The 144179-nt window shown below is 42.0% G+C and overlaps 1 protein-coding gene across 2 annotated transcripts; it reads right to left on the reverse strand.

Moving 5' to 3' along the window:
* Window positions 1-14118: 14118 nt before the first annotated feature.
* MAPRE2 (microtubule associated protein RP/EB family member 2) lies at window positions 14119-114497 on the reverse strand. 2 transcript variants are annotated; one of them, XM_065889668.1, is made up of 7 exons: window positions 114248-114497; window positions 84253-84380; window positions 52608-52753; window positions 49547-49760; window positions 27797-27936; window positions 22846-23004; window positions 14119-14683 (listed from the first exon to the last, which is right to left on the reverse strand). In XM_065889668.1, exons 1-7 carry the CDS (start codon window positions 114364-114366, stop codon window positions 14609-14611), a joined length of 981 nt encoding a protein of 326 aa, XP_065745740.1. In that variant the 5' UTR covers window positions 114367-114497; the 3' UTR covers window positions 14119-14608. The 2 variants fall into 2 exon arrangements, with proteins under 2 accessions (XP_065745740.1, XP_065745741.1); XM_065889669.1 differs by lacking the exon at window positions 84253-84380 and having other exon boundaries at window positions 14609-14683; window positions 114248-114335.
* Between the last annotated feature and the right edge of the window lie 29682 nt (window positions 114498-144179).

Raw genomic sequence — 144179 nt, forward strand, 5'->3', positions numbered from 1 at the left:
TAGGTTGACTGCCCCTGGGTTAGACATCCACTCTGGACCATCGGCTGTGGCGGAGGGGGGGCAGGATTCTGTGGTATAATATACGGCTGCTAGGGCTGCTCCTGCAGGGGTGATGGGAGCAGTGGGCCGTAGTGAGATGTCTAGTACCAGGGTTGTAGTAGTATAATATCTATATTACCTCCCTCACAGGACTATCAAAGCCAAAACTAGTAACAGTAGTTACTATTTATTAACTATCTACTATGTGTAAGGTACTTTATACATGTAATCTCATTTATTCTTCAAAACAAGTTTGCCAGGTAGGTTTTCTCTACATATTCAGAAGAGGAAATGGAGACTAAAGAAACGGTATGCGGTCTGTTGAAAATCACACAGCTAGAAGGGGGGTGGCTGGGATTTGACTTCGGGTCAGAGCATTTTCAAAGCCTATGCTCTTTTTCCTCCACGCGGTTATTTGGGAAACTATTTTGCAACCCGTAAAGGGTTTTATAGATACAGTTAAGATTTTTATTAAAATATTATCCCTTCTTTCCCTGCAGACTTAGGTTTGGACTTAGTCCACTGACAGATGGTGTTTCCTATCTCTAGGATAATTTTGAGGGTTATGGGAGTAACAGCCAGTAGTTTCATATTTGCAATCTGCACTGAAAACTGCCTTATCGGTAAATTGCCAAGAATAATAGAAAAAACAGAAACTCACAAGTCAGATCTTACAATGCTCCGGGGAAAACTGTGACCCTGCGCATGGGCCTCCTGCCTTCTCCATGAGCGGTGGGGTGACCTGCACTACCAGCCGTGTCCCGGCCAGGCTCCTGAGCCTTCAGCATGAACTGCTGCTCCACACCCAAGGTGGCTGACTGTCAGGAAAGGGACTGGGTCCTGATAGGTAGCCTTCAGTCCTAGAGCTGCCCTCTAGTGCCGGTCAGGTCACAGAAGGGCACACTCTCTGCCCTGCAGGGTCCACCTCAGCCTCCACGGCAAGGAGTTGAACCTGTAGCAGCCCCACCACACACGCTGTTCCTCTGGATACTCTTCATCCTGGGATGAAGCCCGAAACTCCGGGGGCTAGTTCCATGCACAGACAGTTTTGGTCCCTGGTAAGACTAGTCTTTATTGAACTGAGTCTTGGCATTATGTCATCAGGGATGGTCCTGATGATTAATAGGGACAGGCCAGTTAGACCGTTACTGTATTTGCTGTGAGATACTGTGAAAGTCATGTTCCCTGCATCGTTAATTTCTTAGGAGGAGGAGCCATGGAGAAATGTCTCTTAGGCCTAAGTATATGTACTCCTAAGCAACTGATTTGTTTTCAGCTTATGGACACTTTGGAGTGATGATTACTTCCTCTCTGTGCTGGCAAGTAGGAAGGTCAGAGATAATTTTTCCCCCTTGGTCCTAGTAAAGTCTAGAAGACCTTTAGGGCATGTGTGAGGCCACTGACATACTGCTGGCTTCATTGTTCCCTCCTTCTCTCTGATGTCCTCACTTACGTGTAATATACTGCTTTAAAAAATATGTGAACTGCTTCAGTTTACTTTTTATGGACTGAAGCAGGTATGGATTCAGAGTGCCTCTTTAGAGTATTTGAGGGACAGTGATATGATATTTTAGTAGTAAAAAGTCACTCGTGACTGCTGCGTTTTGCTCATGGTTGGTGCTCAGCTTTTGAAAACAATTAAATTGGAGGAGAAAATAAAAACACTCTTCCCTTACCCCTGCCTTCTTTTTAGCTTAAAAATTTCTTATGGGTATATCTGAGGAAGAATTAGCAGCTTTCTTGGATATGTGTTTTACATATAAAGAGAGCTGTGTTAGGTAATTTTTTTCTCCCTCTATTTCTCTTGAGGAGACAGTTGAGTGAGCCTTTGAACATATACACCTTTCCATTTAAAAAATGTGCCCAGGAATACACACCCTTTCTGTGAAGCAGCAGTCACTTCCTGTTCTGGATTCCAGGGCATGGTTTCTCCCAAGGAGCAATGTTAATGGGCCAAATGGCCAAAGGCCTTCATGGTTTTTTTTTAATTTTATTTTTTAACGTATGCAGATTACATTTATTCAGCACTTACTATGTGGCACATGTGATAAGTGTTCTGCTTATATTTTCTTTATTTTATTTTAACATCTTTATTGGAGTATAATTGCTTTACAATTGTGTTAGTTTCTGCTGTGTAACAAAGTGAATCAGCTATACATATATCTATATCCCCATATCCCTCCCTCTTCCGTCTCCCTCTGACCCTCCCTATCCCACCCCACTAGGTGGACACAAAGCACCAAGCTGATCTCCGTGTGCTATGCGGCTGCTTCCCACTAGCTATCTATTTTACGTTTGGTAGTCTATATATGTCCATGCCACTCTCTCACTTCGTCCCAGCTTACCCTTCCCCCTCCCTGTGTCCTCACGTCCATTCTCTACATCTGTGTCTTTATTCCTGCCCTGCCCCTAGGTTTATGAGGACCTTTTTTTTTAGATTCCATATATATGTGTTAGCATATGGTATTTTTCTCTTTCTGACTTACTTCACTCTGTATGACAGATTCTAGGTCCATCCACCTCATTACAAATAGCTCAATTTCGTTTCTTTTTATGGCTGAGTAATATTCCATTGTATATATGTGCCACATCTTTATCCATTCATCTGTCGATGGATATTTAGGGTGGGTCCATGTCCTGGCTATTGTAAATAGTGCTGCAATGAACATTAGGGTACATGTATCTTTTTGAATTATGGTTTTCTCAGGGTATATGTCCAGCAGTGGGATTCTTGGGTCATATGGTAGTTCTATTTTTAGTTTCTTAAGGGACCTCCATACTGCTCTCCATAGTGGCTGTATCAGTTTACATTCCTACCAACAGTACAAGAGGGTTCCCTCTTCTCCACACCCTCTCCAGCATTTATTGTTTGTAGATTTTTTGATGATGGCCATTCTGACCAGTGTGAGGTGATACCTCATTGTAGTTTTGATTTGCATTTCTCTAATGATTAGTGATACTAAGAATCCTTTCATGTGTTTGTTGGCAATCTGTATATCTTCTTTGGAGAAATGTCTATTTAGGTCTTCTGCCCATTTTTGGATTGGGTTGTTTGTTTTTTGGTATTGAGCTGCATGAGCTGCTTGTAAATTTTGGAGATTAAATCCTTTGTCAGTTACTTCATTTGCAAATACTCTCTCCCATACTGAGGGTTGTCTTTTCATCTTGTTTATGGTTTCCTTTGCTGTGCAAAAGCTTTGAAGTTTCATTAGGTCCCATTTGTTTATTTTTGTTTTTATATCCATTACTCTAGGAGGTGGGTCAAAAAGGATCTTGCTGTGATTTATGTCATAGAGTGTTCTGCCTATGTTATCCTCTAAGAGTTTTATAGTGTCTGGCCTTACATTTAAGTCTTTAATCCATTTTGAGTTTATTTTTAGGTATGTGTTAGGGAGTGTGCTAATTTCATTCTTTTACATGTAGCTGTCCAGTTTTCCTAGCACCACTTGTTGAAGAGGCTGTCTTTTCTCCATTTTATATTCTTGCCTCCTTTATCAAAAATAAGGTGACCATGTGTGCATGGGTTTATCTCTGGGCTTTCTATCCTGTTCCATTGATCTATATTTTTTTTTTGTGCCAGTACCACACAGTCTTGATGACTGTAGCTTTGTAGTATAGTCTGAAGTCAGGGAGCCTGATTCCTCCAGCTCTGGTTTTCTTTCTCAAGATTGCTTTGGCTATTCGGGGTCTTTTGTGTTTCCATGCAAATTGTGAAATTTTTTTTTCTAGTTGTGTGAAAAATGCCATTGGTAGTTTGATAGGGATTGCATTGAATCTGTAGATTGCTTTGGGTAGTACAGTCATTTTCATAATGTTGATTCCTTCAAGAACATGGTATATCTCTCCATGTGTTTGTATCATCTTTAATTTCTTTCATCATTGTCTTATAGTTTTCTGCATACAGGTCTTTTGTCTCCTTAGGTAGGTTTATTCCTAGGTATTTTATTATTTTGGTTGCAATGGTAAATGGGAGTGTTTCCTTAATTTCTCTTTCAGATTTTTCATCATTAGTGTATAGGATGCAAGAGATTTCTGTGCATTAATTTTATATCCTGCTACTTTACCAAATTCATTGATTAACTCTAGTAGTTTTCTGGTAGCATCTTTAGGATTCTTTATGTATAGTATCATGTCATCTGCAAACAGTGACAGTTTTACTTCTTTTCCAATTTGGATTCCTTTTATTTCTTTTTCTTCTCTGACTGCTGTGGCTAAAGCTTCCAAAAGTATGTTGATTAATAGTGGTGACAGTTGGCAACCTTCTCTTGTTCCTGATCTTAGTGGAAATGGTTTCAGTTTTTCACCATTGAGAACGATGTTGGCTGTGGGTATGCCTTATATGGCCTTTATTTTGTTGCGGTAAGTTCCCTCTATGCCTACTTTCTGGAGAGTTGTTATCATAAATGGGTGTTGAATTTTGTCAAAAGCTTTTTCTGCATCTATTGAGATGATCATATGGTTTTTCTCCTTCAATTTGTTAATATGGTTTTTCACATGGATTGATTTACATATATTGAAGAATCCTTGCATTCCTGGGATAAACCCCACTTGATCATGGTGTACGATCCTTTTAATGTGCCGTTGGATTCTGTTTGCTAGTATTTTGTTGAGGAGTTTTGCATCTATGTTCATCAGAGATATTGGCCTGTAGTTTTCTTTTTTCGTGACATCTTTGTCTGGTTTTGGTATCAGGGTGATGGAGGCCTCATAGAATGAGTTTGGGAGTGTCCCTCCCTCTGCTATATTTTGGAAGAATTTGAGAAGGATAGGTGTTAGCTCTTCTCTAAATGTTTGATAGAATTTGCCTGTGAAGCCATCTGGTCCTGGGCTTTTGTTTGTTGGAAGATTTTAAATCACAGTTTCAATTTCAGTGCTTGTGATTGGTCTGTTTATATTTTCTATTTCTTCCTGGTTCAGTCTCAGAAGGTTGTGCTTTGCTAAGAATGTGTCCATTTCTTCCAGGTTGTCCATTTTATTGGCATATTGTTACTTGTAGTAATCTCTCATGATCCTTTGTATTTCTGCAGTGTCAGTTCTTCTCCTTTTTAATTTCTAATTCTGTTGATTTGAGTCTTCTCCCTTTTTTTCTTGATGAGTCTGGCTAGTGGTTTATCAATTTTGTTTATCTTCTCAAAGAACCAGCTGTTAGTTTTATTGATGTTAGCTATTGTTTTCTTCATTTATTTTTTATATATTCCTGATCTGATCTTTATAATTTCTTTCTTTCTTCTAACTTTGGGGTTTTTTTGTTCTTCTTTCTCTAATTACTTTAGTTGTAAGGTTAGGTTGTTTATTTCAGATGTTTCTTGTTTGTTGAGGTAGGATTGTATTGCTGTAAACTTCCCTCTTAGAACTGCTTTTGCTGCATCCCATAGGTTTTGGGTCATTGTGTTTTCATTGTCATTTGTTTTTAGATATTTTTTTGATTTCCTCTTTGATTTCTTCAGTGATCTGTCGGTTATTTAGTAGTGTATTGTTTAGCCTTCATGTGTTCGTGTTTTCACAGATGTTTTCCTGTAATTGATATCTAGTCTCATAGAGTTGTGGTCAGGGAAGCCCCAGTCTGTGTCTTTTGGTTGGAGCATTTAATCCATTTACATTTAAGGTAGTTATTGATATGTATGTTCCTATTACCATTTTCTTAATTGTTTTGGGTTTGTTATTGTAGGTCTTTTCCTTCTCTGTGTTTCCTGCCTAGAGAAGTTCCTTTAGCATTTTTTGTAAAGCTGGTTTGGTGGTGCTGAATTCTCTTAGCTTTTGCTTGTCTGTAAAGGTTTTAATTTCTCTGTCAAACGTGAATGAGGGGCTTCCCTAGTGGCTCAGTGGTTGAGAGTCCACCTGCTGATGCAGGGGACATGGGTTCGTGCCCTGGTCCAGGAGGATCCCATATGCCACGGAGTGGCTGGGACCGTGAGCCACGGCTGCTGAGCCTGCACGTCTGGAGCCTGTGCTCTGCAACGGGAGAGGCCACAACAGTGAGAGGCCCGCGTACTGCAAAAAAAAAAAAAATGTGAATGAGATCCTTGCTGGGTAGATTAATCTTAGTTGTAGGTTTTTCTCTTTCGTCACTTTGAACATGTCCTGCCATTCCCTTCTGGCTTGCAGAGTTTCTGCTGAAAGATCAACTCTTAACCTTATGGGGATTCCCTTGTATGTTATTTGTTGCTTTTCCCTTGCTGGTTTTAATATTCTTTCTTTGTATTTAATTTTTGATAATTTGATTATTATGTGTTTTGCTGTGTTTCTCCTTGGATTTATCCTGTATGGGACACTCTGTGCTTCCTGGACTTGATTAACTATTTCCTTTCCCATATTAGGGAAGTTTTCAACTATAATCTCTTCAAATATTTTCTCAGTCCCTTTCTTTTTCTCTTCTTCTTCTGGGACCCCTATAATTTGAATGTTGGTGTGTTTAATGTTTTCCCAGAGGGCTCTGAGACTGTCCTCAATTCTTTTCATTCTTTTTTCTTTGTTCTGCTCTGCAGTAGTTATTTCCACTATTTTACCTTCCAGGTCACTTATTTGTTCTTCTGCCTCAGTTATTCTGCTACTGTTTCCTTCTAGAGAATTTTAAGTTTCATTTATTGTGTTGTTCATCATTGTTTGTTTGCTCTGTAGTTCTATGTCCTTGTTAAATGTTTCTTGTAGTTTCTCCATTCTATTTCCAAGGTTTTGGATCATCTTCACTATCATTACTCTGAATTCTGTTTCAGGTATACTGCCTATTTCCTCTTCATTTGTTCTTGTGGTTTTTTTTTTTTTTTTTTTGCGGTGCGTGGGCCTCTCCTGTTGCGGAGCACAGGCTCCGGACGCGCAGGCTCAGCAGCCATGGCTCACGGGCCCAGCCGCTCCGTGGCATGTGGGATCTTCCCGGACCAAGCACAAACCCGTATCCCCTGCATCAGCAGGCGGACTCTCAACCACTGCGCCACCAGGGAAGCCCTCTTGTGGGTTTTTACCTTGGTCTTTCATCTGCTGTGTATTTCTCTGTCTTCTCATTTTGATTAACTTACCGTGTTTGCAGTCTCCTTTCTGCAGGCTGCAGGTTCGTAGTTCCCATTGTTTTTGGTGTCTGCCCCCAGTGGGTAAGGTTGGTTTAGTGGGTTGTGTAGGCTTCTTGGCGGAGGGGACTTGTGCCTGTGTTCTTGTGGATGAGGCTGGATCTTGTCTTTCTGGTGGGCAGGACTGCATCTGGTGGTGTGTTGGGGTGTCTGTAAACTTATTATGATTTTATGATTAGCAGAGATGCAGCCTCTCTGCTAATGGGTGGGGTTGTGTTCCTGTGTTGCTATTTATTTGGCATAGGGTGTCTAGCACTGTAGTTTGTTGGTCGTTGAGTGGAGCTGGGTCTTAGTGTTCAGATGGAGATCTCTGAGAGAGCTTTCGCTGTTTGATATTACGTGGGGCCGGGAGGACTCTGGTGGACCAATATCCTAAACTTGGCTCTCCCACCTCAGAGGCTCAGGCCTGACACCCGCCTGGAGCACCAAGACTGTCAGCCACCCGGCTCAGTAGAAAAGGGAGAAAAAAAAGGAAAGAAAGAAAGAAAAAATAAAAGAAAATAAAGTTATTAAAAAATATATTATTAAAAATAAAAAGGTAGTAAAAAAAGAGGGAGAGCAACCAAGCCAAAAGACAAATCCACCAATGTTAACAAGCGCTAAAAACTATACTAAAAAAAAAAACAGACAGAACCCTAGGATTAATGGTAAAAGCAAAGCTATATAGACAAAAACCACACAAAGAAGCATACACATACAGACCCTCAAAAGGAAAAAAAAAAAAAATATATAAAAGGAAGAGAGCCACCAAATCAATAAATCTACTAATGATAATAAGCTCTAAATACTAAACTAAGATAAACATAAAACCAGAAACAAATTAGGTGCAGAAAGCAAACCCCAAGTCTACAGTTGATCCCAAAGCCCACTGCCTCAATTTTGGGATGATTCATTGTCTATTCAGGTATTCCAGAGATGCAGGGTACATCAAGTTGATTGTGGAGATTTAATCCACTGCTCCTGAGGCTGCTGGGAGAAATTCCCTTTCTCTTCTTTGTTCACACAGCTCCTGGGGTTCAGCTTTGGATTTGGCCCCGCCTCTGCGTGTAGGTCGCCTTAGGGCATCTGTTACCCACCAGACAGGGCGGGGTTAAAGTAGCAGCTGATTAGGGGGCTCTGGCTCACTCAGGCTGTGGTGGTGGGGAGGGAGGGGTACGGAGTGCTGGGCGAGCCGGCAGTAGCAGAGGCTGGCGTGACGTTGCAATGGCCTTAGGCACGCCGTGCGTTCTCCTGGGGAAGTTGTCCCTGGAACACGGGACCCTGGCAGTGGCGGGCTGTACAGGCTCCCAGGAGGGGAGGTGTGGATAGTGACCTGTGCTCGCACACAGGCTTCTTGGTGGCGGCAGCAGCAGCCTTAGCATCTCATGCCCGTCACTGGGGACCGCGCTGATAGCCGCGGCTTGCGCCCGTCTCTGGAGCTCCTTTAAGCAGCGCTCTTACTCCCTTCTCGTCGCGCACCAGGAAACAAAGAGGGAACAAAAAGTCTCTTGCCTCTTCTGCAGCTCCAGACTTTTTCCCAGACTCCCTCCCGGCTAGCTGTGGCGCACTAACTCCCTCCAGGCTGTGTTCACGCAGCCAACTCCAGTCCTCTCCCTGGGATCCGCCCACTGAAGCCGGAGCCTCAGCTCCCAGCCCCCACCTGTCCTGGCCGGCAGGTGAGCAGACAAGCCTCTCAGGCTGGTGAGTGCTGGTCGGCACCGATCCTCTGTGCAGGAATCTCTCCGCTTTGCCTTCCACACCCCTGTTGCTGCGCTCTCCTCCGCGGCTCCGAAGCTTACCCGCCCTCCCGCCCACCTGCCGTCTCCGCCAGTGAAGGGGCTTCCTAGGGTGTGGAAGCTTTTCCTCCTTCACAGCTCCCTCCCAGAGGTGCAGGCCCCTTCCCTATTCTTTTGTCTCTGTTTATTCTTTTTTCTTTTGCCCTACCCAGGTACTTGGGGAGTTTCTTGCTTTTTGGGAAGTCTGAGGTCTTCTGACAGCTTTCAGTAGGTGTTCTGTAGGAGTTGTTCCATATGTAGATATATTTTTGATGTATTTGTGGGGAGGAAGTTGATCTCCATGTCTTACTCCCTCGCCATCTTGAAGCTCTCTCTGCCTCATGGTTTTTTGTTTTACGCTCAGGTGACTGGACAGTGTCTATGTCTACAGGACAGGAAGGTCCCTGAACCTGTCTTTGAGACGGCTTAGCTTATGAGACATTTTCTTTCTCTGACATAACTTTCATGCTGGTAAAAAACTGTTCCATTGGTAGGAGGCTACATTTCACCTGCATCATAAATGCATCAGATTGGAAGAGAGTGTCCTAGTAGTAAGCTGTGAACTTGAATTAGACTAAAATTCTGAAATCATTTATGGGAAATTTTCATTACTTCTGTAATTTCTAAAGCCTCATTTAAATGGTCAGATTTGACCAATACATTTTAGTGAATAAGATAAATGTATCTTAAAAAAATTTTTTTTTTAATAATATACAGGTAACCTTCAAGACTGAAAGGAATACCATAGTGTAAAATATGAGGGGCTCTTGCTACACAGAAAGAAGTGTGTACTTTATTTCCTGAAAAAGAATGCATTTAGGTACTGGGCTAGTTTGTTATGAATAGCATAAATTCAAAGGTACATTAATGTGCTCTTGCTCTTTAAAAACAGTTTACACCCTGTCTTGATAAAATAGTTACAAAATATAAAAGGAAACCTGTTTAAGAAATTAAAACTTGGCAAAAGGTTCAACATTTTAGGTCAGTGGAAAGAGAGAAAAAGGCATTCACCAAATAAGCTCCAGCTGGGCGTTGCATTTTTTTTTGTTCCAATCCTAAACCCAACAGGAGGAGGCAAGACCTTAGCAAATGCACCTTCTGTGTAAGCCCTACTGATACACTATGGGGTCCAGGTCACAGCCTGGGGGAAGGGTCTGCCCTTGGACAGTCTTGTGACCTGAGGTCCTTGTGCCATCTGAGGGTCAAGGCTTCAATGGATTTTACGCTTTGCCTTCTGTTAGGCAGTAAAGCCCGAGCTCTTCCAGTGAATGGAGAGTGTCTCATGAGTTCCCAGTTCAGCAAAACAGGAGCTGTTAGACATCCAGGGAGACGCTCTGTTCTCACACTTGGTGCTGTTTGGCGCCTCTGTTAGTGCTGAGAAGTTGGGTCATGAATATTTACTCATAATAGCAGCCTAAAGGGTCACGGTGGCTGTGTTCTAGCCGTTAAGAGGAAGCGTAAGAAAGGTCAGAGAAATGAAGTTTGTGTTTAATTTTAGAGAACTGGCATCTTGTAACTCGAACTTAGCGTAAGTATATTAACTTTTTTCCCTTCCCTCTGGACTCATGGGCCTACCCATAATACCAGTAGGAACGCCTCAAATTTTTATCGACGATCTCAGATTTAATAAAATGGAGCAAACATGTTATCTCACCACTTTTGAACTGTTTGTGATGTGTTTAGAGTCCACCAGTGTGCCTTTTAAGTAAAATGAATCACACGTATTCTTGGGTATTTGTGCACAAATGTCTAAGATCTAGTGTTGAAAACCCTAGGGTTGGTGAATTAAATGGAAACACGTGTGCTTTGAGTATGAGCTTTCCCAACCCAGGTAACGGCTCAGACTTCCATCACGTAAGGACCCTGTGGAGTAATGTGTAGGTGGGGAGCAGTGGTGGTAGCTTCATTTTCCTGCTTCTCTGCTTTTAAAAGGAAAGGGCCTAAAGGCAAATGAATGGAAAACAGTTGCCAGAGGACAGTATAGAAACAAAACTGGGCTCTAGGTGGTGCTTGAAAGCAGGTTCAGTAAGGCTGGCATCCTTCAGGGTAAAAGGGTGTCCGCTGAACCTCAGTAACCTGGAGGCTCCTGGGCAAAGTCTTCAACAGACTGTCGTCACCTGTTCTACAGGGTCTCCAGGAGGGCAGTGGGCCAGTTCAAATACATTTTTTTAGTTATTCCTGTAAGATTGGTATTCCATTTATGTCTATAAATCATCACTGCTAAAGTCAGCAAACTTGTAGGCGGGGAGGGAGGAGAATACACTTAATCAAAGAGCTTTTGCCAATCACAGGTCGTTTTGCCACAAAGCTTTACATCGAAACACCTGCCTGCTTTTGCCCAGCCTTTGTGTTGTCCAGATGGAGCAGGTGAACCTGCAGGAGCGAGGCCTTTGTTTGCTTTGCAAGTGGAATGTTTCCTAAGGGAATGAATGGTGTATCTTTCTTTGCGGTAAGAAAATATTTTTGGCAGAGTTTTAGAAAGGTAGTACAGCTGCTACATTGGATATCAAATACTAACCTGTAATTCCTGTTAAAACATTTGCCGTCAATAAAAACAAGGCCCCCCACCATGTAAATCATAATAAAATGTGGGCTCTGTGTGAATTTACATAAATAGCCAATTCGTATAACTGTGCTCACTCAAAAGGAAACCTTTAGCATAAAAATTTAAGACTCTATAGATCCAGGCCGATTTTAACATATACCTTTTTTTTTTATTAAATATGTAAAAAGATAAATGCAAGTCAAGTTATTCACATATTCAGAGACAAAAACCTATTCTACCATGCGACAGTAGGTGGGTAATGTAAAATGAATGATACATCTGAATAAGACTTTTTCATCTATTGTCATTACTTATCTATATTTATAATTAACAATACATATGTTTACATTCCTTTCAGTTTACATTTAATATATAACAAAAGCTTTATGGTGTACTATTTAGTAAAAGTAATTTGAATGCATATGAAACCTTAACGGAATAATGGAAATACTCACCAGGGAAGGGAGGAGTTCCTGGTTCCCTTCTGGAGTTTACTTCTCTCGGGTCAACAGGGTGTGTCTTTGTCTTTTCTTTTTCTGCTTTTCTGCTCTTTTCTCTTTACCCCCTGCTTCAATCACTTCCTACCTGATATGAGCAGTGGAAGTACTATAACCAGCTGCGGCGGGTGTGAAGGGGACTCCAAGACCGAAGTCTGGCTTCTGAGAGGGAGGAGCAGAGCACACACCAGGGAATGCTTCTCGGCCCAGCATGACGACACGTGAGGGGGTCCACAGAGGAAAGCACGCGCTGGCTGCCGAGGTGAGAGAATGATGGGGTAAAGCCATCAGGGAGAAAGGAGCAGTCCTGGGAAATGAGAGGTGGTCTGCACAGAAGCTGGGGTGCAGCCGAAGAGGACCGGGATACTTAGCTGTCAAAGATTCCCCAAAGCATCAGTGATGTCCCATGCGATGCAGGGCAATGGAAGACGTGTCAGATGTCGACAGAAAGAGAAGTATATAGCTCCTCTCTAAATAAATGAATAGTCTGCCCCAAGACTCCGGGAAGGAGAAGGAAGTAGGATGACTGGCGAAAGCTGTCTTTGCCAGATATATGGCCAGTATGTTTGTAGCTGAGAAAGGTGGGGATTTGGGGAGGAACAGAGTGGCTGAGTGTCACTGGTGAGGCTTATGCATGTTACCCAGTAATCATGTGCACCCACACGATGGGAGTGTGGATCCTGATCCACCTGGCACTGGGTATTACTGACATGTCCAAGGCAAGCAAAGAACTGCCCGGGAACCACTGAAGGATCACCTGCATGGAATTATTTATTGTGCCTCTTGACAAGAGCTGTTTAGAAAGAAGGAAACTCAGTGAGTGCAACAGGCTTGGCGGGGCGGGGGGGGGGGGGGGAGGGGAAGAGGGGGAGGGGGAGGGAGGGGGTGGGGACGACACACTGTTAAGCACGATGCTTCGTATAGCACGACCACTCCCTGTGACCAGGTGTGGGAGGATGTCACCGCCGAGAGCCAGGCCGTATTCCAGCCTGAGAGAAACGAGCTGCCGCTGTAGTGCAGAGCAAGCAGGAGAGAGAAGAAAGGGAAACCAAACCCCATGAAACATCTGTCCAGTTCTGCACAGTGTCCTGTAATAACCTCAAAAATACAAGCAATCTTTTTCACAGGTTACTCAGTCAATACCACTCTGCCACAGAAGATTTATTTTGAGAAGACTTCTTTTGGTGGAAAGCTTCAATGCTAGAATTTAGAATTAGTATTTCATCAGTTAATAAAGAAATGTCAAAGCTTTATGATACATAATTCAGAAATTTATTTTAAGCTTTTCAATTAAGAGGAAAGTGGGGTGGGCACACTTGTTTGCTGTTTTTGTTGCACCTGCTAAGTCAAATAACAAGTGAAAGAAAATCTAAAGTCAGAAACCAAGTGAAATGAATGATCCAGGAAGGGAAACCATCTGTCAAAGGGCGGGGTGGGGAAGAGGCAAAGATTTGGAAAGATACTAAGAAAATGTGCAAATATTAGTTAAAAAAAAATAAGGAATGCTTTTAATTCATTAATGTTTCCTCTGTTTATGCACTGCCACGATTTAGCGAAGGTCAATGACAAGGAGGGCCATAGTATTTATTGGAGAGGGGGAATTCTTTATTCCACAAAGCATTGGGAGTCAGATTCTCCTGTGCTGTCATTCCAGTGTCAACAGCAGACTTCAGAACCAGGATTCTCCCTTGGGCTTACGCTCCTATTCATAAGGTCTTCACTCCCAGCCTTCCAGCCAGTGTGCGGCATGATGTGGGACCCTGCCGCCCGGGGCTGCACACCCTGAAGTCATTCTTTAGTAGGAATCCCCTAGTGTGGATGAGAGGATTTGGGCTGAAACCCACAGGAGGAGGCAGGAGGACCTGTGCCCATGCAGACCCCCTCTGACTGCAGACAATTGATGACAGCTTTTGAGGAGAGTGGCTCCCCACCAAAGAGGACCCTGAGAAAGAAAAGAGCATGAGAATCTGGGTGGGGGGAGGCGAGGGAAAGGGCAAGCGGTTAGTTAGAGGGCCAAGTCGAGATGGTGTTTTCCTTGAGTGAATGTCTTTCAAAACTAACAACATACTGTGTGGTTGTCTAACATGCCGATGTCTGAACACTGCTGGGCCCTGACGTCCTAGTTTTGATTCCTTTTTTTCCCCCTTTTGTTTGTGAGTAGAGGGAGAAACTGACTTGGTGTTTTTCCCTGTGAAATAAGTCACTGTCATATGGCTTTCATATCAAGTATCTCTTTCCCTTTGTTCCAATTTATTATCTGACCAAATTTATGTTCAGAGGTTAGACTTGCAAACATCAAAGCACCACAAATGTGTGTGACATCTAGTGACACTGGGTTGAGAAATGCCAATATAAATACCATATATCAAATTACCATTGTTTCACACCAGGATAAAAAGGGGGTGGGGTGGGGGTGGGGACAGTTGTTCTGGAAAGAAATGCAAAGAGCAGAACCAATCTCAAGCAGCCAGGTGGTGAAGTTGAAGGTATGTGACCCCGTGATGTCTTGGGGAGGCTGCCCACGGCCGCAGCTAGTGTGTCTTGGCGAAGGAAATGGGAACCGAGCGCGGTGGCTGGCATGGGTGCCGGCGCAGTGATGGAACAGCAGGCTGGGAACAACTGGTTTCTGATGAGCTTGAGGCCACAGGTGTTCCAATTCTCCAGAAGAAAAGTTCCCACCAGAACGGAAGTGTGGAGAGCTGCCGAGACGGTTCAGTACTCTTCCTGCTGCTGGGCCTGCTGTTCGTGGACTTGTTCCTCTGCTTCCGGCTCCTCCGGGTGGCCCTCCTGCGGGGCAGGGGGAGAGGTTTCAGCTGAAGCGGTTCCCTGCCGGCAGCCCTGCAGCGTCCCCAGCCCCACCATCGCTGCACAGCACGGCATCGCCACGGCTTTTGCCACGCAAGTGCCTTCCCGCTCCCAGGAGCCCAGGCACACACAGGGATGCCTTCACCTTCCCGCCCCATCAAGGAACGGCCCATTCTGGAGCGCGGCCAGCAGGCTTTAGGCACCACGTTTTCCTTCTGACCATTTTGGGAGGACGTCATCACAGAACATACGACATCCTTTCCCACCCGCTGTACGACAGTAAACCAGATGCAAGGACTCAAGAGCGTCACGATAACCACAAGTGAGCCTGCTGTGACACAGCACAGGGCCCCAGGCCCCTGCAGTGTGTCCGACGGCTTCCTGTTTCCTGCCCTGCTGTCCTCCTCCTCACCTGGTAGCATGTCTGCTAAGCAGACCCCTTGTTATAATCTGTTACGCATCTGATGCAGAGAAGCAGCCCGTTAGAGTGGGTAGGTAAGGAAAGGACAACAACTATGGTTCTGGGTTGCCCCCAGCCAGACGGCGTCTCCAACAGGGGAGCTTGGGAGCTTGTGCTCAGGGACTTCGGGACATCTATTTTGGGTATGTGAGGACTTTCTTTGCTTACTTTCTGATGGTTGAGGTGTTCCTCTACTTGGCTTCAAATGACCTATTTACTCACTTGTGTATAACCCGGGGAAGCACGTCACGAACACAAAACTCCAGGGAACATAAACCCTGGTCAGCTATATCTGCCAATTCTTTTTTTTTTTTTTTAATCTCGCAAAGGATAATTAGCTCTTTACTACCCAAGCAGAGGGAGCGTAGCTAATCAATAGGGCCGACTGCTCCCTCCAGAATGCACAATGCTTTTGCGATGCAGTCGGGAGCGTACGCTGGGATGTACTTGTGTTCTCTTGCACTTTGCACACTCCCTTCCTGTCTGGTCCGTATTCCCTTTAGCCAAGGACACACCCGTCAAGATCCAACTCAAATACAGCAGCATCATTTCCCCCGATCCCTGAGCCAGGATTCTCTCCCTCCTCCTGCATTTTGCTTCTTCCTTGGCCTTAAAAGCTTTTGACTTGTAATCTTGTTTGTCTTGAACCTTCTGGCCTCATCCACTGGATCCTGAGGATACTGACGTCGGGATAGGGCCTCATCCATCTGTGTCAGACCTTGCTTACTGTACAACTCAATGCATGTGTGTCAGGAAGAAGACATCAGAGGGGGTGCAAGAACAGATGACCCAGACTATCAGCCAAGGTCACGTGCCACTTGTCTTCTGAGAAGCAGCGTAATGTCAAGGTTATAAGCATGGAACTGGAGTTCATCTCCCAGATCCATTATTTACAAGCTGGGTGGCTTAACTGTTCTGTGCCTCGGTTTTCTCATCTGTGCAAGTGGGAGATAGGACAAAAGTGCCCATTTAACAGAGTTTTCAATGAGTGTCACTGATCAAAGAATCAATGGAGTCACTGAATTCAACAGAGAACTCTGAGTTAAAATAGGTGAAGTGCCTAGAACAGTGTTTGGCACATAATATAAGTGTGAGCTGTGATTCTCTTTTCTTGGTAACTCATTGGAGTATGTTCTAGAAGTAAAAATAATTTTTAAAAAAATAGTCTTTTCTATGACAAGAGTAGAAAATGGCATCGTATTGAAGACTTGGGCTCAAATCTAGCACCGTCCCTTACTGGCTTGGTGTCTTCAAGAAGCACGTTATTTAATTTAATAAATATTAGCTCACCCCATGACCACACCCTGTCGTCATACCTAAAACTGCTCCACCTCTGAAATGTGAAGGCCCAAATCCTACTCTCTCTGCCCACATCCTGCTGTCCTTCGGGGCACCTCGCTCCTTAATTCCTTAACCACGATGTCCTTTGACCTCAGAGCCCCAAGCCCCCCTTTGCTCCAGGCTCTGCCAGCTCGTCCCTGGGCCGGCCCTGCAGCGTCCCCCACAAGCCTCTTTGCCCACCGCTCAGCACACGTGAGGGTGGTCCTCTCGGCTCAGTGCCTCAGGGACAGAGGTGCCCTCCTGGGAGCAGGAGAGCACCTCTTGCTGGGATAGAACAAGCGAGGAAGAGCCACCAGCCTCCCTCTAGTCCAGGGGCAAAGAAGGAAAGTCACGCTCATGGGAATTGACCAGGATGGTGGACCAGGAGCTCCGGGTGTCTGCTCTGCCACACGCTCCTTCCCACGCCTTTCTCACTGCCTTCACCCCAGAACGGATCACTCCTCTGAGCTTTACATCCTCGATTCACGCTCCCATCAGGTTGCACACTGCAGCCCTGTGTGTGTATGGGCGTGTGCTCGTGCGTCCCCACTGGCTGGCTCCACGGCTGCCTCTTCAGCCAGGCTCTGAGCCTCTGAGTCCCTTAAGGGGTAGGGATGTTGTATTCGTCATCCTAACCTTTTAATGCCAGTGTGGTGCCTTCCATATCATATTGCCCAGACTTCAGCTGGTCTGAAGTGCACTTTTCTTACATAATCGTTTCTGTGAGTGTTAGGCTGCTGATGCGAAGATCGTCAGAAACGAGGATCTGTTTGACATTTTACAGAGAATCTTATTTGCTCACATCATGGACGGTGAGTTAACTGTGGGATAATGGATTTAATTCAGGACTGAAAGTCAGAAGATTTGGATTCAAGTAACTGTGGGCCTGTCAAACCAGCTGCGGGACTAGAAACGCACTAGATAAGGCTCCCCCTCGGGCCTCCGTTCCATACTTGATGAGCCAGGGGGTGGGTGTGGTGCCCTTGTCTCCAGCTGGCCAAGGGCAGCTCCCTCATTCACGGTGCACCCTGTGAGGTCATGCATCTCACCTGCAGGAACTGCGGACCCCAGAGCACTCTTATTGGGTACCGTGGCTATAAAGAACAAACGTCCTGGGTTACCAATGGATTGCTAATGCTTGGGGTTCAAATTAAGGTGCTCTGAAAGTCTGGCAGGACGCACCTGTAACTCTGAGGCAGCTGTAGCACATCACCACTGGGAGCTCCCCACCCACGCGTGGAGGCACTCACACACCAAAATGATCTTTCTCTTATGCCCCACGCAAGACTGAAGAAGAACTTAAACGCACAGGTGAGGAGGAGGCCAGGCGAAACCTAGGCCAAACGTGTGACTAAAGCACTGGGGCGCCACCTACTTAATTAAGTCTAATATTTGCATATAAATCCACCCACAGCTGTGAGTGACGCTTTGGAGTTCCTTATTCTTATAATAATCATTAGAAGGAGAAGCAAGCAGGACAGTACTGAAGAATGCTCTCGGCTACTGTGGGAGGAGAGCGGGGACAAAGGAGGGGAGGAGGGGGAGGGCCGTCAAGAAGCTGGGCTGCAGGGAGTGGGGAGGGGGCATGGCTCCCACCTTCCCAGATGTAGGAGGCAGCGCACAACAGGCTCATCTGCCGCCACTCACACCAGCGAGTCCGGCTGTTCCTTCCTCTCTGCTTTGTTCCTGCCATTTCCTCTGCTGAAAAAATACTCCCCCGTCTCACCTCTGTAACTGCTGACGTTCCTAATCATCTTTCCACGGCCAACACAAATGTCATCTTCTCTGTGAAGTCCTTGCCTGTCCCTCCAGGCTGTCTTTATGTGCTCCCCACACAAGTTTATTTACGTCTCTATTACTGCGTTTATCACAACCTGACAAATTCCAGTTAGTGGTGTCCCTGTCTGTCTCAAGGGGACTGTGAGCTCTTCTAAGGCAGGGGCTGTGTCTGTTTTCTATAAACCCAATGCTGCGTCCAGTGACAGAAACGCAGGCTGAATTCAAAAGATGTGGGCTGAAGGGGGGAGTATCTTTAGGTCATTCGACAGTGGCTTCCGTGACAGGACCTCAGGAAACAAGTGTCTCTGTATTAGCAGGTGACCCTCAGCCTACAGATCCACAGGGCAGCAGCTAACCAACGACGTTAAGCCCAGACACCTGTGGCCCCTAGTTAAGTAGTGAAGATAATGAGAATCATGATGAGAGGCACTGGACGGCCAGCTGGCCATCTGCTCTGGAAACTTCCATTAGGTTTCTGTGACTGCAAACTGAACTGCCTCTGTTTACTTCCACACTCAAAACTCTCATCTGGATTTCTACATCTTCCAAACATGGATTGCTTGATCAAGAGAATCAAAGACCAGACATCACTAAATAAAGACTGAAGGAGGAGGCCTCTCCAGCGAATGCCTCCACCTGAAGTGTCAGTGTCGGGTCCACCTGTGGTGAACTGAAGAGCAGGCACTCACTGCAGCCTCTCATTCCTCAGCACCCCTCTCATCTCCAGGAGGGAGGCAACCAACCAGAAATCTCTGCCTCTCAGATGTGCACAGAAGTCCGACCGGCGGCATCATGCATTAAGTACCGGCATTTTTTCCCAGACATCATGCCCCCCGTGGCTGCACGTCCACCTAGCACTGAAGTGTGTGAATGGCCTGAAAACAGGACACAGTGTCAGGGTCAAGCACGGCGAGGGAAAAAGGAGGCTCCGAGAGCTTGCGGGTGGGTGCAGTGGCCCAGCAACCTCTGAGCACATTTTTTTCCCAAGTGATGCGTTTCCTAGGCAAGCGTGGAAGCTTTTTAAAAGCTCACTGCCTCAATGGTAGAAGCTGGATAAGCTGGGAGGCTACCACAGAATCAGGACTCGCTACGCTTAGGGAGGGAGGCAAACGCTTGCGGCTCTAAGGTGTCTAGGACGGTTCCATGAACCTCCAGGAAGGGAAGCAGAGAGCAGAGCAGGCCAGCCGCTCCTGAGCGTCTCGCCATCCGCCTCTGTAAGAAGTGTCATGTGTGTGACTGTGCAGCATGGAAAATACCGTGCAGTGTCCAGGCACGTGGCAGACAGCCTTCGCCTTCTCTCTCTATAGAAACCGAAGTTTAAAACAATGGGTCTTGTCACATTCTAAACAAGGATGCTTGGCATATTCCAGCTTATTCTCTATAGAAAACTCAGCATAGCCTGATGTGTTTCTTTTGGAGCTGTCCAGACAGAGTTGCATTAGAAGTTATCCTGGAATGAGAAGAATTAAGGCAGCAGCTGCATTTGAAGACTTTGCACTGGTAACCCACACGTGTTACGTCTGTGTTAAGTCTGTTTTCCCTTCCAGATTCCAGTAGCCTGGTTACTGCCTCTAAATCTCTTCCTGGACTTTGGATACTCCTTAGCTTAGACTCAACAGTGATGCCACTGTCTCTCTCTCCTCCCTGCCACGTTTCTATTTGATGACATCATCACAGTGCCAGTCAGAACAACAAAGGTGGGTTTAGTGACACCACCCGCCAGAAAAAAATGGAGGTTCTTGGCGGATGAAAATATGGAGGTTCTTGGTGGATGCTGAATTAAACAGACTGCCCAGAGAAAGAGGCCAAGACAATACTTTTGAAGGTGTCAAACAACAAAACTAGATGAAGGGAATTATTTGGAGAAAATCCAGGTAGGAATTTGACTACTCCCTTCTTCACATACAGAACACATGCAACTCAGTACTGTCAATTAGACAAAGTCTGTCCTGCAGTTTCCCCCAAGAGGTACCGCCTTTACTTTTTCCCTTCCCCATGGCACCCAATATACTGAGAGGCAGGGAACATAGTCCTTAAGATTCTGGGCTCTGAGTTAGAGAAACCTGGGTAGTGACGGAGCTTATTAAAGATGGGTCATCGGGCTTCCCTGGTGGTGCAGTGGTTAAGAGTCCGCCTGCTGATGCAGGGGACGCGGGTTCGTGACCCAGTCCGGGAAGATCCCACATGCCATGGAGTGGCTGGGCCCGTGAGCCATGGCCGCTGAGCCTGCGTGTCCGCAGTCTGTGCTCCGCAACGGGAGAGGCCACAACAGTGAGAGGCCCGCGTACCGCAAGAAAAAAAAAAAAAAAAGATGGGTCATTGAGCAAGTAATTTTTATCTGTAAAGCAGAGATAAGTAACAGTACACCACATAAGGATGTGGTGAGAAATATATATATAGAACATAAACGTAATATCTAGCACATGCTAAATGCTCACGGTTAGCTATTACTCCTATCACGTTCCCCATTTAAAAGGTGGCTCAGGCTTGGAGAAGGGAGGGCACGAACTCAGGACTGAGTTCAAATGCAAATTACGCTGCTTATTCACTCGGGAACGTTATTTAACCTCTCGGCTGCCTTAGTTTCTCTCATCTGTAAATGGGCTAACACACATATCTTCCTAATAGGATTCTCCAGACAGTTAAAGGAGCTGATACAGGTAAAGCCCTCGGCCTTCCCCCTCATCTCCCATCCCAAGAGTTTGAGGAAAGGACCTGCTAAACCCATTAGTCTTAATGACTGATGATACTCTGAAGTATTACTTCTTCGAGGGGCGTGTGCGTTAACTGCCCATACACTGCAAGAATGGCTCTCTGAATCCAGGCCGCGGTAAGCTGGTGCTGGCGTGTGTGCTGGGGGTGTTGGAGATATCAATGGTCTAACGGAAGCTGAGTGTAGTCATCCAGGAAGACACTCCTGAACTCTCAGGAGGCAAGAGCTCTTGCCGAAGGCCAGCCCCACCTGCCATTAGCTAGGAATTCAGTGGCCCTGCCAACCCTTAATTTGGAGTTCACCTAACGGCGCTACCTCACAACGACTCCTCCTTTGGGACAAGATCTGGCTCGAGGTTAGCATCAGAAGGCTAGAGGTTAGCATCAGCAGGGAGATTCCATCCTGCGAGCCGCCTTGCTCCCGCGAGCGGGCACCGTCCCGGATGGGCAGCAGCACGGCTCACTCGGGCTCACGGTGCTGCTGCACAGACCTCATCGAATTCAGCCTCAAACAAGCTTGTGAAGAGAATAACCATAATTCGTCTAGCGCTTGACAGATGACAAAGCACTCTCTACGTACAGAACGTCATAAAAATGCCACTTTGGGTGGTGCGGATACACACACTACAGACCAACCTGTGGTTTCTTCCGTCAGATCTGAAAATAGTGAGAATATTTTGTAAAGCCGCCGCTATCTCTGGGACCTGGGCAGGCGGATTCCCAGGGCTTCAAGATCTATAGTCTGAGCTCACCGAGAAAGAGGTTTAAGAATATACACGTATCTGGGGGAGACAAAAAAAGTGCTGGAGAGTCCCCAAACTCCAGACAGTTTCTTACAGTTTAGGAAAATTTCAGAGCTAGGATTTTAATCTTACACGGAGTAAACAACTGCCTGGTATTCGGCTGAAATAAGATAAAAGTAAACTTGCTCGTGGCTTCCTATGTTCTGTGGAAATACCAACACACGTGCAACTCGACCACAGAGCCCTCAGGGCACCCGCAGGCCTCCTAATCACACCTACCCAAACACTTCCTCAGCCCCAACCCGGCAGCAGGACGCCTGCAAGCCTGGCCCGTGCTCTCCTGCCTTTCACCGCGCCGCCCTCATGAAAGTGAAGCCCCACGGGGCTCCCACTGCGGCTGCCAGGGCCTCGCCCTGCCTGTCTGGGCGGACTTGGGGTGACCTGCCTGGGGCCCTGCCGTTTATCCTGCCCCTTCCCCATCTCGCTTCCTGAGACTCATGTTCCTCCGCTGCTCCTCATATCGGCTTTCCACGCGCGGACGGAGCCACGTCCTGGGTCCCCCCTCGGCACATCCACTCGTGGGGAGCAACCCTGGTGGGCGGGGCCTCCACAGAGGAGGCCTTCCAGAAGTGTTTTTCCACAAAGGGCTGTCACACAATGCTGCTCTGTACTGGCAAAGCGTAACCGAGACAACCAGCTATGAAGGAAAAAACAGTTGTGGGACTTCTGGGGGTGGGAAACACGTCTAGATGAATCTTTCCTTTAGCCACATTCTGACCTGCGTGAAGAATCTCTGCACACGTTCTTACTGCTTATGTGCTCTGAGAGTGAAAACCACTTGAGACTTGGCTGTGTAAGCCTCTCTTTCTCAATCGAAGCCCCCCGGTCCCCTGCCCCCAACAACTGGCAACCATCCGCACATCTCTTCCCAGATTGACGAATGCGGGTCCCATGCGCCTGGGTCAACGGATCACGACGATCGTGTTTATTCCTCTGGGAACATCACATGCACTGGCTGAGCCGCAGGCCTCACTGAGGTCCCAGGGCAGTATCTGAAGGCTCGGCACCACTGCACTCTGACCAAGAGCATCACTCTGGGACGCAAGCCTCAGGGCTCTGCTCACACTCACGTGTTCTTCCGAAGCGTAGAGGACTTCCATGAGTCGCTGCACGAGGTCATCGTTTTCCTGCCCGTGTTCCTGGCAGAGGAGCTCAATCTCTCTCAACTTTCCGAAGTAGAAATCCCTCTCCTTTTCCACGCCTTCAAGGGCAAGTTTTAACGAATGTACCTGTGAGGGAGGGAAGGTGGAAAAGAAAACCCTCAAACTACAGCATAAGAAATAAATGACCAACTGTGCCTGTGTATAAAGATGCGAAACATGAAAAGACAGATGTGCAAAAATAACCGACGTGCAGGTCCGGGGAGAGCCAAGGGGCTGCTGCTGGGGCTTGAGCCTGGGCCCGAATGCCCAGCTTCAACAGCACTCTTGTCACTCCTGTCAACCGACTGTTTATACCCAGAGGCCTGGGGATCCTTCTGCCCAAGACAGTTCCACCCGGGCTCCGAGTCAGCCTTCCTCTCCTGGTAACTAACCTGGGCTGGGGCACATCTTTCCCCCAACTCGTTCATCCTCTAAAGGGAAGGGAGAGGCGAGAGCGGGAGGAGGGAGGGGCTGGCACTGTGGTCCCTTCAGACGCGCTTTGCGGAACCTCCTTTCTTCACGTCACTTGAGAGCTGCCCTCGACTTTGGAGCCCTTCATACATGTTCCCGAACCAAACTAGACAAATGCTCCTACTGAGGGACTGGGGCGTGGCTGCACAAGGAAAACTGGGCGAGACTAAAAGCAGGCTGAGTGGACCTGTCTTAATTGCTCTAGTTCTGGCTTCGAGCTCATCACATGAAAGGCAGGAAGATGTGGAAGCTCCAGTCCCTCAGCAGAACAGCCCTCATTCCCTTTTTTCTCCCTTGACGCGGGTTCAAGGGTCTTGCAGCTTCTCACGGTGGTTGCGGAGATGGCGCTGGTGAAGGGAAGAGGGCAAGGGTTGAGGCTGGCAGAGCCGTCACCTGGGCTGAAGAAACACCACAGGCAGTGTAGACAGATCTAGTCTCAAATTCCAGGCTGCAGGCCGAACAGCTCCACACAGGCCCAAACCATCACCCGCTTCCTGCTCTCGGAGAATCCCTCAAGTTTTCTGAACCCTTTGATCATTTATATTTATGCAGAGACTCTCTTTAGGGGGTGAATTAGGTCTCTCATGGTTCTCCTCAGGAGAAATCTCTCTTTCAGTATATGAAATACCACCCTTCACAGATTTCCAAAGATTACATTTGGAGTGGAAAATCTCTCTGTTTCTAGTAACTCCGGGCCTTGGTACATGCTATTTATCTGTCTGGAGTTATTGACTCATTCAAACAGATACTCAGCACATGCAGTGTCCATCTCCTTGTGCACCTGGCAAACTTGTGTCCATCCAGTAAGACTCAAGGATATGGTTCTTCCTCAGAGTTAAACCTCACTGATGCCCTCATGGAGCTGGTTACAAAGCAAAGGAGGATCAGTCGCTAACTATTCTTTTTTTTGGCCACGCCTTGCGGCTTGCAGGATCTTAGTTCCCTGACGAGGGATTGAACCTATGCCCCACTGCAGTAGAAGCACGGAGTCTTTAGCCACTGGACTGCCAGGGAACTCCCTCAGCCACTAACTTTCAACTCTTGTTTCTGATAATACTATGGCTTGGACATTTGTAAAAACTGAAGGCAACCCAGTTGGCTGAATTCCAGAAGAAAGAAAACTGTTTATTCTAGAACCTCCCCCCCACCCCGCCCAGACTCGACCACAGACCCATCTCAAGCCTGCACTGGTGCCACCAGCGGATCTGTGGTAGTTTAGGTGTCTGCTGTCTGCCAGCTCCCCTTCCCTGTGTCGGGCAAGAAGGGTCTCTGGATGCCTCTGACCCATGGAAACCAGGCTTGTCAGCCTCTCAAGTGCTGTGGTCTGTACAGTGAACCAAGAGCTGAGGCTTTGTAGAAACACCCAGCCCAGGTTGGCCTGTGCTGCTATTCCAGATGCATGAGGTTAACAGACGCACAGCTATAAACTTTCCTTGGTAAAAACCAATAGGACCTAAACTACTTGATGAAAGATCCATTGGCAAATGGGATGCCATTTTCACAGTCCCGCTCCGATGCCTCCTTGCTCCCGCACATGTCAGAGCAGGAGCCTAAGCAGTGGAGGTGATGCTGGGGATGGACCCTTGAGAAAAGTCAAGGGGAAGTTCTCTTCTCCCAATTCTCCACCGCTCAGGTGTCCACACGCTGTAGATCCGCCCAGCCTTCCAGTCCGAGCCACGGACAGTGTCTGTGAGGGCTAACCAGGCCCCACTCTTCAGCCCCCGTGGTCCCCGAGCACAAGCAGGGACCCCATGCCACCACCTGTTTGCTCACTTACTCTCCAGAAACAACCCCTGATTATTTTAGTCATGTCTTTTCCTCCCCTGTGTCTTTTGGTTCATTTCTATCACTGAAATTCTCTAACACAGTGGTGCTTTCATAGCATGTCGTGGGAGACTGCCCAAATCAAGGCATGAGGCCAAGTGAATGAGAATTCTTAAAGTTTACGGCACTGGTCACTTTGTCTATTACCACTGTAATTCAGTCTTTGGTCCGGGCATTTTTACTTGGCCCTTCCTCGTCTTCGTGTCCTCAATTCCAACACAGTGATGACTGTGTGTGGCTCCCCACCAGTTTTGGGGGGCACCCTGTAGGCTTCGGGGACAGAAAATGGAGGGAGCATTAACATAGCCTTGGAAATACAGCTGAAGGAGGCGCTCAGTAAACAGCTGGTGAATGAAGGCTTACAATGTAGGATGTGTCCGACCTTCCCTCTGGGGGACAGATGGAGGTACGGGGACACTCTCCTCCATGTGAATGCATGGGGGGACAGCCCGGGAGTGAGGCCTTTGGAAGTAATGAAGGAATTACAACCAGGAGGAGGAAGGCCACTGGAATGTGCTTCTCTGTGTCTTCTCTAGAGTGGCATTTTGGATGGGACAACAGTTTAACTGAAGCATCGTAGACGGCTGGGGCCCTTGGGGCTCTGTGTGTGATTGGAGAGCTACTGGGAGCCCAGAGCCAGCCCCAAGGAGAGGAAGTGGGGCTGGTTGGCGAAGGCCGTAAGCGAGAGAGGGGCAGGCAGGATCTCGAGGTTCCAATGTGTTTCTACTTTGGGTTGGTGGTTTGGGAAACTGGGTGTGGTAGGGGTAGATGAAGAAACATTTGATAATAAAGATATCAAAAGAATTTGAGTCCTACGGAGAAAAGGGTTATAAATCTAAAGTATTACAGACCCACACCCGACTCTCTTCAGGCCTACTTTGCTTAGAGCCTCAGGCATGTGTCCCAAGGCTAATTAGGGCTGTCCTAACTGCCTTTTTCTTTTTAAATTTTATTTATTTATTTTTGGCTGCGTTGGGTCTTTGTTGCTGCTTGCGGGCTTTCTCTGGTTGCGGTGAGTGGGGGATACTCTTCATTGCGTTGAGCGGGCTTCTCATTGTGGTGGCTTTTCTTGTTGCAGAGCATGGGCTCTAGGCACGCGGGCTTCAGTAGTTGCGGCACACGGGCTCAGCAGCTGTGGCTCGCGGGCTCTAGAGCTCAGTCTCAGTACTAACTGCCTTTCATTCTAGGAGAACTCATTGCCGGAAACTGTATAAGGGCTCAAACTGAGGATCAGCAGGTAATTAGAACATTCCACAGTTTCTAAATCAAAGTCCTATGCACCGGATGACTTAAGGTTTTACCTTTTTCATTGAAGTGTTCAGAATTGTAAAGAAACACCCTAGTTAAGCAACTGCTTGCTTTTTAACTAGATTCTTGTTTGCAAATACACAACTATCTCAAAAACTGTTTCCAGACTCTTGCTGGCTCATCAAGAATCAGATTAATCACCGGGATCTGCCCATGCCCAGTGAGTGGCTGGGAACAGCCTGGGCACCTGGGATATTGGCTCTTCTCCCAGGGGTGGGAGTGGACAGGATAAAAGACTCTCCTCCTGGGCTTCCCTGGTGGCGCAGTGGTTGAGAGTCCGCCTGCCGATGCAGGGGACATGGGTTCGTGTCCTGGTCCGGGAAGATCCCACATGCCGCGAAGCAGCTAGGCCCGTGAGCCATGGCCGCTGAGCCTGCGCATCTGGAGCCTGTGCTCCGCAACGGGAGAGGCCACAACAGTGAGAGGTCCGCGTACAGAAAAAAATAAAAGACTCTCCTCCTAACTCAGGGCAAGGGTGGGTGGTTTCTGCGCTGGGCCCTATGCTACCAATTGTTTTATTACTTTTAAACTATGTATACTCTTGGGCAAAATTAGCTATTGTTAGAAAGCGTACCTAAGCTTTTATATTGAAAATTTCGAAGGCAGTAGACCTAGATTTACTGCAATCCTAGGGATATTAGGTAAAAAGGAAAGTTCTATTTAACTGTGGCCTTTCTGATGCCCTATTCCTGGGTTCAGTGCTCCTGTGTACTTTCACTCTTGCGGGAAGTGTTCGGCCGTTTGGCTTTTGCTTGTGTAATAGACAATGGTGTGTGGCTGCTATCTGTAAGTTCTATGAGGGAAGGGAAACTCTCTATCTTGCTGCCATTATATTATCAGCATCAAGTATAGTGTCTGTCACATCGAACAGGCTTAACAGATAGCTGCTGAAAGAAAGGAAGGAAGGAGGGAGACTAACCCCTGATGCCTTTAACACAATCTAGACTGGCTAGAAGTGGCCATGGTCTAGCCTGGAGCTCCTAATAGGCACTGAGGTGTACGGGAGGGGGAGGCTGGCCTGCATACCTGCATTTACCTAAAGCCGAGTCATCTGTCCCTCTGTCTCAATGTATAGCTTTGAGATTTGTGACTTAACATCTTTTATTCACAATGGGCCACTGATTATCTGCCCCAATAGTTCCTTTCATTCTTACTTGCTTGAAGCCACTGATTCCCGCGGCTTCCCTCCCCCTATCCCAAGCCCATAGGAGTTTGCTCATCTCACCCCCTGCACCTGTTACTGCTCCCAGAGACAGAGCTGGGGATGCCAAGTTACCTGTTCATTAAGCTGTATGACCTGTGTTTCTAAATCTTTATCAGATTTGGATGCTGAGCTGCTGGACGAAGCCCTTTTGGCTGATGAGGGACGAGAAGGTGTGGATCCTGGTTTAGATGCTGGACTTGATTTAGCCGCACCTGAAAGGACCCAGAATAAATTATGAATATTGGCAACATCGGAAATGCTTCTTAGGTATGCAGCAAAAGTGTCATATAAAAGGAATTTACTAAAACACAGAAGAGACACTGCCAGTGATCTCTTGCCAGCACAGAAGTAGCACAGATACGCTTAGAAAGAGTGTACTCGATAAAATGACAGAATCATCCTGGGCAACTTACTTAACCTTTCTGAGCACTGGTTGTTTTTCTCAAGTGACATGAGATGAATGCGGTTGTCCCTTCTCCCTCCAGAGAGATGAGAACAGATACAAAGGGATTTTAAGTTTGTTTGTTTTTTTTTTTTTTAAAGAGGAAAGGTTCTTTGATAAGCTCAGAGCATCACCATAATTGAATTTCTAACACCGACCTTATAAGAGAATAACACTTTAGGAGAAATATCAATGCACATGTCTATTTTTTCCTCTTTTAATGTATTTCCTCGTTTTAGCCATTAAAAGAGTCTAGGAGCCATGATATCTCTGTAGCAACAGGCACTCCTGGTGCCCAAGTCCTGGTTTCTAAATGTTATTCTGCAATAAAAGGGCTTCTTGAGATATGATATGGCTGATTCCGGGGCTGGGGCAGGGAAAGGACAAGGTGGGCCTGGGACATCTCATGTAAAAAAGCAAGGATGTGCTCAAGGATTAATGAATGTCAGGGGCCAGCCCAAAGGGGCTCCCAACTGGCCAGACTTGGACCATTTGCATACCAAAAAGAGTGATGGCTGTAATGTATTACAATGCACTGAATAAATAAAAATCTAGTCCATAATGAGGGTAGGGGAGAGGGAGAATCCAAATATCTCCACAGAACACTGACAGCCAGTAAATGCTAAAGAAATGCTAGAAAAATCACAGTTTTACAATACACATAACTGATTCAGGAAAGTTTCATCAACTGACTCTAAAACACTGAGAAGTGTTTGGAGGACGGGATGTTTACACGTGTCAAGGTGCTACCCTATAAGTTGCTTATAAAGGGTGAAAGATATGCCTTTACAACAGGGAAGCCTGAGGATTGGGACCTTAACCAAGTTATTCAGTAGCATCACTAATAATGATAGAAATTGGCAAAAAAAAAAAAAAAAAAATAGGACCATTGATGTCAGGTAAGACCTCATCTACCTGAAGCTCAGCTCATGACAGGCTCTCACTATCTAGAACTTGACAGACACAGGAAATGGCCTCTGCAGGCAAAACAGATGGCACAAGATATATGCAGTGAAGTTTATACACTCCATGGGTTTAGAAATTCAGGGTCATTACTGGGGCCCAGCCATTCCCTCTTACTCAGAACAGCTCAGTCTGGTGTAGGTGCTCCCGCTGGCCCAATTCTCCACCACAGTCCCCCCACACTCTGCTCCTCTGGTTCTTGGAGGGCAAGGAACTCCTCATACTCAGCTTTGCAACCTCAGTGCTTAGCACAATACTTGGCGGAACACATATTCGATGAAGGAACAAATGTTTAAATACATGAACAAGTAAATAAAACCTGGTTGTATGGTTTCCAATTTTACAGTTTATTGGTACTAAGAGATCAGAAAAAGGCAAGCACCCTGGCAGCAGTTACAAGTTTCAACCAATCTCCTAATTACAAAGCAGCAAGCAGGAAGACTATAAAATTCCTATCTGTATGTCTTCAGAGTCATGAGAGATACAGTCATACACACCCTCAAGAAGCACTGACAGTAACATACGGTTTAAAATACATGCCTGTTACAAAGAAAGAAAGAATTCTTCTAAAAATACAGGGAAATGCCTAATATATGTAAAACTGAGGATGCTTAAGTTAGGAATGACTTAAAAAGTTTGAGTATTCAAACCTTCAGTGACCTGGAAACCTCACCTATGCAGCGGAACTTCCCAGGTTGTCTAGAGAGCGGATGCTTTGCTTTGTTCAACAGCTGTGAGGAGGCTTCATCTCTGCAAAAGCCCAGAAAACACACTCCTGGACATAGCTTCCGTGTCCCATTGGCCGGCTTCTCTAACTCCACGCTAAGCCAACAGGGTAAAGAACACAGCGTGGAAAACAGCAGGAGAGGCAGGGCGAGGACGTGCTGACCTGACAAACAGCGTTCTCCAAGGGTGGCCACCAGCCAGCCTCGCTGGGGAAGCAGCTTTTGAAAAATCAAGTTACTTCAGACCTTTTCATGAGCAATCTGTCGTATTTTAATATAAAAATAGTCTAACAGAAAGTGGCTCAAAGACTGTCTATGACCAACCCCTCTTATTTACTAAATACATATTTATTAAGTGCCTACCATGAGCCCTGTACTGGAAGTCCCTGCTCTACAGGAGCTCATGACCTGGTGGGAGTGGGTCATTTAAGAATGCCCACAGACAGAAAGACAAATACTCTATGTTATCACTTACATGTGGAATCTAAAAAATAAAGCAAATGAATGTATATTTAAAAAAAAAAAAAAAAAAAAAAGCCCAGGCATGGCCACACTCAACATTCTCAGGAACAAGGCAATGTTCTAGACACGACCACGGATTGGGATCGGGCTGTGTTCCCTCTGCCTGAAATTCTTCCTCCCCTCCTTTGAGTGACTATGTCTAACAGCCTTCGGGTCTCAGCTTAAATGTGGTGGCTCACACACCCTTCACATAGCACCCATCAACGGTAATGGTACAGTGATTTATTTAATGCCTACTTCTCCCATTAGACTTAATCCCCACGAGGTAGGAGTTGAGTCTGTTCTGTTTACTATTTTATGTTCCCAAGGCCAAGCACAATGCCTGATCCAGAGGAGACACTCAATAATAACTTTTTATAACTCATGAAAGAACGCCTAGGACAGGCATCTATCCAGGGTAAAGATCCCAGGGGAAGCTCGAGGAGCTGATGCCAACCTCAAAGTCACTGACAGCAGGAGCCAGCAACACCTGAAGGAAACGAAACAAAACCCACCAGCCTCCCAGAAAGAGATCTCTTACTTGGTTTCAAGTTCACCTTCCATTATTACTTAGGTCCTGTATAGATGGAGTCAAGACAGTAGTTCATGTGGGTAAATTCAGTCAGTAAACAGTTAACTCTGAGTAGGGAGGAGCAAGATGGTTTGTGCTGGGCTGTCCTATCCAAGTCTCTGCCATGCTTCCATCCATGCCTCTTCTGAAGAGAACAGCTCTGGGGAAGGGGCTTCCCTACAGAGCAAGTGACCCACCCACCCAGCCTGGGCAGGCCTCCCTAAGCAGGTCAGCAGCTATGATGTGGCTGGTTGCAGGAGGTCCACCAGACACACTCATGTTCTTATACTCTGCCTCACCCAGTCTCATGTAAATTTTCAAAGAAACGCGTGGAAGGAATAGAAGCTGATTGCTTGTAAAACAAGGTTATCACTGATTATATTATCAGGACATCATCAAATGCAGCTTGGAAAAACCTGAAACGTTTGATACGAAGTTAAAGTAGAAGAGGTCATGGCAAGCCAAAGCCCCATGTAAGACCAAGTTATCAGGGAAAGAAAGCCTAAAAATACGCAGAGGAAGCTGGCTGGGAGGGAAATGGGGTCACGGGAGATGCCGGGTGGCTCACGGCAGAGAGGCCAGAGCTGCTGCAGTTACTGACGCTGTCCCAGTTCCAGCTTTTTCCTGAAGAAACACATCCCTTGCTACTGACAGAGTCCAACTTTACTGTGGTTCACAGGGTCTCGGCATTAAAGTGGCATCTGTGTTTCACGGATCCTGTAAAGGTCAGCTGGGGTGCAGAGCCCCAGGTCCTTCAAACTGGCACACGTGCATGCAGGCTGTGGGTCTCTGAGACGAGAAAGATGAAGGCAGTGAGAGTCAGACCTGGCAACCCCCTGCTGCAGGGCAGGGAGGGGACAGTGGAGAAGAGGGGGTTTGGTCCACGCTCTACCCGCTATGCTCCCTACACGGGGGACAGAAGAAAAGCTTCTGCCCCCAGAATATGGACAAAGAATGGAAAACAAATTTGAAAAATTTAATAGCTCAATTAAGTAATTAGAATTTGAAATTTAAAATGAGAGGGGTTTTGAAATTCTGATTAAGTTGTTTGGAAAGAAACTGATAATCGAGGGAAATGCATGTCTGATGAATGAGAATACAAGAGGTCAGCACCAAGTTAACTGTACGTTTCTACCTTCTAACGAATAAACGCAAAGAAATGAAAGACCAGGAAAGACAGAGGGAGATCTTAGTATCTTCAGAGGTTAAAAGTTTTTAAAAACCACACAAAGCTCCTTTTCAAAAGAATGTAAACTGAGCTCTTTAAATCCTCACAGGCTGCAATTTGATATGAACGTAATTGACCACTCACGGCTATCACGTGATTAAGGCTAAAATACTAAAATGTATAAAGATGAAAATGCAACCTTTTGTTCATTGTGTTGAATGATTTCATGGTTTAACTTATTAGAATAAATAATGATAGACAATATCCTATATTATATCATGCTCATTAGTCAGTTAAAAACTAGGCTTTTGTTTATTTGTTTTACAAGCCTTGCTACCTTCTTTCAAAACACCATACCCTAAGGAGTACCCAGCTTCTGGGGTGACAGATATTCTTTTTTCACTCACCCGGGCTGCTATAAGGATGTTATCAGAAAACTGTACTGTTATCAATGTCAGTAAATTTAACACTGATATAATACTTTTATGTAAATTCATATTCCATTTTTGTGAAGTGACCCAATAATGTCCTCTATAGTGTCTAATCCTGGCTTTAGACACTAAGGTTCTCAAAAGCTGCCTTCATGCTTCCCTAAATGCCTCCAAGTCCACTGGTGATTTCACTACTGGGCCTTCCCATGCCTCTCTGCTCAATGATGCTTACACGAAAAACATTTTACATAATAGCTTTTAAAGGGAGTACAGCTACTTTGGCAATAATAATAATAATACAGATAATAGATTTTTTTTTCCTGCAGCTATCAAACATTTCAATTTTTTTTGTCGAGCTGCATTTAATGATGTCCTGAAAATATAATTAGTGGTAGTCCTGTTTTGCAAGAATCATTTTTCCCTCAAGCTTTTCTCTCTCTCCACTAATTTCCCCTTTCAAAATAAAAAAGGAGTTTCAGAAGCGGCGGAAAGTAGACATAAATTCCTTGCAAGTCCCTATAATTCTCTGACTTTACCCATTGGATATGGACATGATTTACAATGCTAGTCTTTGAGCAGTTGTCTTAATTAATGCCTTCAGGAGCTGGGGTATAAATATGATGCTAAAACATTTTAAACCATAGTTGTAAAATACGAAGAGTGGCCTGATTCACTGCCTTAGTGAAGCCAGAGCACTGCTGTGTCTAATGTCAATAATTAGTAGCTTGCTTAATGTTTATGGAAAATGTGCCAACATTTTGGGCCTATGAGGCCCAATGAATTCATAACGATGAAGCAAATAAAAGCACTTTCTCCTTTTTTATACTTGGCTTTATCCTTCGCAGCCAGGGCTCTGATGGAACTTAGAAATTCTTCTCACATAATCTGCCGTATTCTTTCTGCCAAAATCATAAACAGAGGAGCTAAAAATATGACATTAATACTGTTGACAAGAACCACAGAGACATTAAGAACACACACACACTCAGGGAGCAACCACGCTTCTGGTCGTCCCCAGCTTCTTCCCTACTTTGAGAGCATCCCCCCAGGCCACCGCCACTGAATTAAAAAGCCCATGGCGGGGAGTGGGAGGGATGAAATGGGTGAAGGGGATCAAAAGGTAAAGCTTCCAGTTATAAAATAAATAAGTCCTGGGATGTAATGTACAGCATGGCATTACACAGTTACAGTAATAATACAGTTAATAATACTGTATTGCATATTTGAAAGTTGCTAAGAGAACAGAGCTTAAAAGTTCTCATCACAAGAGGAAAATAACTTGTAACTCTGTGTAGTGATGGTTGTTAACTAGATTTGTTGTGATGATCATTTTGTAATATATATAAACATTGAATCATTGTTGTACACCTGAAACTAATGATTGTTTTGTTTTTTTAAATTTATTTTTTATACAGCAGGTTCTTATCTACTTCATACATATTAGTGTATATATGTCAATCCCAATCTCCCAATTCATCCCACCACCACCCCTTACCCTGCTTTCCCCCCTTGGTGTCCATACGTTTGTTCTCTACATGTGTGTCTCTATTTCTGCCTTGCAAACTGTGAAACTGATATAAGTTTATATGTCAATTATATATCAATAAAAACAAACCTAAACCCCACAGAACTGAAACATGACAGAAGATACCTTGTACCTACACTGATTAATCATTTGTGGATGGACCTGACATCATTTCCTTATCCCCTTTACCTTGGCAAACAGGTTTTATTGTTTAACTGAGATATGAACCAGGTTAAAATAAATAAGTAAGTAAGGCCACTGCTGGGGGAGAGGGTATGGGGTTGGACTGATGAAAAGAGACAATTCCCACAGGAAGAGGGTTTCCTAAGTGACTAAACTGACACCAGAGCTGTCACACTGCGGAATGACTAACAGCTCCCACACAACCCTGACCATCGCAAATTCAAGATCTCACACTTTCCTTCGAAAATGCCTCCATACCTTCACTTTGTAGGTTCTGTAGTCTGCTCTGCCCTGAGAGCAAAAACAACAGCAACAACAAAGAAAACCCCACCTCAGGGCTTCCCTGGTGGCACAGTGGTTGAGAGTCCGTCTGCCGATGCAGGAGACACGGGTTCGTGCCCCGGTCCGGGAAGATCCCACATGCCGCAGAGCGGCTGAGCCTGCGTGTCCGGAGCCTGTGCTCCGCATCGGGAGAGGCCACAACAGTGAGAGGTCCACGTACCTCAAAAAAACCCAAAAGAAACAAAACCCACCTCAGAGGCCAGTGTTGTGTCCAAATGGAACTTTAACAGGGGTTCTGGGATGCCCTGATTCATGAGGTCATTAAGAGGGTGGCTCTTTTACTCTCAAATTAGTAGTTCAGAGCCCTTATGGCTTCTGTCCCACCAGAGCAGCCACTGGCAAAATTGGGCTCTTCCTTTTTGCCACTTTGGTGTCAGCTTATAAAAGTGGGCAGCTCCACTTCTAAGCAGCTTGGGGAAGGGCTCTACACAGCCGAGACTGAACCACATCAATCCTGTGGGAATGAAGACCTGGTATGAACTGGGTGTCCTTCGTCTTCCCCGAGGGAGGCAGTGGTTAAGAGCGGGGGCGCCCTGCAGCCTGCAGCCTTCGTAGTAATCCTGGCTCTGCTGCTTGCTTGGTGGCGTGACTTTTGCTGCCACCCGGATTTCTTTATGTTCTACAGAGTCAGTAGCAGTGCCTCCTTCCCAGAGCTGGGAAGAGTACCTGAGTTAATACATGGAAAGTTCCTACACAACAGCCTGGCACACAGTAAGTGTACCCGATCATTATTACTCAGCAAACGAGGCCTGATTCAACTAATGACGAGAAAGCACACGGGTTTCCCATTTCTAGACACTAGCAAAATAAAAACTAAACTGCTGAAATAATAAGGAAATGAGACTCATTTTATTTAAAGAAAATCTTTATAAAGAAAATCTTTATAAAGAAAATCTTTATAAAAACTGGTTAACCCATAACCCAGCAGTGGGCTCCCAGGCTTCGGTTCCCCCATTCCGCACTGTCTGTCTTGAGAACTGGTGGACTGTCACCCAAGTCTCTGTGCGCCTTCTGAAATTTCCCCAATTCACTCATTCCTGCCGCAAGTATTTACTGCACCCCTACTGTGTACCTGGCAAGCTACAGGCACTTGGGATAGAACACTGAATGAAACGCAAAAGACGCTGGGCCTTGTGGAATTTACATTCTAACAGGGAGATTAGATAATAAACGATAACAATAATAAATTAATAAGTGACATAATAAACTAGAAAGTAAATGCCATGGAGAGAGGCAGAGCAGGGCAGGGGTAAGGAGTGCTGGGTAGGGCTGGGTGAGTGACGGTTTTAAACAGGAACTTCAGGGAAGGCCTGAGCACCCATCATGATCCCCTCCAGTCTCAACCCCTCACTCAGAAGGGTCCACCCAGAAGGACAGGGGTCAAAATGCCCAAGTCTCCTTGGTGACAGTCGTGCAGCAGCCCAGCAGGGATGCAAGGAGGCGAGATCCACACCGGGGGTGCGTGGGGCTCACCCCAGCTCACAGCCTCCCTTCTCACAGAAGACGACGTGTGTTGTAACAGCTCCACAGTTGCAACTTCCAGGATCCCTGCAGGGGACATGCCATTTGCAGGAGTCACCTTGACTTCTTCAAGGCCTCGTTGGGAAAGTGAGATCTGAGCGAAGACCTGAGAGAGGTGAAGCTGGCCTTCCGGACAGCCAGGAGCAGAATATTGCAGGCAGAGGAAAGGCCCAGCGCCAGTGCCACGGCGTGGCCTCGCCTGCTCGGCAGCCAGTCTGGATGCTGTAGCAGAGGGAGCACGGGCGCCGCGGGAGGGGAGTGCAGGTCACCAAGGACCTCACGGGCTACTGCTGGAGGCCGGCTTTCATTATGATGGAAAAGGGCAGCCATGGCAGGGTCCTGAGCAGAGTGACATGATCTGACTTGGGTTTTAGGAGGCCCCCCTCTGCCAGCTGGGAGGCTACTGCAGTCATACCCCTGGGGATGAGCAGTTGAGTGCTCGAGATGAGCTCTGGTTTTGGGAAAGCATTTACAAGGCTACAGTTTAGAAAACCCTACGATATACCCTATAGGACAGGCACCAAATATCCAGGCATTTATCACCACTTCAGTTGTGCAACATCAACAGCAACATTCTGGGATCAACAGCATCTGCTCTTGGTCCAAGGGGGACGGCTGAAGGAGGACGAGGCGGTGACGAGAGCTGTGAGTCAGCCGGTGTCCCTCCCAGCCTACTCCCAGCTCGGGGTCATCACACAGTGTGCTGACCGGCTCTGCGCTGCAAAAATATGCCAGGGAACAACACCGACAGCCAGGGCTCAGAGCCCCAGTGCCGGAGGCTTCCCTGACCGGTGGCCACTGAGATGGGCGAGTGGGCCTGACTCTGCCGAGCATGTCCAGCCAGTGTGAGCATTCAAGAGCTGAGTTACTTCTGCCCTGGTTACTGTCCCTGCTGGAGAGGATGTGCTTATTTTTAGCCATCATGTGATTCTCCAGTATTTTCCAGGCTCTGCTTGAGTCACTCTGGTTTTGGAGAATTTTTCAGAGGGGGAAAAAAAAATGCAGGAGAGAACTCCTCATCTTAAAATTAGCTCAAATATTAAAAATTCTGATGTGTAAGAAGTTACTTGAACGTGGTATATATTTCTTTCGATAAGCTGACTTTTCACACCTCTCACACCCTGGTAGAGAATTAAGTGTGCTTTGAAATGCATTAGGTGCCAAACAATTACTGTCTTGGTTCAAATTCTTGTTTTTAAATTGTTCTCAGAGCAATTCTTCTCTAGAAGCGGTGAGGTTCCCTCACCCCCGTGAAAACAAGATGCACCAGAATCCCAGCAATAATTGAGGGGAACACTCCCTTGCCTGTTTGCTGCAGCAGTAAGGAAAGCTGGTGATTGAAAGAGTCCAACAAACTGAGACAGCCTGCTGAGAATAAAGACACACAGGCATCACCATGACAACAGCATCACTGTGTCACGCATTCCTGGCATACATCAGTCATTTAAGCAAAAAGCTTACGAACTAAGACGGCCATTTCAGGGGAACACAACTATTTATTTCCTTTACGATGTTCAGAGTCCTGCTGATTCCATTGGCAAGACCAAGTGTTTCAGGTTGTTTTGCTGATGGTGGTAAGTCTGCTGTGCTCCATTAACACTACCTTACCGGGACTCCCTTGCAAAGAGAGACAGTCTGAGGCCACAGAGCCGCTGGAGCTCGGGGAGGTGAGAATCAGAGCTGAGCCCCACTGGAATCATCCACTTTACTCTACTCCAGCTGGCTCCCGCTCCAGGTTTTCTGCTTCCCCCAACCAGTGACCAAGCCAGAAACTGTGCATCATTTATCCTTGGCTTCCCCTGTCCTTCACCTCTCATATCCCATCACCATCAAGTTTTGTTGACTAAACCTCCTTAAAGGTCTCTATAACCCACATGGCCATGACCTTTATTCAGGCCACCCTCCACTCCTACATGTTTGGCTGCAACAGCTTCTTAGCTGTTGTACTTAAAACCTTTCAGTGGGCTTCCCTGGTGGCGCAGTGGTTGAGAGTCCGCCTGCCGATGCAGGTGACACGGGTTCGTGCCCCGGTCTGGGAAGATCCCACATGCCGCAGAGCGGCTGGGCCCGTGAGCCATGGCCGCGGAGCCTGTGCGTCCGGAGCCTGTGCTCCGCAACGGGAGAATCGGCAGGCGACACGGGTTCGTGCCCCGGTCTGGGAAGATCCCACATGCCGCAGAGCGGCTGGGCCCGTGAGCCATGGCCGCGGAGCCTGTGCGTCCGGAGCCTGTGCTCCGCAACGGGAGAGGCCACAACAGTGAGAGGCCCGCGTACCGCAAAACAAACAAACAAACAAACAAACAAAAAAACCTTTCAGTGAGTCCCCAGAGTCCCCATAGTAAACTGTAAACTTCTGTGACTATAGAACTTAAGGTGACTGCTACATCTTCACCTCCTGCTATTCCCACCTTTGTGCAGTCCTCTCCCCTGGAATGTGGGGGGGAACTGTGGCTTGCTTCTAACCAACAGAATATGGGAAAGGGGATGGGATGTGACTCCCCTCATACGGAACCCAATTCAAAGGGAGTATAGAAAATTCTTCAGGTCAAAACTCTTTTCTATTCCTGCCCAACATACCAAGGGACAAAAAAAGGCACCAATGATAAAGAAAAATAGGCTCACTGGTGATCTGTGATGTTCTGCTCATGGAAACTGAAATAAATGGTAAGTCATGGCCTTTTGAGGTTTGACAAGTTTTATGGTGAGGCTGAGACGTTAAATGCCAAGTTATTATATCTATGGAGAGAAAAGGAACGATCCATCACAGGAACACGTGCGGTTGAGTTGAAGAACTGATTAATATTTCAGCATGTAGAGGGAGCAGCTATCTAAGAATGACCCAGTGCTGGTTATGAAAGGACCCAGCATTGTTTAAAAAAGGGCTAGGATGGCTTGCTTCCCAGGTGCAGCTGGGGCAACAATGGAGGCCCTTACCCTCTTCTGCAAAGTCTGCTGTGAGGGCATAGAGTATGACATGCTGAAATTCGGGCCAGTTTTGTCTGAAGCACTTACTCTTCACTTTGTAATCACCCAGACCATTAACTCAGAGAATTATCTGAATTGAAAGATTAAGAAATCAGAGATAAGTAATCCCACTAACCTAGGGCTCAGTTTTCTGGGCCTTATACACATTTCTACTTCGGGGCTGATAAGAGGCCTAGAACAAGTGGCTTAACGTTTCCTGCATTTACAAACATACATCAAATATAGTGACTCTCACCCAAGAGCCTATTGCAAGGATGACGGGAATGTTTTCGAACATTTAAAAATTATTGCTCTTGGGACTTCCCTGGTGGCGCAGTGGTTAAGAATCTGCCTGTCAATGCAGGGGACATGGGTTTGATCCCTGGTCCGGGAAGATCCCACATGCCACGGAGCAACTAAGCCCGTGCGCCACAACTACTGAGCCTGCGCTCTAGAGCCTGCGAGCTACAACTACTGAAGCCGGTGTGCCTACAGCCCACGCTCCTCAACAAGAGAAGCCACCGCAATGAGAAGCCCATGAACCACAACGAAGAGTAGTCCCCGCTCACCGCAACTAGAGAAAGACCACGTGCAGCAACAAAGACCCAACGCAGCCAAAAAATAAATAAATAAATTTATTTTTTAAAAAACCCTTAAAAAAATAAAAAATAAATAAAAATTATTGCTCTTTAAAAAAATAAATGCCGTTTGAATAGAACAGCACGTGCTCTGTTTCAAACCTTTACAACAACGGTCGCCAACTTTTTTGGCACCAGGGACCGGTTCCGTGGAAGACAATTTTTCCATGGACTTGGGGAGGGGGGTATGGTTCAGCAGTAATGTGACACTGGGGAGCGATGGGGAGCAGCTGTAAATACAGATGAAGCTTCGCCTGCCTGCCGCTCCCCTGCCGCTCACCTCCTGCTGTGCGGCCTGGTTCCTAACAGGCCACGGACTGCTACCAGTCTGTGGCCCGGGGGTTGGGGACCCCTGCTTTACAACACTGGAGGGCCTTTTATTTCCTCCATTCAGTATGCAATTTGAATTTCGTTTGTGAAAATTTACGCAGTTCAGTATAGTGTGGGGAGCAGATAAGAACATAACATAAGACCATATCCATGATATTTGAGAGAGGCAATATAATAATATAATGGTTAAAGAGCATCGGGCTCTGGAATCACAGGGTTCCCTATTTCCAGTGTGTGACCCTGACAAGTTGCTGAACCTCTCTGTGCCTCAGTTTCCTCAGCTTTAAAATAGGGGTGTAATGGGAACTCTCTACCATTTAGGATTGCTGTGAAGCTAAACTGAGCTAACACAGGTTAAGTGTTTAGAACAATAGCTGGCATTTAGTATGTATTCAGTACTTACTCCCTCTATATTTGATGACTCCCTCTACATTTTAAATGTTTTCCTTTTCCCTAACTTCCATTAAAAATTCTATTCATATTAGATTTAGATTTTGAGAGTTACACAACAGTAACACCACAACATTTTGTAAGTTTTGATCTCCAAGCTTGAAAAAATTCCGGTTTTGAAAAAAAAACAAAACTGTGACGTATTTTGATCCCCCAAAGCCAAAACAATTAAAAATTATAAACTGAATCAGTAAATTGTCTGTCAAAGGTGCTGTTTCCTTAAGCAAACACATTGTGATGGAAATGAAAAATGCAGGGCTCTTCCTTGGAAGAAGCCCTTGGCCTCTTACACAGGCACTGCCAGAAGATTCCTATCTGAAGCTCCTGAATTCTTCATGACTCTTTGCTCCTCTCTGTGCCCAATATTCCAAACTCATAGATACTCAGTCTCCTGGCAAGGCAGAGCACTGCTCATATGTGATGCTGTGGTTTTCTCAGTGTTATAGATACGGAAATGCCGTTTTAATTATTCTTCGAGGAGAAAAGTATCCCAACGCCTATCTTACATATTTCACATACGATAGATGTGTAACTGGAGGAACAAAACCACCAATACCCCTCTTCTCCTTCTAGGGAGTAGGGAATGTCATCTAAGAATTTAATTAATTGGACCATCATAATTTTTTCCCATTTTCTCCAGGCCTACTTGTAGCTAAGGGTGTAGCCATTAACTGGTATGCAGCTTAGCAATGGGATGGTTTCTCAACATGAACAGGCCAAGGACATGCAATGCTGATATAGGGCAGGGACTGAGTGAAAGATACATTGTTCAGATAATAAGGAGAAGTGCTAACACCTATTTGAAAAGAAGTCTTGTTAATTACGGGACTGGTAAGAAAAATGCATTTCTTCCTTGTTATGAGTTGATATTGCATGATCTTTTAAAATTAACATTGGATCCTTGAAGTAAGTAGGTATAGGAATAGTACAGTATGTGGTTAGGTGACTGGGGACTGTGAGACAGCAGTACCAGGCAGATATACACTGGGAAGTTGTAAGAATAAATAGGCCTGAGTTCTCTTTGATGGAGAGATCATGAAGGGACCAGAAAGGTGGCACTGCCTGTGCCTATCCTAACAGAGTTCTGGAAAGTAAATGCCATTATGGACTGCTTAAGTCTAAAGAGAAGACATGGGAAATATTCATTTCTTAGAGTAAATGACAGCTTTGGGGTGAGACTAACATTTATGTTTAAAGGGTGGAGTTTCTCAAAAGATAAATGAAGATTTGCATCCTGGCAATAAATAAGGAAAAAGGTCTTGTATAATGGTACAGGCTTGAGGCCAAGGTTAGAACCCTTGAGTGAAATATAACTTTTTGAGTACTTTTTACTTGGACTCTGAGTTAATACCTGTTACATCAGGAACATCAACACCCTGCAGAGCAACATAACAAAATCCAGAGTCTCCATAATATAACATCACAATGTCTAGGACACAATCCAAAATTACTCAACATATGAAGAGTCAGGAAATGGTGGAATTAGCAGACAAGAACTTTAAAGCAGCTATCATAACCATTCCCAGTCAGGTAAAGTATGCTCATAATAAATGAAAGATAGGCAATCTCAAGAGAGAAAGAAAAAAAATTAAAACTGAAAAAAAATGTTGAAATTTAAAAAATGCTCAGTAGTAGAATGTAGATGACAGAGGAAGAAGAGGGCTAACTTGAAGATACATTAATAGAAACCATCTAAAGAATAGAGAGAATACTGGAAAAAAATGAGCCTCAGGGACCTGAGGGATAATTTCAAAAGCTCTAACATATGGAAAAATGAAGTCCCAGAAAAATAGGATAGAGAGAATGGAGCTGAAAAAAATTTGACAAAATAGTGGCTGAAAATCTCCCAAATGTGGTAAAAGACATAAACTTATAGATTTAAGAAGTCTAATGAACTCCAAAACAAGATAAGTTCAAAGAGAACATCATAGCCACACTACTGAAACCCACAGATAAAGAGTCTTGACTGCATCCAGAGAAAAACAACTTATCATTATAGGGGAAGGTGATTATGAGTATGCATTTCTTATCCTTAGAGGTCACAGATAGTGGAAAGATATCTTTAACAGGAGGGAGGGAGGAATAAAAGATCAGTCTGAATTCTTTACCTAGGAAAATTTTCTTTAAGAATGAAGGTGAGGGGCTTCCCTGGTGGAGCAGTGGTTGAGAGTCCGCCTGCCGATGCAGGGGACGCGGGTTCGTGCCCCGGTCCGGGAGGATCCCACGTGCCGCGGAGTGGCTGCGCCCGTGAGCCATGGCCACTGAGACTGCTCGTCCGGAGCCTGTGCTCCGCAACGGGAGAGGCCGCAACAGTGAGAGGCCCGCGTACCACAAAAAAAAATAAATAAATAAAAATATGAAGGTGAGGGCTTCCCTGGTGGCACAGTGGTTAAGAATCCATCTGCCAATGCAGGTGACACAGGTTCAAGCCCTGGTCCAGGAAGCTCCCACATGCCGCGGAGCAACTAAGGCTGTGCCTCACAACTGCTGAGCCTACGCTCTAAAGCCTGCGAGCCACAACTACTGAAGCCCGCGCTCTGCAACAAGAGAAGCCACCACAATGAGAGGCCCGTGCATTGCAACGAAGAGTAGCCCCCGCTCACCGCAACTAGAGAAAGCCCGCACACAGCAATGAAGACCCAACGCAGCCATAAATAAATAATTAATTAAAATTTTTTAAAAAGTGTACTTTGATGCACAGAAGTTTAAAAAACAAAAGAATGAAGGTGAAATAAAGACATTCATAGAAAAAGGAAAGCTAAAAGAATTTGTTGCCATTGCACCTGCTCTACAAGAAATGCTGAAGAAAGTTATTCAGTCTCAAGAGAAATTAAATTATAGGGAACTCAGACGTTCAGGGATGAAAGAAGAACACTGGAAATGGTAAAAATATGAAAAATAAATAAGTTTTTTCTCTTAATATCTTTAAAATTCATGACTATTTAAAGAAGCATTGCCTAATAGAAATATAATGGGAACCATGTAAGTAAACATTTTCTAGTAGCCACATTAAAAAAAATCTTGAGATTACTTTTAATATATATATGCAAAATGTATACAATATATGCAAATTACAATTTCTATGTGTAATCAATATAAAAATTATTAACTAGTTTTATATTTTTCCCATACCAGTTTTATATTTTTCCCATACTTCTAAATTCAGCACGCATTGTATACCTGCAGCACATTTCAAGGCAGAATAAGCACATTTCAAGTGCTCACAAGCCACGATATCAGACAGTGTTGATTTAAAACAATAGTTACAACACTGTCTCGTGGGGTTTATAATGTAATACATATGACAGCCAAAACAAACGACAGTGGAAGGAAGGGTTGCCAGGGTTCCACATTTTACATGAAATATTAAGTACACTGTGAAAAGGTAAGAATATATACGGTAATCGTTAGAACAGCCACTGAAAAAAAATCAATGCAAAGCGGTACCGTTAAAAAGGCAATGGATAAATTAAGATGGAATGCTAAAAAATATTTTTAAAATTCAGAAGACAACAGGAAAAGAGAAACGGAGAAACAAAAACAAAGGGGACAAGCAGAAAACAAATGATAGATCTAAATCCAACGAAATCAATAATTACATTAACAATGGACTGTACGCTCCAATGTCCAGAGATTATCACAATGAATAAAAAATGCAAGACCCAATTACATGCTGTTTATAAGAGACACACTTTAAATATAAAGACAAAGATAGGTGGAAATTTACCTGCTATGGAGAAAGATACACCACGCAAACAGTAAGCATAAGAAAGCTGGGGTGGCTATATTAATAATTAGATAAAATAGACTTCAAGACAAAGAGTATTACCAAAGATAAAGAGGGAAGCCTCATAAAATACAAAGGTCAGTTCATCAGCATGACTCAACAATCAGAAATATCTACGCATCTAACAACAGAGCCCTAAATACAGGAAACAAAAATTGAGAGAATTAAAGGGACAAACCGGTAAATTCCACAATAAATGTTAACACTCTCTTTGCAGCAATTGTTAGAATGAGACAACAACAACAAATCAGTAAAAACAGAGATGATCTGAATAACACCATCCACTACCTTGATACTGATATTTCTAAAACACCATACGACCAACAGTTGCAGAATGCATATTCTTTTCAAGTGACACTGACCAGGGGAGACCACTTTCTGGGCCAGAAAATCAAGATCAGAACAAGGATAAAAAAAACCCACTGTAAACTGCTACATTGCATTGCTTCTCCTAAAAAACCCAAAAAAACCCCCAAACTTTTGGGGAAAGTAAAAGCAACTCTTCTTTCCGCAAAGGTGATAGGCGATGCTCACTTAGATTACAGGTACTCAAAGAATATGCAAACACTGGTAAACAAATAAAATCAATAAACATAATCACTTTGTTAAGGTTGTATGAACAGCCTTAGAGAACCCAAAATTAAAGATAATTGAGAGTGAGAGTATTCAAATACTCAATACAGTTTTTGAAAGTCACTGTTAGGATTTATTTAAATCTCCATTTAGGAATTTAATTATGATCATTCAAATGCTTTATTCTATTCAATTCTACTTCTTAGGTTGCTTCCTTTTTGAAATCATTTTTCTAGTATTTCTACTAATCTTATTTTGAGGCTGCAATGCCTAAAGGAAAGTCCCTAAGGAAAAGAGAAAGCTCAGAATCAATTTCCATAGCAACTCTAAATCCATCACACTATATTTGTATATGGGAGTTTGATTTCAATGCATTAATATATGTGGATTTGCAACATGTCTAAGCTGTGGTTGCTATAGGAACCGCAACCTCAAATTTCGTTTTAAGTTTAGTTAAGTGCTCACACATAAAAACTGATCCTGCTGACAGCTATCTCGAGTTGCAGATATGGCTCATAGCAATAAATTTATAAACATCATGACTCACGATGACATATGCACTTAATAGATATCTGTCATTATAAAAATGTGTATTTTAACATATGCTCCTTGTTGGGAGATCAAAAGCAATTCAAGATGCAATTCCTCAGGATGTAGATAGAATAAGACTTGCCAGGCAGCCATCCACCCTTAGCGACAGCCTCTGCTCGTGCTGAAGCTTGTTACGGCCCAGGTAAGTCACCCAAATATACACAGACACCAACGGGTTCTATGGCTTCTCTGAATCCACGGAATACTGGTGTCTATACTGAGATGGCAGAAAAATCTAGCACGTTTTATAGTCAGGACATGCAAATTACTTTTAATATATTAGCTTAAGGATATATTTGGAGAGAGATAAAGCCACTGCAAAATGAACCAAATATCCCAAAGCCAAAATGAAAAAATAATTAAAGACCATCTCCTGTTTTCGATTACACCAGATGTTGCTTGTTTCCACTAATACAGATGATTAACGGCCAAGGCCTAGAGATGGGCACAGAAATTACTGCTGAATGCTACTGACCTGGCATCAGACTGGCATAGATATGTGAATTCCCAGACAGCTGACCCTCACCTCATCAAGCACTTTAATTTGTCTTAAATTTTGGATGGACACAATTAGACTTATGTACGACGAGGATGGTCTCGAATGGTTTCAGACCAGAGGCAGACAGGCTAGTTTCGAGACTGTAAAATAGTTCATGGGAGAGATGATGATAAATAGAAAATTGAAATCTTAAGAATTAGAAGGGAACTCTGAGTGTATCGATTAGTGCATGCTGGTGTCATACAGATCGTGAGGGCTACTGAGAGACATGGAGCTCTTTCATTCAGCAACAGAGATCTCAGGCTGCTGGACTATTTATAAGGTTTCATTAAGATTTTCTGGCTCTTCTTTTACTGATGTTCACACTTTGTAGTGCTATCAGTATACTCCTTGCCCTAATAAGACACACGCTGAGAAATCATATCCCCATGTTTGTTATAATTATATCCAAGTCAAGAAAGAGCAAATTAAGGGGGGTCGAGAAGTACAAATTTCCAGTTATAAACTAAATAAGTCATGTGGGTGTAAAGTACAGCATGGGGAATCTAGTCAATAATATCGTATTAACTTTGTATGGTACAGATGGTAACTGGAATCACTGTGGTGATCATTCTGCAATGTGTACAAATGCCAAATCACTATGTTGTACACCTGAAACTAATATAACGTGGTGTGTCAATTAGATGTCAATTTTAAAAATAAATAAATATATATAAAAGAAAGAGCAGGGCTTCCCTGGTGGCGCAGTGGTTGAGAGTCCGCCTGCCGATGCAGGGGACGCGGGTTCGTGCCCCGGTCCGGGAAGATCCCACATGCCGCGGAGCGGCTGGGCCCGTGAGCCACGGCCGCTGAGCCTGCGCGTCCGGAGCCTGTGCTCCACAATGTGAGAAGCCACAACAGTGAGAGGCCCGTGTACCGCAAAAAAAAAAAAAAAAAAAAAAAAGAAAGAGCAAACAGACTCTGGGTAAGTATTCTAGGAACTCTCCCTTGTGGAAAGAGTAAAGTGTATGAATTTTATAGCACAGATTTTACAACACCTATTCTGACTTTTAGAAGACGTTTTGGCTTACACTTTCTTGGCTCTTTTCCCAAGAGTTGGATACATGACCTCTAGAAAAAACTGAGGTCTCATTGTATTTATAGGAGCCTTTCTCCTATTATAGCTTTTAAAACAATGTTCTACATGTGATGTATACCTTGCTATAATTTTTTCAGTATAGTTTTACTACCCCACCATGTCCAAGAGTCAGAACATGTCTCATAAAAAACCGTATGACTGGTTTGACTTCTGGAAATATCCTTCCTCCTTGATTAAGACCGATGAGGTAAACGTGGTCGAGGTATCAGGAACACAAGCCTTGGTAATACTGTCTTCCAGAACATTAAAAACCAAATTTATGATCTGCTGACTTTAATGTGTTTCCTGAGCTTTGTCACCAGAGAAGTTAAGCTCTGGAAACAACGTATTTCTTTTCCAGGTTCATGGACATTCTTTCTATCAAAATGGCACAAGTTTCTCTGTGGCTTTTGTGAAAGACAGATGAGGGAATTCCTTGAAAATGAGGCCAGGGTAGCATAATGACAGTTCTGTTTGGGGGTGGGGTGGGGTTAGAATGGTTGGTGCCAATTTAAGGACACGTTATGACTGTAGAAGAAAAATGTTCTGAGGCCTGTCCGGTTCCACTGCTGAAAACTTGAAAAAGTAGCAGCTGAGTTTCAAGATGGATCTGTACATCATTAGCAGCTGCAGAAAAAGAGCTTGCGGTGAGAGCTACCAGCTGCTCTTGGTTTTCGTACCTTCCTGTCCCCCAACTCCATCTGCCTGTGTCTCCCCAGCTCTGAAGGAGACACACCACTCCCCTTCTCTATCCTGGTCCTAGAATAATGACACTTTCTGACAAAAGCTGAAGGCCTGTTTGAACTGCAATAAACGTTTGTTCCCCAAACTCCCTGTGGCTTCATTTTTACCCAAACTCTTCCCAGCACTTCTGTTCTGAAAAAGGTAAACATTCCCTTTCCTCGCCAAACCTCCTGCGATGCCCTTGACCCCAGTTTTTCCCTCCAGCCTCAGGGTCATTGTTCCACCAGTTTCCCCTCCTTTTTCCTATTATTCCTTCTCACGGACCTTTCTCCCATCTTACAAACCTGCTCCTTGCGCCGTGTCCTAAAAGCAAACAAAATCAAATCGAGGACAAGACCATTCTCTCCCCAGTCTTACTTCCTAAAGCAACTGTCAGCTTTTTCCCTGACACCAACAAAATGTTTTTATTTCCTCCACTTATTCTCCTGATTTGGTGAAGGTGGAATCTCCTCTCACGTCACTTTCACGTTTGTGTGTCATGCCCTTGTTAATAACCCGCTGCAATCTAGGTGTATGGATTCAGCATTTCTACAGACCAGTTCTCTAAAGAACTCTTAATCACCTCCCAGGAGCCAGATTTCTTTCTTTGGCCTATTTTCAGGCTTCATCCTATCTGATCTCTTCAACAATTAATACTCAGCGCTGTTGGTGATCCCTCTTTCTAAAAATGTCCTACTGTTTGTTCTCTGATGTTGAGCTGGTTTTTCCCCGATGTTCCTCCTTTTCTCAGCTTCCTCTTTTTCCTCTTGCCCCTTAAATGTATGTATTCCCAAAGATCTGTGCTTCGTTTATTTTGTTCAAGCTTATTTATTCTATGGCTTTGAAGCTGGATTTTTATGCTGTCTCAGTTTCCTTTCTCCAATTCCTCAGCCCCCTCCTGGACCCATCATTCCACTGAGTGACCCCAAAGGATCCTTCCAGTCCTCATTGTACTTGACTCCTCAGCAGATTTAGACACTGGTGACCGTTCTGCTCCCTTCCTTCTATTTCCCTGACACGTCATTCCTTCATTTCTTTCAATCTTTCTGGTGTCTTCCCTGCTCCTATGTAAGCCCTTCCTTTTCTACCCAAACATTAAATGTTCGAGTTCCTCAGGGACTCTATCCTTCTCACTGGGGACTCACTTCCACCTTCAATTACCTGGATATGGAAGACTCACCAATGTTTACCTCTAGCCGACACTTCCTTGAGTTCCAGACACATGTCCACACAGTTTAGTATTAGTCTTGTTATAATCATTTCTAATAATTCTCATTGGAAGCTGGGCATAAATAAGGAATTTGCATTCTTACAGAATTAAGGCTGTTGACTTAACAAGTGTGAACACTGGTGTTCAGGATGGAAACACATGGTTTCTGAGGATTTCATCGTTTAACTCTGTAGTATCACAGCTGATGTTTATAATAATGACCCTCATTGGACAAGAACACATTCTGCTAGGTAAAGTCTGTTCTCTAGGCAAGAATGTTTGTAATGTATTTTAGAAAGATTTTTCTCCAAAACAGTTAAAACATTTTTTAAAGTTCTAGGTATTTATCCTCAGTGACTTCACTTTGGGATGAAGTTGGCTAAGTGAGGTCTTGCTGAATGTTGTCACATAGAAATTGGCACTGCCCACACAGGAGACAGGATGGATATTTCATGAATTTCCTCTGAAGGATTATAGATGATGATCCATATTTAAAAGTGTAAATCGGTTCACAGTACGGCGCAGGAGGGCCTGTGAAAGTGACTCTAGGATTTCATTGTTACGGTACCTGCTGTCGGGGAGTTTGCATGGTGAGACTTCTTGGGCAGGTTGAAGATCTGTTCGCCGGGGTCGGGAGGAGGAATTGCATCTTGCCCTTGTCGTGCTTCTACGGGGTCATACTCCTTGCCATCGTAGTTAGCATCATAGAACTTCTTAAACCACTGAATAAAATCCAGGTTGTCCTGGAAACGCCCTTTCACGAGCTTTTCCACTGGAATTACCTGAAATATAAAATCACCTGGTGAGTCACGACCCTCAGCCTTGTTTGTATTGAATACAACTGAAGTGTTCCCTAAATATAACCTTACATCTGCAATTCATGTCTGCTGGCCTCTCCCCCAGTGTCTTAGCCAGTGGTACTCCAGAATTCATATAATTTTTCATTATATTAAAGAAAAATTAAAATGTCGTAGTTGGTTCTCCTGGAATATTTAATACATCTGAACAAACCATACGAAACAAGGAATACCCTGAGCTGTCAAGGGGCTGATCCTCTTCGTAGAATGTTTATTGCCAAAGCACATCCCCCCAAAAACATGGGTCTGGGATGTTGTGCTGTTTCAAGGTTGAAAGGTTTTCCTATTTCTTTGTAACACTTGGTCTAGCTCTTAAAAGGACTGTAGCTATTAGAGAGTACAAATGAATAAGACTCAAGTCAATGAAAACTCACACTAATCTAACGGTTCCTATGAAACAAAATGAGCTTTCATGGAGTGTATTTACAATGTAGAGAGACAAGCATAAAATAAAAACAACTAACCACAATACAGGGCTCAGTAATTCATGGGTGACACTGGAGCACAGTTAATGTGCCAGGGGGGTACATGTCTTAAACAGGTTTCTTTTTGTATTTTGTAACTGTCTTATCAAGACTGGGTGTAAATTAAGTGTTTTTAAAGGGCAGCCTAAAGAGCCAATCAGTATTCCCTTTCGAGGTCTTTTCATTGTACTATTTAAGTATTTTCATGTTTTCTGACTTGTAAGTTTTGTTTATGCTGGTATTGTGATTGTTTTAGAAAGTGCCTTCTTGGAGCATAAGGCCCTCTAATTAACATGCTACTGTATTTTGCTCTCTGCCAAATGTGAACATTTATAAACAGTTTTAGATGATGATGATGCATTAGCCATTCAAAGCAGGCACTTAACTTCTGTTGACTTAACTTAGCAATTCCTATCAAAATGAAAGTTCCGGGGTCATAAGTTCAAAATCTGAGGTGGCGAGGAAATATTTGTACATGTGCTTCTCCCACGTGCTGTCACAGGCTATGACAAACATGAACAGGGATCACTGTCTCTATACCAGGATCTTTGGGTAGAATCATAGCATATTAAGCTAGAGAGGCCAACAAAGGTCATAAAGGTCAGTGCTCCTCCAGTACAAGAATTTTATCTTCAAATTTCTTTTTTTTTTTTCTTTTTTTGGGCCACACCGTGGCTTGCAGGATCCTAGTTCCCTGACACAGGATTGAACCTGTGCCCTCGGCAGTGAAAGCTGGGAGTCCTAACCACTGGTCTGCCTGGGAATTCCCTATCTTCAAATTTCTTAACAATGGCTGACCCACTCTCTTGAGTGTACACTTCTACGGAGATATGGAGTCCCCAACTTTGTTACATAGCAAGTTCCATCAATAAACCTATGAATGGGTGTTTCTTTCCTTTTTGATCTAGAAGCATGTATAGAAAAATGATACAGAAGTATACAGAGAAGTGATGCTAATAGGAAGAAGAATCTATATAACTCTGGTTTTGAATAAATACAGAAGGAGCTAATTGGAAATTAACCACAGCAAAGGATATCAAGTTGAAAAGGAGTCAAAAAATGAAAATGTTAAAGAGGATATATGTTTTGCAATAAAAATTGTGAGAAAATGAGAAGCCAAAATTTTCTTAATATTTTGATAAGAATGCTTTGATTTAGGAAGATATTAATTGCATAAATTAAAAAATATATACAGTTCAGCAAACTTTTCTTTCCTTTTTAACCTCTATCTCTTATAACCCAAAATTTTAATTTTTTTTTTTTTTTTTTTTTGCGGTACGCGGGCCTCTCACTGCTGTGGCCTCTCCTGTTGCGGAGCACAGGCTCCGGACGCGCAGGCTCAGTGGCCATGGCTCACGGGCCCAGCTGTTCCGCGGCATGTGGGATTTTCCCGGACCGGGGCACGAACCCTTGCATCGGCAGGCAGACTCTCAACCACTGCACCACCAGGGAAGCCCCAAAATTTAAATTTTTATTTCCATAGCCTATTTATTGCTACTATCTATGAAAAGAAAACTTTCTATTTCTCCCCTGCTGTTTTTTCTCTTTTCCCTTATTCAAAATTCATTTCTTTCCAACCTGTTCTCTCCAAGAGCTATATCCTAAATAAAGACTACGAATGTAATATGTATTGGAATAGCAGGAAACATGCAGAGCCTGAAGGGGCTTCAGCAATAGACCTCTATGGGGGAAAAAGGACTCTAGTCTAACTTCATTTGTATCACTCTAGAATAAAATTATGAAGTTCAAAGTGGGTGAAAGAATATTTTACGGACATTGAGTGAGAATCTGAGTATATATATTGGACACTTTAACATGCAGTCCTCGCTTTAATTTCATAACCACAGGGAAGGGGGTTTTAGTCCCATTTTACAGATGGGTAAACTCAGACTCAAATAATTTAAATAACTTGCTCAAGTCATGGTGCTGGGATTCAAACCCGTGCCATTTCTACCGTACTATGCTATTTCTTTAAAGAAACAAAACACACAAAGAACCACAGTGGCATCTGGCAAACATAAAAATTTCTCATCTGCAATGCTAATACAGAATAACAACATTTCAGCATTCATAATTTCTGTTAGCGTTTTTAGTCTAATGGCTACAAGTTTAGAAATCTCCTAAAATAAAAACCTCATGCGAATATGGGAAGTGAGGGCTGGTGCTTTATGCTCAGTACAGGACCCAACCTACTGTAGTGATGTCAAGATATATCCCATTGACACATTTTTGGATTTTTGCATCTCTGCATAAAAACCATTTTAAGCAAAGACAATGCATTTTATGGAGGTACAAGTGTGTCTCCTACCTTATCAACATTCATTCGCTTAAACGATGCTTGCAGAAGCTTAAAATTGTGAATGTACTCATGTTCCAACTTCGCTTGAAATTTTACTTTCTTCAAACTAATGCAGCCAGGAAAGAGCATGTCCATGAACTGGCAGTAGGCTGCTCCTGGAAAGAGACAAGAAAAGGACCAGTGTGAGTCAGACTGTACCACGTGCGACTGAGGGTTGCTGGGCAGGAGGGAGCTGGGAGCCCAGAGCCCTCAGCCCTCCTGCCGTGTGTGCTCCTCTCCTCATTGCACCCACATCTCCTCATCCACCAGGGGAGGGTGCTGGTGGGCAGGGACGTGCCTTGACGCAGCTCCTGCCACTTCCCCATCCCTAACCACTGTGGTACCGACGCTGTTCACCAGAGCATCACCAGATTCCACAGTGAACAGAACTTCATCCTTCAACACCAAGGAAATCAGTGTATGAACAACTCTTCTTAGCTTCTATCAGAAAAAAAAGGAACATATTTTTCCTTCCATCTAGCTGCTACTGGCTCCAAATCATTAAAACACATAAGAGAAAAATAGCAGAAAATTTCAACATGAGCAAACTACATGAAATATGGAGCTCAAAAAAATATGCATACGCCGCCCAAGCTGTTTTATGTCCACCCTGCAAAATGACTGAGGTGAAACCGTTTAACTAAGCCAACTAATACCAAAAACCGTTGTATACCAATTTAATTTCAGTCCAGAGCAATGAGGTTCCTATATTAACGTGAAGGATGGAGACATGGAGACTCTGAAACTTACAGAAGTTCAGAGTCATGCTATTTATGACTGAGAAATAAAAATAACAGACATGTTCAATGAGTTCCCTGAGGAAACAGTCATAGAAAAAAGGATATTAGTAAGTCTTTCATATATATATATATATATATATATATAAATTTTATGCAGAACTCTTAGATCATAACAATATCAACTAGAAAATCCCAGGAAGATCATACATATCGACTCACAAAGGCTAAAGGCATTTAGAAATTCCAAGCCAGAATGATTATTTTTCTTTTACAAGTAGGAAAAGCAATCGAGTGGTGAGAATGGAACAAATGGCCATTTCTGTGTTCTTTCTTTCTTTGCTTCTCCAGATCTCTTGGTCTGTTTCTGTAACGTGTCAACGATATGCCTTTCTGAACATAAAGGGTTCTCCTCCATCCTTTGGTATCAAGGTTTCTGTGAGGAGCCTTTCATTCTGTTTGGGCGACTCACCTTTACACAGGAAGAGCCCACTTGGTCTCTTATGTCAAACAGATGTTGAGCATCCTTTACTGAGATAGGAATCCCAGGAAAGAGGGAACCAGATATTAAGAATCTAAAGGCTGCTACAACAGGAAATGGTGGGGCAACTCATTATTTGTAGGCAAGAGTATAAAGTGATGAAATATAGGCCACAATAAACATCACCTCCAGAATCCTTATATCTGTGGATGCTTCCTTTAGATGCCAATACCCTAAGTACAAACTGGTACTTCTGTAGTCAAGCAGATGGGTTCTCTTAAAAACAAGACAAAATAAAACAAACCAAAACAAAAAACACTGGAGGAGGTGAGAGAAGCATCATGATCTTGGGGGGCATTCTTACAGTCATCATCCAATTATTCAGGTCCTCCTTTTGAAGTGCCACCAGATGGAGCCAATACCAAAAGCCATTCAACATGATTTTTATACAGATGGGGGTGTCTACACACAAGTGTCTCATTACCTGCTCTTTAAAGAGTTATTTTCACTTTTGTAGTGGTTAGCATAAAATTTACTTATGGAGACACCGGTATCTATGTGTTCGTACAAATCCAGCAAGCAAATCTTCCAAATTTAAAAAGCAATAACAGCTTTTGAAACAAACAAAAAAACCCCACCAAACTCGAATACAGAGCATGAAGGAAGAAATGAAAAATCATCTCTGGTCTCATCATCCAGAGAAAACCACTGTTAATATTCTGGCACATAACATTCTATTTTTTTAAAAATTTAACAGACCATGGTTCCCTTTCTGGATCATTAAATATTCGCTACTGACATTTTTAATGGCCTTCTGATTTTATATCATGCTTAGCAACTTTCCCAAGCCAAGATTACATAAATATTCATGTGTATTTTCTTTAAGTACTTTTATGGTCTCAAGTTTCACATTTACATTCTGAATAGACGTGGAATTTATTTTGGCCTATGATATAAAGGACGGTTCTAATTTTAGTTATTCCAAATGTTAGTGGAAATTTTTGGCTCCCCAGCATTTGGACACCTTCCTATCTGACTTGATGCACCAGGGCCCTGCCTCTCACCACAGTACCGAAAGTGGGCAGATATCCCTTTCCCAACACCCAGGGTAAGATGCAGGCCTGTGACCTAGGCTCTGCCTTTGGATGCTCTTGCCCGGGTCTCAGAGTCTTAAGGGAGTGAGTGAAACATGCAGGGATCATTAGAATTTGGTCATGGTGGCAGCGGTGGGATCTAGCAGATGCTTCAGGAGCACAGCGGCATCCTAACCATCCTAGTCCAGTGGCTCAAGGGAGGATCTATTCCTAGTTTCTTCACATCTTTTGGATGCTGTCACCTTCTGAGCTTGGTTCCCCACTGACTGTGAGAGCTGCCCAATGTGATTTCTGTAAATCTGTCTCTGCTTAAACTTGCCAGAATTATTTTCTGCTATTTTCAACCACAATTGCTGACTGATAAAGTTAGCTAGGTGTTGAAAACCATAATTTCATAGATAATCTATACTTTTCCCACTGAGGAATCACTAATTTTACTCTCTCTCTGACTTTCCAAATACATGCATTTAAAGTGTCTTCAAGGTTTTTTTTGGGGGGGGAGGCAGGTCCTGTCCCCATGATAGGTTCACAGTCTTCATTTTTTAAATACATATATAATATGTATTACTATCTGTAGAATAATTTCTCCTCTCCTTTTTCTCAAAATTTTCTTAAATTCTGTAATGCATTCGTTCTTTCCATTATAATTTCGAATTATACTGGCATGAAGAAACTAGATCTTCATTCATGGCATGAAGAAACTAGATCTTAAAAATTTAGTCATTTATTGAGATAGCCTCATCCACCAGAGGGCAGACAGCAGAAGCAAGAAGAACTACAATCCAGCAGCCTGTGGAAAGAAAACCACACTGACAGAAAGACAGACAAAATGAAAAGACAGAGGGCTACGTACCAGATGAAGGAACAAGATAAAACCCCAGAAAAACAATTAAACGAAGTGGAGATAAACAACCTTCCAGAAAAATAGTTCAGAATAATGACAGTAAAGATGATCCAGGACCTAGGGAAAAGAATGGAGGCAAAGGTGGAGAAAATGAAAGAAAGGTTTAACAAAGACCTAGAAGAATTAAAGAACAAACAAAGAGAGATGAACAATACAATAACTGAAATGAAAGATACACTAGAAGGAATCAATAGCAGAATAACTGAGGCAGAAGAATGGATAAGTGTCCTGGAAGACAGAATGGTGGAATACACTGCCGCAGAACAGAAAAAGGAAAAATAATGAAAAGAAATGAAGACAGCCTAAGAGACCTCTGGGACAATATTAAATGCACCAACATTCACATTATAGGGGTCCCAGAAGGAGAAGAGAGAGAGAAAGGGCCAGAGAAAATATATGAAGAGATGATAGTTGAAAACATCACTAACATGGGAAAGGAAATAGCCACCCAAGTCCAGGAAGTGCAGAGTCCCAGGCAGGATAAAGCCAAGGAGAAATACAACGAGACACATAGTAATCAAATTGACAAAAATTAAAGACAAAGAAAAATTATTAAAAGCAACAAGGGAAAAACAACAAATAACATATAAGGGAACTCCCATAACATTAACAGCTGATTTCTCAGCAGAAATTCTGCAAGCCAGAAGGGAGTGGCATGATATATTTAAAGTGATGAAAGGGAAGAACCTACAACCAAGATTACTCTACCCAGCAAGGATCTCATTCAGATTCAACAGAGAAATCAAAAGCTTTACAGACAAGCAAAAGCTAAGAGAATTCAGCACCACCAAACCAGCTCTACAACAAATGCTAAAGGAACTTCTCTAAGTGGAAAACACAAGAGAAGAAAAGGACCTACAAAAACTAACCCAAAACATTTAAGAAAATGGTAGCAGGAATATACATATCGATAATTACCTTAAATGTGAACGAATTAAATGCTCCAACCAAAAGACACAGGCTCACTGAATGGATACAAAAACAAAACCCATATATATGCTGTCTATAAGACACCCACTTCGGACCTAGGGACAAATACAGACTGAAAGTGAGGGGATGGAAAAGATATTCCATGCAAATAGAAATGAAAAGAAAGCTGGAGTAGCAATACTCATATCAGATAAAATAGACTTTAAAATAAAGAATGTTACAAGAGACAAGGAAGGACACTACTAATGATCAAAGGATCAATTCGAGAAGAGGATAAAACAATTATAAATATATATGCACCCAACATAGGAGCAACTCAATACATAAGGCAACTGCTAACAGCTATAAAAGAGGAAATCGACAGTAACACAGTAATAGTGGGGGACTTTAACACCTCACTTACACCAACAGACAGATAATTCATACAGAAAATTAATAAGGAAACACAAGCTTTAAATGACACAATGGACCAGATAGATTTAAGTGATATTTATAGGACATTCCATCCAAAAACAGCAGATCACACTTTCTTCTCAAGTGCACATGTAACATTCTCTAGGAGAATGTACACACATCTTGGGTCACAAATCAAGCCTCAGTAAACTGAAGAAAACTGAAATCATATCAAGTATCTTTTCTGACCACAGCGCTATGAGGTTAGAAATCAATTACAGGGAAAAATAACATAAAAAACGCAAACACATGGAGGCTAAACAATACGTTACTAAATAACCAAGAGATCACTAAAGAAATCAAAGAGGAAATAAAAAAATACCTAGAGACAAATGACAATGAAAACACGATGACCCAAAACCTATGGGATGCAGCAAAAGCAGTTCTAAGAGGGAAGTTTACAGCAATACGATCCTACCTCAAGAAGGAAGGAAAATCTCATATAAACAATCTAACCTTACACCTAAAGGAACTAGAGAAAGAAGAACAAACAAAACCCAAAGTTAGTAGAAGGAAAGAATCATAAAGATCAGAGCAGAAATAAATGAAATAGAAACAAAGAAAACAATAGCAAAGATCAATAAAACTAAAAGCTGGTTCTTTGAGAAGATAAACAAAATTGATAAACCATTAGCCAGACTCATCAAGAAAAAGAGGGAGAGGACTCAAATCAATAAACTTAGAAAAGAAAAAGGAGAAGCTACAACAGACAACGCAGAAATACAAAGCATCATAAGAGACTACTACAAGCAACACTAAGCCAATAAAATGGACAACCTGGAAGACATGAACAAACTCTTAGAAAGGTATAACCTTCCAAGACTGAACCAGGAAGAAACAGAAAACACGAACAGACCAATCACAAGTAATGAAATTGAAACCATGATTAAAAACCTTCCAACAAACAAAACTCCAGTACCAGATGGCTCCACAGGTGAATTCTATCCAACATTTAAAGAAGAGCTAACACCCATCCTTCTCAAACTCTTCCAAAAAACTGCAGAGGAAGGAACACTCCCAAAGTCATACTACAAGGTCACTGTCACCCTGATATCAAAACCAGACAAAGATACTACAAAAAAAGAAAATTACAGACCAATATCACTGATGAATATAGATGCAAAAATCCTCAACAAGATACCAGCAAACAGAATCCAAATACACATTAAAAGGATCATACACCATGAATAAGTGGGATTTATCCCAGGGATACAAGGATTCTTCAATATACGCAAATCAATCAATGTGATACACCATATTAACAAACTGAAGAATAAAAACCATATGATCATCTCAGTAGATGCAGAAAAAGCTTTTGACAAAATTCAACACCCATTTATGATAATAACTCTCCAGAAAGTGGGCACAGAGGGAACCTACCTCAACATAATCAAGGCCATATATGACAAACCCACAGCCAACATCATTCTCAATGGTGAAAAACTGAAAGCATTTCCTCTAAGATCAGGAAAAGACAAGGATGTCCACTCTCACCACTATTATTCAACATAGTTTTGGAAGTCCTAGCCACAGCAATCAGAGAAGAAAAAGAAATAAAAGGAATACAAATTGGAAAAGAAGAAGTAAAACGGTCACTGTTTGCACATGAAATGATACTATACATAGACAATCCTAAAGATGCCACCAGAAAACTACTAGAGCTAATTAATCAATGAATTTGGTAAAGTTGCAGGATACAAAATTAATGCACAGAAATCTCTTGCATTCCTATACACTAACAACAAAAGATCAGAAAGAGAAATTAAGGAAACAATCCCATTCACCATTGCAACAAAAAGAATAAAATACCTAGGAATAAATCCACCTAAGGAGGTAAAAGACCTCTACTCAGAAAACTATAAGACACTGATGAAAGAAATCAAAGATGACACAAACAGTTGGAGAGATATACCATGTTCTTGGATTGGAAGAATCAATATTGTGAAAATGACTATACTACCCAAAGCAATCTACAGATTCAATGCAACCCCTATCGAATTACCAATGGCATTTTTTACAGAACTAGAACAAAAAATCTTAAAATTTGTACGGAGACACAAAAGACCCCGAAGAGCCAAAGCAGTCTTGAGGGGAAAAAACGTAGCCAGAGGAATCAGACTCCCTGACTTCAGACTGTATTACAAAGCTACAGTAATCAAGACAATATGGTACTGGCAGAAAAACAGAAATGTACATCAATGGAACAGGAGTGAAAACTCGGAATAAACTCATGCAACATATGGTCACCTTATCTTTGATAAGAGAGGCAAGAATATACAAAGGAGAAAAGACAGCCTCTTCAATAAGTAGTGCTGGAAAAACTGGACAGCTACATGTAAAAGAATTAAATCAGAACACTCCCTAACACCATACACAAAAATAAACTCAAAATGGATTCAAGACCTAAATGTAAGACCAGACACAATAAAACTCTTAGAGGAAAACACAGGAAGAACACTCTGACATAAATCACAGCAAGATCTCTTTTGACCCACCTCCTAGACTAATGAAAATAAATACAAAAATAAACAAAAGAGACCTAATGAAACTTAAAAGCTTTTGGACAGCAAAGGAAACTATAAACAAGATGAAAAGACAATGCTCAGGATGGGAGAAAATATTTGCAAATGAATCAACAGACAAAGGATTAATCTCCAAAGTATATAAACAGCTCAGGCAGCTCAATATTAAAAACAAAAACAATGCAATCAATAAATGGGCAGATCTACACAGACATTTCTCCAAAGAAGACATACAGATGGCCGAGAGGTACATGAAAAGATGCTCAACATCACTAATTATTAGAGAAATGCATATCCAAACTACAATGAGGTATCACCTCACAGCAGTTAGAATGGGCATCACAGAAAATCTACAAACAACAAATGCTGGAGAGGGTGTGGAGAAAAGGGAACCCTCTTGCACTGTTGGTGGGAATGTAACTTGATAGTAGCCATTATAGAGAACACTATGGAGGTTCCTCAAAAAAACTAAAATAGAATTATCGAATGACCCAGCAATCCCACTACTGAGCATATATCCTGAGAAAACCATAATTCAAAAAGACACATGCACCCCAATGTTCATTGCAGCTCTATTTACAATAGCCAGATCATGGAAGCAACCTAAATGTCCATCAACAGACGAATGGATAAAGATGTGGTACATATATACAATGGAATATTACTCAGCCATGAAAAGGAATGAAATGGGGTCATTTGCAGAGATGTGGATGGACCTAGAGACTGTCATACAGATTGAAGTAAGTCAGAAAGAGAAAAAGAAATATCGAATATTAACACATATATGTGAAATCTAGAAAAATGGTACAGATGAACCAGTTTACAAGGCAGAAATAGAGACAGAGATGTAGAGAACAAACGTATGGACACCAAGGGGGTAAAGCGGGGGTGGTGGGATGAACTGGTAGATTGGGATTGACATATATACACTAATATGTATAAAATAGATAACTAATAAGAACCTGCTGTATAAAAAAATAAATTCAAAAAAAATTTAGTCATTTATTATGTAATGATAAAGGTTTATTGAAATATAATTCATATACCATAAAGTTCAATCTTTTAAAGTTTATAATTCAGTGGTTTTTAATATATTCACAGAATCATGCACCTATCACCACTCTCTAATTCCAGAAGATTCTCATTAGCCCCCCCCTCCCCAAACAAACCCCATACATATTAGCAGCCACTCTTGATTCTCTCCTCCCACCAGACCCTGGTAACCACTAATCTATTTTCTGTCTCTACAGATTTACTTATTTTGGCCATTTCATATAAATGCAATCATAAAATACGTGGCCTTTGTGTCTAGTTTCACTCACTTAGCAAAATCTTTCCCAGGTTCATCCATGTTGTGGCACATATCAGAACGTCATATTCCTTTTTATGGCTGAATAATATTCCATTGTATGAATGTAACACACTTTATTGATTGAATCATCAGTTGATGAACATTTGAGTTGTTTTCACTCTGGGCTATTATTAGCAATGCTGCTATAAACATTCATGCAGATGATTTTGTGTGAACATAATTTTCAATTCTCTTGGGATATACCTAGGAGTGGAAAATGGTACCACTGTGTTTTAACATTTTGAGGAACTGCCAGACTGTTTTCCAAAGCAGGTGCTCCATTTCACACTCCCACCAGCAATATATGAGGGTTCAAGTTTCTCCAGATCTTCACCAACACTTGTGTTTTTGATTCTAGCCATCCTAGTGTGTGTAAATTTTGATTTGATTTCCCTAATGGCTAATGATGTTGAACACCTTTTTCATATGCTTTTTTACCATTTGTATATCTTCTTTGGAGAAATGTTTATGCAAATCCTTTGCCGATTTTTAAAGTGGGTTAAATGCCTTTTTGTTGGTGAGTTATTAAGAGTTCTTTCTACATTTCGGATACAGGTCGCTTATCAGATATCTGATTTGCAAATATCTTCTCCTGTTCTTGTGGATTGTCTTTTTCTTGATGGTATCCTTTGAAGCACAAAACTTTTTCATTTTGATGAAAAATTTATCCATTTTTTCTTTTGTTACTTGGCTTTCGTCACATCTAAGAAACCACTGCTTAATCTAAATGCATGACGATTTCACATACATTTCTTCTAAAAGTTGTATAGTTTAGTTCTTACATTAAGGTCAATGATCCATTTTCAGTTATTTCTTCTATATGGTGTGAGGTTTGTATCCAAACTTCATTATTTTGCATGTGACCATTCAGTTATCCCAGCACCATTTAATTATCTTGGCACTCTTGTTAAAATCAATTAACTATAAATATATGGGTTTATTTCTGGACTCTCAGTTCTATTCCATCTATACACCTATCCTTGGGCCAGTAACACTGTCTTGATTACTGCAGGTCTGTAGTCAGTTTTGAAATCAAAAGTAGAAGTCCTGGAACTTTGTTCTTCCATCTGAAGATTGTTTCAGCTATTCTGGGTCCCACGAATTTACCTATTAATCTCAGAATCAGCTTGTCAATTTGTGTAAAAAGGTAGTTGACTACGTCTGCATCTCTATTCCTGCCCTGCAAATAGGTTCATCTGTACCATTTTTCTAGATTCAACACGGACACGGGGTGGGAGGGAAGGGGCGAATGGGGGGAATTGGGAGATAGGAATTGACATATATACACTACCATGTGTAAAACATAGCTAGTGGGAACGTGCGGTATAGCACAGGGAGCTCAGCTTGCTGCTCTGTGGTGACCTAGATGGCTGGGATGGGGGGTGGGGTGGGAGGGAGGTCCAAGAAGGAGGGGATATATGTATACATATAGCTGATTCACTTTGTTGTACAGCAGACACTAACACAACATTGTAAAGCAACTATACCCCAATTAAAAAAATAAAAAGAAAAAAAACCACAGAATGTTCTTTGTGGGGAAAATAAAAGTAGGTGAGATTTTGACAGGGACTGAATTGAATCTAGAGATTAATCTGGGGAGTACTGCTATCTTAACAACATAAAGTTTTCCAATCCACGAACATGAGATAGCTTTCCACTTAAGTTCCTCCAGTGATATTTTAAAGTTTTTAGTATATAAGTCTTATACTTCTTTGTTAAATTTATTGTATTCTCTTTAATGCTACTTTAAGTGGAATTGTACTCTTTATTTTTGGATAGTTAATTAATGTTAATAAGGTGGATTTTGGGGTACTGATCTTGTATCCACCAACCCTGCTTAACTGACTTATTAGTCGTACTAGTTTTTTGTTGGTTCCTTAGGATTTCTACATACAAGATCATGGCTCTGCAAACAGAGATAGTTTTACTTCTTTCTTTCTAAGCTGAATGCCTCATTTCTTTTTCTTGCCCAATTGCCCTGGCCAGAACCTCTAGTAAAATGTTGAATAGAAGTGCCAGGAGTGGACATCCTGTCCCGTTCCTTGTCTTAGTGGGGAAGCATCTATTCACTGCTAAGTATGGTAAAAGCTATGGGTTTTTCATAGATAGCATTATGATCACACTGAGGAAGTTTCCTTCTATTCCTAGTTTTAGTGTTTTTAATCATGAAAGGGTATTGAATTTTGTCAAATGCTTCTTTAAATATCCACTGACAGTGTCATGTGGCTTTTGTCCTTTATTCTATTAATATGGTGTATAACACTGATTGATTTTCATATGTTAAGACAACCTTGCATTAATCCTATTTGATCATGGTGCATAATCCTTTTTATATGTTGCTGGATTTATTCTGCTAGTATTTTGTTGAGGATTTTTACGTCTATATTCATAAGAGATACTGGTCTATAGTTTTCTTGTGATGTCTTTGTTTGTTTGTTTGTTTTGGGCCACTCTGTGCCACATGTGGGATCTTAGTTCCCTAACCAGGGATCGAGCCCATGCCACCTGCATTGGAAGCATGGAGTCTTAACCAATGGACCGCCAGGGAAGTCCCTGGTTTTGTTATCAGGGTAATATTGGCCTCACAGAATGAGTTGTAAAGTGTTCCCCTCTCTTATGCTTTTTGGAAGCGTTTTTAAAGGATTGGTGTTAGTTTTTCTTTAAATATTTGGTAGAATTCACCATTAAGTTATTTGGGCCTGGGCTTTTCTTTGTGGAAATTTGTATTGCAATTACTAATTCAATCTCTTGTTTTATAGGTCTATTCAGAATTTCTATTTAAGTAGTTTATGTCTTTCTAGGTATTTATCCATTTCATCTAGATTACTGAAAATTATTGATTTTTAAACATTTACTTCTATTGTTACAGAGTTATTACTCATGAGTGCTAATAAATTTTCAGTTATGTCTCTGGTTTTTTAGGGCGAAATCAATGCAGAAAGTAATGCCTTTGTTATACCATATATACATGTATATGGTATACAAAAAATATGTACCAACTACCTTTCCAACCACCATGGAGATAATAAAAATGGTTTCCTTCTCTGATTAATATGATCAGTCATAATCATTGATTTCCTAATGTTGAATCATCTTTGCATTCTTAGACTAAGTCCTACTTGGTAATGTTTACAAAGTCTTCTTTACAGTGCTGGTTTAGATTTGCAAACTCATAAGTGAGACTGTGTGCAACATTTATTGTGTGCTTTTGTCTTATTTTCTTATAGTTCTTTTAAGTTTAAAAAATAAATATAAAATATGGGAGGGACTTCCCTGGTGGTGCAGTGGTTGGGAATCCGCCTGCCAATGCAGGGGACACAGGTTCGAGCCCTGGTCCGGGAAGATCCCACATGCTGTGGAGCAACTAAGCCCATGTGCCACAACTACTGAACCTGCGCTCTAGAGTCCGCGAGCCACAACTACTGAGCCTGCATGCCACAACTACTGAAGCCCACGCGCCTAGAGCCCGTGCTCCGCAACAAGAAAAGCCACCACAATGAGAAGCCCACACGCCACAATGAAGAGTAGCCCCCACTCGCCGCAACTAGAGAAAGCCTGCATGCAGCAACGAAGACCCAACGCAGCCAAAAATACATAAATAAGTAAATAAATAAATTTTAAAAAATTAAATAAAAACTTGAGTGCTAAAGTTAAAAAAAATTTTGATTAGAATCCTAACTGCACAACTTGCTACCTGTATGTCCTGGGCTTTTCACACCTTCCCTATGCATTTCAGAGCCCCATGAGCATCAAATAAGCTGACTAATTTTTTCAATAAACAATGAAGAAAGGGTGGATCACATTAAGATTTCCAATAAATGGTATGTTATATGATCATCTAGGTATAATATCGTATGCCACCCTCTAGAGTCAAAGGAGCCTCTGAGAATTTTTAAGAATTATCTTACTGACTTTGTGAACTATGCTAAAGATTTCTTGCTATTGCCTCTGGTTATGTCCATTTGGGTATTTTCAACTTCCATTCCTCAAATATCTAGTGCTTAAAGAGACATCAGGAAAAGGATACCTTGACATTAATTTTTGCTACTAAGAACATCATCAGTGGTTCTTGTAGAGCAGGAAACCACACTCAGGCATAACCTGAACAAGGCTGCCATGTTCTGATTCCCATCAAAGGTCGACCCGCCACCTCTTCTCTGGATCACGTCTCCCCTCCCGTTCTCGTTGATGTCATTCCTGCAACTATCCTCACTCTCTCTTGCAATGTCAATTTCTTTCCATATGGACTGCTCTTAACATGTGCAAACATGCTCTAGTATCATGTGACTTTGACAAAATAAGATAAAAGGCTTCCTTAACTCCACGTGATCCATTAGCTATTATGCTATTTATCTCCTCCTATACACAGCAAAACTTGACAAAACTGTCTATTTCCATTGTTTCATCTACCATTCAAATCAGTTCTGTTGTCTTCCAATCTTACCCTGTTCTGGTCGAGGCCATCAACAGCTTCTCTGTTACTGAATCTAACAGTCACTTTTCTTTCTTCATCTAACTCAACCTCTGAATAGTATTTGGCTCTGGTGACCACTCCCTCCTTGAAATTCTGTATTTTGTTCCTTAATTAGACAAAATGGGTACCAACTAACTTGAAAATTCAGGAATCACTGCCATTGTCCTGAAAGTCTAGCCAGCCACAAATTAGAATGTTCCTCATTGAGAGGTGTAGAGATTTTGGGGTCATTTCATTAATCTCGCAATGATGTGGGCCTACATTTTACACAGATCCCACTTTCATCAAATTATGCCAAGGCTGCCGTTATTCATGTACTGCCCCTTGCTAAGGATTCCACAGTGGTTCCTATGAAACCACTACAAAATCCAAACTCCTTCCCTGGCCTGCAGTGTCCTGTGACCAGGTCTCTGTCCACCTCTCCCTGGAAGCTCCTTTCACACTGGCTTCCTTGTTACTCCATGTTCTTGCTATTCAGATCAAGGCTTGGACGTCACTTCCTCAGAGAGGTCCTTCCTGACCATGCCATCTGAAGTCACCCTCCAGTTACTCTACCACCTCATCTAGTTTTATGTCTGGTGTTTTACTGTTAACTCATATGTTGGTTTGTGGTTTACTGCCCCCCTCGCTGGAATGTAGGTTTCAAGAGAGTCTGCACTTTAATCGATCTTGGTCCCCTCTGTATCCAATCCTTTACTGCAGTACCTGCCATAGTGTGGGCTTCAATAAACATCCGGTTAATGAATGGAGGTCTACAGGTTGTGTAGCAGTTGAACCACAACAAGGGATGGTAAATGATAAAATTCTAATGTTACCAAAGTCCCAAATATGAGGTATTCCTGGAAGAGTTGCTACATATTCTTTTAAAAATTGATGGGGTATGAATACATTAAAAACAGAACAAAATAAAACAAACAAACAAAAATCTAACCAAAACAAGAGCCACTCTGGAAATCAGTCTTCAGTAAAGTGAAAAATAAGCTTCAAAAGGCAAACTATTAGATATCACACCAAAGTAAAAGCATTCCAAATTGTAGGATGTTGTGTTCACCAAGAGATGAACTATGATGGGCTATGCTCTAAGTCTATCAGCTCAAGGTGCTATGCAGTTATGAAGGTCAGCAAGATTCTGGAAATAATCAGGAAATGAGTAGAAAAAGGGAACAGATTCTGTCTTTGTACAGTGCCATGCTATGCCTGTGCCTATAGTCCTAAGGATGGTTTCAGTTGTTATATATCAAAAGTGACATAATGGAGCTGAAAAACTTGGGGACAGAAATCTAAAAGGAACAGCTGGGACACTGTATAAAGGCAGAACTCAAAAATGAATCTCCAGACTCAAAAGATCTGAGGATGTATGATTTCCGTGTATGAAATCATGAAAAGCATGAGAAGACAAATCATCTCATTTTTACCAGATCCCAGGACCTCAGGAGAAGAATATCAGGATAAACTGACATTTTTAAAAGGAAAATTTCAGATAACAAAAGGGAAAGGAAATATTACTTTATAAGTTTATGGACTGCATTATGCCAAGAAATTTAAGAAATGAAAACACCTACATTTGTATAAAATCTATTAAAGCTTGCATATCTATTTTAAACATTCTGAACCCCACAGAGATAAGTATTTTTAATTATCATCATCCTATTTTAGAGACTTGGGAACAGGCTCAGAAAGTCATTCAGCTAACAAAAGTAACAAAAGTAGAATTTACACTCTGTTCTGAACTCCAGTTAAAAATTTTCTTTCTTCTTCTCTATGCTGCTTCTAGGGATCATAAAATTTTAGGGTTCAAAGAGAGTTTAGAAAATTTGCTAGATTATGATTTTATAAGGAGTCACAAAGGAAACTGCAAGAGAAAATACGAACCTTTCAGAATGACAGGAGGAGTGTCAGCCATATGTTTCCTCCTCATAGAACAATCCTGGGCTAGACAGATAGCTCATTAATCTGCTCCAAGGTCATGGTTTTATATTTTAGTATATATACTCATAATAACTTTATTTTACATATATAGTGTATATATGTAAATATAATAAGCACAGCCTTTCTCAATAATATATTACTATTCACTTTGTTGTACACCTGTAACTAATACAACATTGTAAGTCAACTATACTCCAGTAAAAATTAAAATAAATAACATTCTATATTCCTTGAAAAAAAAAAATATATTACTGCTGTCAAGATTTCACAGTACTCTCCCAGAACTGGGACACAATCTGTGGAGAAGATATCAAGCTATTTTGGGTTCAGCCACGAACCGCTACTCAAATTCCCCATCTGATTTTCTCCCAGGCCAAATAAAACAAACAGCAGCCCTTACACAGAAAAGCCTATGTCACTGAGGTCTTCAGTTACTACTTTTCTACAATCTTACTTGGTACCGATGAAGGGTCAGAAGAAAAGAACGACAACGTCTATTCACTGGACACATCTATGCCATTATACCTTTAATTACAGAAATCATTACAGGCAAACAACTTTTTAAAAAGCTTATTCTCTCAAACTAATATCAGTGAGGACCAGGGAGGGAGCGGGAAGGATAGAGAACCAGACTGTCGGAACTTGGATCTAAGCCTCAATCATCTTGAACGGACTGTGACATGTCATCACACCCTTCTAAGCCAACAGTATTTCTAGCTGCAAAATGTCTGGTCTGGACAGATCTCTAAGCTCTAAAATTAGATGATTCTCTAACTCAAAGTCCATCACCAACTTGTCTTTTAAGGGATACTTGATATTTCTGCTAATTAGGATGCAACAATGTCTTTCATCCTCCCATGACTAAGACTTTTGCCAGCGCGCCTGCTTGTAGCCATCACCGTCCTTTGCCACAGTTGCTGTAGGAGCCAGGAGTACACAGCTGCACCTGGAGGGATGCTCCCAGGAGCACCCAGTCATGCCCTTCCCAGATTATATCTTCCAGGTACTCCTCTTTGAGCTCTTGATATTAATACACTCAGCAACATAACCATATTTTCTGTCATTTTCAGCAGCTGACTATTAAATATCTTTCCTATTAGAATATTGTTTTTACACAATAATCACAAAATCATTCCAGCTCTGTTTTCGCAGTAAGCCCCGTCTTTCCTGGAACTGATCTCACTGCAGAACTGCATATGTTACCAAAGCCCAAACCTCATGCTGAAGGCAGTATTTCCCTTTGGGAAATCAGGGCTTCCTAAGGAGGAAAGTGAGGCTGCAAAACACAGGGTTACATATTTCCAACACATCAGCAGCAATCGCTCTACCTACACAAACAGAAGGCTTGAAGAGCTTAATGGCAACTGTGAGATAATAATGCTTTGGAACATTAACATTTGAAAGGAATTTAAAATCCCAAACTTCAACTGCATTTTTCTAATACAACAAAAATATGCTGAAGTTGGTAGTAGCTCTGTGCTGTTTTTATAGGCATCTTTCACATTCCTGGCATGAACAGCAGCTTCATAGCTTCAGTTACCACAGTATTATTTAACTCTGTGAAAGTGAACTTAGAACACTGTCTACTTCACCTGCCCCAAGTCACAAATGCAAAAATAAAGATCTGCAGTTCAGAAACATGGTTCCAGCTGAGCTTCTTGCCGGGAATTCCCACGGTCCTCAACTGGGCTTCCTACTTCTTCTCACTGCTTGGAGTTATGTCAGAAACTTTTAATTCAAATTTTAAATGAGTCTCAAAGACAAATAGCTTTCAAACCAATTCCTTGAAGAGGAAAAGGAGTTAGAACCAGCAGGAAGATTTCAACTCCCGCAGACCTAGACACAGAAGGCTTCTGTGGCTTGTGCCGAGTGCTGAAAGCATGCTATCCGTGCCCTTCTCCACACTCAGAGGAAGCTGTCAAAAGACATTTTCATCACCTTTCTTTTATAGAAAAAGAAATAAGCCAGCAATCATTATTCCGGCAGATGGATTTTTAAGAGTATCAGCAGATATATTAAAAATCCTTGTTAAACCATGTGGCTGGGCTTTCATCTGATACATGCCCTCAAGTTTTACTGATTCATACGATATCAAACCTTTTTAAGAATCTTATACGGCTGCAGCAAATTGCAGTTAAAGATACCAATGTTCCCTGTTCACAACCTGCCTTCAAAACCCAGGAGTCCTTTTTAAAAAGTAACGTTACCTTTAAATCAGATTTTTATTAAGAAACTTGCAGAACAATGTTAAAAGTGACACCTTCCATAGAGATAATCGATCAGATATTAAGATCAATGTACTGAGTTGATTTAGTGCTTCTTCATCAAAAAATCATGGAAGAATGAAGACTGTTTTCCTCTATCTTTCAATAGGAAATTTCAATGTAGTAAAAAATCTACATACCAAATAGCCCTTGATTAAGATTTAGGTACCCATATTTTTATTTAAAAAGTAAATTTTAGAGAAATAATTAGATGATAGCAGATAGAAATACATGATACTCAGAACAGAGCTGGTACTTTAAGAGTGGTATTTGTGAAAATAATTTTCATAGAAATTAACTGCAACTCTATCTGTGTTGAAAACTGGAATGCAAAGCACGCTAAAGTCTAACTGGACTGTTTACAGTTGCTTTATTCAACGAAATCATAATTACCCTGTAACTTATCATCTTGCATTTGAGTGCCTTAGGGAAAAATATAAAACTCCAAATGTGCCTATGGATGCAGACAAAGATTCAGTCAATTGAAACAAGAAAGAAATGGCAGAAATACGAAATCATCGTATTGGTTTGAAAGATTTCTTTGTAGCTGCTAATTGACGACCCAGAGCTGGGTGTTTGGTTTCACTTCTAGTTTCTAACACCAGTGATTTCCTTTAGGGTAACGTGCTCATCAAATTTTACCCAAACAAGCTGCCTGACATATGCAGCTTCGTACCATAAGATCTGGCTTCTACGTGGGAATCATGAATGAAGGAAGGGGGAGAGGCACTTGGAGCGCAGGCAGGAATGGTGTGCAGGACAAAATGTCACTGGCTCCCAGGGAGTCTGATACTGAAACTGGCAGCGAGACATACCGAAGGCTGAAGGCCTAGAATAGAGCTGAAGTTAGAATTTGGCATTCCAGACAGAGAAGGACAAGGAGGCACTGAAAAGCCTTTATTGTGAAAAACAAGGAAGAAAGGTACATATGAAACCCATTCTGAAGGGGTCAGTTTTCTCATTAGGGTGATCAAAATAGAAAGTTCTATAAAGCTGTAGTATCAGAGGATATAAACAGTTTCTCTGTGTCTCCATGCAGGTATTTTCACACATTTGTTTGTATTACCTCCTCTACTTGAATGGACAAAAAGTTTTTTCTTTAAGTACTGAAATTACATGTGTGACTATGTAAAAATGCAAGATTTAAATTAAGAAAAGCTTGAGGAGAAGGTAAGAATCTGAAAAGATAGATTTCCTATCTAATTTCTGTGGTTACAGGCTAAAGAAACGCCCATCTTTAGGTGGCACAGAGGGATGTCGCTTTGTTTATTAATCAATGAAAAACCAATAAACCAACAACTACTTATTGAGGAATATGATTTTACTCTTAAAGGACCAAGGAATTTAGTTTTGAGAGACCAGAGAAACACACATGGAAAAACTAGCAAAAGTACAAAACAACTCTAAGTGTTAACCTTTGAGACACAGAAATACTAAAGGAGTTAGTTCAAAAATTCTGCCCAATAAACTCCCCCAAAGGAGTAATCAAGATTAACAAATGAAGTCAAGTCAAACTTGCATGGTCATTTCCAGTCCTCAAGGACCTTGACCTCTAATGTTGAGGTTACAGGTACTCAATGACCTTAAGACTTTAAGAGGGAGCACACAGAGTTTGTTGAAGGAATGGGCTGGAAGGTGGCATTGGAGATGGTCCTCAAAGGAGGCATTCCAAGCAAAAGTGGGGAACTACAACATCTGATGAAAGATGAGTTTGGGCAAATGCAGGCTATGGGTAGGGGAGTCATGGGGGGTAGATGCGAGAAAGATGGTTGCAGCCAGACTGTTCAAGGCTTTAAAAGCAGCAGCTTAATTTAATTTGGTAGGTAGTGGGGAACCAATGCTTATTTCTCGGCACAAGTACCTTTAGAGAAGAGTCCTAAATTGTGCCATTTTAAAGCTCCAATTGTAAGAACGTATCTATTTTAGGGACAAATGAGATTACAGATTAGTAAACTAAAGCTGTCCATCTACAGGTGAATGGATAAAGAAAATGTTGTGTACGTACACACACACACACATATACACACACTGGAATATTACTCAGCCATAAAAAAAGAATGAAATAATGCCATTTGCAGTAACATGGATGGACCTAGAGATTATCATACTAAGGGAAGTAAGTCACAAAGATAAATATCATATGATATCACTTATATGTGGAATCTAAAATATGACACAAATGAACTTATTTATGAAACAGAAACAGACTCACAGACATAGAGAACAGACTTGTGGCTGCCAAGGGGGAGGGAAGGATTGGGAGTTTGGGATTAGCAGAGGCAGACTATTATATATAGGATGGATAAACAAGGTCCTACTGTATAGCACAGGGAACTATATTCGACATCCTGTGATAAACCATAATGGAAAAGAATATGAAAAAGAATATATATAACTGATCACTTCATTGTACAGCAGAAATTAACAGAACACTGTAAGTCAACTATACTTCAATAAAGTTTTTTAAAAAATCCCTAAAGGTTATAAACTTTTCCCAGTTTTTCAGGGAATTTCTACTGAATCATTGCTCATATCATTCTATCAACAGTTCTATATGCAGGCCACTATGTGAACTCTGGGTATCATAGCTGATGAAGAGGCTTTTAGTATAGTGGAAGATGCAGTGGTGTGAACTGACCAGCATAAACCCGCAGTCCATTTCTACACTATGGACCACTCACTCAGGTTGCCTTTTGAATGGCTAAAGTCACTGTCCCTGGGACTGAGAGCTGCAGGGTTCTTCCCAGATCAAAGCCATTTCACCTGCTTTCCAAGGCTTGCAGGTGAGGGTTTCTTCTCTACTGCCACTCCCCGTCACATCCAGTCTACTGGCTCTCACCAATACCAGTACCAATACCAATACCATCCCCTATCTTCCAGAGGTAGGCACTCTTCCCCACAGCTCCCTGAGAAGAGGCCTAGAGGCCACAGAAAGCCCAGAAGGCCAGGGGTGGTACCAAAGGTGGTACCCCAGCAATTACAGAGGAACTACCACGTAACATTCACGCAGACTGTGATACCTAAGACAGTATTTTTCTATAAGAAACTGCTTTCTGTATATTTTGCTGGTTAACCCCAGAACACTTTGCTTTTCTAAGCACAATTCTAGTATTAGGAGGAACCCAAATTAGTATGAGGACTGTATAAGTATTTACTTCTGAGATTCAACCACATGATCACAGAATAAACAGAGAGACTGGAATTTAACTTTAGTTAAAAAAGAAAGAACAAAAATGGCAGGAAAGGAGTTTTTTTAAAACACTGAATTTAAACACAATTATGTGTAATTTTAAAGTTGCCATACACCATGAATTGTCATACAAATGTAATCTAAAAGAAATCATAGTGGAGAAATGATCCTCCTTATGGAGGATGTCAAAGAGAAACTGCAGGAAATTGTGCTGTCGTGAGTTTCACATTTACATGCTTCTTATTGTCAAATAATTTGGTCATAAGAGCTTGTGAGTGTTGATACTTGGGTAAGAACAAACTTGCAAGGGAGGGGACAAATAAAGAGAGGTGACCTGCAATCGGCCTGAATTATGGAATGGTTACAGGGTGGAAAAAAATCCAATCTGCGGAGTGATGGTTATTTTAAGAGGTGCGAAGCAATTCTTCTGTTTCCAGGTATGTAATTCTAACAGGCCCGAACATTTGACAGTGACTTCTGACACTCCTTTTTTAATAGTGTTTACATGGCTGATAAACTGTAAATTTAAAACACAATTTGGGAAAAAACAGGTTAGAAGAAATATTTCCTTTTGAAGAACAGTAGAACTCGAAGATGCCTGGCTTCATCATCTCAGTTGTGTAGACACTGGACGGCCTACTACTGCTTCAGATATTCAGAGCACAGACTGCCCATTCGTGTTGTAAGGCCATCTGATGGTGAGACAGGCTGGAGGACCAGGACTTTTTGTTCAGGGACCTTGCTCCACCTTTGCTTTGCACTGGGGAAAGCTGAGAAAAAGGATCTTGAATGCTCTGGATACAAATGTGTCAAAGGAGAACTTTGGTAGTAAAGGAATGGGTCCTAACTCAGTATAGTCTGTATTGCTTTTCGTACCTAGCTGTATCCCCAGATCCTAGCCCGCCTTCTGACACACTGTAGGCACTCAATAAATATCTGCTGACTTTAGGAATACATAAAGCGATATGTTAGAACATCAAAAAAATATCTGAATAGTACCTTTACTTGAAATCCCCAACTTTCTCTTCTCAGCCTGAATCTTATCTGTATGAAAAACCTAGTTAGGAGAGCATTTCAATTAAACTCCATTTCATAGATATTTATTGACCATCCACTAAATCTGCACGGCTGTTTGGCCAAAGACCCAAGAAGCTTTTTTAGGCTGACATCATTTCCCCTTTCTTCGAATACTACGGCATTTATTACCTGCCACTTCACTGCCCCCTCTCCTGCTGCCTTGAAGCCTAACTTAGGTTTCAGAGTCTCATGAGTGCATGTACGTGCATAAAATGCTGCACCTTCTCTCTGCCTTGATCAAACGTTTTCTGCCTAAAATGTCGTTTTGCCACCTTTTACATTTGAACAGAAATTTCTCTTTGTTAAGTTTAGCCCAAACATCACCTCCTCTGTGGAGTTTTTCTGTTCCCAGTGCAGAATTAACTGTTTCACTATAATAGCTACAGAAGCCCAGCAGTAAGTTGGACTTGCATTTTAATTAGCGATCTCTCTTAGCTGACTGCTGGGTAACTCTTTAAGACCGGGGATGGGGTACAATTCATCTCTCTACTGGGCTGGCACAGTGTCCACTATAACTATAAACCACTGGCAGCTCTAGAGTTTCCTCTATGGCAAACAGATACGGTAATAAGGGGACAGAACTGGATGGGAGACAGATGACTATTCTTAAATGTTGCACCAGCATGTCCCTTTGTACAAGACTGAGAAAACATCAACTTTTCACATGAAAGGAGTTGGAGAAGTACTGACAGAGGTGCTCCGCACAGCTACAGCAAACCAGGTTCACTGAACAGGATGAAATATGTGGGAAACTGATTCCTTGAGTCGTAAATCCTTTGGGGGACCAAGCTGACAACAACGTTATCCTAGAAGATGTTCTTTTTTCTCAGTAGCATAAATATTGAAGAAATGAGGATGTTAATTGTCCTCTAAGGTCCAAGCTTATTAAAATAAGCCTGGGTTCAGCGTGAGGAAAGGGCCACATTCTTGGGCTTCAAATGTGCACATGTGTCTCCAAGGAGCCATTATTTTGGTTACTGTTCCACGGACCAGGGATTATCCTGAGAGAACCGAATCGCTGCAGGTGACAAACTTTCAGAGCCCCCTCATCTTGCTTGGAGGGCAAGAGAGTTTAGAGCAGGAGAGGAAGCAAGAAGAACAGACGGAGAGAAGGGGAGCCTCTTCCCCCACCCACTCTCAGCACGTAGAACTTGATAAGAGCGGGAGCAAATGTATGTTTCTACTAGCATCTCGGCTACCTTTGGTAAGAAAGTTCTCGATGATGATACTAGGTCACAGTGTGCCATCAGCCGAACTACCAGATGTGTCTCATTACCTCAATTAGTAATTTAAAGGGTGGGGATGTGGACTTCTAACTCCTCTGTTCCTAGAGATGTTCAGTGGGCTCCTGATAAGTGGATATGGAAAAAAATCAAAAACGTGCACACGCACACACCCCTCTTCCACATCTACAGCGGCTGTACACACGACGAACAAGGAGAGCGTAAGGCTGTGATCCAGGGAGGCCCCAGCTAGCATCAGCCGTGAACACTTGGCTTCTCTGGGCTTTTATCCTCTTATATAAAATAGGAATAAAAAAGTCCTATTCTTCTTCTGCACACAGTTGTTATAAGAATTAAAATAAATAATAAATATAAAAGCACAATAAAAATGCTAAAGGACGATACATAAAAGTTGAGGTCCTATGACATCATTTTGCCCCTAATGTACAAAACCATGTATTATGTGGCTGGTTAAAATAATTGGAGCTATAAAAATGAAGAGGATGGAATGGGATTGTTTCAGCTATGAAATATGAATCTCCAAAATGCATGTTTGAGATTCAAAGGGCAAAGAACCAAAGAACAAAATGAGGTCCTTGGCCTCTCCTGCTAGCAAAGAAAGGGGATGAACACATTCCTAAGATCCTCCAGTTTATCTACTGAAAAACATTTGAGGGCTTCTCCAGTCCTTAAGTCTTTTCCCCAGATAAACATATGAGGTGCTTAAGTAATCACAAATTCATTTATAAAAGGAAATGACTATTTTCCACCAATTTTCTACTCTTCCTGTTAAAGTCTTTAGATGATTTAAACTGAAGGGGAGAAAAGGGAAAGAAAAAAAATAGCAATATAAATACAAAATAATGTTTCCTAAAGAATATATCCATCACATAAAGTAATAACACCTTTAGGAAAATCAAAATAACTTACAATGTGTTGGCACATACCTTTCTTTTTCCTTAAGATACTTGTTTTTAAAGATCTTGGTGAATGATTTCAAAATAAATGTATCATCATATGCTAAGCATCTTATCATAAAGCAAAGACAAAGTCAGACGAGAAGGAGCTCTAAAGGTTTCTGAAATTAGAATTATGAATCACAAAACCCAACGTGTCCCTGGGCTCCAGCCCTATGATTCCCACACCCTTCACCAATATTTCTGGGGCCGTTGAGTCAGGGCTCCAGGCATAACACTAACGGAGTCAATGTTGGGGATTTGGAGATTCATTCCTTGATCTAAGCCCTATACTCTCATCAGTATCATCTTCATCACCTGGACACACCCTACACTTCTTCTGATGACCTGCCCCCAGGACAACAATTCTCACTTCCAGACTCACAACCACGGACCCATTCATGGTTTTGGAGCAGGTGAAACCTGGCAGAGTCTTACTATAGTAGATTAGAAGAAAAAGAACCTGAACCCAAGGGGAGACTGCATGATAAAGATTTTGCGAATTAGTGATATACGTAAGAACCCTGAAGACAGGAGTCATCTATGTCGTCTGGGAATTCTCCCAGATAAGGGAAAACAGTAAAAGATGAAAGTCTAGGATTTAATTAAGGGTACTGCCTTGTATAAATTCCTGCAATTATTAAATTTTGTGACTTTATTGAGAATTCTCAAAGGCAATCATTAAAATTTCTAATAACATGTCACCAGTTTGCTTTGTTCCTGTTAAGACACAATATTAAGCTCACAGTGATTACATGTTCCTTGATTTTTTGTTAGTACATAAACTGCCAGTCTTCATTCCAGGTGATCTGTTTTCCCTGTTTTCCTTCCCCTAGTTTATGGCGTTCATCTCTACTTAGGAGGGATTCCAGTAGAAATGGGTAAGAAAAGAAACGACACATCTGTAGGTCTGTCCCTCTGGAAAATACTAACGGAGTTGCCCGACACCTATTCAGTTAGAGGCCTGTCCAGTTACTGTATTACTGAGGACTGGCTTTACGGAACTGAAAATATTTGTTGCACTTCTTCCAAAGAACCGAGCAATTCTATGGTTTCCGAGAAAATCCCAGATGTACGCACAGTTTCTTCAAAGAAATCGAGTAAAAACAATTTTCACATACTCATATGATATCATCCGGAAAAACTCTACATTTCTCTTAGAGAAACAACATACTTCACGTATTTAAGGGCTGGACCTAATAAAACACACATTATCCTGCGTCCTGGTTACTCCATGTGACTCAAGAGGAGGATTTCTGAGGTGTTTCACAAACTTTGGCCATTCTTCAGCCATTCTAAGGCAGCACCCACCAACTCCCAAAGAATCTGAAGGAAGGTGTTTCTCCACAGACTCGCTGTGTTCTCCACCTCTCCTTTGTAAGCTCAAAGCTCTTCCAAATCAGCACTGGCCACAGTGTGCTTTCTAGTTTTCTGCAGGACACTGCCCTGCCGTACTGAACTCTTAGAGGACCACGACCCCATCTTATTAATCCAGATCCCCGGGGCCTAGGCCAAAGAAGGGCTCCAAACATGTGTAAATAAAAGTAAATTGATTGTCAGAACTTAATACAGTAATGAGACAGATGAAGAGATGGCTGACTGCTTTCAGCATCAATACATATACGTGTGTGTGTGTGTGTGTGTGTGTGTGTGTGTGTATCAATGCATATATCATCTATGTAAAAAAACAAAATTTATAGGGGCAGTTGGATAAATGGAGGTGAATGCATACATTTTTTCCCACTATGGTATTTAGCATTACAAAATACAGTAAACCACAACAGAAACACCAATTTATGTTTACTTTTGGTAACAAAGTAGCAAATATCTATAAACAAACATGTTTAGAAGGAAAAATATACTACTGTATCCCATATTCTGCTCAAAAAATAAACTCCCTTTCGATAGGTACATTAGTGGAGACACAGGAGTGTATTATCCACTGCAACAACTGAACCCAATGCTGGACTTCCCTCCCCACCTTTTTCCAGCTCACTTTTTGCCCAACCCCCCCCCCGCCCAGCTCGCCAATTAGTTGGTTTGCTGAGACCAAGCAAACGCATTTTAAAATTAACTTCAGCAAAATAAAATCAGAGAAAACCTGTCAGCAAAACCCCTAAAACCCCACCTCTCTACATAGTACATCGCAAATATGAATAATATTCCACTATAATACAATTACATCTGTAACAACAGTAACACAATCCAAGATGACTTAACTTTCTGAAAGCAAATAACAGTCTATGATTTTATAAAGCTAAGTAAGCTCTGGAGCTACCAGACATCGACGAAATATCCTTACTTGGTTTTAGTTCAAGAGAGCCAACTCTCTTGAGAAGGTCTACTAAATTTAGACTCTGAGCTGATTTCATCACTAACCTGTCCTCCTGACAGAGGTCTCTGTGGACAGGAGGAAGACGGCATGGGGACCCCATACTAGGGTGAGATCAACCTATTTCACAGGCACAGATGGCAGCCAAAAACGTCACAAAGCACGCTCTGCTGGGCTCAGAGCACCTGTCCTACAGGTCCCAGGCACGGCTGACAACCACACCTCTGAATCTTGCAGTGTTACTGTAAAGCCTAGCCCCTTCTGGGAGCCATGAAGGACTGAGAATTGTCATTTTTGACTATGATGTGACCAGCTGTATTCAGGAACTTTCCTGGAAGAAGAAAACACCAAAAACTTGATCCAAGACAAAGCTTGAAACAATGTGGAGAAGCACAAAATGAAGCTGAATCGAATCCTGATTTTTCTTTTTTAAAAAATTATTTATTTATCTAATTTATTTTGGCTGTGCCAGGTCTTAATTGTGGCATGCAGACTCTTAGTTGCAGCACGCATGCGGGATCTAGTCCCCTGACCAGGGATCGAAGCCGGGCCCCCAACATTGGGAGCACAGAGTCTTACCCACTGGATCACCAGGGAAGTCCGTCTGTCTTTTTTTTAAATGCTAGTCAAGAAAAGATCTAAAAATTTCCATTATAAAAAAATGGTTTCATCCAAACCAAATTTTATTCAAATACTAAAATGAAAATCACTGAGCTGTTATAACTAGCCTAGTGACAGTACTGGAATCTGAGCATCAGTGGTTTGCTTGTGCTGTGGACAGAGCGGGGAGGAGGAAAGGAAGGTGGCACAGAGAGAAGGGCAGGCTGCCTCTCTAGCCTCTCTCTCCCATGCATGGGAGAGTCGCTCGTCAGGTGCCCACTGGCCAAGCTCTGGCAGCGACCCAGCAGTGGACCAATGGCTCTGCTGCCTGCATCCCAGTTGAGGGGAGAGGACTGGGACACAGAAAAATGGATGTCAGAAAAAAGTTTCCAAGGAAATTTGTATGTTAGAGCAGAGGATGGGGGGTGAAGAGGCAAAGGAAAGGTACATTCCTTCTACTCCCAACCAACTCCCTGCCTCATTTCTTTTCACTCTTCTGCTCCAGCTAGCTCACTACCTTTCCTATCATCTCCAATATGGTACCTCGAGTCACTAAAGTGGATTTATAACCATATTGTCCATTCTCTCTCTCTTTGAGAAAAATTTTTTATTTAAAAATTTTCATTTTTTCTCTTAACTATATGTCCATTCTCTCTCTTGAATCCCTTATAAAATATCTGGTAAACTGGTTTGAGCCGGTACTAAAGTAAAACCAAAATGTGTCACCCCACAAAAAGCCCTAAACATTTTATTAGGCAATTGAACTAAACACATACTATATTTTTAAGCCAAACAAATCTGGTATTTCATGTGGTTCAATCCCCCATCCCAACGTGGGAAATCCACAAATATTCATTTTCAAATCAAATGTAGATGAGCCGTATACTGTCATATTATTATAGGCAGTATTCATACCCATTGACAGCCTGTTCATTTATACAGTCCAGCTTTTCACCTGAAACATAAAGGTTGCTGTTCACAAGAAATGAATGCGAACTAAATATGCATATGACTGTATGACCCAGATTTCATGTCCAAAGACAATTTCATAAGGTTACATCCTTGGGATAAAATTAAGAGGAGAAAAGAGTGAGTCAGTTTCATTCTTTTGCAACTTACGGCAACGTGTTTCTAAGTGTTAAACCTCATACCATCTCTCCTTTAAAAAGCTTTTAAAATGCTTAGATGGAAACAAATGAGATGTTATATAAAGGCAGAAATTTCTGCAGAAAAGGGCACACACACGTGAAGCAGTATTTCAGTTCTTTATGAGCTAAAGGAAGCTGATGTTAGTTTTAATATTAGCTGGAGGGCAATCTCTTAGATGGAAATTTTAAAAAAAGAAATAGGAAATAATGCAAATGGAGGAAAAATGCCAAAGGGGGACTGCTAGGATTGGAACATAAACATTTAGGAAAAAGAGTAAGGAACAATTTTATTGAACAAGAAAAAAAATCAGTTAAATACGTGAAGGTATTTTGTGTATGTTTTTCCACAACACACTGCTAAAATAATATCACACAGAGTAAACTAAAGAAATTAAAATGAAACTGAAAGGAAAAGATACTTTCCAAGAAATCTGACTGACTACTCATTAAGTATGCTGAGGATAAATCATTTAGGTCACCAATATTTGGTTTTGTTCTTATCCTAATAGCATTGTCCTAGCTGCCTTCAATGTCTTCTAGAACAAAGAAGGGTATAAATAAATAAATTCATAAATAAATAAAAAGATAGCACTTCCTGCTAAATGCAATTGCTGAAGGCAAGGGAAAAGTCACAGACTAAATTATGAATGAGGAAATTGTGCCAGATAAATTTTGGATGTTTTAACTTTACTTTTAGTGGTTTGGAGTTTCTCTGAGATGCACTGCAAGCTCTTGGCTGCAGCACAGAAGTACTTGGGATGCGTGTTAGAATGCACACTTTAGGCTTCACACATCCAGAGACACTGATTTAGAAGGTGAACGAACCCAAGAACCTGCATTCTTTTTTTTTTTTTTTGCGGTACGTGGACCTCTCACTGTTGTGGCCTCTCCCACTGCGGAGCACAGGCTCTGGACGCGCAGGCTCAGCGGCCATGGCTCACGGGCCCAGCCGCTCCGCAGCATGTGGGATCTTCCCGGACCGGGGCACGAACCCGTGTCCCCTGCATCAGCAGGCGGACTCTCAACCACTGCGCCACCAGGGAAGTCCAAGAACCTGCATTCTTAAGCAGCTTCTCAGAAGATTATAAATGCACACGGTCTGCAGTTCACACTCTGATGAAACTACTGCCGAAAATAAAAGACATGTCTCTCTACTGTGGACACTGACATGTTTTTGAGCCAAAAAAACCCACAGAAAAACAAAAAAAATACCCAAAAAACAAAAAAACGTATTTCAATAAAGAAAGAAAACTTCAAATATAATTTAAATAAATATATATTTAAATATTCTTCTGAACCATCAACCTTGTAACCTTAGGTAACTAGTGAGTTATCCTAACGGAAATTATCTATTCTCATGATCAAAATGGTTTCTACAGGTTTCATCAAGCCACGCCAGAGAGCAACATAGCTACATACGACTATAAAATGCACACCAATGCTTTCTTTAAGGAAACTGTACAAGAACTCTTCACAGATGCTACCAAAATTTTTGTTGAATTTGGCTTATGTGAAATTTGAAAGATATGCAAAGAAATTTTACATATTTATATAAATAAGAGGTACATACACACACATATATATGCACACATACACTCCAGCATTTATTACTACTGTATCTAAAAATTCGAATTTGCTTCTCATTTCATTTGTCAGCAAAAACTCCCCAAGTGCATTACATAGGAAGCTCCTCATGGGCTCCTTCAACACTTTAGACCAATGACTGGCAATTTTCTCTGTGACTCTTTCTTATCTCCTTCCTTCCTGTGTCTCTTTTTCTTTGATAACCAACCCCATGACCCTTATCCACAGGTACATACAGCCACTTTACGGGAAAGATACACAGTTTTGTCTTTGCCCCACAGCAGTTTCCAACTGATTTTCATTCATCCCAATATGACCATTTCTGACAGAAGAGTATGTGTCAGGCCCTATGGAGAAACGGACCCACAAGTACAATATAAAGTGGTACTCGCTATTAACAGAAAAGGGATGGCCAATAACAGAAAACACTCTGGGTTGCTTTTCCTCCAGCAAATTAAAAATAAAATATTAGGGCTCCCCTGGTGGCGCAGTGGTTGAGAGTCCGTCCACCTGCCGATGCAGGGGACACGGGTTCCTGCCCCGGTCCGGGAAGATCCCACATGCCACGGAGCGGCTGGGCCCGTGAGCCATGGCCACTGAGCCTGCGCGTCCGGAGCCTGTGCTCCGTAACGGGAGAGGCCACAACAGTGAGAGGCCCGCGTACCACAAAAAAAAAAAAAAAAAAAAAAAAAAAAATTAGAGAGCTCCAGAACACACAGCAAGAATGGCACCAGAAAACTTCACTGAGTGGAGATTTTCAGTTGAGGAGCGTGCAACAGGGGCTGTTTCTGTCAGTAACTTTTAGAAGTCATTTCGAGAGGCCAACAACACATATCTGGGGTGTCATCATATTCTAAGTCAGCTTTTCTCTAGCTCGTACTGCAGGGCAAAGAACTGGCCGGTTAGCATCCATTATTGACCTCACAAATCACAGTATTGATCTTAGAGGCCTGGGCGCAGAAAGGGTGGGTGAGGCAATGCCTAGGTTCTGGCCACCCTCACCTTCTTGCTCATGAGAAAATGGTGATGGGAGAAGAGGTGTCAGTAGATGGGAAGTTTGTCTGCTAGTCGATTCTAATCCAGTCTAGATGTGGAGAATGGAGAGTGTATTCACTGGGGGGTTGGATTCGGGCACATCTGAGAGTGACTAGTGCGGGCATTCCAAATTCTGATGGCACCGCATGAAATCCTTCTACACATGACCCACTGAGAAAGCCAGCAGAACGCCCTTCTGCTGCCCCAACACCACTGCACCAGCTCTACCTGATGACTATTTTGTACCTATCATGTCTCGTGGGATTTCACATGAATACATTTCAGTAATATTTTCTAGTAACACCATTTCCGGTCAGAGCCAGAGGCAGAGAGGAAATCTCTTACCTGTTAGTTCACAAGAAGAAAATACTTCCTGTTCCCAAAGGAAGACTATTTCTTTGATAAATACTCTAACCTAAGAATGAATTACTTTACTAGTGACATGTTCTTTAACAAGCCCCTACTTTATCATTAAAGTCAAATTTTTTTTTTTTAAAACAAGTTTAGCTCAATACGCATTCCCTGCAGACCTACGTTATAGCAGGCAGGCAGGGTGCCACCGCAGACACATGACAAAGGATGAAACACAGTCCTGTCCTCAAGCGCTCTGGGTACCTTCAGGGGAGTAAGAGCTGGACCTTCCAACACAGTGTGGCATGCATTATTCTGCAAGGGTGGGCACAGTGCTCCATGAACACTGTGGAGCCTGGGAGATCTGGGGAACCCTTCGGGGGGCGGGTGACAACCGAGTTGGATTTTAAAGTGTGAATGAGATTTTACTGCAAATGAAAAGAAGGGCAAAGGGAGCCTGAAAAAAAGCTGTGGGACGCAAAAGGGAAGGAGTCTTTAGGGAACAGAGTATTTTGTGGGACTGAGGCACAGGCGAGAGAGATGTGGAGGATGATGACACCAAGGAGATGGGTTGCAGCCAGAACAGAAAGGACCTTATCAGCCACATCAAGGAGTGGATTTTATCCTGTAGGAAGGACAATGTGGAGCCTGGAAGGTTTTTAAGGAGAGGTGTTGCAGGACCCAATCTGCATATTAGGAGGAGACATGTGGTGGCTGACAGGGGGTGATGGAGAAGAGGCTGGGAGACCAGTTACAGAGCTTAAGCGAGACCATTCATAACATGTGTCGTGGAGGCTCGATGCTCTTAGGTGGTCATCATTTTCCCCATATGTTCTTCAATTATATCTGGGCTTTCCCCCTTTAATTATATATTAATACGGATACATATATTTTTTCCTATCCAAAATACATCATCTGTGGTTCATAAAATCACATTCCACACGACAGTGAGTAAATGTTTATGTAAAAGGATCTCTTACCTGAACAAAGCTGTTCCACTTTTGTGTAGTTTAGAGATACTATGTCATTAACCCAGGCAATGATGTCATGTCGGCTCATAGTCTCCTGGGTTATCGAGGTAGAATACACGTTGACTGCCATTCCCCAGCTAGAAAAAACAAACAGTTTATTTACCTACAAGGAAAAAAATTAACTCAGAAAGATGACAGACATCCATTCAAGCTCTGGATCCCTGACAGAACTCTAAGGCTTGTAAAAGTCCTGCTCTGGCTAAGCCCTTTCTCTTCCCTTTGTCTCTCTTCTATGTGTTTGCTATTATATGGTTAAATCTCATATATTGTTCGTGCAGTATCATTTTTTGTCTCCCTCAGCTTGACTCCAATGTTCTTCAGGTTCTGAGATTCCTAATCTCTCATGTAATTTAGTGAGTCACTTAGAAGGTAAGTTGGGGAATTCCCTGGTGGTCCTGTGGTTAGGACTCCATGCTCTGACTGCCAAGGGCCTGGGTTCTATCCCTGGATGAGGAACTAAGATCCCATGAGACGCGCGGCCCAGGCAAAAAAAAAAAAAAAAAAAAAAAGAAAAAAAAGAAAGTGAGTTGGGAATATTTTTTATCAGCTTTAGAGAAAAGGAAATTCACTTTAGAAACAGGTTACAAAAACACTCCATTAGAAAAAAATCCTTGGGACTTCCCTGGTGGCACAGTGGTTAAGAATCCACCTGCCAATGCGGGGGACATGGGTTCTAGCCCTGGTCCGGGAAGATCCCACATGCCGCGGAGCAGCTAAGCCCGTGCGCCACAACTACTGAATCTGTGCTTTAGAGCCCGAGAGCCACAACTACTGGGCCCACATGCCACAACTACAGAAGCCCGCGTGCCTAGAGCCCATGCTCCGCAACAAGAGAAGCCATCACAATGAGAAGCCCGCGCACCGCAATGAAGAGTAGCCCCCACTCGCCACAACTAGAGAAAGCCTGCGTGCAGCAACGAAGACCAAACACAGCCAAAAATAAATAAATTAATTTATTAAAAAAAAAAAAAGAAAAAGAAAAGTCCTCACCTGATAGTCTCTATCAGTCTCTAAAAGCTTTGGATAAAGCCTTGAAAAAATATATATACAAAAAGTATTTGGATAATCTGGAAGTCTTGCCTGACTGCACAAGTCTTCCTTTCAGCTATGATTGTTAATATACTCCTTCTGACCATTTCATGACACTTACTATTTCCCCCAACTTTTCGCAGGAGGAGCACACATTGGCCATAGAAAAGGTAACAGAAAAGGTTTGTTTTGCTTAAAATGCTTTGATAGCTAGAGTTTGGTGTAATTGGTTTCCTTTTCTTAATTAATAAACTTTATTTTTTAGAGCAGCTTTAGGTTCACTGCAAAATTGAGTGGAATGTACAGAGTTTTCCCACATACCCCCCTGTCCTCCACTGCCCCCCTCCAATCTCCCCAACTGGCTGGTACATGTTAAAATTGGTGAACCTACAATGATACATTATCCCTCAGGTCCCATAGTTTACATTAGGTTCACTCTTGGTGTTATACATTGTGCAGGCTGTGACAAATGTACAGTGCCATGTATCCACCACTGTAGTACCATACAGAATAGCTTCAGTGCCCTAAAAATCCTCTGTGTTCTGCTGATTCATCCCTCCCTCCCACCATTCCTGGAAAACACTGATTTCTTTTAATGTCTCCATAGTTTTACCTTTTCCAGAATGTCACATAGTTGGAACCATAGACTGGCTTCTTTCAGTAATGCCCATTTAAAGTGCCTCCATGCCTTTTCATGGCTTGAGAGCTCACTTCTTTTTAGCGCTGAATAATACTGCACTGTCTCAATGTACCACTCACCTACTGAAAGACATCTTGGTTGCCATCAAGTTTTGGCAATTATGAATAAAGCTGCTATAAATATCCACGTGCAGGTTTTTATAAGTTTTCATTCATTTGGGTAAATACCAAACAGCATGACTAATGGGTTGCAATGGTAAGAGTATATTCAATTTTATAAGAAATTACCAAACTGTCTTGCAAAGTCGCTGCACCATTTTGCATTCCCAACAGCAATGAAGTTACTATAGACTAGTTTGCATTTTCTAGAATTTTCTATAAATAGAATCATATAGTATATACATTTGTATGGCTTCTTTCATAAAACTGTGAGATCCATGCTGCACTGTGTATCAGTAGTTCACACCTTTTCATTGCTGAGTAGTGCTCCATTGTATGCATATATTGAGTTTGCTTATTCATTTACCTGTTGATGGACATTTGGGTTGTTTACAGTTTGGGGCTATTATAAATAAAGTTATTATGAACATTAAAAAAAAAAGAAAGTTCTGGGACTTCCCTGGTGGCGCAGTGGTTGAGAATCCGCCCGCCGGTGCACAGGACACAGGTTCGATTCCTGGTCTGGGGGGGATCCCGCATGCCACAGAGCAACTAGGCCCGTGTGCCTGCACTCTGAAGCCCGTGAGCCACGACTGCTGGGCCCGCGCGCCTGGAGCCCGTGCTCTGCAGCAGGGGAGACCACCACGGTGGGAGGCCTGCGCACCAGCGGCAAAGGGTGGCCCCCACTCGTCGCAGCTGGAGGGGGCCCACACGCAGTAGCGGGGACCCAACACAGCCAAAAAATAAAATAAATAAATAAAGGAACGTTCCTATTGCTTCATATCCTCACCAAAATTTGGTATTGTCGGTATTTTGGATTTTGGCCATTCTAATAGGTGTACAGTGGTAACAAATTCTTTTTAATATTTAAACCTGGTTGAAATTTTGCAATTTTACTAATTTTGTACAATTATACCACGTAATTTTTTATAAAATGTGTGTATATATATATATATATATATATACACTTTTATTTTGAAAGTTTTCTGATATATGCGAAAGGAGAGAGAACAGAATAACAAATCAGTTGTGTTCACTTCTTGGTTTCAACAATTATCTATACTTGGCCAATCTTGTTTCATTTATATTCCCATCAACACTCCCATCCTCCCACCCTCCATCTCCCAAGCCAGATTACTTTGAAGTAAATGCCAAGCATTATATGATCTCACCTCTAAGTATTTTTGTATGTGTCTCTAAAAGATAAGGACATTAAAAAGAAAACAAAACAACAGCATTATCACACCTAAAAATAAAATTTCTTAATATCATCAAATATGCATTATAATTGTTTCACTTTGTTTGAATCTGAATTCAAATAAGATTCATACATTGTGACTCTTTGATATGTACTTTCTTTTATCTATAGGTTTCTTCTCCATTTCTAATATTTCCCTTGCATTTAAAAAAACTGTTGTTGAAGGAATGGGTTGTTTGTCTTGTAGAATTTCCACAATCTAGATTTTTCTCGCTGCATCCCATTGGTGTCTTTTAACATATTCCTCTGTCCCTTGTATTCCCAGAAACTGGTAATTTGACCTAGAAGCTTGCTCTGATTCAAGTTCTAATGGAGGAGAGGGGACAAGACTATTTCATGCAGTGTTTCAACTTCCATCAGGAAACACATACTGTCTGACTGACTCCTTAAGTGATATAGTTAGCCATTGATGGTATCTGCCTAGGTCCAACAACTCTTTAGAGACTTCAAAGTGATAGTCTATTATTCATTCTTTTTTCTTAAATTGAAGTATAGTTGATTTATAATGTTGTATACATCAAAGTGATTCAGTCATACATACATACATATATATCCCTATGTATTCTTTTCAGATTCTTTTCCATTATAGGTTATTTCAAGTTATTGAATATATTTCCCTGTGCTCTACAGTAGGTCCCTGTCGTTTATCTATTTTATACTTACTAGTGTGTACATGTTAATCCCAAACTCCTAATTTATCCCTCCCCCTGCCCCCTGCCCCTTTTCCCTTTGGTAACCATGAGTTTGTTTTCCATGTCTGTGAGTCTGTTTCTGTTTTGTAAATAAGTTCAGTTGCATTTTTTTTTTTTAGATTCCACATGTAAGTGACATCATGTGATATTTGTCTTTCTCTGTCAGACTTACTCCACTTAGTGTGATAATCTCTAGATCCATCCATGTTGCTGCAAATGGCATTATTTCATTTTTTATGGCTGAGTAATATTTCATTTTATACACACACACATACACACACACACACCTGTTGATGGACACTTAGGTTGCTTCCATGTCTTGGCTATTATAAGTAGTGCTGCTATGAACAATGGGGTCCATGGATCTTTTCGAATTAGAGTTTTCCTCTTTCCTGGATATATGCCCAGGAGTGGTATTGCTGGATCATATGGTAACTTTATTTTTAGTTTTTTAAGGACCCTCCATATTGTTCTCCATAGTGGCTGCACCAATTCACATTCCCACCAACAGGGTAGGAGGGTTCCCTTTTCCCTACACCCTGTCTAGCATTTATTATTTGTAGACTTCTTGTTGATGGCCATTCTGACCAGTGTGAGGTGGTACCTAATTGTAGTTTTGACTTGCATTTCTCTAATAATGAACGATGTTGAACATCTTTTCATGTGCCTATTGGCCATCTATATGTCTTCTTTGGAGAAATGTCTATTTAGATCTTCTGCCCATTTTGTATTGGGTTGTTTGTTTTTTGATACTGAGCTACATGAGCTGTTTGTATATTTAGGAAATTAAGCCCTTGTCAGTTGCATTGTTTGCAAATCTTTTCTCCCATGGTATTTTCGTTTTGTTTATGGTTCCCTTTGCTGTGCAAAAGCTTATAAGTTTGATCAGGTCCCATTTGTTTATTTTTGCTTTTACTTCTATGACCTTAGGAGACTGATCTAAGAAGGTATTGCTACGATTTATGTCAGAGAATGTTTTGCCTATGTTCTCTTCTAAGAGCTTTATAGTGTCACATCTTATATTTAAGTCTTTAAGCCATCTTGGGTTTATTTATTTTTTATAAATTTATTTATTTATTTTAGGCTGCGTTGGGTCTTTGTTGCTGTGTGTGGGCTTTTTCTAATTGTGGTGAGCGGGGGGCCTACTCTTCGTTGTGGTGCACGGGCTTCTCATCGCAGTGGCTTCTCTTGTTGCGAAGTACAGGCTCTAGGTGTGTGGGCTTCAGTAGTTGTGGCACGTGGGCTCAGTAGTTGTGGCTTGCAGGCTCTAGAGCACAGGCTCAGTAGTGGTGGCGCACGGGCTTAGTTGCTCTGTGGCATGTGGGATCTTCCTGGACCAGGGCTTGAACCCATGTCCCCTGCATTGGCAGGCAGATTCTTAACCACTGTGCCACCAGGAAAGTCTGAGTTTATTTTTGTGTATGGTGTAAGAGAGTGTTCTAACTTCACTGATTTACATGTGGCTGTTCAGCTTTCCTAACACCACTTGCTGAAGAGACTGTCTTTTCTCCATTTTATATTCTTGCCTCCTTTGTCGAACACTAGTTAACCGTAGGTATGTGGGTTTATTTCTGGGCTCTCTATTCTGTTTCATTGATCCATATGTCTGTTTTTGTGCCAATACCACACTGTTTTGATTACTGTAGCTTTGTAGTATTGTCTGAAATCCATGAGGGTTATGCCTCCAGCTTTGTTCTTTTTCCTCAGGATTGCTTTGGCAATTCTGGGTCTTTTGTGGTTCCATATAAGTTTTAGGATTACTTGTTCTAGTTGTGTGAAAAATGTCATGGGTAATTTGATAGGGATGGCATTAAACCTGTAGATTGCTTTGGGTAGTAGGGCCATTTTAACAATATTAATCCTTCCAATCCAAGAGCATGAGCTACCTTTCCATTTCTTTGAATGATCTTCAATTTCCTTTATCAATGTTTTATAGCTCTTAGCCTGTAAGTCTCTAACCTCCTTGGTCAGTTTTATTCCTAAGTCTTTTTATTTTTGATGCAATTTTAAAAGGGATTTTTTTTTTCTTTCTCTTTCTGATACTTCATTATTAGTGTAAAAAAGCACAACAGATTTCTGTATATAAATCTTGTATCATGATACCTTGCTGAATTTGTTTATCAGTTCTAACAGTTTTTGTGTGGAGTCTTTAGGGTTTTCTATAGAGTTTCATGTCATCTGCATATAATGACAATTGTATCACTTCCCTTGCAATTTGGACTTTTATTTCATTTTCTTGTCCAACTGCTGTGGCTAGGCCTTCCAATACTATGTTGAATAGAAGTGGTGAGAGTGGGCATCCTTGTCTTGTTCCAGAATTTAGTGGAAAGGTTTTCAGCTTTTCACTGTTGAGTATCATGTTGGCTGTGGGTTTGTCATAAATAGCTTCTATTATGTTGAAATACGTTCCCTCTATACCCATTTAGGTGAGAGTTTTTATCATGAATGGATGTTGAATTTCATCAAATATTTTCCCTGCATCTATTGAAATGATCATGTGGTTTTTGTCTTTTCTTTTGTTGATGTGGTGTATCACACTAATTGATTTGCACATGTTGAACCATCCTCATGACCCTAGGATGAATCCAACTTGATCATGGTGTATGATCCTTTTTATGTGTTGTTGGATCCAGTTTGCTAATATATTGTTGAGGATTTCCACATCTACATTCATCAAAGATATTGGCCTGTAATTTTCTTTTTTGGTAGTGTCTTTGTCTGGTTTTGGTGTCAGGGTGATGGTGGTTTCATAGAATGACTTAGGGAGTGTTCCCTCTTCTTCAGTCTTTTGGAAGAATCTGTGAAGGATCAGTATAAGTTCTTTTTTGCATGTTTGGTAGAATTCCCCAGTGAAGACATCTGGTCCTGGACTTGTGTTTTCAGGGAGTTTTTTAAATTACAGATTCTATTTAACTTCTAGCGATCGGTCTGTTCAAATTATCTACTTCTTCTTGATTCAGTTTGGCTGAGCTGTATGTTTCTAGAAACTTGTCCATTTCTTCTAGGTTGTCCAATCTGGTGGCATTTAATTGTTCATACTATTCTCTTATGATTTTTTGTATTTCTGCAGTATTGGTTGTTATTTCTCCTCTTTCATTTCTTATTTTGTTTATTCGAATCCTCTCTCTTTTCTTCTATTCATTCTTGATTTATTAGCTAGAATAATTCTACAAAGAGAAATTTGCCCTTTGAGATACTGAGCATATAGGAAAGGCAAGATAGATGCCCGATTCTTTCCTTTTATTTACAGATTTTCAAAACAATGAGGTAAGTTCCTAATATTCTCCAAACACCACCAATGAGGTTTTTATTTTTTAAGTGTAATTATGAACTCACGGATTTAAACACATTTGATACGTTTCAATCCAATGCAGTTTATGCCTTTATTCAAACTGGTTTCTAGGTTCTTTTGAGAAGATCCCAGTAGTCTTTGCTAACTTCCCTGCTTTCTGGTATGACAAAATGCTTCAGGCTTGACTTGTACTTTTGCTGCCTTAGACCTAAAACCAGTCATTTCTCCAAGGGTTCCTTATTCCTTTGGTCACAAATGGTATTTAGAGATAATATTTTTAAGCACGACTACATAGGACAGAAAAATCTAGTCTTACGCGTTTTACACAAAACTCTATACATTTATGAAACAGCTGTGTTTGGAATTCTTATTAATCCTAAAGCAACAAAAATCTGCTTTTTACTTAAAGTGTTAAGTAAAGATTTTATTATTTATTGATAGGTATAAAAATAAATATCCACTCATCCCCAGAAGCACCCTTGTCTCTAGATTCTCTTGCCCTGAAGATCTAAAAAAACTCATGTCACTGACATCCCAGATAATGTGACTACGGTAACTGCTTTTCCATAACATTATTAAAAGGTTTTTCATTTTTTGGTTAATAACTTCCACTGTTTTCTTTAGTCTATCACTTAGTAAACAAAACCATTTGCTTTTAGTTACTAGTCAATTTTTAAAATCAACTATGTATATGACATAAAACCTCAGAAAAAAATTCAAAATTTTAAGTGTTTTGGACAGTCTGGTATAATTTTCACATACTGGCATAACTTTTGGCAGTTCACGTACTTTTCTAATGGCTTTGCCTATAGGCAGTAGTGAGAGGCTTTTGCTTTACCAGGCGATGTACTGATGGAGGATGAGGCACCAAGGCCCAGAACTGTGCCAGATGGCATTAAGCCAAGTTGGGATGAAATTTTTGCTCCAGATGACTTAAAAACAAAACTAAATGCAAAGTGGGACAGACACAATCAGATCTGTGTTTTAGAAAGATAATCCATATATAAGTGAGTAAAGATGTTCTGTGGTTAAATAGAAAGAAATGTACAACCAAAGGGCAGGTAGAGGAGTTATGATAGCTTTTAAAAAATCCATAAGAACAAGGAAGCAAGTCATTTGCTGCAGGTTCTGTCGATGAATCACACTCTTTTCTGCACCTTTATTGACAACGTTCACCAAAGGACAACAATCCTTTCATATCAAGACATTCGGCTCACAACAGCAAGTAAAACATTATCTGCCTTCAAGGAGCTCATTAAGATGACCAGGTAAACGGTGGAATAGCACCTGATATTTGCTTTATTAATGCTCCAGTTAATTAGTTACTAGACTCACCACTCTAACCTCTACCACATCCTCATCTCCATCTGACACGACTGCAATCCCTAGAAACCCTGCAGTAAAAACAACCATTGTTAAGGGACCTGTGGGAAAACTAGGATAGAGGACAGAGTAAGGGTGAATCAGTCAAGGTTAGGAATATTTCCTTACATTTTCTAAAATAAAACATTAACAACACATTAAATAGATTTCCATACCTACTTCAAATTAACAGCAATGGACTCAATACAGTTAATTTCTATATACCATCCATGCTGATTAGAATATTCTTATCATCTATCTTGCTCCAAATTTTACCAAGATACTTCTAAATTCATTTCACTTTGTGGTTATCTCTCATTCCCTTTATTAGTTCCTCATCCAAATGTGTGGCACCTTCGGATTTTAGGAGGGAGAGCTGAGTCCCGATTCACTCTCTGCGGAGAGGGAAGTGCTCTTCCCAACCTCTAGTAAGTCAGGGGGCAGCTAACATAGAAAAAGAATTCTATTCCTGCTCTGCCCATCCACTTTTTTCTCCCCCTAATTCCTTCAGAAAAAAGAAAACTTTTTCTTTCTACAGGTGCAACTTCAATACCTTCAAGCGTAAATGATTCAAGTTGAGTCAACAGTTTGTAGAAGAAAATTTATATTTTTCCAAATGTTAAACTCAGGGTTGGTGGAGTTTAACAGTCTTAGCTCTTCTGTAGATATCCACTAGAATCTGAAGATTTCCTTATAATTTCCTGGATGTCAACCTTTATTACAATATAAAGGTGAAAGTACTGGTCCCTGCTTATTCTTCAGAAGTGTTGTGTGGATAACAAAAGGAAATTTTCTATCATTTTAGAGTTAAAGTGATTCCATGCTTCCGTTTTGATTCTTGAAAAAATCCCTTGAGGGGAGCCAGTCAGGAACTGTATTCTTCCCTGACAAATGTGGATTCCTAGTCCTTTTGAAGGTATGAATTAAAACAATTCGAAATATTAATTTTTAAAAAATGTACTGAGTAATTTCCAGAGACTCAGGCAAGTAAAGTAAGTGGCTACGAAAGGTAAGGTAATACCGAATGCTACAGAATAAGGAGCCAATGCACTGTGCATGGTTTATTCTGTTTGGATCTTCAGCATGCCTTTTCCACAGAAATAACTTTATTCTTCGATGACCTGACATCTGTTCTTTAGAACAAGCATTTCTCTCGTTGTCATCCTTGTAAAAAAGGAAGTCAAAGCACCGTCCTCTTATTTGTGGCTTTCAGTCGGAACTTTAACCAGGTCACTATGTGTTTAAAACCTGGTAAGTACCAAAGCACTGAGAGCAGTAGGTAAGGGACAATTTTCTGGCATGTCAGTCTCTGGGTCACATATTTTGAAAATGGCATTGAAATTTTATTTTAAAATGAATTTGCACAGCAGAAATTGACACAACATTGTAAATCAACTATACTTCAATAAAATAAATTTTACGAAATGAATTTGCATCCATTGCTTCTCCTTGAAAGTAAACCAATAATCACCATATAGTTTACACAATTTCTGTGAATGTCCAAATGCCTTTCTGGGAAGCTGGCACTATATATATATATATATATGTATATATATTTTATTTTTACAAGTGAGAGAAACAAAAACACAGAAAAATGAAAATCCCTTCATACCTCGAGCAGGTGAAGTCGTATTTCTGGCTTGTCTGTGGATAGTGACCACTGACACATGCGACTTCAGAACAAGGCCAGCCTCAGGCTGAGGGCCAGTGTGTTGATTTTGCCCCATTTCAATCTTGTATTCAGCACTTGGGGTTGTGGGCAGGAAACGTACGGCAAGTTTATGCCTTGCAGCAGTCGCTCAGCCATAGAAATGAGAAATTACATTTCTGCTACTGAAACAAAAGGAATTTTATGGACTGAGACTTGAGCTCGCCTACTGAAGAGAGCCTGGATAAAGACTTGGCAAGGCCCGAACCGTGGAAACCAAAACATGGATTCTACCACCTTACTAGTCATGGGCCCCTAAACCAGTTACAAAATAGTCCACAGTTGTGTCCAAGAACAAACTGGGCAAGGTTTATTAATTATTCCAGAGGAGTGTCTCTTCAAAATGTAGCAAACACGTAAAATGTCATAGCTAGCATTATATGTGCCCTTCAACTGGAATTATTTCTTATGTAATTCATTTCATCTCTCCGCCCCACCCTTACCAATAGACCACAGCCACACTGTGTACATTTAGGGGGAAACGTGACTGATCACTCCATTTGGAGGAAAACGCAGTGTTTTTTCAGCAGGGCTCACAATAAACCAGGTGTCTCAGGATCCTGGCTCTGATGCTGTTTTGGGTGTGTGGCTGTAAGGAGAGGGGCTTGAGAAATTAATTTTGGGAATGAGGCATATGGAACCTATTTTGATTTTGATTTTTTTTTTTCACAACTATCGTCTGAGTTTGCCAGAATTCCCAAGTTTAGACACGACCATCTGCAGAAGAACTGCCTTCCGTAAGTGGTTGACTTCTGTCTGCTGCTCTGTAAGTAGGCTCTGGCTTTGATTTACCCCAAACGCATTTTGAAGCTGAACCTTTAAAAGCCACCCCCCCACCGCTCCCCTGCCCCACCCCACACACCCTGACTTAAGTTACTTTCTTTATTTCATTCCCTAAAGGAGTCTATACACAACTGGAAATTTCATGTTCAATATAAAATGTTCTGTAAATTCACCCCCCCCCCATGGTAATATACTCTGTTCACACAATTTTGCGCTGACAACTGGACTCATGTCTGTGACCATCTTTCTTCTCTCTCTCTCATAACAATCTGTATTTTCACTGGGGGAAGTAATCCACCTCCACCAGCCTAAGACCTACACATGCAATCCACCCTCTACCCAGTTACAAAACAAAGAACAGACTGGAAAAGAGGTATGAAGAATAATGGCATTTTTCTTTCACCTGGGAAACACATCTTTGAGCTTGGGTACATAAGGATTTCTGAAGTCCATTAATAATCTATAATCTGAGTGGTTTCTTAAGTAACGTCTAAAGGTATCAATGCTTCATAGGAAGCCATGTCCTGCTGACCAAAACGGCTCTGAAGTCTCCATATATGTCAAGGTGGAGAAGTACCTGTGAGTCACAAGAACACTTTCTTTACCAATCACTGGACCTACACTTGGTCTAGGTCAAGGCCTCACCTTTAATTCCCTTCCCACAGGGCTGTCCTTTGGTTCACATTTTTTAGCATTGTCAAGGTTGGCCTGTTCCTACATACTAGGTAAAGGGAGGTGCATTATTTCAAACACACTCGTAAATGTGGCTTTTTACTCAGAAAGAATTTGGGGGGGGGTCATCCTAACAGAAATAGCCATTTTGCAAACACTTCTATGTACCCACAAGTATTATGATAAGAGTTTAAAAGAGATCAAGACAATCACTGATCTAAAAATGAATTATTTCCTTCTCTTACAAGTGGCATCTTTCTAAAGTAACCTGTAAATATACACTGAAGAAAAGAAGTGCATATTTATACCCACTGATTAAATATGGAGACAAAGGAAGGAACTCCAAAAGCTGTTCATCAACCTGAGGGGGGGGATGAAGAGATTGGGTCCCAATGGCAGACATTCACTTAAATGTTAGAGTTTTCCTCTGCAAAGCTTTGTAACAACAGAAATAGATTCTGCCTGAGTGTCTGCTTCCTGGCTCCCTCCTCACAAAAGGCTGATGTGAAATCCCTGTGGCTGTCCCTGATAATGAACTGGGCATCCGTTGGGAGTAACTGCTAAGTGTCCCCTGAACCAGAAACTTCTCCGCCTTTCAGCTGTGCATAATTTATTCTCCAGATTCAATACCGTGAGGGGGAGGATTTAAACATCTCACCAAGGAAAGAGTATCTCCAGATAATTCTCGATTCATCATTTGCTCTTTATTTGCAACCCAGAATATGGGGGCAGGGGGACAGTATTTGGCTGGGGAGGGAGATCAGGATGGAGGGAAGCTGGAGTCACAGAGGGTCTCTGAAAGACAAACACTGACAAGATGAAATCTCCCTGGAGAGACATTCTGGAAACTGTATTGAGTTTCATTGAAAATTGGGTATTAAGGCTTCCATTTAACTTGTGGAATAACTGACGGCTGCATGGACTCTAGGGCTGGGAGGGGAATTTAAGGGGTCATTTATTGTCTTCAGGTAATAATAACACACTTAAGCCACCGTGGGCAGATGTGCATCTGTTTTATTTTTACAGGGCTCTACGACTGTCTTATGGGATGAGACAGACAACGCAAAACGGACTCTTCCAGGCACCAACCCTCCCCAGAGAGCTAAGCGGGAGCAGAGGCCTGGGTGCAGTACTGACTTTAGACAAGGACAGCAGAGAAGCATCAAGATACACCCACAATTATAAAATGCATATATTTTATTAAAACACAGGATGTGAAATATACTAATTTTTCCTCGAAATTAGGCTATTCACAATTTAGAGCTGGTGAAGAAAACCAGTGTAAAAGAACTTTAATACTAAGCTGATTAGAGAAACATTGCATAAAATAGGAGTTTTATCAGAGGGCACATTAGCCTGCTTTTTATTCCAGGCTCTTCCAAGCGGCCTACCATTGCGACTATTAATGTGCCCTTCGTTATCATCCACTGCTTGATGATAATGCTTTTAATCGTGGCGCAAAGCTCCATGTCGTCTCACAATCAGAGGTCCTACCTCCAGCTAATCGTCGCCATCTCCCAGAGAGAATGAACAGAAAATAATACCCTTTTGCAGGGTGTCCATCCCATCTACCATTAACTGTTCCTTCTAAAAACAGAGATCAGGCTCCTTCCTGCCATATCACCAAGTATTCCAAGGGCTATTTTTTAAAAACAGAATATGATTACAACAGATTTCTCCAACCGCCTGCAAAAGGAGACTCTCTAACTAGCCTTGAAAATCAACCTCCACTTAACCTTGTGGTTATCTGCGTGAAGCCCACCAGGGCTTCATTTGCCTTAGCTTGGCTACCCCCAATATTGGAAGGAGATGAAACAGAAATGCAATTTTCAAGATAGCATACACATATGAGTATAACTGAATCACTCTGCTGTACACCTGAAACTAACACAACATTGTAGATCAACTAGACTTCAATAAATTAAAAAACAAAAAAACACTCCTGCATGGCTCCACCCCCTAAAGTCCAGAGAGGGATTGTTTAGCTTGACTGAGATTTTGAGGTCATGCTGAATGATGAAAGACATAGACGACTTGTGTTCATTTATTCAATGTGTTAAAATTGCATGCTAAGTAAAATATTAATTGATTTGTTAAAAGAAAAAAACCAGCATATAAAGGTTTGGGGTTTTAAAATTCAGAATTAACAGTCAATTGCTATGGCCCTGAAATGACTTGGAAACTTGGCTCCTATCCAAGGAGTGAAGAAATTTGGGAATTCTAAAAGTTTTTTGTGGCATTCATAACATTCACGGACATGAATGAAATTCAACTGCGTATAACGGAAGCAAAAAGTTTAAAGCCATAAGCACACATACACACACACACACACACACACACACACACACACGCACGCCATATGGTCAGAAATGCAACTGATTATAACTGATTACATTTGCCTAAATGTCCATCTGTTTCAAACAGTGAGTGGCTTGGTCCATGCTCTGAAAATAACTTCAATGACCCAGAGCTCATTCCCATGCCACAGGCTTGGCTGGCCTCCTCAGGGCACCAACTTTTGCCCAGTCCCCCCCGCCCCTCCTCAACTTGGCTCCGGGTACATCCACTCGATCTGGACCATATGCCTTCTGTTTAACTTTCCTAGCCCTACTTGGCTCTGTTCCTTCTCACCCTGACCTTAGCTCTCTCCCATGATCCTAAGTCATTTCCAGTCCCAAGCCTCCCCCACCCCGCGTGACCTCGGGTCAACCCTTCAGGACATGGGTGCTGCTGCCACCATGGTGGGCGGTCATGCTCAGTTGCTAATGCCCCCTGCATAAAACCAGGTGCGTGAGACGTAGCAGAAGAGTATGTGATGACTGCATGAACACACCACCAATACCAGGCAAAGCCGGGTGGGGGGCAAATTTCGTTAGAAGCGCCCCCCACCTCCGGTTCTGAACTATTTTGTGCTCTTGGTGGTGCTGATTCCTCCTCAGGTACTTCTCATCCTCAGCTGTGTGACTTCCTGAAAACTTCACGTAATAAAAAACAAATGAGGGACGACAGCTTCAAGGTTGATCCTTAGGGATAGTTGGGGCTCAAGGTCTTACGCGAAGGAAGGGGTCATACCCAGCACTTGGCACCATGGGTCACATCTCATGCTTCAGGTTCAGCTCAAATGTCACCTTCTCAGCAAGCCCTCCCTGACCACACTCTAAAGTGGCCTCCTCCAGGTACTCCTCCACCACCTGTTCTTTCCTCCGTGATACTAACACAAGCTGTGATTATCCCGTTAGTTTACTGTCTGTCCACTACCTCTTGCCCTGATGAAGTTAGCTCTATGAAGGCAGGTTCTTTATAGAATACATTTTGTTACCGTGTGTCTCCTATGTCTAGAGCAGTGCCTGGCACATAGTGGGTGCGCAGTAAATAAAACCCGAATGGATGCATGTGAGGGAGAATTTCGTGGGGAGGAGAAAGTTACAGGGTTCCCGAAATCATGCCATGTAAGCCAACTGTCAATACACGTCTCTAGTGCTGTGCGAGATGGTCAGGCGAGGATAAATTAGGGTTGAGTGAACTAAAGGACTCTGGTGTCTGCTGTCTAAAAGAAAGAAGGGAGTAGAGAAACATGCCATTCTTCATGTCTCCAACACCAGGATGAAAAAAGCGCACTCACTATTTGTACACATTTCAGCTTCATGAGACCGCTGATCTGGCTTCTAACCCCAGAGCTACCACCAACCAGCTAGGCGAACTTGGGCACATGTGCCTAACCTCTCTGGATCTCCTTTCCTTCCCAGGAGTACGTAGTTAACACTCATCTTCTCATTTAGTCTTCACGGCAATGCTATGTGACAGCTACTGCATTTATGCCACGATGGAGGAGAAGGTACACAGACTCGGGGTGGGTTAGGCACTCACCCAGTCACAATTATTAAATGCAAGAGCTGGGATCTGGACCCAGGGCTGATTCCAGGAATCCTGCCCTCAACCAAGTCCCTTTCTGCTCTCGGGTTTTATGATGTCACGAGAGTAAGTGAAAAGAAGACAGACCTCCAAGTGTGAATACCACTGTGGCCTTGAATAAAAACCATTTTTCCTTTTTTAGTGCTACCAAGTCCTCACTGTACATTTTCCCTTTAACCAAGATGATCTTTTAACATAAGTTTTCCCGAAGAAGAGCCTGAAATGGAGAGATTTGGGTAACTAGTTTTACTCAGTTTAATGCTGGGAATGATTTTTGGCTCAAAAACCTGCCAGCTGTAACATATAAGCCATGCTAATATTTTAGGAATCACCACATTTTGCATTTCTAGTTACTACGTATCTTGGCCTCAAGTCTCTCAATTTTCTTTCTGTGGTAGCTTAGTCAAAATGGACAGAGACCACGTACACTATTACTGCTTATAATTTTTTTCAACTAACAAAAGGCTTCAGATTGATGTCTCGACTATGTGTTTAAAAAAATCAATTTCTTAAAAAACAAATACCAAACACAAATCTCTGGGTATCTCACTCTTAGAGACTGGTGCCTATCCAAAGGTCTGTATTTACACTGTGGCAAAATTCATTTTTAAATTTATGAGAACATTCTGAAACGGAAATGGAAACTGAAGTACCAATAAAATTAAGCCCAAAAGAAAAAGGGAAGTACAGGCCAGTGTTAAAATATGTCCCAGTGAATTTAACTCTAAAATGGATGATATACACCCACATACCCCCAGCCCTGTCCATGCCACCCACTGTTCTTAATTCTTTCCTTAAACTTCTTAAATACCACCTTTAGTTGACAAGGTACTGATTGGCTTTCTACCTCAAACCCACTCCCCAACCCCAGAGGACATCCTGTGAATTACATCCAAGATGGCTGCAAGTCAGGAGCACAGGAAATGGAAATTTCTGTCTAAGATTAGTCACGTTCAGCCAAACTGGTGTAGCAGTGAGGAAATACTATCAAAACTTAGAGCACTATTTCATCACCAGTTCCCCAGGCCATCATTCCCTAAACTTCCTTTCCCAGGTGAAATGATTCATTTAGGCCAGAGAATAAACTCCCCGCTATCTGCCTACAATTCCACCCCAGAGTCAGTGTTCATCCTTCTTTCCCCTTCCCTAGTTTCCTGCTACTCTTGTCTGGGCAACCAAACACCAATCCTATCTGCCTTGTATTGGAGTAGAAGAGTTTTGTCTGTTTGTCTGTTTTAAGCCAATAAACTCATTTACTATTTATTTATGGGAATGAAGAAAGGGCTGATAGACTTGCATCAAAATACCCAACAGCCCCTGACAAAAATCAGTTCACACACACACACACACACACACACACACTCACTCACTCACTCTTAACCTGCAGTACCTCTCCACTCTCCCATCTGCTGCCTTTTCACAGGTCAAAAGTTAAAACATTTCCAGCCATCAGTGTAAGAACACTGTGATTCTCAAAAGGAAGTGCAGATACTGAGCATGTGAGGAAAAAGTGGATAAGAACTGTGCCATGTTCAAACCGAATCAGGTACAGAAATACCAGAGGGGCAGATACACAGTCAGACCCTTGGGTTTAGTAAAGAGTTGGATGTATAGCAGTTACTTGAATTGAAGCCTCCTGTTTTGATTCTGCAGTTCTACGGTATGAGGACCCCCAGGAGCAAAGGACAAAATTTAATATACTGTTGTAGTTTAACAAACGTGGGGGATTGTGGTCCCTGCTGAATTTGGAATGTTTTGTTAAACGTGGGATAAAGACAGAAAAGTAACAGCTGATTGATGAGCACTCAGAAATTATTAAGGGAAAGGAAATTACTTATGAGAAGACTTTATGAACAACTTGACTAAATAGAGATGTTACTAGAGACAGGAAAGTCTAAAGGCATTCGGGGAGTAAATGACGTGAGTTCCAGAGTGAATATGTATGTTAAAAATTGACCAGTATTTGAGTCAATTTGAATGGATGAAATTTGGCAAAGTGCCTCCCCATCCTGCCCCCATGCCTAGTTTCTAGGTTCCTAAGATTAATTTAACTTAGAGACTTTAAAACATATTTTTAAAATGAATTTGAATTCAGCAACTGAGTATAATTGTAACTTTTTTTTTTTTTTTTTTTTTTTGCGGTACGCGGGCCTCTCACTGTTGTGGCCTCTCCAGTTGCGGAGCACAGGCTCTGGACGCGCAGGCTCAGCGGCCACGGCTCACGGGCCCAGCCGCTCCGCAGCATGTGGGATCTTCCCGGACCGGGGCACGAACCCGTGTCCCCTGCATCGGCAGGCAGACTCTCAACCACTGCGCCACCAGGGAAGCCCAACTGTAACTTGTGTGTGTGTGTGTGTGTGTGTGTGTGTGTGTGTGTGTGTGTGTGGTTCCCCAGACTTAAACCAAAGGTCTGATATTATACTGGTTGACCCAAAGTCTCAAAGACCTAGTTTACTTTACTTCAGTGTTAGTTATTGTTATACTAAGCATAATAAACACAATTAATACCATAAAAATATTAATTGACTCTATATATTTTTGTGTATATATGCTACAAAGGATTAATTCCTATTTTAAATTAGGGTTAAAAAATCTCATAATAGTTTGATGAAGCAAAGAAAACAATTTCAAGGTAGAATGCTAGTTTAAAAAAACTACTATTTTTAAAAAGTAGATGTCAAAGTGCTATTTTTTTATTTTTAAAAATATTTTTATATTAAAAAATCAGCACATTTTCTCTAGAGAAAAAGTAGAAAATAAAGATAAAATAAAATTAAAGACCTCTTTTATATGAGTGTGTGGGGTGTGTGTATTTTATACATGTACATTTATAAAAACAGTTATACATACACACACACATACACTAGATTTAATAGTGTGCCCCCTGGAATTCACGTCCACTCGAAACCTCAGAATATGATCTTATTAGGAAAGAGAGTCTTTGCAGGTGTAATTAGATAAGATGAGGTTAGGGCCCTAAATTCAATGACTGGTGACCTTATGAGAAGACCGTTTAGAGACCCAGAGAGACACAGATACACAGGGAAGGAAGTCATGTGATAAGAGAGCAGAGATTGAAGTGATGCGGCTACAAGCCAAGGGACACAGAGGGCGACCACGCAGAAGAGGAAAAGAATGAATTCCCTTCAGAGCCTTCAGAGGGAGCAGAGCTCTTCCATCACCTTCATTTCAGACTTCCAGCCTCCACAACTGTGAGAGAATACTTATCAAGGCACCTAGTTTGTGGAAATTTGTTATGGCAGCCCTAGGAAACCAATACAATACATACGTATTTTTGTACTAATCAGCTTACTTCTCTTAACATATTTTGAACATTTTCCATATCTTCTTCATGTGCAGTACTTGCACTACATTTCATTGTTCAGATATACCATAATATACCCGATTCCAGATTTTATGTTAACATATTTAACTCCTAGAACTTCTAGTTTGGTCTAGTTTCCTCTCTTTTTCAGTTATTATTTCAGGACAACAGAACCAGCAGTCACTTAAATGCAAACAATGACCAAATCATTTTTGGCTCACATAAAAAGATCTGGACGTTCGTCTATGTCCTATAATTCTTTTTTTTTTTTTTTGTGATACGCGGGCCTCTCACTGTTGTGGCCTCTCCCGTCGCGGAGCACAGTCTCCGGACGCGCAGGCTCAGCGGCCACGGCTCATGGGCCCAGCCACTCCGCGGCATGTGGGATCTTCCTGGACCGGGGCACGAACCCATGTCCCCTGCATCGGCAGGCAGACTCTCAACCACTGCGCCACCAGGGAAGCCCATGTCCTATAATTCTTTAGGTGATTTTGGAGCGAGGTTTAGTTGTTTGCTAGTTATTGTCCTTAAAGCCAAATGGACACCATCGGTTCTGGGCTCCCTTGTTAATAGGAAAGGAAGCAAGCAATCATCTTATAAAAAAAAAAAAGTCATGTTCTTGGCCATCGTAAACTAAGGGAATCACAGGATGTCCTGTCGAGTGGTATTTGGCTTCCTTTCATGGAACAACCTCAATTAAAGCAAAAAGAACACTTTCAACTCTCAACTGATCCTCGAGTGGCTATAACTTGCTCAGTCCTAAACAGAACACAGAAAATAATCATCCATGACCTAGACAGCAAGAGATTACTGCCATCATAGAAGCAGTAATTCAGCTGAAATCTGGCCTCATGGTTTTGCAATGAAATGAATAAGTGACAGATGAAAGAAGTTGCACTCAAAATCTACTAGTAGACCTATGGCATTTGTGAAGTCACAAGTGACCTTTATTTTATAGTATCTTTGGGTTTTGAAACATATGTGGTTAAGAAATTTGGTTTTCAGCTGCAAAGATTCTGGGAGCCAAGCATTCCTACCCTTTCAAAAATCACAAGGGCCCTCAGCAGATCCTTTCAGGTAAACCTAGGACCTTACTGAGCTTTTGCTTCCCAGTTTCTAAACTCTACTTGAGGCAATTTCTCCTTAGAGGTTTTGAGAAGTCAGGAGCCAAACTGGCAACAACAACAGAAATGCCAAATTAGACAGAATGAAAAGGAGTGAGCAAGATTTAAAAAAAAAAGGGCGGGGGAGGCATGTAATGCTTTGATTATCCTGGGCAAAATTTCGAAAGTATGAAAATGGCTCCTTGCTCTCTTTAAAGAAGAAAACGTTTCTACACACATTTTCCTTTTAAATTCAATAGCAGAAAGTTTCATACAGTGTTAAGGGAACACTCAATAGAAAGAAAAGAGTATCTACAGAATTACAGGGTTCTTCCCCACAGAGTTAAAAGAGCATCTCATATCTATCAAGGCCCCAAAGAAAACACAGCTCCAAAATTTAACTCTTTAATATAACTTTTTAAGTGGATTTAGTGGTTTTTCCCTGAGTTAATATAATGATCCTGTTATTATTTTGCAGTCTATTTTAATAGAATCATTTAATATATATTTACTAAGAGCTGGACCTAATTGCTAGAAAAGGCAGTGGGGATAAAGAACACGTAGAAAAAACTATTCTTTTTCTTGAGAGGTATTATATTCAGGTTAAAAACACAAGACTCAAACCCATTAAAATCTAAGTCAAGACTATATTATAATATCTAGGTTATACTTTTTATAATCCTCTTATAACAATAAACCAACTAATTTTTTTAAACAGGCAAAGCATCTGAACACACACTCCACTAAATATACACAAATGGCCAATAAACACGTAAAAGACACTGAACATCATTAATCATCAAAAAAACATAACTTAAAATCTCAACGGTATACCTGTACACATCTGTAAGGATGGCCAAATTGAAAAGACTGACAATACCAAGTGTTGACAAGGATGTGAAGCAACTGGAACTCTCCTACGCTTCTGGTAGAAACGTGAAATGGTACAACCACATTGGACAACTATTTGCAGTTTCTTAAGTTTCTTAAACACCAATGATATTACCCAAACATTCCACTCCTAGATATTTACCTCAGAGAAATGAAAACATTTGCTCCACAAAGACTTATACATGAATATTCATAGAAGTTGTATTCATAATTGCCAAGAACTGGAATCAACCCAAATGTTCACAAGCTGGTAATTGATAAAATATGGTATAGCCATACAGTGGAATACTACTCAGCCACAAAAAGTAATGATGTGCTGGTAAACCCAACATGGATGAATCTCAAAATCATTACGCCGAGTAAAAGAAGTCAGACACTAAAGAGTACAATTTGTGTGATTCCATTTATATAAAATGTAGTCTAATTTACAGTGACAGAAAGCAGAGCAGTGGTTGCCTGGGGCTGTGGACAGAAGACATATGAACTGCAAAGGGTACCAGGAATCTTTTGGGAGTGATGGCTTCAAAGGCATACATACCATCAATACTCATGGAATCATATACTTTAAATGGATACAGTTTACGGTATGTAAAATTAATGCTTAATAGAGTTGGTAAGGTGGGGGACAGCACAGTATAATTTGTTTGAATTTTTCCCAGACTGAATTTGAACTTTTAATGAACATCTGCTATGTGCCAGGTATTGTAACAAGTACCGACGGCACAAAGGTCATAGCTTATTATAAAGACAGGGTAAAAGGGTACATTGAAATTACAAGCAACAGTACTAGCTAACATTTTTAAAGGCATTTACTCTTGCACCATTCACTGCTTGGTATACTTTATATTCCGTATCTCATTTAAGTCCTCATTAGGAACAGTGAGGTTGATGCTATTATTGTTTCCATTAGCACATTAGGAAAATGAGGCTTAGAGAGGCTAAAAAATTCACCCTGGATGACACGGTTAGAAAGGGGTGGCAGAGTGTCTCATGCCAGAGCCCAAGCTTTGCCTGCTACTGCTCCCTGCTTCTCTGAGCAGCAATCTGGGACTTTCAGAGCCCCAGTTGGTCTTACTGGGGGGTAGACTAAGTTTTGAATGGGAGGTGAGGTAGCAGTGACACTCATCACACAGCCTGCAATGCATGTTCACACTGACATCTTAAAGTCGGTGATGTGACAATGCTATCTGCCTGTCAGAAATTCCAGGGAAAGACAAACCGGCTTCCCAAACACCAAACCTGCTTTTCCATTTACTGTGTGTTGCCAGCCCCTCTAAGGGGTGTTGGAAAGACTTACAGGTCCCCATGCCTTCCTGTCCTCAGCCCCCTGCCTAGGCGGCTGATGACTCTCATCTCTTTTTCCTTCTCCCTGGAGAATACGTGCTGGAGGGACAGATGTACTAGGCCCCCAGAAACAGAAAGAGACGGGAAGCCAGGGGGGAGGAGGAGGGGCTGACACATCCACCCCAAGAAGCCCTCATCCTGCGCTCCCCTCTCCACCCCACGGGCACCCACCAATCACTCCCTCTTCCGCTTCCTCCTTTTCTAGCAGAGCCCTTGGCTCACGAGCTCCGCAAGCTTTCTATTTCGTGGTTGCCGCCGGTGAGCAGCAGGTCCCTATAGCTGGGATAATGTATTCAAAGCTCTCCTATTGTTTCTTCTTAATTGGTCAGTCTCCATGGGATCCACTCAGCCTTCACCCAGACGGGCGGGGGAGGGGCTGGTGAATGCAGATGGCCTGTTTCCTGGCTGGTGTCTAGCACGACCGCGGGGGGTCCCATCAAGGCCAGATATTGCTCAATAACTTCCAGAAGGGGGCGAGTCAGACTCAGAGCTGGGGGCGGGAGGTGGGGCTTGGGGCAGAGGACAGCAGCAGAGTGGCTAAAAAATGGCCATAACCCGCAATCTCACATTTTTAAGGGCCCCTGCACAATACCTGACACTCACCAGGTGCTCAATAAACGAGGAGAGAAACACCCGAAGAGGATACTGACAAAGAATCCTCACAGAAGATTATTTTGCAGTTAGTGCAAGATTCCTGTTGCATACTAAGCAAGCTGGCCGCATCACAAAAAAAGAACGATACTGATCACGCTCCGATGGCCTCTGGGGGAAAGGAAACAAAACATGGACTATGCATTGCTATGTGTGAAACCTCAAGGGGCGGATGCTGTGCGAGCACGTTTCATCTGTGATTTGCGACGTTTTAAAGGGCGGTACTTGCGTTAGGCAAATCTTTAATATCATCCATGTGACTTCAACAAGTCCATGATATTTTGAGATGCTTCCCAACACACTTCAGCACGTACGACTCACTGTTAAAAATCAAAACTCATTTAATTTTTAAAATGCTACTAAGGTGTTAAATGAAACACCACTGATTGATTAGGTAGTGCATTTACATAGGCGTAAGGTTTTTTGTTAAACAAAGAAAGGTACCCAGGGACGGTCTGTACAGTTCCCCTGTGATTAGTCTATACTCCTTCAGTTTCTCCATGCACATCAAGGAAATATGAATATATAAATTTTCTTTACATAAAAGTTAGAATACTGTACTATTTTAAACACAGTGATGGTCAGTACCAATATAAAACTTGGGGGATCAAAAGAGATAAGCCTTTTACTTTTCCCCAAGTGACTACCTTCCCACCACGTAGGTCACTCAGCAATGCTCAAACCTGTGCCTGGGGGCTGTATAAAAACTTATACACAGAGGTCGTGGTAGGGAACACACACACTCAAACATAGCTTTTATTTACACGCGCCATTTCTGAGAGCTTCTGAAAATGACAGGAGTGGTAATCTTGCCCCGGCCGAGTATCAGCACACGAATCACAGAATTCCTTTCTTAGGGTCAGAGGTACCTCTTCACCTCAGATCTCTTCCGTCAAGCACTGCCTTCCTGCCTGCTGTCCCCAATACTAGAGGCTTTTCAAGAAGGGGCTGTGCATGATTTATCTCTGAATTCAAGTGCCTGGCATGGAGCCTGGCGTACAGAAGGAACCCTGTAAATTTGCTGCAAGAACAGATCCTTAGACTGCCGGAATTCTCGCTTAAATTTTGTTGTCGTTGTTGTTTTGCGATACGCGGGCCTCTCACTGTTGTGGCCTCTCCCATTGCGGAGCAACAGGCTCCGGACGCGCAGGCTCTGCGGCACGTGGGATCTTCCCAGACCGGGGCATGAACCCGTGTCCCCTGCATCGGCAGGCGGACTCTCAACCGCTGCGTCACCAGGGAAGCCCTGGCTTAAATTTTAATACAACAATAATTGTGTAATTATTTAAAGAGTGGAAATTTAAAAGATTTTATTATTAATAATCTGAAAACACGTTTTGGCTTTCCAAAATGACAAAATGGAAGTAGACTGGGGTGGGGGAAGAGGAGCCCATGTTAGTGGTTGCGCCTTCTCCTGATTTGCTGAGCACCAAATGCAAACCTTGCGCGGAACCAGGCGGGCTCTTGCATGAGGCGAGACTACTGTTTGTAACCAAAGTAGAACTGTGAACCCAAGAACGACGCCCTGAGATGTCAATGCCGCTGGCATTTTTGACAAATTACCTCTCAGGGCTTTGCCAGGGTAGGCTGTCTTAAGAACAAAGAATTAATGTGTTATAAAAGAAAAATAAACACTACTTCTAGGAAAGATAAAACAGTGTGCCTCATAGGAAGAGCACTGTCATGTTACGGATGATGTAACAAGCACTGGCTATAAACCTCGGGACCAATTCTGTACGCAAGATCCCAAGTTTTACAGACTTCTGCCAATGCACACTCTATAACGCGTGCTCTTCATTTTCAAGTCTCTTGCCCTACTCCTCTTCTGTTCCACGTCATAACCCAAATCTGGCTCTTCTGGCACATTTTACCTACCCGAAGCAAATGAGGTCTAGAAAAAAGACAAAGGCTGAGCTCTAGTTACATTTCCTTTACTAGATACATTACACAAAAGCATCCATCACTAAAAGCTGCCATCAACTTGACCATCCCATGCATCTATCACCACCTTCCGCTCCTTTAGAAAAAACAAGATAATGCTTTAAGTAAGTCCTGGTTCAAGTGAGTAAAATTCGAATTAGCCTGGGGAGTTTGGGAGGATCAAAATAGTGTAAACTCTATACAACAGCCATCTCTTTAGCCCGGTAACTATGAAGTGGGCATCTGTAAATACAGAAGCCACCATCTGACCTAAGTACCAAACCCGTTATGGGAAGAAGTTGCCCTGATTGGTTCTACTGAGGGAAAGATGACTTGAGCCAGGAACATCCACCTACACTAGAGCTGGAGAGTTCTCTCTACTAGAGCAAGCTAAGTATTCGCTAGGAAATCTGGGCTCTGCAGGGTGGGGCACTGGAGGATTCCATTTTCCTTTCAACTCTCACTGCAAAACGGGAGATCAATTCCAGCACGCACCTCTGTTTTTACTATGTTGTCTTCCAATTAATGTGCCTTCAATGGTTTTCTATTTTTAAGTTCCGGTCACCTGCCTGCCTTCCAATGCTCCTGCCCTACTCTCCGCTTCTGCCCAATATGTGCCTCGCCAGGCCAATGAAAATTCTGATTCTAAAGCCTGCACTCTCTTTTCACCCAAATTGTTGGTCTCCACCAATGTCTCTTAGCTTCCTACAGCACACTGGCCTTGAGGGTGTCTTTTTCTACTTTGAGTCACTGTGGGCTCAGGAAGTGCAATCCACTTTTGCTATCAGACCAAGCCAAATATTCACAACAAAGTAAACCTGTTACAAAATGAACAGCTCACACATCTGACTTTGAAATAGAACTCAAGGTCCTTGAAGGCGCATCTGGCAGAGAGCTTGGCCAGAGTAAGACTCTCAAGCGTTTGTCAAATTAATTCTCCAAGCCAAACGGAATATGTAGATTAGTCCTGATATTTCCCCCGCCACTGACCTAACGGATTATTCACTGCAGCTTCAAGAGGTCTCTGTATATATAGGAAAGATACTGCATATGGAAATCAACCTCCTAAATTCAGAGGACCATCTCAAACCACTGTTCTGCTAAGATAATGCACCGTAAAGAGATAAGACCAGTGACAACCACTGCTGAACAGGGGTGAGCCTCTCACCAAGGGCACCGGGAAGACCATCCCCTTAGCAGACGCCCTGACAAAGGACCCTGAAAAGAAGTCCAAAAATTGGGCACGTAATAATCAAAGCATCAAGTAACCCTTTAAAAATACTAAGAAAAATGTAAAGGACAAAAACCACTTTTTCAAAAACCTCCTATGACAGTAGTAAACCCAGATGATACTAATACATACAAAATGGAGATGTATGAAGGAGACTTCTGCTGTCTGCAGCTGCTATTCAGGGGAATGTGATCTGAAATCTACATTCTGGTTAAGTGAGGCGTGTTGCAATAGCTTCTATTAAACAGAACACGCTTTCACAACTATCTTTTGTGCACATGCGTGTGCACACACACACACATTTCTTTTTGTTTTCCTTACCACGAGTTCATTTTTCAAAACTGGCAAAGTTGGACGTCAGAGCCAATGTTTTAGGCTTAAGTTTTCGTTGTGCTTTTCTTTACAGTCCATTGCCTGGGGCCAAGTAATTTATTATTTTTTTTTAAGTATTCAGAAACACATGCTACTGTAGTTGCGTGTTCTAACACCCATGTGGAACCAGTCCTCTGGACTTATACATTCATTCTTAAAAGCCTGGAGTATGCAAACAAAGATGCAGTGGGCAGAGGGCCAGTTAATAAATTTCATTTCCTACCAGCATCTGTATGAAACAGAGCTATAGTCGCCCCTCCCAGCAGAGCAAGAGCTCGACTTGTTCGCTCTGTGAATTAAGCAGTCACCTCAGATGGCCCACACCACATTTATTTTTTAGGCAGCTCTTAAAATATATGGATTTCTATCGCTCATAAATGCAATGAGGAAGCTGGGGCTGAGAAGGCGATCACACAGGAGTAGACATGAGCCATGGAAACACGTCCAGTCAGCTCTGCTGAGCCATTTTTGCACTTGCTCTTTTCAATTGAAATTGCTAATGGAAGGGTAATTTTCTAAAGGAAACTTGCTCTGCTAATCGAAGTACACTCTGTTTCAATAATGATTTACCACCCCCTCTAGTCCAGTCTGTAAAAATGGGTTCTGTTTATACCAAGAGATACCTGGATCAAGATATCTGGGTTGTGAACCATATTTGATCCTTATCTATAAACAATCTCGTGCAAATATTATGACAATAATGTCTCCTCCTGGGAAGAGTGACCACTTGCCCCCAGATGGAGCCGGAAAGAACAGTCTTGTTCTCTGGGTGTCTGCTTCTCCTCTCACCTGTGCTCCCAGCCAGGTGAGGGGTGTTCTTGTCCTGCAGTACCTGGAAGAGTCCCCTTTCAGTAATATCTGCACTCTTCTTATATTTACATACCTCTTAAGATGGTGTTTGTTTTAAATATTTGAAGTTAACTTCACAAAAACTTTTATAAGAATGTGATGAGAGAGTCTATATGTAATAAGAAAAGGTAGAAAATAAAGCCAAAGATTGAAGGACCTGCTGTGGCCCTACCTAGAAGTCAGTAAAGGAACCACAAAGAGAATTCCCTGTGATATTCCCAGGGCTCTCGGCTGACTCAGGCCCCTCCATGGCACTCCAACAGAACTCTCAAGCTCACCTCATCATTGGGGGCCAAAATGAACCTATAGCCGAAGTAAAACTTAGGTGGTTAAATCTCTCCTCTGGCTTTCAAATGGCCTTCCAAGTTTCCTCAGCAATTAAATGGCAATATTACTCCAGCCTCAGGACGCCAAAATAATTATGGAACACTTCCTGGATAGAAAAACGTGTCACATTTTTCCTTCCCCTCCACCCCTCCAAAAAAATAAGTGGTAGTTATACTACGTTGGTCATCCACTTTGAAAGAAAAACAGACCAAGGAAAATATCAAGTGTGTCTGTCTCCATGTGCACTCTTTACATAACACAATACAAATGTAATTTTGGAGTCTTCTTTCTTCATTTAACCTATGACATCTCTCACTATAGCATCCAATACTCCTATTATATTAAATACAAAGGAGATGATGCTCTCAGTGACTTAAGATTGCGCTCAGTCAGATCTTTATTCAAATTCAGTTTTGTTTTTCACATAATTTCAGGTACCGTACAGGGACTCAGACAGCAAACTGGAAATAGTTCAGGAAATGGAAATAATAACTTGGACTGAATTTAAAAGGTGAATAAATTTTTATTTTAAAGCAATAATTCATCAACAATAGGTAGCATTTAACCTTTCTACCAAATGATTTTTCCACTGCCATTGCAAGTTCGCTCATATGACTAATAAAACCCAACCAGGCGACTGCCTTCGTTTGGCCCATGTGGTAAAATTCGAACTCTTGTCTTAAAAACAACTGCTACCTAAGTGCCAGAGGTGAAATCACTGAAGAAATATGGGCTTCAAATTTATCACCTATAAGAGCAGTTTAAATAAGTGTGGTTTAAAAGCAACTCAGAGTTTTTGTTTTTGTTTTTAAATTCTACTTTAAGCTTTGGAATGTCCAGAGAAAGGTGGAGAGAAGTAAAGGAGAGAAGGGACCCAAAGTTCCAGTCTCATGGGTCTCCAAAAGGAGAGTCCCAGAGGTTGTGGACCAATTTTGGTTTATATTAAGCAAATTTATATTAACCAATTTTGGTTTATATTAAGTGCTTGGTTTAACCAGCACTTGGAATCTCTAAGGATGCCATGTCAACATATTACTTGGAACCATAGGCATGAGATTTTGGTGACCTCATGGGCACAGCCAAAATTAACTCCCACTATTTATGTAACTGCCAGAGATGACAGGGCAAAGATTGCTTATAATTTTTTTTTTTTTCAGTCAGCTCATAGCATTTCTTTGGTCAAAGAGAGAGGATGTAGGGGTACTTTTGGCTCTATTTTTAAAATATGCAATATTTATACACACACAGACTAGTCTGCCCATAATACCATTTGAATGTTTAGATGAAGGCATTAAAAAAAAATAGTTATTTCCTGTTGCTCGCTGAGAGGATGCATTTCAGAGGTATGTGTGCTCTGCCTCAAAGCAAAAGCATTGTTAGCGGTTATCAAGGTAACATTTAAAAATAACTACCCCAGTACAAAAGAACTTCAGAGGAAATGTGAGCGAAGCTATCAGTCTCCCTTAAAGTCTGGCCTTGAGCTGCATTAGACTCGAGCTGCATTCTCCATTACATTGTTATCCTTATCAAACAATGCAAACAATTTTAATGAGCTTATCTACTAGAACATATTGCCAGATATGCTAATGTAAAAATGATGCCAACCGTACAGGCTGCCTCATTAATCAAAAGGCTCACAACACAATGACCAAGATCAGTCCCATCCTCAAATCAGACCTCAGCAAAATACCAGGAATTACCTTCCTACTGTAAATAAGAAGGGCGGGCTCCCCCACCCATGCGGAGGCCATAAACTCCTAAGAAAATGCATAACGGCACCCAGTTCTTTTCAGGTCCACTGCAGTCCAGTCTCTTTCTAATAAACCTTGGGTTCTACGGAGAAAATTTTGGTGAATGTCTGACACCGTGACCTCTGCTGTCAATCCTTGCACCAATCAGCGAGCAGAATTCTTACAAAGCTCCATCAATCTGGCGGTTCAACATCACAGACTGCAGCTTAATCTAGAGGATTCCATCTTTCCTGCACACACGCACACCAGGGCAAGCGCAAACCTTTTCCTCACCATCCTCCTGGTTCCCTGTCTTCAGGCACAGCCTACCTCATGGTTCCTTTAAAATCTAAAAAGGAAGGAGGAAAGGAAGTGCTCCAGCCTGTCTCCCTTTGGAGAGGGGGAGAAAATTGCTTGCATTTTGAAACCAATGTGGAAGGAAAGAGATGGAGGGAGACCCCTTGCAGGCAGCAAACCTATTCACAAAATGCTTTCCATCTGCTATCGGGAAGCCTCCGTGCACACCCAACATGACACATGGAAACAGACAGCAAATAATCACAACCGCCTTTACAAACGCCCGTCTGCAGCCGGGTCCGGGGGCAGCGTCTGCTCCATTATATAACGGGCGGACTTCCGCGCGCCCGCCCTCCGCGGTCCCCCGCCCGGCGCCTCTCCCGTGCCAGCCCCATTACCTGTAGGAACGCTCCCCGCGCACTGTGTGCTTCCGGAAAGGAATGATGGTCCCGTTATCCTGGATGATGTCGTTGTTGTTCTCGCCATTTGGGGACAGGGTTTGGGTCGGCCCGGGCATTGGCGCACTCCCGAGGATGGAAACAAACCGCTGTGGGCTGGCTGGTGAGGAAGGTGGCTGCGTCTCGCCTTCCCGCTCGCCTGCTCCTCGCGCAGACCGCGCCTGCCGCCTGCTCGCTGCTCGCAGCTCCCTTCTCCTCTTCGGATCCCGCCCCGCCCTCTCGAGGCCCGCCCTCCCGGCTGCTGACGTCAAAGCGCCGGCAGCAGCACCCTGGTCACGTGGCCCGGCCCATCCCCATAGCAACCCGCTAACTCATCACCTCGTCTTGATTAGCGCTGGGCCCCGGCGTGACCACGCCAGCGGCTCCAAGCAGGCACCCGGGCAGGCCTACATCTGGCATGTAAAACCCCAGGCCACCCCCGGCCCCCCTCGCAGACTCGCCTGGGTCTGAAAACCAGCTCTTCCTCTAACCATTTCCTTTCCAACCCGAGCTCGCACTGCAGCTGTGTACACAAAAGAACGATTCAAGCAGAGGGGTGTGGGAGACCCTTTAACTCCTTCAATACCAAGTTCTTGTGTCATGAAAATTAAACTCCGTCTGGTTTCAGAAAAATATAAGACGACCTGGTAGCCTCCTTCTAGAAAGTATATCAGACTAAGGGGTTAAAACTTCCAGGTTCCTCCCCCATTCTCCAAACGGCAGCAGCCGCCTCCCCAAAAGTAGCCCCAAACCTGAAAAGCGAAGAGGAAGCTGCATTTCCTTCTAATCAATATACCTTTACGTTAATAATGAGAAGATCAAAGATTGCAAAGTAAGAGATTTTCTGCACAAAAGAATCCCCAGAGTTAAAAAAAAAAAAAAGATAACCACCATTTTAGAACATCGTGATTACACACGACCTCCCAATTCAAATTCTTACACTGTCTCCTGATACACATAATTAAATCCTTGTCATGTATTTTATTTTCTTTGAATTAAACACGTGAACATCCAATTTAGTATTTGGAGGCTCTCAACATTCAAGCTGTTCTGTATCATTGCAATGGAGCTTTCAAATACATTGGCTAGGAGCCAGGTACTATTATTATTACCATCCCTATTTTAAAGATGAGTAAACTAGTGAGATTAAGCAACATGCTCAAGGTCACACAGCCAGGAAGTAGTGAACTGGAACTTCAAAATGACATGCTTTTATCAATGTGATTGGACAGTGGTGGTCTATGTTTAATGTGAACTCATAAATGTTATAGATCAAGGTAAGAATCAAGTACGTTATGTACTTCTCAACATGACCACTGTGAAAAGAGAGCCGTGAATAGAATTGCTAGTACTGTGCAAAGTGTATGGATTCGATTATAAATTCTGAACAGATTCCAGATGTGTCCAGTGCTTTCCTTCAGAAAGAAGAAGGGAGTTTGAAGGATCCTCTGCTTATCAAAAGTGGTCTCTGACCCTTTGTGGGGTGGGAAAGGAAGGAGAATTGGAATGTAAGAGACAGAATAAATATATGTAGCAGAAAGTACTAGGCTCATGCCTTCACATCATTGTATGGCTTACCAGCTTTATCATTTTGTGATACAGATGTTAAAACAAGTAAAAAAATTTGTCATTCCTGACAATTCTCCAGCATATTTCCCTGGTAATAAGTTATTTCTGGCATCAAGCTCCTAGAATTAGAGTCAAATGGTTTACAACCCAGATGGTAACGATAATCTTAAATAAGGGGGCATTTTTTCCTATTCTGAATTCTCCTTTTGAACTATATTTTAATAATTTTATTTTCTACTTTCTCCAGTGAATTCACAGTGCACAAGTTGATTCCTTCGTCCATATCTCAACTTACATGAGAATTTTTTTTCATACAATAAGGATCCAATTCTGACCTAAGACTTCACAAGGTACAACAGATAAATATCTGAGTATGAGAGATACACAGCAAGCCTCACATTGCACAGTGAGCTAAAGGGGCATGAGAGTGTAGCTACTGCTACAAAGATCAACACTTCCTCTTACTATTTCTGTTACTTGACCCATGGCTGTTAATTTCCTTACTAATTTGTTCCTCTTCACAAAAGCTTCCCCTTTCTTTGGGAACAGTCTGAAGTTAAAAGGCACAGTCTACAAATCAAATATTTAATGTTTTCCGCATACATTCTCTCATTTGGGGCTCTTTTTGAATAGCTTTCTTTTCCATGATCCTATATTTAAGTAATAAGTTACATAACTGGTGTTATCCTAGGGACTATGTTTGTCAGAATTTGAATGTATATATAGATCATTGGTTATACCAACTAATTTTGTGGAGAGAATACTCCCACTGTTTCTGGGCTGTCCATGAAAAAGAGGACTATGGCCAGGAATTTGGGTGAATGGGCTGAAAGGGGAGGGGTAGTGAGGCAGGTGGAGGAGGTACCGAAGAGCCTTGTAAGTCTTCCTCCAGGACTGCTCTGAACCACACCACTCTAAAGGGACCCAGAGAGCCCCCAGAGACTTGTGATTACCCTCCGAGATGCAGGGGTAACAGGGGTAATAATTTGAAAATATTAAACAGATGTGTTCTCATTCCTCTCCCCATAAATCAGGTTACCTGGCAGCCATTCTCCAGTTTAGCCCTGGGGAGAAGGGGAAGGCACATTCCACTTTGGGAAGGAGGATGCTAGGACAGAGAGAAACGCCAAACAGGGAGGAAGAGGGCGGGGAGAGTACCCTTTCCAACCCCAAGGTTGGAAAGAAGCAGGTGGAAGTGGGAAAAAGCAGAATCTCCCACCTCCGGGTCCCTGAAGGGAGACGTTAGAGAGGTTTTGGCTTTGTTCTCAGCCTAAGGGAATTTCTTTTGCCTAATGAGGCAGAAGTCCCATTTGAGACTCTGGGAAGAGATGGCTTTCAAAGAGTGTCTCCCCAACACCTTCCTCCCCAATCAAGGTGCAGCCTCGTCACACTAAAATCAGTGGCTTGGTATAGTTAGGCAGAGAACCCAGGGAGAGAGGAGGACATCTAAAAGACTGAATATTCACGCAAGAGATTGAGCGCTCCAAAGACAGTCTAAACTGGAAGAGGCTGTAATACTGTGAACTTTTTAAAACCTTTCATTTCCTGTCCCCCTCAGCGGGGCCCAGAGAGTCGCACAGATCACATACACACAAATAAGCTAAAATGTGTCGTGTACATCTGACTGTAGGTTAAGGTTTGTCTTATGTACACAGATGTATCTAAAATAAAGTAGATCCAGACCATCATCCTACATCTCCAACTGCCCCGTAGAGAAATGGCTCCTCTTACGAAGCATCATGGATTGAAGCTGGGGCTCTGGCATCAGGCAGACTTGGGTCCCCGGCTTGGTTTCACTACCTGCGGGCTATGTGACCCTAGCAAGTTACTATGCATCTCTAAGATTTAGTTTCCTCATCTATGAAGTAGGTGTAATAATACTGGTTTCATAGTGTTGCCGTGAAGATTAAATTACATAATACAGTTGAAGCAATTGACATAGTCTCTGGCCTATAGCAGATGGTCTTTAGTGGTAGATGCTGTTTTTAAACAATGAGTTAAGCATACTCTGAAATGTTCATTCACTCATTCACTTGAAGCCTATAGCTGGATTTCTTGTGTACTACAAGCTGGTAACATAAGAAGAAAAGTCCCAGGCTCTGTCCTCAAGGAACTCAGAGCTGCAGACGAGCAAGAAGAAAATATTGGCAATTACGACACAGCACGACGCCGTGATCATGGTACCATACAGTGTGATACAGAGCCGTAGAAGATGAGCACCTAATTCAGAATGGAAACTGGGACGTAGGTCTGCAAAGTTTCCCCAAGGAGCTATTACTTAAGCCTTGGGTGAGTAATAATGATAACCTTTTTTGTTCACTTTCTCTGTGCAAAACAGAATACAAGATCCCTTAGGGAGGGGCTTCCACGGCTTTGCCCACTGCTATATCTTTGGTTCTCAGCATAAGGGCTGGCAGGTAGTAGGCACTACATGAATACATAATTCACTGATTCAACAAATATCTGATTTGATTCTTACAATGACCCTAATGATGAAATTGAGGCTCAAAGAGCAAAAGCAACTTGTCCAGGATGTCTTGGCCCCAAAGTTGACATGCTTCTCCACTAGGCTCTACTGTCATTTAAAAGAGGAACGGTAGTGTAGAGGGGAGACAAAGGGCTTCTCAAGCAGATATACTTAGGTACAGAGGTACGAAAGGGTGTGATATCCCTGGGAGACAGCAAGTTGTTTAGTATGGATGGAGAACAGAATGCGCGATGGCAGAGGACAGGGCCAGGACCAGGTGCAGGAGAGGCTGTGGCCAAGCTATGAAGCTTGGCCTTCACTCTGAAGGTGTTTTGGAACCATGAAGTGCTTTAGGAAGGGAAATTCATGGTGAAATTTGCATATCAAGAAGGTCTGATGCTGCAGTAGCATAGAAGACATGTTGGAGTATTTATTTATTTGTTTGTTTATTTTTGGCTTCGTTGGGTCTTCGTTGCTTGCTGCGCACAGGCCCTCTCCAGCTGCAGCGAGCGGGGGCCACTCTTCATTGCAGGGCGTGGACTTTTCACTGTGGTGGCTTCTCTTGTTGTGGAGTACGGGCTGTAGGTGCACGGGCTTCAGTAGCTGTGTCACGTGGACTCAGTAGTTGTGGCTCTCGGGGTCTAGAGAGCAGGCTCAGTAGTTGTGGCGCACGGGCCTAGTTGCTCCGCGGCATGTGGGATCTTCCCAGACCAGGGCTCGAATCTGCGTCCCCCACGCTGGCAGGTGGATTCTTAAACACTGCGCCACCCAGGAAGTCCCATGTTGGAGATCAAAATGCATCAAACAGGGATGAAGGCCTAAACTTAGACAGGAGCCAAGGGGTTGTAGGAGCAAGCACAGATCTGAGATATTCAGAGGGAATAACTGCTATGATTTGTTGGACTAAATGGATGTGGGCACGATGTTGATGGGGATTAAGGGTGGGCAGTGAAGGAGAAAGATATTTCAAGTGAATCCTAAGTTTGTGGCTTGGGTGACCAAGGGGATAACGATATCATTCATCAAGATGGGAAATACATGGGCTTCCCTGGTGGCGCAGTGGTTGAGAGTCCGCCTGCCAATGCAGGGGACATGGGTTCGTGCCCTGGTCCGGGAAGATCCCACATGCCGCAGAGTGGCTGGGCCCATGAGCCATGGCCGCTGAGCCTGTGCGTCCGGAGCCTGTGCTCCGCAGCGGGAGAGGCCACAACAGTGAGAGGCCCGCGTACCACAAAAAAAAAAAGATGGGAAATACAGATTGAATTGTCCTTCTGGAAGAGAGATTCTCAAAGCATGTTTTGGACATAGAGAAGTACCTATAGGACATCCTAGTGGTGACAATGATTGGTCACCAGGCTTCACACACAGTGGGTGTTCGTTAAGTATTTGTTGAATAAGGGAACATGTGGGTCTTTGAACGTATATGTTTCACTTGGAGATACATGATTTGGAGGAAATTGTCTCATGGGTGATCATTGAAGCTGAGGGTGTGGATGCCCTCACTCAAGGAGAAAGAGAAGGCCTGGGAGGGAACTCTCTAAAAGCTGAGTGATAAAAAAGAAGCCTGCAAAGAGACGGCAAAGGATTTGGCCCGATGGGGCCAATCACAAGAGGGAGTGGTTTCACTGGGCCCAGGGGAGAAGTGAGTATCAGAGAGGAGGGAGGTGTCTCTTGGGCCAGATGTGTTTGAATCAGATAAGGGCAGAGAATGGGACTTCCCTGGCGGTCCCGTGGTCAGGGCTCCACGCTTCCACTGCAGGGGGCATGGGTTCAATCCCTGGTTGGGGAACTAAGATCCTGCATGCTGTGAGGAGCGCCAAAAAAAACAAACAAAAAACAGATGAGGGCACAGAAGTGTTGACTGGATTTGATAAGGTGCTCTCAAAGGTATTTTTAAGAGATTGAATTTCAGATCAGACACATCAGTGATTACTGAAGAAAATAAAGAAATCTTCAATAAGTAGCGAAACTGTAATTCTTAGCAAGATCACTAGTATTCTGACCTAACAAATATACTGAAGGAATGAGGTGACATTAAATTACAGGTCATGTATATATTGTCAGCAACTAACTAGCATCAACAATTATTTGCACTAAAAAGCTCTCGGCAGTATTGGAGGAGCCAATATGTTCATTAACGAGCACTTGTTAGGCACCAGATGTGTCCCCTTCTATGGGGTCAAGACCCACCCTTCCCCCCAAAAGTCAAACGAACATTTACAATGTGTGTTTGGAGAGCAGGATTATTAAGGCAGACCCAGCAGACACAGAGCCAGAGCAACGAGCGAAAAAGGAAACCAGCCGCCGTCCCAGTCCACAGGCACAATCAAGGAAGACGGAACTGGGCACCAACCCAGATTTTAATTTTCCAAGTTCCTAGGTTATAGCACAGTCCTGTTTCTCTTGAGGTTTAGGCCAGAGAGCACTGATAATTGCATCCTGGCAGAAATCATCGTCTATTTCTCCAACATGTGAGGTTTGTCTAAAACAGGGAATTTGCATTGCCTTGGATTTGAGAAATCCAAAATACAACAGTAGAGAAGATGTGAAATCATCAGCCAGGAATGGACGCTAATCCTGATTCCATCCCAGCAGTACCTACTCCTCACGAATGCCTTTTCCAAGTTAAAATGTGTTCACTGAAGCTGATAATCACTGCTGTCAAAGGCATTCACAGCTGTCACACCACCTTAGATGGAGGGAGGGGAGCTTCCTTAGATTGTTATCGCCTCTGAATGCAGACAGAAGATTCCACTTAGCAGCCACCACTGCTGCCCTGAGACAAGCAATTTTCCCATGCATATGTCTTGGTATTTGCCAGTAGGGAATAGCAGGGACAGGTTATCAATCAGTGGCTTAAAATATGCTCCACACCCAAAATGATAGCAGTGAATAAATACATGATTGGCCAGCCAGCGGGTGTTGGCTCTGAAATCACATCGGTGGCATAGAGATGTACCTGAGAGTGGTCCTTGCTTGCTACTTTCATCCTGAGGCATAGAAGATTTTATTAGTTCTTTCTTTAGATCTGATGAGAATTCTATAATATGTATATGCCTCCTGGCTTTTAGTAATAGCGTTTTATTTAGGAAAAATTGGTAAATGTTTTCCCCCAGATGAAGAATGCCCTCCTTCAAAACCAACCTGAGCAGGTGGACTCTTCCAGGATTGACTTTTGAGATTACTTGTATTTGAAGATTATTTATCAGCCACAATTATAGCTATGCCGATATGTCCACAAGGCAGAGTTTTGCAAGCCTCCTTCCTATTTGCTAGTAAAAAAGCGAGGTTTCTGTAATGTCAAAATATAGAACGTGCCATTGCTTAAGGGAAGATTTCTCTGTGTGTTGGAATTTGCTTTCTAATTCGCTTTTTCTTGGATTTTCTCAAGGTTGGACTTAATTTTGTGGAATAACTCACAGAACATGATGGGAACGCAATTCACAAACTTGCAGAACATTATGATTTCTGTAACCAATCAAATCTGTGCAATTTAAGGTTTCACTCTATTAAGTAAAAATGTGCTTCTGAATTATACCATCTTGTTAAACTGAAGAACTTTAAATATGTTTTCCATAAAAATACAATGTGATAAATGTTATAATTGAAGAATGTATTAAGTAGCACAGGAATACAGAAAAGAAAGCAACCATGACTGGAGAGCCAGGAAAAGCTTCACCAAGGCCATGATATTTGTACTGGGGCTCGGTCATTCACTCAACACGCATTTACTGAACACCTACTACATGCTAGGAATAACGGGTGCTGGAGAGCCAGAAATGAGCAAAACAGGCAAAATTCTCTGCCCTCGTGAATCTTATACTTGAGTGTGTGACGTGTGTGTTGTTGGGTAGGAGGGTGGTTGTAGGAGGTGAGGGTAGAAAAGATTGCAGTGACCAGAATGTACAGGGCTTTGAACGGCCATTGTGAAGACTTTGGCTTAAAACCAAAGTTAGGAGCCATCACTCTGTAGCAGGCTTCACAGTATCTATTGGTCCAGATGCAGAATCCTCTCCAGCAACAAAGACAACGATAACAGCAACACCTAACATTTACTGGGTACTTTTTAGGGACCAAGTGCTCTGTTTCAATTGGGTAGGTATTTTTAATCCTCACAGAAACTTATGAGGAAAGGGGGATTTTGAGTCCTGTTTGTCAGAGGAGGCAGCTAGTTAAATAACTTAGCCAGTTCATCAGCCAGGAAGTGGCAAAGCTGGGCGTGAACACACCCGCCAGGCATCAAAGCTGTCATCCTTGTTCACTAGCTCAGGCTGCCTTCCACTAGGGTCTGATAAAACCTGGGTGCAAGAATGCAGAATCTAGGGCTGGGGAGCAGCAGGGTTGAGACGGCAGGACATGGAAGCAAGAGAGGGTAGACCGCTGCCCTGAAGGCAATTCAGTCTAGGGAGCGAGGAAGTAATGCCAGGAAAAGGGTGGAGAAAGAGAGAATAAGGTGGGTGGGGATGAGAGGTAGGATAAGAGAGCAGTATTCATGGCAGTAAGGGATGGAGACTGGAAGGATAGGAGCTGTAAATTATGGTTAAGGAGGACTTCCCTGGCGGCGCAGTGGTTAAGAATCTGCCCGCTAACGCCGGGACACGGGTTCGAGTCCTGGTCCAGGAAGATCCCACATGCCGCAGAGCAACTAAGCCCATGTGCCACAACTACTGAGCCTGCGCGCCTAGTGCCTGTGCTCTGCAACTAGAGAAGCCACCGCAATGAGAAACCCGCGCACCGCAACGAAGAGCAGCCCTCGCTTGCTGCAACTAGAGAAAGCCCGCCCACAGCAACGAAAACCCAACATAGTCAAAATAAATAAATTAGTAATAAAATAAAAGATACTAAAAAAAAAATTATGGTTAAGGGAGAGGGAGGGAGGAGGAGATACCACGACTGGGGCTTAACGGTATATGTGATTAGTAGGGAAAATTAATTTTCTTACCCTTATTTATAGCGATTAACTATTTTCTTTTTCTGAGTAAGCCTCAACCATCAATATACATTTCTTTGATATCTTCTGGAGGGGAGAGGAGACCACAGGCATTTTTTGGTATTTGTTTTCAAAGCTGAAATCTGCTTTCATTTTCACTGTGCTAAGACTGTGACAATTCAACCCTCCAACGCTAGACATGCCTAGTCGAACGTTCTTACTGAAATGTGTCCATGCCCACGTTCATGAAATTCCTTTACCTCCTTCCCCTATTTTATTTCCACGTTTAAACAAAACAGGTCTTGATGAACGGACTGGGTAGGACAACTGAGAAAGGATAAAAGGCACCTTGGACTCGGTTGAGGGGCAAAGGAAAGGAAGGGGCAAATGTTACCATTACCAAGTAAATTATCTTCCAGAAGCCTCACAAGCTTTCAAGAGACAATTTCCTTAGGGCTATCAAAAGTTAACTAGCCCACTGGACTTTGTTTCTGATTTTGATATTAAAAAGTACCAACTGAGTAAAGAGACTCCTTAATATAAATTCAAAGCCAAGGTGGAGGGATGGGAAGACAGGAGTTCTAACGGGTACCAGTGGCCTCTAGAGTTTCATTTAGAGCTACTCAGGACCTAGGCCACCCATGGCAGGGACACTGGGAGGGAGGGTGTTCCTGAGCCTGGGGCTTCTCTGACAAGGCTGGTGTGTGGGGGCAGAACTACAGCTCACGGGCGGCTCCTCGACAGTGTGTCAAGTGAACAAGAGGCCGGCAGCTGGGAAGCAGTGTGAGTAATGGAAAAGAAATTCCCCAATTTCTGACCTCATCCAAATAAAATTTTTAAAAAGAAAATTTAAAAAGCTTACTTCATTAAAAAAGAGAGGGAGAGAATGCAACTGGAAATCATGAATTAAGATCTAAGTCTCCATAAGAAATGTTTTAATTAGCACTTACGTTTTGTTTACTCAAGAGCTTATAATACCAAGTATCTTTTCTCAATTCACACTCGCTATAGGGCATGAGCATGAGGGGTCCAACTACAGAGTATAGCACATAAAAGCATGAAGGCTTACCTTCAAGTAGCTTCCACTTAACTTCCGTGTGAAGGAATCAGACTCCTAGGAAATCCAAAGGGATCTTAACATATTGGGAACCACGATGAGTTAACAGTCAGCTGAGAGAGCGAGATCAGTTCTTGGGACTAACTCCTCACACAGCCTGCCTTTCATACCCTCCCCCAAAGGCCCATCTCCAGTCTCTTCAATGAGGATGTCATCAGCCTTCAAAGAGGCAGCAATGGAATCAATATGAATGAGACATAATGGCATGTAGTGCAAAAAGCATGTCTAGTGCATTTCTATTATTTTTGTCTTCCCCTCCTTCTTCTGGGAACTATGCCTTCAAACACTGTGATTCTAGTAAAGCTTGCCAATTATAATATTCCATCCTCCCAGACCTAAAGATTGGTTCAAGGTTAGGTCTGTGACCCAAGGCAGGCCACTGAATATTTCTCTAGGATTAAAAAAAATTAGAACTGCAGTAGATGTGTTTTCGAGGTGGGATGTGGGAGACGGTATCTTCCTTACTGAAGATAGCACTTTAGAATTAATATAGTATACTGTTAGGCAATAAAAATAAATAACAGGCATCCAAATCAGAAAGGAAAAAGTAAAACTGTCACTATTTGTAGATAGCATGATATAGTACATAGAAAACTCCAAAGACTCCACCAAAAAACTGTTAGAACTAATAAATGCAGTAAAGTTGCCGGATACAAAACCAATATACAAAAACCTGTTGCATTTTTATACACTAATAATGAACTGTTAAGAAAACAATCCCACTACAATTGCATTAAAAATAATAAAGGAATAAATCTAACAAAGTAGGTGAAAGACGTGTACATTGGAAAGTATGATGAAAGAAATTGAAAGAATTAAAGAATACGCAAATAAATGTAAAGATATTCCACGCTTGTGGATTGGAAGAATATTGTTAAAACGTCCATATTATCCAAAGCAATCTGCAGATGCAATGTAATCCCTATCAAACTACCAATGGCATTTTTCCCAGAAATAAATAAACAATCCTAAAGTTTGTATGAAACCACAAAAAATCCCAAATAACCAAAGCAGCTTGAGAAAGAGGAACAAAGCTGGAGGTACGTGCCCCAATTTCAAACAAGATTACAAAGCTATAGTAATCAAGACAGTATGGTATTGGCAATAAAAACAGATTCAAAGATCAGTGGAACAGAAAATATAGTCCAGAAATAAACCCATAAATACATGGTCAATTAATTTATGCAAGGGAGTCAAGAATACACAATAGGGAAAGACACTCTCTTCAATAAATGGTGTTGGGAAAACTGGACAGCCACATGCAAGAGAATGAAACTGGACCACTATCTTATGCTATAAACAAAAATTAACTTGAAATGGTTTAAAGGGACTTCCCTGGTGGCGCAGTGGTTAAGAATCCGCCTGCCAATGCAGGGGATATGGGAAGATCCCACATGCCACGGAGCAAATAAGCCTGTGCGCTACAACTACTGAGCCTGTGCTCTAGAGACCGCGAGCCACAACTACTGAAGCCCGCGTGCCTAGAGCCCATGCTCTGCAGCAAGAGAAGCCACCACAATGAGAAGACTGTGCACCTCAACGAAGAGTAGCCACCACTCGCCGCAACTAGAGAAAGCCCGCGTGCAGTAACCAAGACCCAATGCAGGCACACACATACACACACAAAATTAATTAATCAATTAATTTAAAGAAATGGATTAAAGACTTGAACATAAGACCTGAAACTATAAAACTCTCAGAAGAAAACATAGTTAGTAAGCTCCTTGACATCAGTCTTGGTGGTGAGTTTTTGAATTTGACTCCAAAAACAAAGGTAACAAAAGCACAAATAAGTGGGACTGCATCAAACTAAAAAACTTCTGCACAGGAGAGGAAACCATCCACAAAATGAAAAGGCAACCTACCGAATGGGAGAAAATACTTGCAAATCATACATCTGATAGGGGTTAATAACCAAAGTATATAGGGAACTCATACAACTCAATAGGAAAAAACCCAGCAACATTGTTTTTTAAAAATGGGCAGAGGATCTGAATAGACATTTTTCCAAAGAAGACATCCAGATGACCAACAGGTACATGAAAAGCTGCTCAATATCACTAATCATCAGGGAAATGCAAATCAAAATCACAGTGAGATATCACCTCACACCTGTTAGAATGGCTATTATAAAAAAATAAGCGTTGGTGAGACTGGAGGAAAGGGAATGATCATGCACCGTTAGTGGGAAAGTAAGACTGGTGCAGCCACTATGGAAAACAGTACGGAGTTTCCTCAAAAAATTAAAAATAGAATCACCATATGATCTAGCAATTACACTCTGGGTATTTACCTGAAGGAAACAAAAACGCTAACTCGAAAAGATATGTGCATCTCCATATTTACAGCAGCATTATTTACAGTAGCCAAAACATGGAAGCAACCCGAGTGCTCATCAACAGATGAATGGATAAAGAAAACTGGCTTGCATGAGCAGGTGTGTGTGCGTGCCATAGTGAAGAAGGAAACCTTGCCATTTGCGACAAAACAGATGGACCTTGTGGGCATTATGCTAAGTGAAATAAGTCAGACAGAGAAAGACAAATTCCGTATAATCTCAATTATATGTGGAACCCCCCCCCCCCGCAACAAAATGACAAATTCAAACTCATAGACACGAAGAACAGATTGGTGGTTGCCAGAGGTGGGGGGTGAGAGGTGGGTTATATGGGTGAAGGGGGCCAAAAGGTACAAATTTCCAGTTACAAAATAAGTAAGTGCTGGGGATGTAATGTACAGCACGGTGCCTATAGTTAATAATACTGTATCGTATATTTGAAAGTTGCCTAGAGAGTACATCTTAAAAGTTCTCATCACAAGAAAAATATTTGGAACTGTGTGGTGACGGATGTTAACTAGACTTACTGTGGTGATCATGTCACAGTGTATACAACTATTGAATTGCTGTGCTGTACACCTGAAACTAGTATGTTATGTCAACGATATCTCAATTAGAACATAAAGTGTAGTATAAATTGTACATTTACTATATTTTTCACAGAAGAGAAGTGAAAAGAGGTCATGGTTTGGATTCATACAGACTTGGATTTGAAACCAGACGCTGGTTCTTAACAAGTTGAGTAACCTTGGACAATTACTTCTCCCAGCCTCAGTTTCTTCATCCGTAATGGGGGTACTAAGATTTACAAAGTAATATTTTGAGATATAAAGCTAGGTTCCCACTTTGTGCACTGGGGCCATAATTTTTTTTGAATTTTAATTTATTTTTTATACAGCAGGTTCTTATTAGGTATCTATTTTATACATATTACTTTATATATGTCAATCCCAATCGCCCAATTCATCCCACCACCACCAACCTCCCAGCCACTTTCCCCCGTTGGTGTCCATACATTTGTTCTCTACACCTGTGTCTCTATTTCTGCCCTGCAAACCAGTTCATCTGTACTGTTTTTCTAGGTTCCACATATATGTGTTAATATACGATATTTGTTTTTCTCCTTCTGACTTACTTCACTCTGTATGACAGTTTCTAGATCCATCCACATCTCTACAAATGACCCAATTTTGTTTGTTTTCATGGCTGAGTAATATTCCATTGTATATATGTACCACATCTTCTTTATCCATTCATCTGTTGATGGGCATTTAGATTGCTTCCATGACCTGGCTACTGTAAATAGTGCTGCAATGAACATTGGGGTGCATGTGTCTTTTTGAATTATGGTTTTCTCAGGGTATATGCTCAGTAGTGGGATTGCTGGGTCATATGGTAATTCTATTAGTTTTTTAAGGAACCTCCATACTGTTCTCCATAGTGACTGTATCAATTTACATTCCCACCAACAGTGCAAGAGGGTTCCCTTTCCTCCACACCCTCTCCAGCATTTGTTGTTTGAAGATTTTCTGATGATGATCATTCTAACTGGTGTGAGGTGATACCTCATTGTAGTTTTGATTTGCATCTCTCTAATAATTAGTGATGTTGAGCAGCTTTTCATGTGCTTCTTGGTCATCTGTATGTCTTTGGAGAAATGTGTATTTAGGTCTCCTGCCCATTTTTTTTTTTTTTTTTTTTGTGGTACGTGGGCCTCTCACTGTTGTGGCCTCTCCCGTTGTGGAGCACAGGCTTCAGATGGGCAGGCTCAGTGGCCATGGCTCACAGGCCCAGCCACTCTGCGGCATGTGGGATCCTCCCGGACCAGGGCACAAACCCGTGTCCCCTGCATCGGCAGGCGGACTCTCAACCACTGCACCACCAGGGAAGCCCTCCTGCCCATTTTTTGACTGGGTTGTTTGTTTTTTTAATATTGAGCTTCTTGAACTGTTTATATATTTTGGAGATTAATCCTTTGTCCATTGATTCACTTGCAAATATTTTCTCCCATTCTAAGGGTTGTCTTTTCATCTTGTTTATGGTTTCCTTTGCTGTACAAAAGCTTTGAAGTTTCATTAGGTCCCATTTGTTTATTTTTGCTTTTATTTCCATTACTCTAGGAGGTGGATCAAAAAAGGTCTTGCTGTGATTTATGTCAGAGTGTTCTTCCTATGTTTTCCTTGAAGAGTTTTATAGTGTCTGGCCTTACATTTAGGTCTCAAATCTATTTTGAGTTTATTTTTGTGTATGGTGTTAGGGAGTGTTCTAATTTCATTCTTTTACATGTAGCTGTCCAGTTTTCCCAGCACCACTTATTGAAGAGACAGTCTTTTCTCCATTGTATATCCTTGCCTCCTTTGTCATAGATTAGTTGACCATAGGTGTGTGGGTTTATCCCTCGGTTTTCTATCCTGTTCCATTGATCTATATTTCTGTTTTTGTGCCAATACCATATTGTCTTGATTAAAGTAGCTTTGTAGTATAGTCTGAAGTCAGGGAGTCTGATTCCTCCAGCTCCGTTTTTTTCCCTCAAGACTGCCTTGGCTATTCGGGGGCTTTTTGTGTCTCCATACAAATTTTAAGATTTTTTGTTCTAGTTCTGTAAAAAATACCACTGGTAATTTGATAGGGAATACATTGAATCTGTAGATTGCTTTGGGTAGTATAGTCATTTTCACAATATTGATTCTTCCAATCCAAGAACATGGTATATCTCTCCATCTGTTTGTGTCATCTTTGATTTCTTTCATCAGTGTCTTATAGTTTTCTGAGTACAGGTCTTTTACCTCCTTAGGTAGGTTTATTCCTAGGTATTTTCTTCTTTTTGTTGCAATGGTGAATGGGATTGTTTCCCTAATTTCTCTTTCTGATCCTTTGTCATTAGTGTATAGGAATGCAAGAGATTTCTGTGCATTAATTTTGTATCCTGCAACTTTACCAAATTCATTGATTAACTCTAGTAGTTTTCTGGTGGCATCTTTAGGATTCTCTATGTGTAGTATCATGTCATCTGCAAACAGTGACAGTTTTAGTTCTTCTTTTCCAATTTGTAACAGCAATCATTTTATTATTTCTTGTTATTCTGGAGGCTGACTGGGCTCGGCTAGGTGGTTGTCACTTATCTCTCACACAATTGTAATTAGAAGGTAGCTGACTACTGAAGTCATCTTAATGCTTCCTCAGTCTCACAACTGGTGGTTGATGTTGCCTTTTGGTTGGGACCTCAGCTGGGGCTCTGGCAGAACACCTACACAGACCACTCCTTGTGGCCTGGGCTCCCTCACAGCATGGCGGCTGGGTTCCCAGCACTCTGATCCCTAAAGAGAGGGCAGAAGGGCATGGCAGTTTTAAATCTAGTCTTAGAAGTCACAGACCATAACTTCTGTCATCTTTTGCTGGTCAATGCAACCACTGAAATCCATCAAGATTCAAGAGGGGGCTTCCGTGGTGGCGCAGTGGTTGAGAGTCCGCCTGCCGATGCAGGGGACACGGGTTTGTGCCCTGGTCCGGGAAGATCCCACATGCTGCGGAGCGGCTAGGCCCATGAGCCATGGCCACTGAGCCTGTGCGTCCAGAACCTGTGCTCCACAATGGGAGAGGCCACAACAGTGAGACGCCCATGTACCGCAAAAAAAAAAAAAAGTAAAGATTCAAGAGGAAGGGATATTGACTTCACTGATATGCTCAGTGGGAGGAATATCGATATTACACTGCAAGGGAAACACGTGGATGTACTGTGGTAGCCAGCTTTGGGAAATGCATTCTGCCACACACACCCTGCTTCACCTTCTTACTCCCTATTTCTTCAGCATGGGGTTGTTGCAGCAGGAATTCCAGGGAAGAAAAGAATCAGGGCTGAAGCGCTAATTTTCAAAATAGACTCTTAATCCCACGGCAAATAGGATAAGCTGAAGACATTAGTGAACCTCACAAGTCTGATTTTCAATGATGAAAGGCTTAAGACCCTTGAATGACTCAGAACCTAAAGTTCATGCCATCAGTCATAGGACTCCATGACTAGTTGGAGACAATTGAGGTAGAGGTTGGTGAGTATCCCTGAGATGAATCCTGCCCTATGTCCAGCCACGCCCCAAGCTGGCTTGGGAATTTACAAATAGAGGGAACCTGTCCTTTTTCATACCTGGAGCCCTGAGGGATGGGAAAGCCACACAGAAGTTCCTGACTCACCACAGCACAAGGAAAGGAGGGGACAGATGTTGGTGAAGGGTTTCGGGTGACACCGATTTTTCTTCAAAGCTGCCCAATATTTCCGGGGAGGGAGGGAGAACACACCTGACCCCGTGCGGTAGTGACAGAAACGTCAGCAGCAAAGAATAGGCCTGTGTACTGATGAGCCAGTTTTCCTGATGGACAGCTGTCATGAGAGCAACTCAAAAAATCAAATCTCCGCTCAGGTTTCCAGAAGTACCTCGTAAAAATGTGGTGTGATGTCTACAGTCATCACCGCCTTCTCTCACTTACCGAAGAAGCAGACCAGAGGCAGAAGCAGAAATTAGGTTGGCGCCATTGGTTTGGACAATTCACAGTGCATTTAACGAGGAAGATTCTCCCCTACCTGGCTCCCTCTCTTTCCGCCTCTCCTGCTTGAACAGACTCAAATCCAGCAATCAGTTTTGAATCCTCAGCTTTTTGCCCACCCTTCCTCCCCATCTCTCTGATTCGGTCACTTACCTGTTCATTTCACAATGTGGCATTTAGGCCCCTCCCACTTCTGACACCCCTACTGTGGACGTTATGCCTGGCTTGAGAGACTCCGGAGGGGTTTCCTCGCTTCCTGACGCTCCTCTCCGTGCTTCCGACGTATCGACACGACATCTACCTTTTCTCCCTTCTTTTCCAAAAGTCTTCAATGGCTCCCTATCACTTTCAGGATGAAAATTCCACGTTTTACTTTTGGCGCTTGAGGCCCTACACAATCTAACGACCCTTAGAAACGTAACCTCCACCACATATGGTAAGAGAGGAATTTAACCTGGTTAACTCTTAACCAGGACTGCTAGTTCTGCCTCCTGGTATCAGCAGAAGAAAAGACTTCCTCTACACGTAATTAGCAGAGAGAAGCACGTAAACGTTCCAATTGTGAGTCCTTTACAAATGTTCCTGTAGAAATAGATTCTTCCATGTGATCATTGTATTGGATTAGGTTCAGTGGGACTGCGAGACCTCTAAGCTACCACTTTAAAATAACTCAGCTTGCTTCATCATAGAGCTCGGAAGACGAGATCAACTTGGTCAGATGAATTATGATGTAAATGTAACAGTATCTGAGCTGTCCTCGCAGCGTCCCCGTCCATCCAGGACGAGGAGAGAGAGCCAGGAACATTCAGCTACTGCCATCTCATCCTTACAATCTAATCAGATTACATCGCTGAAGTCCAAATCACTCTGCTTTCAGCAAATTAAAATATCAGCTGAAAAATTCATAAGGCGATTATTGCTTAGAAGAAATAAAGAATTGTAGGCTTGCTATTTCCTACTGCTGGTTAGAACATTCAAAGTTCCTCAGAGGCTGGATGACAGGTCCAAAGGAAAGGCTCTCCGGCTGGTCACTTACATTTGGACACAACCTGTTAAACAGCAACCTCACATTCTGCACACAAAACGCTCAACTCAGGGTGAAGGAAATCATTCCACAAACGGCCTCCTCCCACATTTGCAATATCTGAGGAGAGTTCCTGAAGTCTGGACACAGTGCTGCGGAGATGAGCCAATAAACTTCACAGCGGTTACGAAACAGCTGCAAATCCATGCTTATGTCATGCTTTGTACAAATACTATATAAAGGACACATTCAGATCAAGAGAAGAAATATGGCTTTGCTAGTGTTAAAGCAAGATGCTTGATTTCACGATGAAGATTTAAGAAGAACCTCCAATGTTTCCTAATCATGTGGTTCGAAAATGTATAGTTAACCTGGATTACTTTTATTTTATTTTCTCCGTTTCCCCTCCTCCAAGCCAAAGAATCATTTACTTCCACCCTTTAAATTCATCACTCTAGCCATTTACAACATGGAGGGAAAAAACCCAACCACAACCCCAAACGAAAAGAATCTGTCCAAACTCTCAGAGCCTCTTCACACTGATTTTACCTGGCAAAAGACAGTGCCTTAGAGTGATGAGAGATGCTGCTGTCCATAATATTGTCTGTGGTATAAAGATACTAAATTTACTGAAAAGACATTTTCTTGATTCCTTTCGAATGTCAGGCAAATGTAAGAGCCAAATTTTCTGCATAATTTTACACACGATTATAATTCTTTCCAAAATGGGAAATGGAGGTTAAGTGAACTTTTGGATCCTGTTTCACAGATCTTAGTAAATTTTATTAATCTTGAGATTCTTGTTTTCATTTGCTGAAGAAAAGCAAGTTATGTAGTTATCAGAACTAAAACATGTTTGTTTGTATAAAGTGCTTTGTTCTACTGCAGTCTAAAAGAAGTGGCATTTATAGCCAAAAGCTTTCAACAAAGGATATTCCACGATTGAGGGATGAGGTCAGGGTGTGAATGAAGGAAGAGGGACGTGAAGAGTTCGTAATTTACGTAAAAACCTTTAGTGAATAGGATCAAGCCCAGGAAGATGCTAAAATTCCAGCTCATGGTAGCAGAGGAAGATTAGAAGCTTATTGAAAACTCAACAAATATTCTGAGTCCTGGGACTTTGAGAACTTCGAATGTAATAAAATGTGAGCACTTTCCCTCTGTCACAGATCAAATCACTGAAAGAGATCTGATCTAACAGTATACACAGTTAGCCTGAAGCATCAATTCTTGGCTGTGTATATGAAAGTTTTGACCAAAAAATGATGTTATTAACTTATTCTTTACTGTAGCCTATAGTGGTTCTTTAGTGTAATATATTTGGCATTTATGATTAAATAAAAAATATTTGGGTTATCATATTCTTATTATGATAAATATTCGACCATATTATAAATATCACCTAATAAAATGCTACATTTTCACCTTTCAACTAGCCTGGAGACATACCACTGGGTAAGAAACAGCAAGGTAAGGATAAGTTTAAAAATAAGTATATTATCCTGGGTATCATTTTGTCAGTAGCTTCAGTGTAGATTACCTTGTAAAGATATTCACGAAGCGTGAAAATATCATATATCTTTGCTTCACCCTTTTTTAAAAAACCTGTCCTATTCAAATATCTGCACAACCACCAAATGCTATCAATTCTTCTCAAATTGCCTCAACACTTTTTGTTTGTTTTGGGTTTTTGTTTTGTTTTTTGTTTGTTTGTTTTGTTTCCATCAAATCTGTGTCCCCTGAGAGGCAGAGAAATGTGATAGCTTCTGGGAGTCTTCCTGGCTAAGCTCGTTCCTTCCAATCCATTCTATATATATGAATAGTTATTTGTAGTTTATAAAAGTAATATGCACACATTAAGCATCGGAGGACTACAGAATGTATAATATTAAATGTGTAGTTAATGTTTTTTTAAACTATGTTTAGCTCTTGTGAGGTTACAATTGTATCTCTAAAAATTCAGCCGTTTTTATTCTTGATTTATCAACGTAGTATCTATTTTCTACTATAAAAGAAATTCGACATACTTCTATTAACTTTCTCTTCTCAATTATTGTTAATATTTAAAGTTGTTCCAGTGGTTACCTTTACAACTTCAAGCAATATCCTTAAAATTTCTTGACTCATTCCAAGGAATATTACTTATTAACTCTTCATTTTATATGTTTCTTCTCAAATTTCCACTTTTATTTATTTATTTATTTATTTATTTATTTATTTATTTGCGGTACGCAGGCCTCTCACTGTTGTGGCCTCTCCCGTTGCGGAGCACAGGCTCCGGATGCGCAGGCTCAGCGGCCATGGCTCACGGGCCCAGCCGCTCCACGGCATGTGGGATCTTCCCGGACCGGGGCACGAACCCATGTCCCCTGCATCGGCAGGCAGACTCTCAACCACTGCGCCACCAGGGAAGCCCCCACTTTTAATTTGCATGGTTTTACCATTATGTCTCCTTTATCGTTTGTATTTACATTATGTTCTATGACTGTAGTCAAGTCTTCCTTGTTTTGACTATAGGTTGCTTCTAAACTTGAAATCTAGTAAATGGCATTTATGATTATGTAATTTCTTATTCTCTCCAAACTCAAGTGGTATTACCTTCCGTAGAGAAATAAATATGTCATTAAATCTTGAATCTTGCAGTCAAAATAATAAGATAACAAAAACATCAGGGTCAAATGAATTATCTTTTTTCACAGGCCATTAATTGTTCCAAAATATATCTCATTTTAAGACTGAACTTGAATTTTAACAGGTATGTCAAATACGTAGATGTGTTATCTCTCTGTATTTCTATACTGTATAGCTTATTTTTCCTAGACTGTTTTTTTTTTTTTTTGCGGTGCACGGGCCTCTCACTGTTGTGGCCTCTCCCGTTGTGGAGCACAGGATCTGGACGCGCAGGCTCAGAGGCCATGGCTCACGGGCCCAGCCGCTCTGCGGCATGTGGGATCTTCCCGGACCGGGGAACGAACCTGCGTCCCCTGCATCGGCAGGCGGACTCTCAACCACTGCGCCACCAGGGAAGCCCCTTTCCTAGACATTTTAACAATTTTTTTGGACAGAAGAAATATATACCATCATCTCATGATAAAAAATACTCAGATTCTAAATCTAGATATATATAATAGAATGACTTTTTTTTCTGTAAGACATTCATCATGGAACCCACTATCTAATTTGGATCAACTGATTTGATATTACTGATGGCATCCTGATGTTTCTTATAATTGGACTCTTCCATTAGTTCCATAATTTTTTGGATGTTAATTTATCCTTTATTTTATTCTCTTGTATTTTCCTGGACTACATCTTCAAGTTGTTTTTTGAGAGGCTAAGAGAAGTATTCAAGGCTTTTCATGTCTGAAAATGTCTATTTGTTCTCATACTTTATTCTTAGTTGGGCTGAGTACAGAACCATGGTTTCAAAACCAATCCCCTCTGAACTTTGAACACATGGTTCCACTGTCTCCCAGTCTCCAGTATTATGTATCAAAGTTTATGCCATTCAGGTGATCACTCTTCTGTGGGTAATGCTCTCATTGTCTGACTTTTCACCCCAGAAGCTCTAAATCTCTTTTATCCTGAACTTTCACCAGCACAGGTTTGGGATTTTTATATTTATTTTACTCAATGGTCAGTAGCCTCTCTTAATCTGAATCCTTATGTCTTTATTTCTTTCTCTCCAATGTCTCTACTTTTCCTTTTTTTTTTTTTTAACATCTTTATTGGGGTATAATTGCTTTACAATGGTGTGTTAGTTTCTGCTTTATAACAAGGTGAATCAGTTATACATATACATATGTCCCCATATCTCTTCCCTCTTGCGTCTCCCTCCCTCCCTATCCCACCCCTCCAGGTGGTCAAAAAGCACCCAGCCGATATCCCTGTGCCATGCGGCTGCTTCCCACTAGCTATCTACCTTACGTTTGTTAGTGTATATATGTCCATGTCTACTTTTCCTTTAAGGACTCTTCTTAACCTTGAACTTCAAGATCACCTTTCCATATCACTAATACTTTTCTTACATTTTCCATCTTCTCATCTTTTGCTCTATACTCCGGAATACTCTTTAGCTACATTCAGGAAGTCTTTCTCTTGATTTTTAGTTTGCAGAAACTCACGTTTTCTAACTGCTTCTTATCCCTAGCTACTCTTCTTTTGAAAAGGGGGTAGTGAAGTTTAATAGATGCAATACTTTTCTAAGGATAGTAATTAGATTTTTTTGTTGTTTTCTTCTATCCTCAGAATTATTTTATCTAGATTATAATAATTCTGTGAATGATTTCATGTCTTCTTTTTTCATTTTTCTTTTGATTAAAAAAATTACCTAGCAATATAGTCCTATCTCTTTCTATCTTCTAGAAGTTTGTCAATTTCTGGTCCTCATTCATGTTTCCAGAATTGCCATGCTTTTATTCTTTTTAAATTTTATTTCAAACGAAGATCTGGAGAGAAGGGAAACAACCGTCTAGACTCCCATCTTAAAACTAATTTTTCCATAGAGTATTGCATCATGGTCAATATTTCCTACTATCTAAAATGTAAAGTTTAAATAACAGTCTGGTATTTGGGAATTGGTGCGGTTAGAGCCCAGCTTGTCTTTCTTCTTAACCCTCCATTTATCACATTAAAGAATCAGTCATCCCCTTACCCCACTGAGAGGGGTTATGCTCTGTTCCCTGTATCTTCTGACTGTTGCCTGCAGTGTCCTTTTTCCTTTTTTTTTTTTAATGTCATCATATTTTACAAAGGTAGGCTCAGCTCAAAGTCTGCCTCTTCTGAAGCCTTTATGAGCATCCTAAGATGGCCAACATTCTGTATTACTTAGAAACATTTGAGTTCTGTACAAATGATTGTTCTTTGAGCCAGCAATGTCAGCTTTTTCAACCAAAATTTTATCTACTATTGATATTTTTTGGACCCTAAAGTCCAAAATAATTTTACCTAAGTGGGATTAACTTTTTTTTTTTTTTTTTGGGATTAACTTTTAAAAGCAACTGTTTCATGTTTTGATATCTTACCATACAATAAAAATATCAATGTTTTCATGAGATGCAGCTTAAAAACTAGTGCGCCTGAGTTAGGCAATTTTTATTATACATTGTTTTCTTGATCAGGTGGTAAGAGTAGTTGGATATTCTTCTTTCAAGACACCTGTATAGCCTTGTTACGGTGTAATTACACAATGTTCCAAGCACTCAGTTCATTTTTTTTTTTTTTTTTTTTTTTTTTGCCGTACGCGGGCCACTCACTGTTGTGGCCTCTCCCATTGCGGAGCACAGGATCCGGACGCGCAGACTCAGCGGCCATGGCTCATGGGCCCAGCCCCTCCGCGGCATGTGGGATCTTCCCGGACCGGGGTACGAACCCGTGTCACCTGCATCGGCAGGCGGACTCTCAACCACTGTGCCACCAGTGAAGCCCATCAGTTCATATTTTTTGACAGACCAAGCAAAGTTTCTAAGCCAGGCACGGGAAAAAGATGCTAATGGTTCAATCCAGCTTATAAGCCAAAGTAATGCTGCGTGAGTGGCATTACCTCACACAAATCTGAAACATATCTCTCCCCAAGAGCAAAAGTAAAGTTAGAGACACACAAGAATCCCATGAGAGAAACTCTACCAGGCAGGTATTATATAGCCTAGTCATTGCCTTGAAAAATAACAGAACAACACCTCAGCAGTTTGAAACGTCATGGTCCAGTAAAGGTTTAACACCGTATTCCAAAGCAGAAGTATGAAGTACTGGCAAATAAAAAAACCTCATGGCCTAGAATTTAGTCCTCTAGGGAGGCACTCTGAGGCTTATTCTAGCCTTGACTGTTCATGTTCCCTAATATAGTTTGATATCAACCTGATCACCTGTGATTCATTTGAAAGGATTTCTTGAAGACTCAAGCATGACTAACTTTAGAACAGAGACAAACACGTCAGTGCATGCGTTTTAAGCAGAATGATATTTGAGGTAAGGGATGCTGAAAATCTGTTATCCGCAAGTCACTGGGCAACCTGATCCCAAGCCAGTTTTACAGACTATACAGAATTCAAGAAGCATATATTACGTAACTAATGTCTGGGAGAGGGGGTGGTAATTAAAATAGAATGCATCATCTGTTGCTCTTGAGAATATCACGTTTTAGAAGTTAAAAATTACATATGTGAAAAATTGGTTTAAAATCCAAGGTAATATCCAATTAGGAATTCCACAGTATAATAACTATTCATAGGGGATGTGGAAACACACAGATAGGAGACTTCCAGCCAGGGGTATTAACCAACCAATTATGATCTACAAGTTTAAAACCTGCCGAAGTTAGTTTTTATACAGACTCTACACATCAAACAATGGAAGGCTGGAATAATAATGGTAAGTCGACTCTAAATACTATTGTATAGATATTAACACTGTGATCATGAGTATGTGTGGCAGCATAGAAACTGCTCGTGACAAAGTGAAATAAAAAGCAGTGTCCTAAAGTATGCACAAGGTGTGCTTATAACTATGTCAAATTATATGAAGGGGGGCATTTGTTAGGGTAGGATCATAGGTGTTTGCTTTTCATGATTTCCACCATTATTTTCAATAGTGGACATTTTGGAAATGCCATAGAAGTAGAAGAAAATATACATGTAAGAGACATGTGAGAAGGCAGGCAGCATTTGAACTCTGGGAGATGTTTGATTAGATGACTGTAGATAATCTAACCTACCTCTCGTAAGATATATCATAAATATATAGAAGTACCAGGAAGCTTGAGACTTTGCCGTGATGGTAACTAAGCTGTTGGGATCTGTCTTTATTTCTTGAGTCAGTCCGAATGACTGTACATCTATGACGCTAATAGTTGTATTTCTATGGGGGGCGTAAGCTACAATCAACATAACTGAAGTGGTAGGGGGTAGGGAGGGCAGGGAGGAGAGGTGGCACACAGGTACAACTTCTGAGATAATTGGATTAAACACACACACACACACACACACGGAATTAATTAAAGTCTGTGAGTACTGCTTGTGGAAATAACTTTGGATTCACACCTGCTTGGATTCGCATCCTGTCTCTACCACTTACTATGTGCCTTGAACAAGCCAGTCATCTCTCTGAAAACTCAATTTTCTCATTTCTAAAAAGGCAGAAACAAGGTTCACAGCGGACATATATGATAACTGAGACATTAATGTGTGAAGTTGCTAGCCGGGTATTTGTACACAGTAGGCATTAAGTTTGTTCTCTCTCCCACACTTTTCTTTGTACACAGGACTCCAGTGTTCAGGTATCAGAGACAAAATTCAGGTAGAAATGAAGGTGACTCTCCCCTAGCAGTAGGTTGTTTTCAGATCTTGCCCCCTCCCCCATGCTTACCCTCACATGGGCCAGCGTCCCTAGGCTATAACCAACTTGATGGCAGGATGAGGCCAGGCCAGAATTGTTTGGCCATCAAAGACCAGAGTGGGTTTCCTGGGTTAGCTCTGCTTGTATGCTGCATTTAAAATTTCTGTACTGTCTAATCTGGCTTCTGGAAATGGACGGTCCAATACAGTACCACTGGCTACATGTGGCTATTTACATTGAATTAAAATAAAATAAAATAAAATAATAAAATCTTCCTTAATCACATAGCCACATCTCAAATATTCAATGGGCACATATGCCTAGTGGCTCCCCAAATAGTTGGTATAGATCGAACATTTTTATCACTGCAGAACATTTAGAACTCTGCTCTGAAGCTGTGGGGTATCAGTGGGAATAAGAAATGTCCTAGGCTTCGTACTCATCATCTTTGTTCATTAATTCTTTGATTTTTTAAAATGACTTTCAGGCCAGAAAAATAAACTTAGAGAGTGAAGCCAGGTAGAAGAAACATATTTCCTGATTAGGGGGCCTCAATATATCCAAGCATTCCAGGCACCAGCCTATGAGACATCAATAGCATTCTTTCCACATACCACAGCCCACTTGTAAAGAAAATTGTGATAAGATATGTCAACCTCAGAGTAATTTAAGTGACACTTTTGCTAGCAAAAATGAGTATTTCTTAACCAGATCCTGGTGCTCTATGCATAAGGCAGAAATCTCCTCTAGGGATATACAATTTATTAACGGTTTGCCAAGCAGCTAGGCAGTTTTATTTCTTCACACAATGCAATAGTTCCTGTGGCGCCACCAATGACAGGCAATACAGGTTTGTGAATGGGACGTGTGACACCAAACTACTCAATAAGCCGTTCAAAGTTTCATTCTGAACCAACCGATTGTTAATTAAGGGTGGCCCCCAACAATCTATTCTGCCAGCAGTGGGCCCTCGTGAGTTAGTTACAATCCCTGTACAAATATCAAACTCATAAACCAAACAATCAACAGCTCTTAACCCAGTCATTTGGCTCGTGCAACATTTTAAAAAGAAAGAATAAAGCATTTGCCCACTTGAAAGTAAACATATTGTCCTTGAGATCAATTTCATGTTTCCCCAAAAAGGAACCCTTATAAAGTTTTCATCTACTTACCTACATATGCCTTGTTTGAACTGTTGAACCCTGCTGGGGGTGGGTGGGGGGAAAGAGCCACCCTGCCTAGAAGATCAGCACAACTATAAATTCATGCCCTCCACACCTGAGTGGGTGTCGATGCTTCCAGATCATCCTTCTGCTTCCCTACTCAGCACCCTGTCATTATTCACAAACCAGCAATTTCAATACTTTTTCAGTTTCTTTAGATCTCTGACCTTTCCACCTTTCCTCCCTCAGCAGATAGCCTTGTCCTTGACTTCAGAGGGTAACTGAAGCCATTAGACAAGAATTTAAGTTTCCTGCCCCCAAACCTACACATTTACCTGCACGGTAGTCATCTTATTCTGTTTCGGGCTTATTTAAAGCTGCCCTCTCCACGCCTCCATTTCCCACTCACTCCTCAGCTTCCGTGCTGGGTTCCACATTGACCACGAGATTGAAATCGTCATCACCAAGATCACTAACAACCTTTTGGTTGCTAAACCATTAGGCACTTTTAGTCATTATCTTACTTAACCTCTGTGGAACATTTGGGTTTATCAATCCTTGGCTTTTGCTCAGTCTTGAAATGCTATTTTCCCTTGGCTTCCATGAGAGCATGTACAACTGGTCTTTTTCCCATGTTTCTGGCTAATCATCGTCAGTCTCTCTCTCTCACTGTAGTAAAATACATATAACATAGAACTTACCACTTTAACCACTTAAGTGTAGAGTTCAGTGAAGTATGAAGTACTTTCACTGTTGTGCAGCCATCATTAGCATCCATCTCCAGAATTCTTTTCATCTCACAAAACTGCAACTCTATACCCATTAAACAATAACTCTCCATATCTCCCTCTCCCAGCCCCTGTCAGCCACCATGCTACTTTCTGTCTCTATGGATTTGGCTACTCTGGATACCTCATATAAGTGGAATCATACAGTACTTGTTTTTTTGTGACTGACGTTTCACCTAACATAACGTCCTCAAGGTTCATCCATGTTGTAGCATGTAGCAGAATTACCTTCCTTTTTTAAGGCTGAATAATATTCCACTGTATGTATAAACCATATTTGGTTCATCCATTCATCTGTCGATGGACACCTTGGTTGCCTTTGGCTATTGTGAATAATGCTGCTATAATCTACCCCTTAAATATTGCTGATCTTCAAGGTTCTGTTCTCCTTGGACAGTTTTACCTAGATTCACAGCTTACTGCTTACATGCTAGTGACTCCAAAAACTATACTTGTGGTTCATTTTTCCCTCTTTTGGGATTCAGATCCCAAATCTCTATATACATACTCTTGGATGTCACAGGCACCCTTAACTCAATATATTTAATACTGAGTTTCTGATTCTTGCCATCGCACTTTCAGTGTTCCCTCAACCCTGTGTTTCCTATCTCAGTAAATACCATTAGAGCTCCCACTTACCTATATCAGGCACCTGGGCATCATCCTCTGCAAACCACAGCACTGCCATTGGCAGAGCTCCCTGGGAAGCCCACTGAACTCCATGGTTGCCAGGTGACTACTTCTTACTTTGACATCCCCGAAGGGGGTCCCGAAGGATAATGAGTGCTTTGGCGAAAGACCCCTCTCCATTAGCCCCCTCTATACGCACCCTGTATTCCCTATAGCCCTTACCTGACTTTTTCTTCTCAGCACTGAAATAGGCTTACCACATAACAAGCACTCAATACACTCCATACACGTGTTGAATGAATGAATTAGACCTTGACCTCTCCCTTACCCGTGCTGGCTATTTTGCTTTCTAAACTATACTCAAACCCACCTACTTCTCTCTACCGCAGCTGCCACCATCAGCTAATCTAGATGCTCATCATCATCCTCCACTTTGTGTCTCCACTTCTAATCTCATCCCCTCCCGATCACTTTCATACAGTTGCCAGAGTGACCATCCTAAGATAAAAATGATAGAAGTTTTACTTCTCTACTTAAAACACCTCAACCATCACTTTCAGGATAACAACTCAAAGTTCTTCACTGGCCTCACAAGGCCCTTCCTGATCTGCTTGTCCATCCAACCCTCCTTCTGACTACTACCTTGATGCTGCAGCTCGTTACTGAATGCCTTTCAATTTTGCTAAAATGTCATATGCTTCTCCTATCTTCTTTCCAGGTCTTTGAAGATGCTACTCCTTCTGCCCAAACAATCTCTCGTTCCCTGCAGTCCCCCTCTCCCCAACACCTGCTAGCTCCTCCTTTTTCTTTGGGTCTTAGATGAGATGTCATTGCCTCTTGGAAGCCCCGTCTGACCTCCCTGCACCAGTCGTGGCTTTGCTGTCACTGCTAGGAGGATCACAGGATGCCATGGGAGCCCCTACCATAGCCGTTAGCACCCTGTAGAGGAAGTTGCCTGTCTTATTAGTGTCCGCTATGGTGGGCCATAGCTCCATCAGGGTTGAGACCCTGACTTTCTTGCCCAAAACATACCCTCGGCACCTTGCATGGTGATGGGGCCATGGTAGAAGCTTCATATTTAATATGTAATCCTCCAAAAATAATTTGACTTGGGACATTTCAAACATCCAGAAAAGTAGAAAAAATTGTATAATAGCATAATGTACACCATACCCACCAGCTATGTTCTGTAGTTAACATTTAGCCATATTTTCTTCATCTAATCATCTTTCTCTCTTTGACAAATCATTTTGAAATAAGTCATGGAGAAAATGAATGAATTCTAAGTCTCACCAACATGTTCACAGACCATATAAAATAAGCTACTGAAGAAAAGGATAAAGAACCACGAATAAAAACCTTTAAATCTCTACTTAACTGTAGTCCAGTGAAATTCAGAAATGAGAACATTAAGCTGTGCACCAGATACTTTTTTATGAATGTACTCTCACTCCATCATTTAATTCTCATGAGTCTTACAAGGTCACCTCATTAATAAACAAAAGGAAATCTGTCAAGAACCTGTAGCTCCAGGAGGTAAAGGAGAAAGAAAATAAACATTTGCTGAGTGCCCATAATGGATCCAACACTTAACGTTACTGCCAATTATTCTCACAACAAACTCAAGATGTAAAAACTCAGTGAGGTCAAGTTATTTGCCCAGAATCTAAGGGAGGTAAATGGCTGATGCAGGAATTTGTTCCAAGTTCTCTCCCTTTCTACCACTATTCATTACTTTTAAAATTAAAAATATTTACTTTAAAATTATTTTTTGCTGTGGTCCGAGAGGGGTAAAACACATATTGCTTCTACAGGCGCAAGGAATGCTTAGGCTAACACTTTTTAGTTCTTTTTACGTCGGTGGTATAGATGAGGCAGAAGAAATTACAGCGGTGAATATGGCACAAGAGCGTGTGAGAGTCAGAAGCCAGGGTTCTGGTGCCGTGGCATTGTCACCAAATGTCTGACACTAGGCTAGTCACCCAACTCTCTTCAC

This window comes from Phocoena phocoena, chromosome 13 (assembly GCF_963924675.1).
Source record: "Phocoena phocoena chromosome 13, mPhoPho1.1, whole genome shotgun sequence".
Lineage (NCBI taxonomy): Eukaryota > Metazoa > Chordata > Mammalia > Artiodactyla > Phocoenidae > Phocoena > Phocoena phocoena.

Bases quoted from the DNA above. Each gene is read 5' to 3' on its own strand.
- MAPRE2 (XM_065889668.1), bottom strand. From the start codon at position 114,366: ATGCCCGGGCCGACCCAAACCCTGTCCCCAAATGGCGAGAACAACAAC. The intron at 84,381-114,247 runs GTAATGGGGCTG...TGTTTTTTCTAG, and splicing joins CGCGGGGAGCGTTCCTACAG to CTGGGGAATGGCAGTCAACG. The intron at 23,005-27,796 runs GTAACTTGGCAT...CCTCCCTCACAG, and splicing joins TCATACAGCTTAATGAACAG to GTACATTCGTTAAAACTTGC.